The 142,356-nt window shown below is 43.4% G+C and overlaps 7 protein-coding genes, 1 long non-coding RNA gene and 1 pseudogene across 45 annotated transcripts; 3 read left to right on the forward strand and 6 right to left on the reverse strand.

Annotated features, from left to right (window-relative positions):
- Window positions 1–2,355: 2,355 nt before the first annotated feature.
- Window positions 2,356–3,142, forward strand: LOC139565453 (uncharacterized). Its single transcript, XR_011672906.1, has 2 exons — window positions 2,356–2,574; window positions 2,837–3,142. It is a non-coding gene; the product is annotated as an uncharacterized lncRNA (long non-coding RNA).
- Window positions 3,143–10,261: 7,119 nt separating this feature from the next.
- On the reverse strand, window positions 10,262–15,957 carry LOC139565044 (desumoylating isopeptidase 1-like; annotated as a pseudogene).
- Window positions 15,958–21,587: 5,630 nt separating this feature from the next.
- LOC139565346 (chromobox protein homolog 8-like) lies at window positions 21,588–51,763 on the forward strand. 16 transcript variants are annotated; one of them, XM_071385601.1, is made up of 7 exons: window positions 21,588–21,962; window positions 23,055–23,098; window positions 24,383–24,496; window positions 25,650–25,715; window positions 25,806–25,872; window positions 49,356–49,686; window positions 49,811–51,763. In XM_071385601.1, exons 1-7 carry the CDS (start codon window positions 21,894–21,896, stop codon window positions 50,485–50,487), a joined length of 1,368 nt encoding a protein of 455 aa, XP_071241702.1. In that variant the 5' UTR covers window positions 21,588–21,893; the 3' UTR covers window positions 50,488–51,763. The 16 variants fall into 16 exon arrangements, with proteins under 16 accessions (XP_071241702.1, XP_071241703.1, XP_071241707.1 ...); XM_071385610.1 differs by having other exon boundaries at window positions 21,591–21,962; window positions 24,379–24,496; window positions 47,969–49,686; XM_071385608.1 differs by having other exon boundaries at window positions 21,592–21,962; window positions 24,379–24,496; window positions 49,374–49,686.
- Window positions 51,764–51,940: 177 nt separating this feature from the next.
- LOC139565344 (histone acetyltransferase p300-like) lies at window positions 51,941–81,359 on the reverse strand. 15 transcript variants are annotated; one of them, XM_071385593.1, is made up of 29 exons: window positions 79,044–81,359; window positions 75,015–75,592; window positions 73,511–73,687; window positions 72,659–72,956; window positions 72,239–72,352; window positions 71,845–72,069; window positions 71,550–71,652; window positions 70,949–71,083; window positions 70,629–70,746; window positions 70,292–70,475; window positions 67,821–67,898; window positions 67,611–67,696; window positions 67,289–67,441; window positions 66,686–67,177; window positions 66,176–66,406; window positions 65,820–66,012; window positions 65,413–65,531; window positions 62,773–63,012; window positions 62,511–62,599; window positions 60,922–61,002; window positions 60,332–60,388; window positions 59,975–60,052; window positions 59,625–59,692; window positions 57,959–58,109; window positions 57,463–57,723; window positions 57,089–57,254; window positions 56,782–56,949; window positions 56,373–56,537; window positions 51,941–56,288 (listed from the first exon to the last, which is right to left on the reverse strand). In XM_071385593.1, exons 1-29 carry the CDS (start codon window positions 79,135–79,137, stop codon window positions 53,049–53,051), a joined length of 8,142 nt encoding a protein of 2,713 aa, XP_071241694.1. In that variant the 5' UTR covers window positions 79,138–81,359; the 3' UTR covers window positions 51,941–53,048. The 15 variants fall into 15 exon arrangements, with proteins under 15 accessions (XP_071241694.1, XP_071241691.1, XP_071241684.1 ...); XM_071385590.1 differs by having other exon boundaries at window positions 60,922–61,032; XM_071385583.1 differs by having other exon boundaries at window positions 60,922–61,032; window positions 65,380–65,531.
- Window positions 81,360–81,566: 207 nt separating this feature from the next.
- Window positions 81,567–90,685, reverse strand: LOC139565347 (xaa-Pro aminopeptidase 3-like). 2 transcript variants are annotated; one of them, XM_071385612.1, is made up of 11 exons: window positions 90,546–90,685; window positions 89,674–89,818; window positions 89,036–89,158; window positions 88,413–88,820; window positions 88,000–88,184; window positions 87,862–87,924; window positions 87,626–87,739; window positions 87,362–87,447; window positions 87,069–87,252; window positions 83,877–83,997; window positions 81,567–83,470 (listed from the first exon to the last, which is right to left on the reverse strand). In XM_071385612.1, the coding sequence occupies exons 2-11, from the start codon at window positions 89,744–89,746 to the stop codon at window positions 83,304–83,306; spliced, it is 1,524 nt and encodes a 507-aa protein (XP_071241713.1). In that variant the 5' UTR covers window positions 89,747–89,818; window positions 90,546–90,685; the 3' UTR covers window positions 81,567–83,303. The 2 variants fall into 2 exon arrangements, with proteins under 2 accessions (XP_071241713.1, XP_071241714.1); XM_071385613.1 differs by lacking the exons at window positions 87,626–87,739; window positions 87,862–87,924; window positions 90,546–90,685 and having other exon boundaries at window positions 89,674–90,014.
- LOC139565348 (hsc70-interacting protein-like) lies at window positions 90,166–98,646 on the forward strand. Of its 3 annotated transcripts, none has more exons than XM_071385616.1 (12): window positions 90,166–90,280; window positions 91,165–91,213; window positions 91,305–91,389; window positions 95,104–95,177; window positions 95,410–95,476; window positions 95,594–95,678; window positions 95,778–95,888; window positions 96,721–96,823; window positions 96,930–97,046; window positions 97,133–97,184; window positions 97,407–97,672; window positions 97,777–98,646. In XM_071385616.1, the coding sequence occupies exons 2-12, from the start codon at window positions 91,166–91,168 to the stop codon at window positions 97,906–97,908; spliced, it is 1,140 nt and encodes a 379-aa protein (XP_071241717.1). In that variant the 5' UTR covers window positions 90,166–90,280; window position 91,165; the 3' UTR covers window positions 97,909–98,646. The 3 variants fall into 3 exon arrangements, with proteins under 3 accessions (XP_071241717.1, XP_071241715.1, XP_071241716.1); XM_071385614.1 differs by lacking the exon at window positions 90,166–90,280 and adding an exon at window positions 90,600–90,728; XM_071385615.1 differs by lacking the exon at window positions 90,166–90,280 and adding an exon at window positions 90,600–90,728 and having other exon boundaries at window positions 97,133–97,183; window positions 97,448–97,672.
- Window positions 98,647–113,349: 14,703 nt separating this feature from the next.
- On the reverse strand, window positions 113,350–117,349 carry LOC139565401 (E3 ubiquitin-protein ligase RBX1). Its single transcript, XM_071385711.1, has 5 exons — window positions 117,119–117,349; window positions 116,372–116,450; window positions 116,225–116,295; window positions 113,822–113,907; window positions 113,350–113,585 (listed from the first exon to the last, which is right to left on the reverse strand). The coding sequence occupies exons 1-5, from the start codon at window positions 117,194–117,196 to the stop codon at window positions 113,573–113,575; spliced, it is 327 nt and encodes a 108-aa protein (XP_071241812.1). The 5' UTR covers window positions 117,197–117,349; the 3' UTR covers window positions 113,350–113,572.
- Window positions 117,350–125,835: 8,486 nt separating this feature from the next.
- Window positions 125,836–132,107, reverse strand: LOC139565226 (chondroadherin-like protein). Its single transcript, XM_071385398.1, has 8 exons — window positions 131,955–132,107; window positions 131,301–131,477; window positions 130,910–131,104; window positions 130,349–130,650; window positions 129,716–130,220; window positions 128,802–129,488; window positions 128,474–128,640; window positions 125,836–126,635 (listed from the first exon to the last, which is right to left on the reverse strand). The coding sequence occupies exons 1-8, from the start codon at window positions 131,982–131,984 to the stop codon at window positions 126,314–126,316; spliced, it is 2,385 nt and encodes a 794-aa protein (XP_071241499.1). The 5' UTR covers window positions 131,985–132,107; the 3' UTR covers window positions 125,836–126,313.
- A 2,319-nt stretch (window positions 132,108–134,426) lies between these two features.
- Window positions 134,427–140,017, reverse strand: LOC139564940 (ran GTPase-activating protein 1-like). Of its 6 annotated transcripts, none has more exons than XM_071384875.1 (15): window positions 139,881–140,017; window positions 139,075–139,194; window positions 138,540–138,667; window positions 138,230–138,289; window positions 137,948–138,127; window positions 137,538–137,672; window positions 137,130–137,288; window positions 136,895–137,008; window positions 136,686–136,785; window positions 136,463–136,547; window positions 136,085–136,334; window positions 135,837–135,942; window positions 135,616–135,704; window positions 135,393–135,514; window positions 134,427–135,171 (listed from the first exon to the last, which is right to left on the reverse strand). In XM_071384875.1, the coding sequence occupies exons 2-15, from the start codon at window positions 139,184–139,186 to the stop codon at window positions 135,090–135,092; spliced, it is 1,722 nt and encodes a 573-aa protein (XP_071240976.1). In that variant the 5' UTR covers window positions 139,187–139,194; window positions 139,881–140,017; the 3' UTR covers window positions 134,427–135,089. The 6 variants fall into 6 exon arrangements, with proteins under 6 accessions (XP_071240976.1, XP_071240979.1, XP_071240974.1 ...); XM_071384878.1 differs by having other exon boundaries at window positions 135,355–135,514; XM_071384873.1 differs by having other exon boundaries at window positions 136,082–136,334.
- Between the last annotated feature and the right edge of the window lie 2,339 nt (window positions 140,018–142,356).

Here is a 142,356-nt window from a genome sequence, read left to right on the forward strand (position 1 = left end):
AAATATAACAAAACCTTTTGACATAGAAACACCGGATTTTAGTCGTAAAAAAGAATGTATCTGAATCTGTATCTGAATGAATGATGACATTTTGAAAAATATTAATAACATTCCACCCATGAGGTCTGTAACGCTCGTCCTCTTCCTCGTCTGAGGATGAGCAAGGATCGGACCAATATGCAGCGTGGGTTGAATACATAATGATTTATTAAAGAAAGACGAACACGAAGAACACTTGACAAAATACAAAATAACAAAACGATGTGAACAGACCTGTACTTGAGAACATAAAACAAGAACGCACGAACGTACACACGAACGAACGAACGAACGAACGAACGAAACAGTACCGTGTGGCACAAACACTGACACAGGAACAATCACCCACAAACAAACAGTGAGAACAGCCTACCTTAATATGGTTCTCAATCAGAGGAAACGTAAAACACCTGCCCCTGATTGAGAACCATATCAGGCTAATTGAAAATGAACCCAACATAGAAACACATAACATAGAATGCCCACCCCAACTCACGCCCTGACCATACTAAACAAAGACAAAACAAAGGAAATAAGGTCAGGAACGTGACAAGGTCAAAGAGGGCGCTTTTGGTCATTAACTGTAGGAAAAGGCTACAGTACTAGAAGTGGCTTTAGTGTAGATAAGAGTGTCTAATTAGTGAATAAGATCCAGTATAATGTGAATGTATGTCAGGACTGAGATGTGAAATGGTATTTTAGTAGAGATGAGCTGAGATGTTTGGTGGTTGGGAGTGGAGAATGAAGGGTTGATGTTGTGGTGAGGCTGATGAGTGCGAGGCCGTGCATTGCGATCTGTCTCTGGTACACTCTTCGCTCGGGGCCCCTCCCGTTCACTCAGAGCGCCCACAGAGCTCTGGGCACAGAGCAACAAAACAAGCCCATCGCCACCCATCCCTCCATATATCCATCCATTCCAGCACTGCTGCCGGGGCCCTGGAGAGCTAACGAGGGCCACACACTGCGGCTCAGGCTCCTATGAAAAGTGGAATAACTAACTCTGACTGACTGTCTCTTTTTTCTTCCTCTCTCTCTCTCTCTCTCTCTCTCTCTCTCTCTCTCTCTCTCTCTCTCTCTCTCTCTCTCTCTCTCTCTCTCTCTCTCTCACTCACTCACTCACTCACTCTCTCACTCACTCACTCACTCACTCACTCACTCACTCACCCACTCACTCACTCACTCACTCACTCACTCACTCACTCATTCACTCACTCACTCACTCACTCACTCACTCACTCACTCACTCACTCACTCACTCCCTGCCTCCCTCCCTGCCAGCATGTTAGTGTTTTGGGGTCAGGTTTTCTTTTAATGGTTGGATCCAATTAAATAACAACATTTGACAACAGTAGTATCTTCAGTGGTAGTGACGTCCTGAAGTCTGAAGGCCCACTACTTATTCCTCATCTCCTCTCTATCTCTCTCTCTCTCACTGTCTTTTGCTCTCTGTTGTCACATTTTGGCTCAAGGCTACTCATTTGGAGTAATTTTATTTTATTATATTTTACCTTTGTTTAACCAGGTAGGCAAGTTGAGAACAAGTTCTCATTTACTACTGCGACCTGGCCAAGATAAAGCAAAGCAGTTCGACACATACAACAACACAGAGTTACACATGGCGTAAAACAAACATACAATCAATAATACAGTACAAAAACAAGTCTATATACAATGTGAGCAAATGAGGTGAGATAAGGGAGGTAAAGGCAATAAAAATGCCACGGTGGCGAAGTAAATACAATATAGCAATTAAAAACACTGGAATTGTAGATTTGCAGTAGGTGAATGTGCAATGTGCAATCAAAATAGTTAAACATGTTGTATCATGCCAATACCCCTGCCTTGTTTTTCTAGTTCAGTTATTGACTGAACCGATATGTCATTCTCTCCCCCGGCCTTCTCATTCCTCTGTTTTGTTTCAGCACATACAAGCTATGATTATGAGCTAAATAATGGTGGAGATTAAATATCTTGCTAATATATTTTTTTAATTCACAGTTTATTTACAATCCTGGATTCATTCAGATCTATGTCCTCTGCCAAAAGCCTTTCATCGAGCATCGAGAAACTCAACACCAGTAAAGCATCTCCAGTACCTCAGGAAAACTTTTAACAATGTTTGACTATGGACAGCCTGCAGGTGTCCATTGACACACAGATAGTTAATAAATGTTTTGGTTGACATTTTGCGCAGAGACTATGGGATTGCTTCCCCTCAGTTATAAGCTCCATGAAAATGCCCACTAAGCATTTATTTCTCTCCCACTCACTCTGTTTTCTTCTCGTCTAGTTCCTCTTCCTTACCCCCCATTCTCTCAGGTCACCCCAGTTAATGTCCTATTTACAGCGGGCAGCTGTCAGCCTGACCCTGTATGGGTCATGCCCCTCTCCCACACTGAGACGCACCGCGCTGCTCCACTACCCATCAGCCCATACAAATGCTGACCCGATGACCCTGCTGAGGACACACTCTGACCCTGCCACAGCTGGATCCGCCAGAAGTTGCCTTCTTCATCAGAAAGAACTCCTCTGCAGGTAAGTCCTTCAGGTCATAGAGAACTGCAGTCAATGAGTTCATCAACAATTCTCACAGATTTTAGGTGTGGTTAAACCCTGTAGCGCTCCACAGAGGAAGCAGGAATGGTATTGGTACCACTATGGAGTGACTGTGTCACCATCTCATCCCATCCCATCAGCATATGTTTTTTAAAGTTGAGAGAGAGGGTGTTGAATTAATTAAATAATTTTCAGCTGTAGTGTTTCTTGTGTCTGAAAGCATAATGTTGTTGATTCATAGGTCAACAGCTGCCCTTGGGTTCCCGTGTCGCGGTCATGCAGGGAGAGAAAGACATGTCAGGAACCAGTTCTGCAACACAGGGTTGATACTCTTCACATTCAATGCAGGGGGAAACGTTTAAGAAACATTGAGGGAACTCTCATCATCAATCTGCCCAAAAACAGAACAAAGGGAAGGTTATTACAGATGCTCCCATTCGCTAAGTTGAGAACATGAATTGATGTCGGATCCACGATGTACTGTGTGCATCAATATATTCTGTAACCTGTGTGTCTCTCACAACCTATTAAACAAGCTGGAATGTTATCACTTCACAAAGTATGTGACTTCTCCCTCCATTCAAATTAAAGTAAGAGAGATGGGTCTCTCGTTGCAATGGAAAGCATGAACTTTAGTAACACTATAGCAACCATAAAGAGTGTTATGTCATTCTGGACTACATGTTTCAAACTCAGATCCAATAGTCTTGAGATCGCTCCATTAAAGAGCCTCATCAGTGGCTCCCCCATTACAACTGCTCTCAGCTAGCGCCACCCAGTGACAGCCAAGCATACTCATCGTATTATCTAAATGGTGTGTCATAGTGGAATTTTAAACAGCCATATTTCAACTAGCTGGTTCTCTAATAGAGTGGAGATTGGCGGTGTCCTTGAGTGCAGGTCACAGAGTCACTTGTAAGGCAGCTCAGGAGGGAAAGGAAAGCTGGTGTTTCACTAATGTTTGATGAAATGTGAATAAATAATAAAACACTGGGGAAAAATCCAGAGTGCTGATGATGGAGCTCTTGGTTTCCCTCTTTCTGACCCAGGGCCCCATGGGTAATTAGAGTTGCCCTCTAAGCGGTGCCTCCAGTCCAGAGGCAAGTGGGACTTTGGGGACCAGAGCAAGTCCCTTTAGGCTGACACATGGCATCTCTGTGTGCACTATGCAGCCCTCTCTTAATGGGTGGAATTAATGGGCCTTCGTTGCATTTCCTTCACTTAACTTGAAGGGGAAGCGGCGAGGGGGGGGGGGGGAGGACTTTGAGAACGGAGGGGTTTTAGTAGTCTTGAAAACTCGAACCTAGGCAACACAGTGACTAGGCAACACAGTGACACAGTGACTAGGCAACACAGTGACTAGGCAACACAGTGACTAGGGTCTGGTTTCAATGATGGACTCTTTTTGGATAGAGGAACTACGTCACTGCCTAAGTCGATAAAGGGAAAAAATGTCCCGGGGACTCACCCAACAAATCAAGAGGCAGACATGCCAAAGTTTTCAAGCAAAAGCTTTTTTGCTTTGCAGTGGTTTTAGTTAAGAAAGTAGATGTGAAATGAACGCACTCATTAAAAATAACCTCCGTGTTCTCCATCTTGCTAGCTACTATTTTGTATTTTATTGACGGGAAAGAGTTCATCATTGAAACCAGACCCTAGTCACTGTGTTGCCTAGTCACTGTGTTGCCTAGGATCAATTTTTCAAGACTAGGGTTTTAGCCATGGCAACAAGGGGGAAATTCCACACACTAAGTTGTTCACATCCACAAACAAACACAGGCTGGTTTGTCAATCCCATCACCATTAAGCATATCAATACCTTCTGAATGTTAGTTCTGCCAGAGCGAGAGAGAGAGAGAGCGAGAGAGAGGGTCTGTGTTAGTTTTGTAATGTGTCTTGTGCAGGGGTTCCCAAACTTTTCAATACCCTCCAGTATTGGGGAACATTACTACAAAATCTATGGGCTAAAAAACCTAGCTAAAAAACGTTGGCTGACATGGGCTAGTTGATCTGGACATTTCTGACAAGTTATAAATACAGTGCCTTTGGAATGTATTCAGACCCCTTGACTTTTTCAACATTTTGTTACGTTACAGTCTTATTCTAAAATGGATTACATACATATTTTTCCTCAGCAATCTACACACAATACCCCATAATGACAAAGTGAAAACAGGTTTTAGCAAATTTTTGCAAATACCATATTTACATAAGTATTCAGACCCTTTGCTATGAGACTCAAAATTGATCTCAGGTACATCCTGTTTCCATTGATCATCCTTGAGATGTTTCTACAACTTGATTGGAGTCCACCTGTGGTAAATTCAATTGATTGGACATGATTTGGAAAGGCACACACCTGTCTATGTAAGGTCCCACAGTTGACAGTGTATGTCAGAGCAAAAACCAAGCCATGAGGTCGAAGGAATTGTCCATAGAGCTCAGAGACAGGATTGTGTCGAGGCACAGATCTGGGGAAGGGTACCAAAACATTTCTGCAGCATTGAAGGTCCCCAAGAAAACAGTGGCCTCCATCATTCTTAAATGGAAGACGTTTGGAACCACCAAGACTATTCCTAGAGCTGGCCAACTCTGGACAAACTGAGCAATCGGGGGAGAAGGGCCTTGGTCAGGGAGGTGACCAACAACCCGATGGTCACTCTGACAGAGCTCTAGAGTTCCTCTGTAGAGATGGGAAAACCTACCTGAAGGACAACCATCTCTGCAGCACTCCACCAATCAGGCCTTTATGGTAGAGTGGCCAGACGGAAGCCACTCCTCAGTAAAAGGTACATGACTGCCTGCTTGGAGTTTGCCAAAAGGCACCTAAAGGGCTCTCAGACCATGAGGAACAAGATTCTCTGGTCTGATGAAACCAAGATTGAACTCTTTGGCCTGAATGCCAAGCATCACGTCTGAAGGAAATCTGGCACCATCCCTACGGTGAAGCATGGTTGTGGCAGCATCATGCTGTGGGGATGTTTTTCAGTGGCAGGGACTGGGAGACTAGTCAGGATCGAGGCAATGACAAACATAGCAAAGTACAGAGAGATCCTTGATGAAAATCTGCTCCAGAATGCTCAGGACCTCAGACTGGGGCAAAGGTTCACCTTCCAACAGGACAATGACCCTAAGCACACAGCCAAAACAACGTAGGAGTGGCTTCGGGACAAGTCTCTGAATGTCCTTGAGTGGCCCAGCCAGAGCCAAGACTTGAACCCGATCGAACATCTCTGGAGAGACGTGAAAATATCTGTGCAGCAATGCTCCCCATCCAACCTGACAGAGCTTGAGAGGATCTGCAGAGAAGAATGGGAGATCCTCCCAAAATACAGGTGTGTCAAGCTTGTAGCGTCATACCCAAGAAGACTCGAGGCTGTAATCGCTGCCAAAGGTGCTTCAACAAAGTTCTGATTAAACGTTCTGAATACTTATGTAAATGTGATGTTTCAGTTTTTGATTTGTCATTATGAGGTATTGTGAGTAGACTGATGGGGGGGGGGTGATTTTAGCAATTTTAGAATAAGGCTGTAACGTAACAAAATGTGGAAAAAGTCAAGGGGTTTGAATACTTTCCAAATGCACTGTAGCTCTCTAAGGTATGCAATGACTGACATGACAAGAGGAAAACTAATGATGCACTACCCAATTTCGGAATTGCACCTTGTGCATTCTACTATTACAACTTTCAAGAGTAAGTTGAAAGTCGGACTGAGTTCCTTAAAAAAAATTTATGGAACCACTGCCTTACAGAACCTATTGCCTGTCAGCTCTTTGTGACATGAACAGAGGCATCGACAGAGCTTTCCATGTGAAGTACCATGAGCCTTCCATTTTGTTGATATCGTATATATAACCTCTCTGGACTCGGCATATCATACAGAGTAAAGCTCTGTGTTATTGCGATACCGGCCAAAGCGGATAACTGTAGATCGATTTGCCCACTGCTGTTGGGTCGTTCCACGAAATGAGTATCTTTTGCGTACCTTTTATATTTTAAGTAGAAATTGTGCTCAAATATTTTAAAAGCCTGTTAATATAGACCACATGGAAACTTCAATAAATCTGACAGATTTTTTAAATTTGAATAAAGACTAAAGTGCTAAAGTGCCAAAAGTCAGCATTTGTACATGTCCCTCTGTAAAGCCATAGTTATTTTGTTGCTTTGACTAAGTCATTTCTGAAGAATATTATTTATTTCTTATATTTATGTTCCCAATTTTTTGTAAAAACAATTGTAATAATTTCCCTCATTTTAAGGTCAACCCTGTTGTTTAAATATGGTGAAACTATTCAAGGTCAACCCTCTTGTTTTAATATGGTGAAACTATTGCTTTTTAAAGAAACAATGATAGTTTCTTATAGTCAAATAGTCAAGTAATAGTGTAAAAGCAGGTTTTGGGGGAATTTTTTTGTGTTTTATGGTGGAAAACGAGCATAACACGACAACCCTGTTACCCATAGGAAGAAATGTTTTCACAATGATTATTTTTGTCAACTGCCCCTCCATGTTACACACAACAAGCTTCCATTTCCCCTGTCACAAGAGGATTTATGGCTGATTTAAGATGAAATCACACACACAACACTGTTACGGTCAACCCTGTTACCTTATTTGGCACTTAATAGGCACTTACTATAGTATTTTTTTTTTAAACCTCTTGAGATGGGAAAAACAATGTTTTATTAAGTTGAACAAGTGCTCTTTATGACAAAAGGCACCTAATTGGTGGAACGACCCTGTGTACTGTAAGTGCGGATGGGGAAAAAAGGCAATTTCCTGAATCCAGCTCATTTTGATGCAATGCTTTCCAATCGTGTACTCAGAGCAGGATGTTGTCCAAGAAAAAAAGAGTAACAGCACAAATCTCAAAGTGCTAGTACATTTGTAGTGTGTGTGCTTGATCGCCTGTGTGCATACACTCATGCATGGGTATATGTGCGAAATGTGCAGCAAGCCATTACAATATTTATACAGGCAGGTAGTTGCCAGAGGGTAGAACGTTTATGATCTGATGAACAAAACTATTAAAGACATTAGCAAGGTTGCACAGAGCTCCCATTACAGAGCATTCATTCACTCTCATACACACACACACACACACACACATTCTCCGGATGGGACAACCCAAGGGAATTTCAGGAAATGGCTCAGTGATGGACCCACCAGAAGGAGGAGAGGACAAAGATGCCTATATTTATGTATGTATGCAGGTGCATGGGAGTTTAGAGTATCTGCCGTGACTCAGACTCTGAGGTCAGGCAGGTCTGTTTCTCATGGGATCTCCCATATGGTGACCCTGACAGCTGGGCGCTTCCTGAGGTGGAAAGTTAGAGAGAGGAAGTGGAGAGTCAAGGTTCTTCCTATTTAAACAATTAGCATTTGTTTTGTCATGATAAAAGCTACATTTCTTTGAGACTAAATTTAAATCTCACACATTGAGACAAACAAAGTGTAAATTGAATGTTGGATTTGAGAGGACACAAATGGTTAATAATAATAATGTATATGTATTTTATATAGTACGTTTCATTACATAAGGAATCTCAATGTTGCTGAGGGGGAGGGGGGAACGGAAATCGCTGGATGTTGGAGAGAGTACGGAGTGACAAAATTGGCAGTCAAGCAAACTGACACCTAAGATAGATGAAGAGATGTTTAAACAAGCTTGATTGGACAGTATAAACATTACATTAAACTAAATGTGATTGCTACATGGTGGAGCACTTGCGTGATGGGGTGCTTGAACTTGGCCAATTACAATTTGTATAAATTCAAAGTATTACAAGAAAGAGTGTCATGTACTCTGTACTATACTATAGTATTGTGCAACAGTGTAATTTTATCTTTTTTTTTAATCCTCAATGTGAAATTCATAGCTGCGGGAACAAGCAGTATTTTAGGAGTAGTGTGTGTGTGTGTGTGTGTGTGTGTGTGTGTGTGTGTGTGTGTGTGTGTGTGTGTGTGTGTGTGTGTGTGTGTGTGTGTGTGTGTGTGTGTGTGTGTGTGTGTGTGTGTGTGTGTGTGTGTGTGTGTGTGTGTACATTCAATTAAAATCCTAACCCCTGGTTTGAGTTAATTAATCCTAAATGTATTAGGGCAATCTGCAAACTCAAATAACTTGACCTGAGATTTTAATTATGAATCCTTATTTTGTATTAACTATTACCACACGGTGTCACACCTGCTCCCGCTCCCTCTCAGGTGCTCGAGGGCGCCAGGCTGCCCATCGTTACGCACACCTGTCACCATCGTTACGCGCATCAGCACTTCATTGAACTCACCTGTACTCCATCACTTATTGATTGCCTCCTCTATATCTGTCTATTCCTCAGTTTGATCCCCGTGTCAGCATTAATGTCGTTATGTTTCCCTTGTTCAGACGCTGTCCGTGTTTTGTTTCATGTCTGTCATTTATTAAATATTCACTCCCTGTACTTGCTTCTCGTCTCCCAGCGTCTGTCCTCACACACATAATATTAACTAGCAACACCTATATGTACTTATGCAAATGTAGCAGTCCAAGTCAAATTCCTATTACAGTGGCTCCTCCTAGAATAGATTCATGACCAGAACTCCAACTCCAACCACTGTAGGTGGTGTTTACCTAGTTGCCTCTTCGTCACCACCTTCCATCCCTTTGGATACTCGTCCAAGACCCCTTTGAGTCACATTAAAGGAAATAAATAAAAAATGTCTGTCATATAACGGTTTGTCACTGGGGAGGGTGAGTGTGACTCAGTCTCTCTCACAGAGGTAGTGCCATGTTAACAACTTTGCCCCCTCAACATTTCCGACACCAGTCTAAGAAGTTGGTGTAGAGCAGAGATGGGGGGATTGGGGTGAAGATAAATAGCCATAGCACCTCAAGGTAGCCTTCCCCAGAACAGCACCAAGCCTCATACCTACTTTTGTGTTCCCAAAATGCAAACATGGTGTTATTTGTCTTGACAGGTCTGTCACCAAAGCACAGCCCAAGTGTTTTCTCTTCACATGCGCTTGAATTTATCCATGGGTGCGTTGTGTGTCTTCAGCTCTTACAAGGATGGAGCAATGAGGTAATAAAACCTCATTGTAGTTTCCCCAACAACATTTTCTACATAATATCATCCATATTCTGCATGAAAATAAAATCCATTAATGCTTTGTTATTGCACTGAACTGTGGATTTCTAGGTTCAGATAAGAAGCAGATAAACGCAATCTTGTTGACAGCTGTACTTTCATATAAAGTTTTACAAACACTTAAAGACAGAGCCATGACAACAGAACAACTATTATGTTATGACACAAACATAACAAGCATGCAAAAGGTATGACTGAAGACTTTGTCCTCTAACACACTGTGACAGTAGCCTGAGCAAATGATGCTTCAGTCAAGGTCACTGAAGTTTGTTTGGACAATTTATCCTTCACATGATTACTAGTGATCTGGTTGGTCCTGCTGACAACAGCCGTGTGAACTGCAACATCTAATCAACATCAAAACAGGAAGAAGTCAGTCTAAAATTGTGCTTTAGATAGAATATGGAGACCCTTTATCTAATGAACTGTAGTTCCTTTAATGGATCAAAAACATGTTTCAAATCCAGCTTGAGGGACCAATACTTTGCATGCCTAACACTGGAAGAGCAACACAGACACTTTCGCAGAACTGCGCACATAGTAACATTTGTAAAGAATGGCTTTATTTATAGATACAATTACAAAACTAACAAGCAAACAATGTGCAAAAACAATATCATCCATACATAAATAACCATACATAACTAATATTGTATTCATAATTATTAACTTAAATGTATCATTACATTTAGCAGCCAGCAACTGATCCTGAAATAAATAATATTACAAATAGGAATGAGGTGTACAATACATTTCATTGGTCAGGTTGATTGTTGACGGTGGTTATGTGAGCAGCATACCAAGGTGAAGGGCCTTGTATGTTTTAGTGAAGGAGACAAGCACCTATTGGTGGAGTCATTCTTTTATGAAGAGATAGTGTCATCATGGCATTTGAGACATGTTATGCTGTAATTACCTGTCTGATGCGATACCAGAGGTGCTGTCTTTTATAGAACATACAGTTTACTGTACTGTTCTACTGAATGATGCTATAGTTAACCAGTGCTAGGAGTTGCAGTGAATACGTGCATTTAATATGCCTAGTCTAATAAGTATAGATATGTGAAGAGTTATTGCTCCCACTGATGGCCCAATGAAAATTATACAAGAATATGTATGATTTGACCCCAAACTTGACCCCAAAATTGTACAAACCTTTTCATAATAAAATTACATTTCTGAGATGATTTCAAACACATACAAGATACGCATGGTCTGTTTCTTCATCCAGAGAACTAATGTAGATTTTGTGCACTTCAGCATTCATATCACACTATCAGCATCATTAACACTAAGGTGAGAGAGGTGAAGGCATAGAGGTGTATATAGCACACACCATCTGGTGGAAGGTGGAGTAGTCCATTGGAAGTCATGCTGAAACCCTGACTTGAGATACACGCCAACCTTCTTAAAAATCATATTGATGATATTGGAGGATTTGTGAGAAAGTTAATGTTGTGCAACTTTCCCTCAGATCAGGATCATACCATTAGAGGCAATAAGGAAGGTCCGAAAACAAAAACTGGAAACTGAATCAATTTTTTAAAATGTACTAAAAGGCGAGAGCATTGCTGGTGGGGAGTTACAAAACAATCATACTAAAACCAAGCATACGCAGTACAAAAGCAGTGTGACTCACTGAGATTCACCCTCCAAGGTTTCGTCAATAACCCACCTCCGTTTTGAAAATGTAAATTAGAACATATCTAAATACTACTGTGTGCAGTTCAGGCAGTTTAGCTGTGGCGACCATTGATGATGTTCCCCCCAGGAGGAGAGATGTGGATGGAGTCCAGTATAGGCCGGAGTATCTGACCAAAGGGTCTAAATGGTTAGACAGAGGAACAGGGCAGAGGGTCAGAGAGGTACACAAGTCAGTAATGCATTACTAGTATCTGTCGCTCAGCTACTAAGTATGTAGACTCACGTGGAGAGCACTTCGGAGGGCAGGTCTGTGATGTAAGAAGGGATCTTCCGGCCTGTTAAGAACTGGGCCACCTCATTAGTGAAGGTGTTACAGTTGTGCTCAAACAACCTATACTTGTCGCCTCTATGGAAGAATAAGAACAGAAAGCAATCTCAGATCTAAATCAGCTATCACTGCTATGTTGTGTTCATGGCTGATGTGTCCACCAAGGTGTGTTTTTTTGTGACACATACACACCTGTATGTGTTGTCTCCTAGCGAGGACAGGTAGTCCATGAAGATCTCCTCTGTCACCTCTGTGTTTCCCAACTCCACCACAGTGTCTGGGGAACCAAGCATTGTTCCACCCTAAAACACAAAGTCCATATTATCCAACAAAACACCAACCCACCACAAAACACCAACCCCCACTTCTCTGTATATCCAATGCGTTTAACTTCCCTCCTCTTTGAAGGTCATACCAATGTAGGCCGAGTCTTACTGTCAGCTAGTGCAAACCTATGATAAAGAGTAGAGGGCACACTGAAGTAGGTCTTAGCAAATATTAGGAGGATATTAGCCAATACATCATTTTAGGCTTACCGGTGAGCAGCTGGAAATACCCACTCCTCCAAAGTAGAACTCGTCTCCATAAACCACAATGGCTGAGTGCCTGTGAGAATTGAAACACAAGACTGAGTGTACAGTAATGGATGGTTACAATATGGACATGATGAAGGAAAAAGGAAACCGCACACTGCTCTTGATAGTATCACCGATATTTAATAAGCTTACGTATCGGCCACACGGCCTTCGTCAGAGCTTTTGGGATTTTTTGAAAGTTGCACCCTTATGTAGACCTGGCCCCACCCACATCCGTTCTACACATCGAAGGGGGTTGGAGGCAAAGGAAAATAAATAAGTGCTACCAAATATAACAATGTGCATTTCATAAATATTACAAAAGTGTATAAATAAGGCGTATTGAACACTTCTGTATAATCTCAATGAGGACATAGCAAGTTCATTAGTCATTGGGTACATCATATGAAAAACGTCAGAATAATCTACAAGAGACACACATTTCATGTTCCAATTCACAGCATAACATACAAAGGCATTTCATCATTAAGTCCTTTTGGAAACAATGTCTGGAGGGTGAAAATCCAAAAACATTCTCTTTTACTCAGAGTATTATTAATATCACCTCCCCTGTCTGATATCTTAACTTTCTCTATGCCACAAAATCTAAGGGTGGAAATGTCATGCTTCATGTCATTGAAATGTACAGCGACTGGATAATCCCTGTCGTTTCTCCTGATTGAACTTTTATGTTCACTAATTCTCTGTTTGAGAGAGCGGGTGGTTTTACCGACATAACAGAGCCCACATGGACATTTAATAATGTAAATAACATGGGTGGTGGAACACGTAATAATGTCATTTATTTGGAACCTTTTTCCTGTGTGTGGGTGACAGAAATATTGACACTTCATCATATTGTTGCACTGTGCGCATCCTCTGCATTTATAGCTACCATTTGGTAGAGGGCGTAAAAGTGCTTGGCTAATTTTCTTAAGTGGCTGGCAGTTGGCATGAACCAATTTATCGCGTAAATTGCGACCTCTCCTATACACAATACGTGGTGGATATTTAAATTCAGCCGGCAAAGCTGGGTCCGATGATAAAATATGCCAGTGTTTCTTGACCACCTCTCCCACTTTTCGCGAATTCAAAGTATATGTAGTTGTGAACATTACGGAGTGTTCTGTAGCTTTCAATATGGACATGAAAACAATCATTTGAAGAATTGCAGTGACAGTAAAGACAACATTGTGTGGATTAATTGTATTGTCATAAAATTATAGGTGGGAGAATTCTTACCAAATGCCATCAAGTTGTTTTCCTGTAACACATTACAATATATATACAGTTGAAGTCGGAAGTTTACATACACCTTAGCCAAATACATTTAAACTCAGTTTCACAATTCCTGACATTTAATCCTTGTAAAAATTCCCTCTTTTAGGTCAGTTAGGATCACCACTATTTTAAGAATGTGAAATGTCAGAATAATAGTAGAGAGAATGATTTATTTCAGCTTTTATTTCATTCATCACATTCCCAGTGGGTCAGAAGTTTACATACACTCAATTAGTATTTGGTAGCATTGCCTTTAAATTGTTTGTAAATTTTGTCCCATTCCTCCTGACAGAACTGGTGTAACTGAGTCAGGTTTGTAGGCCTCCTTGCTCGCACACGCTTTTTCAGTTCTGCCCACAAATTTTCTATAGGTTTGAGGTCAGGGCTTTGTGATGGACACTCCAACACCTTGACTTCGTTGTCCTTAAGCCATTTTGCCACAACTTTGGAAGTATGCTTGGGGTCATTGTCCATTTGGAAGACCCATTTGCAACCAAGCTTTAACTTCCTGACTGGTGTCTTGAGATGTTGCTTCAATATATCCACAATTTTCCTCCCTCATGATGCCATCTATTTTGTGAAGTGCACCAGTCCCTCCTGCAGCAAAGCACCCCCGCAACATGATGCTTCCACCCCCGTGCTTCACGGTTGGGATGGTGTTCTTCGGCTTGCAAGCCTCCCCCTTTTTCCTCCAAACATAACGTTGGTCATTATGGCCAAACAGTTCTATTTTTGTTCCAGCAGACCAGAGGACATTTCGCCAAAAAGTGCGATCTTTGTCCCCATGTGCAGATGCAAACCGTAGTCTGGCTTTTTTATGGCGGTTTTGGAGCAGTGGCTTCTTCCTTGCTGAGCGGCCTTTCAGGTTATGTCGATATAGGACTCGTTTTACTGTGGATATAGATACTTTTGTACCCCCGTTTCCTCCAACATCTTCACAAGGTCCTTTGCTGTTGTTTTGGGATTGATTAGCACTATTCGCACCAAAGTACATTCATCTCTAGGAGACACAACACGTCTCCTTCCTGAGCGGTATGACGGCTGCGTGATCCCATGGTGTTTATACTTGCGTACTATTGTTTGTACAGAGGTCTGAGGTCTTGGCTGATTTTGGGGGATTTTCCCATGATGTCAAGCAAAGAGGCACTGAATTTAAAGGTAGGCCTTGAAATAAATCCACAGGTACACCTCCAATTGACTCAAATTATGTCAATTAGCCTACCAGAAGTTTCTAAAGCCATGACATCGTTTTCGGGAATTTTCCAAGCTGTTTAAAGGCACAGTCAACTTAGTGTATGTAAACTTCTGACCCACTGGAATTGTGATACAGTGAATTATATGTGAAATAATCTGTCTGTAAACAATTGTTGGAAAAATTACTTGTGTCATGCACAAAGTAGATGTCCTAACCGACTTGCCAAAACTATAGTTTGTTTAACAAGAAATGTGTGGAGTGGTTGAAAAACGAGTTTTAAGGACTCCAGCCTAAGTGTATGTAAACTTCCGACTTCAACTGTATGTGTGTGACCGAGGCTTGATGCTGCTGATTAGCATGCATGTCAATCAAGCTCGCACACACCTGTTTCACTCTTGTCTTGTGTCTAGCTAGCTAGCTAGCTAGTATTTTATCTAACGTAAACGTTTCAATATTGTTGAGCTGAAATTCCGAAGAATAAGCCTTTGAATAGCTAGGCTATACTGTATAAACCAAGCTCAAACGTACTTCAATTGGCAGGTTGTAGCGAACCAGCTAGCAAGTTAATAAATAACAAACAAAAAATGATGCATTGCAAGAGTAATGTTGGCCTACCCAGCTAGCCATCAACTGGATCAAAGGCTTGCCGACGTGCTCAATCAATCTCAACCGGCAGCTAGCTACTATAGCTACACAGCTTCATTATCTGGGGAATGTGTCGTTTCTGAGCTTCACTTACCTAACATGATGGGGCTGAGATTGCGAGCCATTCCTCTTGACAGGTCGTATATATATACAGTTGTACACTGTATGTTGTTGTGTCATTTTTATCCATTACGTTAAACCCCCAAATATGTGTTTGTTAGCTAGCTACGCTAACAGTAACGTTAGCTGTCCTGCCTTTCTACTGACTGCTGGTTTTGCAAGGTTGCTTGTCTACTGAAAAATGTCACGAGATTATGTTATCAGCTAAATTACCTGAACGTTGTACCTATGACGTTAGATATTTCGATGTCTGATTACAATCTACAAGTACCCTGGCTGCCAGAGACAGTTGTCCCCCATAAAATTGCAGATTGGCATCTCATGGGCATGGTAGTGCATCAGCGCCTCCATGCGTCCACATAGCACTTTAGAGGTCACCTAGCACTGTAGAGGTTCTGTGGTAGAATGTCTCTGTTATAAAAAGGCATTGCCATGATATTCTCTATCAAATCTCCAACTACAGCTCCTCGCATCTGAACATTATCAATAGTCTTTCTAGCCTATTAAATGGGATTCACCCAGTGTGGACTGGGGAGTGACCATTGCGCGAGACAGTCGCTCTCCACTGTCCAGGTGCCGGATTTCCTATTCCCGCCGCTGTCCATGGTGCTGAATCTCATCATGCTGCTTTTAGCCTGTTTATTTACTTAACAACATCGTACCTTTCTACACTCATGACAAAGTTCACGAAGTCTTAGCCCTATCTTCAAACACCATCAACATGTAAGACTTACCCCAACCAAAATCAAGGCAGCCTTTAGTAATGGGCTAGCTATTATGAGGTGAAAGTGCATCAGCATCTTCATTTGTCCACATAGTGCAAAGGTTAGTTGGGGGTGATGTGATTGTCCTCCACCAAGTCTAAAGCAAGTAAATACAATACACCCATATTTATGTGTGTATTATTGTTGCACTTGAGTCTTCAAGCTTCAGATCCAAGGGCATAGTGATTGCAGTGTTGTGGCCATCAATCATGGAGTTGGACAGCAAAACCAACATTGATTGCATTTCGAGACTTCACAAGGTTTGACAGGTGAGTTAAGGGTTCTAACAAGTGTCTCATATAAAACTATTTTTACATTTGTATACTTTTGGTTGGCATAACAAAACCCTCTACATATTCGGTTATGGATCCATCAGGAGCTTGTAGTTCACTCCCACTTTGTTCACCCACAGGTTTACTCACTAAATAAGTGCCTGAAGGTTGTTGTCACATACAGTGCCTATCATAAGTATTCACACCCTTGAATTTCTTCACATTTTATTGTGTTACAAATTGGAATTAAAATGGATTTAATTGTAATTTGTTTGTCAACGATCTGCACAAAATACTCTGTAATGTCAAAGTGGAGTCACTGACATGGTCTTCCTGTCTGGGTGGCTAGGAAAAACCTAGGAAGAAACCTAGAGAGGAACCAGGCTCTGAGGGGTGGCCAGTCCTCTTCTGGCTGTGCCGGTTGGAGATTATAACAGTAAATGGCCAAGATGTTCAAACGTTCATAGATGACCAGCAGGGTCAAATAATAATAATCACAGTGGTTGTAGAGGGTGCAACAGGTCAGCACCTCAGGAGTAAATGTCAGTTGGCTTTTCATAGCCGATCATTCAGAGTTAGAGACAGCAGGTGCGGTAGAGATAGAGAGTCGAACACAGCAGGTCCGGGACAAGGTAGCACGTCCGGTGAACAGGTCAGGGTTCCATAGCCACAGGCAGAACAGTTGAAACTGGAGCAGCAGCACGACCAGGTGGACTGGGGACAGTCTCTTAAGTGAATACTTATGATACCCACTGTAAAGGGCTTTGTGTGTGTGTGTGTGTGTGCGCGTGTGGAGTCAGTATGCATGTGTGGGCGTATGTAGTGTGTGTATGTTGGGGTGTCAGTGTAAGTATATGTGACTGTGTGGTCCAGTGTGTGTGCATAGTCAGTGCAAGAGAGTTAGTGTAAGAAATGGTCAATGCAGTACTCTGGTTATCCATTTGATTAGCTATTTATCAGTCTTGTTTAGCATTCTTATGGCTTGGGGTAGAAGCTGTTTAGGATCCTGCTGCTTCCACCACTTTGTGCACTGGTACCGTTTGCCATGCGGTAGCAGAGAGAACAGTCTATGGCTTGGGAATTCTTTTTTTAAAATTGGGCCTTCCTCTGACACCGCCTAGTATAGAGGTCCTAGATTGCAGGGAGCTTGGCCCCAGTGATGTACTGGGCCGTACTTACCAACTTCTGTAGCGCCTTGCGGTCGGCTGCCTTGCAGTTGCCATAACAAGCGGTGATACAGCCAGTCAAGATGCTTTCAAAGGTGCAGCTTGTTGAACTGCCTAGCATCCTGGAGTCGCCTCTTCACTGTTGACGTTGAGACTGGTGTTTTGCGGGTACTATTTAATGAAGCTACCAGTTGAGGACATGTGAGGCATCTGTTTCTCAAACTAGACACTCTAATGTACTTGTCCTCTTGCTCAGTTGTGCACCGGGGCCTCCCATTCCTCTTTCTATTCTGGTTAGGGCCAGTTTGCGCTGTTCTGTGAAGGGAGTAGTACACAGCGTTGTACGAGATCTTCAGTTTCTTGGCAATTTCTCGCATGGAATAGCCTTCATTTCTCAGAGCAAGAACAGACTGATGAGTTTCAGGAGAAAGTTCATTGTTTCTGGCCATTTTGAGCCTGAAATCGAACCCACAAATGCTGATGCTCAAGATACTCAACTAGTCTAAAGAAGGCCAGTTTTATTGCTTCTTTAAACAGCACAACAGTTTTCAGCTGTGCTATCATAATTGCAAAAGGGTTTTCTAATTATCAATTTAAAATTATCATTTTAAAATGATAAACTTGGATTAGCTAACACAACGTGCCATTGGAACACAGGAGGGATGGTTGCTGATAATGGGCCTCTGTACGCCTATGTAGATATTCCATTAAAAATCAGCCGTTTCCAGCTACTATAGTCATTTACAACATTAACATTGTCTACACTGTATTTCTGATCAATTTGATGTTATATTAATGGACAAAAAATGTGCTTTTTTTTCAAAAACAAGGACATTACTAAGTGACCCCAAACATTTGAATGGTAGTGTAGCTGATATGGCTGACTTGCTTAAATAAATGTGGTTTCTACTGATAATTGAGATGTACAAACTATGGCATAAGGGAATGACGAGCGGATATGAGGCAATCCGTAATTTCGATTAGGACAGTAATGAGCGAGTTAGGATGGACATAGTCAATATAATTATTTATTCAGCACTTTTGAAATGTACAGCGACAGAATTCAGAACATGGGCCGTTCTTACAGTTTTCCAAGTTTTCCGAGCACATAAGCATATAAAGGGGGCATATACGCAGACAATGAAAGCTCTTACAATATTTGATGATGACATTTCTCGCTAACAGGCTATAGGCTACATGTGAACCACCAGGTCAGAACAGTAGGCTAAATTATGAGAGGAAAAGCGACCAAATTATTAGGGTGAGGCACATCGTCTACTAACAGCTTACTACACAACATACACTTAGTATTACTTTCTTAGCTACAGTATACATATATCCCTGGCATATTGCATAATTTATGCAGCAGCATACAATAAAAAAATGTCTCACCTTGTTGTGCTGTGCTCACTTGAACAGGAAGGTGGCACGGCAGTCCTTCGTTTGGCAAATTTTGTCATCAAAGTCTGGCATTCTCTGAATTTATGGTGCTTTCAAGACAACTGGGAACTCGGGAAAAAAAGCAAGGTCTAATCATGACGTTAGTGATCTTCAGGGTGGAGCTCTAGAAAGAGGCCCGAGTTCCCGACTTGGAATTCCGAGTTGGATGACCATTCAAAATGTATTTTCCCAGTCGGAGCTCCTTTTTCCCCGAGTTCCCAGTTGTCTTAAACTCACTGAAGTCTGAGATTTCCCAGTTCTGAGTTTCCAGTTGTTTTGAAAGCGGCAGAAGTCATGCTGGATTAACAGCATGGCCAATGTTGAATGTTTATCCTTTTAAGCTTGGAAAAGAGACCCTTAAACCCAGACTTGGACCACACATCCACTCCATTGAATAGCATGCTAGTGATTGCTTTGCAATGCTTGCAGTTAGCCACTGATTCCTTCCAAACCACTCATTGTTGAATTTGCGATTTCCAACTTGTTGTGTAATGTTTATGTCCAATGGCCGATGAGCACCAATACGTTTTATCTATAATTTCTCTTCATATGACAAGGATTGAAAAGGATTTGCCAGTAGATTGTCGACTTGATTCATGATGATGATTGCTAGCTAAGATTTTGAAATATGATGTAAACATTATCAGTCCAATCAAAGCTACTGTAGATATAACGTGATTTGACATAATTTAACTGTGGCCAATGACCTTGAGACTTCTTGGAAGGGTACTTCTAATGTAACTCTATGGCAGCACCTAAGGGGCTTGAATTTTCGAGCTCTCCCCGTAGATTTTGTAGTGACGTAGTGGCCCCATGAGTGACAGAACACTGAGCCAATAACGGTGCAACTAGAGAACATTACCAACCCCTATGCTCCGTATTTTTGCTGGCTGCCCCACCACCACCACCACAGAAAGCACTGAGCTAGGCTGAAACACCTGCATTTTGGAGCTGCTTTATTCAAAAAAGCAAAAAAGAGACCATGTTTGTATGTGGCTTTATTAACTCAATTATAAAAGTATTTTTTTTTACATTGTTTGCAAACTGATATGTGACACATATTAAGGCCAAAATAACATGCAAAACAGGCACACAAAAAAAACTGGTGGGCCTGCCCGGAATGGCGGGTCACCACTGTGTGTTGTACATGGAGAAATGAAATAAACATTCTATCAAATTACCCTACGATAAGAGTGTGGTTGGGGCAAGTCTGTGTATGCAAATTATTTGTGTTATCAATTAAATTATTATTTAATGAGGCTCTACATATTTTGGTTGAAAAACATAATCCTATTTCCTTTAGAAACCATTGTCGTTTTTCCAATCTTGTACTTATCTTGTTTGGTTTTTGGTACTGTAGAAGAAATATAAGAAATATGTCTTCTTTTAGCTATTTTAGAAGCCCCTTGCTGTGTAATTAATGGCCAGAGTGCCATATTTGGAACCATTTATGCACACAGATGGAGGTGTAGATATTCCCCAACCAAACTGCAGAAGGCTTTCATTTCCAATTCAGATCTTTCCTGTCCATTCAACTGTTACATAAAACTACACTGTCCCAGTCCCAGATTCTTGCAATATACTATATAATTTCCTAACCATCACACAAATAGGTGCACAGACATCTTCTGGATATCAGATTCCCAATTATTTAAAGAGATTTAAAGCACGTTCTCTGTTGGTTCAATGTTGAGATGAGCCTGTTTCATGCCATCTGTTGTGTGGATCAAGTTACAGTTTATGCATCAATTCCATATGAATAGGGAAATAAAATAGGTACTAAAATTATGAAATGAGATGGTGCCTATCTTTCCTATTAATTCGGGATAGAGGCATGTAGCTTGATAACAGATAGCCTAGCATCACATGGGACCTGGACTTATGTTGACATTAGATAATTCTCCTGGATATTTTAACAATATGGAAAACAGTCATGTGCCAAAAATAGTACAGATGTTCCTCAATAGTATTTAAAGAAAACAACCCATAAAACGCATTTAAGAGTTTATAGAATAATACACATATTCTTGAAATACTGTGTTTTGTAATAGTGAAAGACCCAGGCATGCCAAAGATGATCAATTATATTGACAAGATAGTCGAGTGGCCATTTTAACAATGGAAATACATGTCCTCAAAGATGGAAGGCAGCGGGAGAAGGCGCGATCAGGTGGGACCATTCTAGCCAATGAGAGGGCAGATACGCGTGTGAACAAGAAGCACAACTCCAATATAAAGTAGTTTTTTTCAGTTGACGAAATACCACGTGTGTCCACTTATATCAGTGCATTCGCAACAACCTAAACATTACGAAAGTTATATTCTATCAAATAATCCTCACGTAGCAAATTAGCAAAAATTACTCAGTTCGTGGTCCTATTTTCGTGGGACGGATTTTGGGCGAAGTAAACCCTCTCGCTTAGCCTCTTCTCTGTCCATTATTGGGGGCTCGGCGCATCGTACCAGTCAGAGGGAGCGCGCTTGACTAAAGCACGCGCCAGGCAGTGATGTGTCGCAGATTTTTAAAACTCAGAAAGAGAACCTAAAATACCGCTCAACTATCTAATACGTGCATGTGAGTAAGTGATAAAGACTCCGAGAATAGAAACGGGTTGTAGAGTAGGCAAAAAACTTGTTTTAGCCGCTGCAGTGAGTTTTGGGGATTTGGGGGGGATTTTTCTTGGAAAGAACGAGAAACATTTCGCGTTCCCTGTTTGAGCGTGCGACTAGCAGCCTAGGAGCGATGGAACTGTCATCTATAGGCGAACAAGTGTTTGCAGTTGAATCAATAACCAAGAAGAGAGTCAGAAAGGTAAGTAATGTAGCCGTGCTTCCGAATATAAATGTAGTCTACCTATCATTGGTGTCTTTTGGTTTTAACAGCCAATGTACTACCTGTACTCTTACAGAGTCTATATCAGCCATTACACAAAAGTATTGCTACGCACTTTCCGTAGTTTACGCAAGACATTAATATTGTCATTCTGCTCCGTGAAAGCTGCTAATTCTAACACGCAAAAAGTTAAAAATATATATTTTCTGCACAGAATGTTGCCTATAGGCTACATAATTTTCAATAAAGAGATTGTGGAATATTTTCGTTTTCCTTGGTTTGTGTATGTTGTATGTTCTGGATATAGACTACTACCTCAAGTAGTAAAATATAAAAGGGGTGTGTTTAGCAAAATCGGGTCTCCATCCTGGGGTATCACTGGTGGGATTGTCCGCGCGGCCAATGTGTGGGAGCTACGCAGTTTATTTGTACGTTACGCCAACAGGAGGAGAACAGAGGACGGAAAGATGGATTGGGGTATCTGGGTGAAAAAACTGCTGCGTAATGTTACACCTCGCATGATCCATTCAATATAGTCCTATTATGTTGTTGTAGTATGATAATCACAATGAGCCTATGTTTTTGTTCTGTATGGTATTATTCTTACTATGCATTTACTTATGCTTTAATTTGGTAAAGTTGGTTTGAAAATGGAATACTATAATACAGTAATGTTTCATTCTATGTATTGAGTATTCTATACACGCACACAATTATATTTTCTCAATGGGTGGTCCAAAGCGGAGACCTTCGCTGTGCAGCACGTTGCGCAATACGAGTTGTTTACATGTAAAGTCCTACCTATTTCCATCGCTTTTTGACGCTCAAGAAAATAATTTTACATAAAACTCATCCATGTGCGATCACGTCATCACGATAGTAGAGTTCGAGGCCTTTACATTGACGTCATCTCGTACAATCTCCATTTGAAAATAAAATGACCCCAATGATCTCGACACCGACCCTTTAAAGCGACAGTCATCTTTTTATGCTCCTTGAACTACCGTACAAAGAGTACTAATTGTGTTATTTGCTCTCTTACTAAATGTGCCTTTCTCTTTTGCTTCTTAGGGTAATGTGGAATACTTACTGAAGTGGCAGGGATGGCCACCAAAGTAAGTACTCTTCTTATTAATTAGTGAATGCAATACAAATGTGTATGAGTAATGTATGTATGACCTGGGTACATATAGTGCCTTAAGAAATTATTTACACCCATTTACTTTTTCCATATTTTGTTGTGTTACAGCCTGAATTTAAAATTGATTAAATGTAGATGTGTTTGGTCACTGGCCTACACACAATACCCCATAATGTCAAAGTAGAATTATATTTTTTGAAATGTTTACAAATGAAAAGCAGAAATGTCTTGTGTCAATAAGTATTCAACCCTTTTGTTATGTTAAGCCTAAATAAGTTAAGGAGTAAACATTTGCTTAACAAGTCACATAATAAGTTGCTTGGACTCACTCTGTGTGCAATAATAGTGTTGAACATGATTTTTTCATGACTGCCTCATCTTTGTACCCTACACATACAATTATCTGTACGGTCCCTCAGTTGAGCAGTGAATGTCAAACACACATTAAACCACAAATCCAATACAACACATTAATGAGTACCACTCTCCATATTTCCAAACATAGGGGTGGCTGCATCATGTTATGTGTATGCTTGTAATCATTAAGGACTGGGGAGTTTTTCAGGATAAAAAAGAAACGGAATGGAGCTAAGCACATGCAAAATCCTAGAGGAAAACCTGGTTCAGTTTGCTTTCCACCATACACTGGGAGATGAATTCACCTTTCAGCAAGACAATAACCTAAAACACAAGGCCAAATCTACACTGGAGTTGCTTACCAAGAAGACGGTGAGTGGCAGAGTTACAGTTTTGACTTAAATCTATAGCAAGATCTGAAATTGGTTGTCTAGCAATGATCAACCAATTTGACAGAACTTGAAGAATTTTGAAAACAATAATGTGCAAATTTTTCACAATCCAGGTGTGGAAAGCTCTTAGAGACTTACCCAGAAAGAATCACAGCTGAAATCGCTGCAAAAGGTGATTCTAACATGTATTGACTCAGGGGGTTGAATACTTATGTAAATGAGATATTTCTGTATTTAATTTTCAATAAATTGGCAAAAATGTCTAAAAACATGTTTTCGCTTTGTCATTGTGGGGTATTGTGTGTAGATGGGTGAGAAAATATATTTAATCCATTTTGAATTCAGACTGTAACACAACAACATGTGGAATAAGTCAAGGGGTGTGAATACTTTCTGAATGCACTGTAATGTTCCCTCTGCTTCTGATGTCTTAGTAAAAACTTCATATCATTGGTTAAAGTGCATCTTATATTTAACACCCCTAATTCCGATTTCCTTAATCAAGGAAGTACACTGACAGGAGAACTGGCAACCACCGTACGCCATTTGGTGCATTTTCGTAATGTGAAGAGTCCGTCCAGATCCAGCGTTAATCCGATTCCGCACGCATCTAAAACTGAAGGGTACCCTTGTTTACCAACACTTTCAATAGAAATAGAGGGGTATACTACGACGCTAGCTAGATCTACTCAGGATTTTCTAAAGCTAGCTAGCTTCACTAAGCTTCATATTCCAGCTCAGGATTCATCCATGTTACGACCATGCATTTAGATTCTTCAGCTGCCGCTAACTCCAGCCAGGTTTGTAAATGCGCTTGCATGTCGCACGTGGCTAGTCGAACGCAGAAATCTTCATTGATAAAATGCTGAAACAGCAATCCATCAGCAAGGCTGTGCCACATTTGAGGTTTTTGCTGAAATAAAATAACTTATCCTGCAAATTCAGCAGGCTATGGTGTGAAATGAGTTATTAGAAGTGGTGTCTTTTATTACACAATTGTTAATGCTGTCTGTGTGCACGAGCACCTTTTTTCCCCCCACACCTATCGATAAAATTATTGTATTAAGTCATACGAAAATTGTACTGTGTGTGACGTTTCAAATTCTCACTACACATTACCAATGTGTAGTGAGATACTGTAGGGTATTTGAATATTATTAACACAATAAAATATTTAACCAGCTGTCTTAAATGGTTTCAGAGAATGAAGGGAATGATGACGCGCTCTTTGCGGGAGGGAGGGAATCTGATTTGATTGGTCCTCAACTCTCAGCTCAAGTACTTCATTTAGGATAAAGTGAAGTTAGCCTGCCCCAGAGCAGGTTAGAGCTAAAGTATTTGTTGCCATAGAAATGTACCTGGTTAAAAGGTGAGCCACCTTCGTGTCAACAGTTATCCAGAGTTGAACTCAGAATTGACCAAAGTTAGCTCGCTAACTCCTCTATCCCGCTTCGCAGTATACCCCTCAGGAGTTAAGACAAGTGGGAAAAACATAACAAATTGCAGAACGACTCACTTGCGCAATAGAGGTTGACATTTAAAAGTGTCTGGTGATTGATTTGGTGTATTTGTAATGATATCTATTGACAATTGACAATCTGCCAGGGTTTTAAAAGGTAAGGTATAACCGCTTGCAGTCTCTATACATAAATTCATTGAAAGTTCCCATATGATTCTATAACAACTCCTGTCATTGTACCTCCTTGCCTTATTCAAGAGGATCATGCCATGATGATCCTGCATAAACAGTGCTTATAGAGTGTGATTGTTTTACAGGTACAGCACCTGGGAACCAGAGGACCACATACTGGACCCACGCCTGGTGCTGGCTTATGAAGAGAAGTGAGTAGTACTGAGAGTGCTGTTAGTATGAATACTGCATACTACTTCTGCTTTAGCCATTGCAATTTCATATTCTCTGTGTCTTATCAGGGAGGAGAAGGACCGAGCCCTGGCATACCGCAGGAAAGGACTCAGACCACGGAGACTTGTCTTACGGGTACAGCGCTTATCTTTCTCCTTGTTCAGAACATCCACTTTCTTAATCCATTTCTATGTCCCTTACATTAACATAGCAATTACACAAATGACAAAACGTAATAGTATATTGAGTTATCTTAAGCCTGCGTCACACGAAGCAATTTATGTGTCATCTCAAGCAACTTTGCTGATACATGAAGCAATTCAAACGCAATTGAAATTGCATGCAACGTCCAATCTTGTGATACATCACATCATGGTTGCATAAATGATTTGATAATCCAAATGTTTACTAATTGTAACAACATCGATATACAGTGCATTCTGAAAGTATTCAGATCCCTTGACTTTTTCAACATTTTGTTACGTTACAGCCTTATTCTAAAATGGATTAAATAAAAACTTTTCCTAATCAATCTACACACATACCCCATAATGACAAAGTGAAAATAGGTTTTTAGAAATGTTTGCAAATGTATTAAAAATAAAAACAGATACCTTATTTACCTAAATATTCAGAACCTTTGCTATGAGACTAGACATTTTGCTCAGGTGCATCCTGTTTCCATTGATCATCTGTGAGATGTTTCTACAAGTTGATTGGAGTTCACCTGTGGTGAATTCAATTGATTGGATATGATTTGGAAAGGCACACACCTGTCTATATTAGGTCCCACAGTTGACAGTGCATGTCAGAGCAAAATCCAAGCCAAGAGGTCAAAGGAATTGCCCGTAGAGCTTAGAGACAGGATTGTGTCGAGGCACAGTTTTGGGGAAGGGTACACAAAAAAATGTCTGCAGCATTGAAGGTCCACAAGAACACAGTGGCTTCCATTATTCTTAAATGGAAGAAGTTTGGAACCGCCAAGACTCTTCCTAGAGCTGGCCGCGCAGCCAAACTGAGCAATCTGGGGAGAAGGGCCTTGGTCAGGTAGGTGATCAAGAAGCCGATGGTCACTCTTGACAGAGCTCCAGAGTTCCTCTGTGGAGATGGGAGAACCTTCCAGAAGGACAACCATCTCTGCAGCACTCCACCAATCAGGCCTTTATGGTAGAGTGGCCAGATGAAGCCACTCCTCAGAAAATAGCTGTGCAGCGATGCTCCCCATCCAACCTGACAGAGCTTGAGAGGATCTGCAGAGAAGAATGAGGAGACACTCCCCAAATGCAGGTGTGCCAAGCTTGTAGCGTCATACCCAAGAAGACTCGAGGCTGTAATCGCTGCCAAAGGTGCATCAACAAATTACTGAGTAAAGGGTCTGAATTAGAGGTTTCAAGTTGTCATATCAATCGGAAACCGGTATTTTTAAAATATTTTTTATATATATAATTTTTTTATTTCTTTTTTTTATATATTTTTTTTACACCTTTATTTAATCTTTATTTAACTAGGCAAGTCAGTTAAGAACACATTCTTATTTTCAATGACGGCCTAGGAACGTTCTGCCTCGGGGGATCCAATCTTGCAACCTTACAGTTAACTAGTCCAATGCTCTAACACTGATTACATTGCACTCCACGAGGAGCCTGCCTGTGCCGCAAATGCAGTAAGCTAAGGTAAATTGCTAGCTAGCATTAAACTTATCTTATAAAAAACAATCAATCAATGACTGTCATTGCTCCAATATGTACTTAACCATAAACATCAATGCCTTTCTTAAAATCAATACACAAGTATATATTTTTAAACCTGCATATTTAGCTAAAAGAAATCCAGGTTAGCAGGCAATATTAACCAGGTGAAATTGTGTCATTTCTCTTGCGTTCATTGCACGCAGAGTCAGGGTATATGCAACAGTTTGGGCCGCCTGGCTCTTTGCGAACTAATTTGCCAGAATTTTACGTAATTATGACAACATTGAAGGTTGTGCAATGTAACAGGAATATTTAGACTCATGGATACCACCCGTTAGATAAAATACGTAACGGAATAAACGTTTTGTTTTCGAGGTGATAATTTCCGGATTAGAGAGAAATAGTCGACGCGTTATAATTCCTGTAATAACTTGCGGCTGAACTTGACAGGGGTTCCTTCGTTATTTTACCGTTCATGTCTTCCATAGAGAATGTCTTGATCTACTTCAAATAAGGTCTGTGTTTCGTGCAGGCTTAAACCGCCTCGACGTTTTGATACCCGTGTAAATCTCACTAGGATAAGGTAACGTTTCTCAACATATTTTCATAAATCCACTCTACAAAAAAAATGATCTTCGCTTATACACTGCTCAAAAAAATAAAGGGAACACTTAAACAACACAATGTAACTCCAAGTCAATCACACTTCTGTGAAATCAAACTGTCCACTGTCCACTTAGGAAGCAACACGTCGGGCCCTCATACCACCCTCATGGAGTCTGTTTCTGACCGTTTGAGCAGACACATGTACATTTGTGGCCTGCTGGAGGTCATTTTGCAGGGCTCTGGCAGTGCTCCTCCTGCTCAAAGGCGGAGGTAGCGGTCCTGCTGCTGGGTTGTTGCCCTCCTACGGCCTCCTCCACGTCTCCTGATGTACTGGCCTGTCTCCTGGTAGCGCCTCCATGCTCTGGACACTACGCTGACAGACACAGCAAACCTTCTTGCCACAGCTCGCATTGATGTGCCATCCTGGATGAGCTGCACTACCTGAGCCACTTGTGTGGGTTGTAGACTCCGTCTCATGCTACCACTTGAGTGAGAGCACCGCCAGCATTCAAAAGTGACCAAAACATCAGCCAGGAAGCATAGGAACTGAGAAGTGGTCTGTGGTCACCACCTGCAGAATCACTCCTTTATTGGGGGTGTCTTGCTAATTGCCTATAATTTCCACCTTTTGTCTATTCCATTTGCACAACAGCATGTGAAATTTATTGTCAATCAGTGTTGCTTCCTAAGTGGACAGTTTGATTTCACAGAAGTGTGATTGACTTAGAGTTACATTGTGTTGTTTAAGTGTTCCCTTTATTTTTTTGAGCAGTGTATTTAGCCAATATTGATCAGCGTTACCTTGTCCTATGGATATCTACACAGTTATAAAATTGGCAAGGTGGTGTAAGCCTACACGAAACACAGACCTTATTTTAAGTGAATCTAAAAAATATCCTATGGAATAAATGAAGGAACCGCTTTTCAGATTTTGCTAGAAGGTGTCATGGGAATTATGACTCGCACTTTGGTCGTCAATTCTTACCATGCCCATTATTAAAATAGGATTTCCTGCATATAGAAATGACAGTTTTTGTTTTCAACATTCATCACAGGTAACTTAAATAAAAACTATTTTTATTCAAACAGTTGAGAGTATTTGTCTCCTAAGCAGACTCTTCAGTATCATTGTCACTTCAGAGCTGTGTGTGTGTGTGTGTATTTATGTATTATATTAAGTTAAAATAAAAGTGTTCGTTGTTCATTCAGTATTGTTGCAGTTGTCATTATTACAAAAATGTGTGTGTATGATATATATATCTATATATAAATCGGCCTATTAATCGTATCGGCTTTTTTTGTCCTCCAATAATCGGTATCGGTATCGGCGTTGAAAAATCATAATCGGTCGACCTCTAGTCTGAATACTTATGTAAATGTGATATTTCCAAAAACCTGTTTTTGCTTTGCCATAATGGCGTATTGTGTGTAGATTGATGAGGGGGAAAAACGATTTAATCAATTTTAGAATAACGCTGTAACGTAACAAAATGTGGAAGAAGTCTGAATACTTTCTGTATTTACAGCCCTCTTTTCCCCAATAAAATGAAATGTGCAACGTTGATTCAAAGTCTCTGAGGTGACCAGGACATGAGTGTGTCCTAACAGGGTGAGGAGACAAAGTAGCCAGTGGTGGTTGTAGTTCTGGGGCCTGCACAATATCCTTCCTGTATGACTGGCGGGGTATTTGGGCTGTGGGGGGGGATCAGTTTCCATTTCTACAGTTCAGTATAGGCAGTTAGCAAATGCAGCTTGCATGTCAATGAGACCCATTGACTAACTGGACAGAGCACAGCTCCAGACACATATACATTTGATCCATGGGCATTTGGCGGGTTGCAGAGGAAGTGGAGCTGATCAAGCATGGTGCACAAAGACCACTATCTCAGTCAATCCCCAGCCACCATAAACGATCACATACAGCAAGTTTTACCATCCAGGGGTGTACAATTCCAATGGGTCAGAAGTTTACATACACTAAGTTGACTGTGCTTTTAAACAACTTGGAAAATTCCTGAAAATGATGTCATGGCTTTAGAAGCTTCTGATAGGCTAATTGACATAATTTGAGTCAATTGGAGGTGTACCTGTGGATGTATTTCAAGGCCTACCTTCAAACTCAGTGCCTCTTTGCTTGACATCATGGGAAAATCAAAAGAAATCAGCCAAGACCTCAGGAAAAAAAAAATTGTAGACCTCCACAAGTCTGGTTCATCCTTGGGAGCAATTTCCAAACGCCTGAAGGTACCACGTTCATCTGTACAAACAATAGTACGCAAGTATAAACACCATGGGACCACGCAGCCGTCATACCGCTCAGGAAGGAGACGCGTTCTGTCTCCAAGAGATGAACGTACTTTGGTGCGAAAAGTGCAAATCAATCCCAGAACAACAGCAAAGGACCTTGTGAAGATGCTGGAGGAAACAGGTACAAAGGTATCTATATCCACAGTAAAACGAGTCCTATATCGACATAACCTGAAACGCCGCTCAGCAATGAAGAAGCCACTGCTCCAAAACCGCCATAAAAAAGCCAGACTACGGTTTGTAACTGCACATGGGGACAAAGATCGTACTTTTTGGAGAAATGTCCTCTGGTCTGATGAAACAAAAATTGAACTCTTTGGCCATAATGACCATCATTGTGTTTGGAGGAAAAAGGGGGAGTCTTGCAAGCCGAAGAACACCATCCCAACCGTGAAGCACGGGGGTGGCAGCATCATGTTGTGGGGGTGCTTTGCTGCAGGAGGGACTGGTGCCCGTCACAAAATAGATGACATCATGAGGAAGGAAAATTGTGGATATATTGAAGCAACATCTCAAGACATCAGTCAGGAAGTTAAAGCTTGGTCGCAAATGGGTCTTCCAAATGGACAATGATCCCAAGCATACTTCCAAAGTTGTGGCAAAATGGCCTAAGGACAACAAAGTCAAGGTGTTGGAGTGTCCATCACAAAGCCCTGACCTCAATCCCATAGAAAATTTGTGGGCAGAACTGAAAAAGCGTGTGCAAGCAAGGAGGCCTACAAACCTGACTCAGTTACACCAGCTCTGTCAGGAGGAATGGGTCAAAATTCACCCAACTTATTTTGGGAAGCTTGTGGAAGGCTACCCGAAATGTTTGACCCAAGTTAAACAATTTAAAGGTAAATGCTACCAAACACTAATTGAGTGTATGTAAACTTCTGACCCACTGGGAATGTGATGAAAGAAATAAAAGCTGAAATAAATCATTCTCTCTACTATTATTCTGACATTTCACATTCTTAAAATAAAGTGGTGATCCTAACTGACCTAAGACAGATCATTTTTACTAGGATTAAACGTTAGGAATTGTGGAAAAACTGAGTTTAAATGTATTTGGCTAAGGTGTATGTAAACTTCCGACTTCAACTGTATGTTGGAATTACTGCACAGTTTTCCAGACCAATGCATATGTCACCCCAGCATGAGAGCTCATTCTTTACAATGCAGCCCATTTCAGGTGTCACATGGGCTGGCCAGCCATGGTTGGTAGCTAAATAGGTATGAGGGCATTGCACGCCATCAATTTCCAGACAGCATGTTGGCTGTTGAATGTCCTCCTGACATGTGGCAGTCCAGTTCCATGGTGTCTCTGTCTCTAGTAACTGCCTGAGGAGAGGACTGATGGTGGAGTGGGCCTATCAGTGCAATTCCTATGACATGCCCACTAAGTTGATGGCATTTCTTGTCAATGAGTGTCAGGTTGTGTTGGTTCATTGTAGTGAACACCTGCCTCATGCGCTTGTCACGTGTGGTTGTATCCTCCCCATACACCATAATGTCACCAAGTCAACATATACGGCAACTCCAGGGCAGACAGCCAGGATGGTGGACATGATTGTCTGGACGAAGCAATATGCCAGCTCAACCTGGACAGTATAAGAGTGCACTGGAACATCCCAATGTGCATCACAGTTGCAGTGAGCCAGAGGAAGGTCATGTTCGATTCAGGCAGACATATTGTACTAGCAAGCTCACTTCTAAATTTTTTATTTTTTTTATTTTTATTTCACCTTTATTTAACCAGGTAGGCTAGTTGAGAACAAGTTCTCATTTGCAACTGCGACCTGGCCAAGATAAAGCATAGCAGTGTGAACAGACAACACAGAGTTACACATGGAGTAAACAATAAACAAGTCAATAACATGGTAGAAAAAAAAGAGAATCTATATACAATGTGTGCAAAAGGCATGAGGTAGGCAATAAATCGAATAATTATAATTTAGCAGATTAACACTGGAGTGATAAATCATCAGATGATCATGTGCAAGAAGAGATACTGGTGTGCAAAAGAGCAGAAAAGTAAATAAATAAAAGCAGTATGGGGGGTGAGGTAGGTAAATTGGGTGGGTAGTTTACAGATGGACTATGTACAGCTGCAGCGATCGGTTAGCTGCTCGGATAGCAGATTTTTAAAGTTGTTGAGGGAGATAAAAGTCTCCAACTTCAGAGATTTTTGCAATTCGTTCCAGTCGCAGGCAGCAGAGAACTGGAAGGAAAGGCGTCCAAATGAGGTTTTGGCTTTAGGGATGATCAGTGAGATACACCTGCTGGAGCGCGTGTTGCGGGTGGGTGTAGCCATCGTGACCAGTGAACTGAGATAAGGCGGCACTTTACCTAGCATAGCCTTGTAGATGACCTGGAGCCAGTGGGTCTGACGACGAACATGTAGCGAGGGCCAGCCGACTAGGGCATACAGGTCGCAGTGGTGGGTCGTATAAGGTGCTTTAGTAACAAAACGAATGGCACTGTGATAAACTGCATCCAGTTTGCTGAGTAGAGTATTGGAAGCTATTTTGTAGATGACATCGCCGAAGTCGAGGATCGGTAGGATAGTCAGTTTTACTAGGGTAAGTTTGGCGGCGTGAGTGAAGGAGGCTTTGTTGCGGAATAGAAAGCCGATTCTTGCTTTGATTTTGGATTGGAGATGTTTGATATGAGTCTGGAAGGAGAGTTTGCAGTCTAGCCAGACACCTAGGTACTTATAGATGTCCACATATTCTAGGTCGGAACCGTCCAGGGTGGTGATGCTAGTCGGGCGTGCGGGTGCAGGCAGCGAACGGTTGAAAAGCATGCATTTGGTTTTACTAGCGTTTAAGAGCAGTTGGAGGCCACGGAAGGAGTGTTGTATGGCATTGAAGCTCGTTTGGAGGTTAGATAGCACAGTGTCCAAGGAAGGGCCGGAAGTATATAGAATGGTGTCGTCTGCGTAGAGGTGGATCAGGGAATCGCCCGCAGCAAGAGCAACATCATTGATGTATACAGAGAAAAGAGTCGGCCCGAGAATTGAACCCTGTGGTACCCCCATAGAGACTGCCAGAGGACCGGACAACATGCCCTCCGATTTGACACACTGAACTCTGTCTGCAAAGTAGTTGGTGAACCAGGCAAGGCAGTCATTAGAAAAACCGAGGCTACTGAGTCTGCCGATAAGAATATTGTGATTGACAGAGTCGAAAGCCTTGGCCAGGTCGATGAAGACGGCTGCACAGTAATGTCTTTTATCGATGGCGGTTATGATATCGTTTAGTACCTTGAGCGTGGCTGAGGTGCACCCATGACCGGCTCGGAAACCGGATTGCACAGCGGAGAAGGTACGGCGGGATTCGAGATGGTCAGTGATCTGTTTGTTGACTTGGCTTTCGAAGACCTTAGATAGGCAGGGCAGGATGGATATAGGTCTGTAACAGTTTGGGTCCAGGGTGTCTCCCCCTTTGAAGAGGGGGATGACCGCGGCAGCTTTCCAATCCTTGGGGATCTCAGATGATACGAAGGAGAGGTTGAACAGGCTGGTGATAGGGGGTGCGACAATGGCGGCGGACAGTTTCAGAAATAGGGGGTCCAGATTGTCAAGCCCAGCTGATTTGTATGGGTCCAGGTTTTTCAACTCTTTCAGAACATCTGCTATCTGGATTTGGGTAAAGGAGAAGCTGGGGAGGCTTGGGCGAGTAGCAGCGGGGGGGGCGGGGCTGTTGGCCAAGGTTGGAGTCGCCAGGAGGAAGGCATGGCCAGCCATTGAGAAATGCTTGTTGAAGTCTTCGATTATCACGGATTTATCGGTGGTGACCGTGTTACCTAGCCTCAGTGCAGTGGGCAGCTGGGAGGAGGTGCTCTTGTTCTCCATGGACTTTACAGTATCCCAGAACTTTTTGGAGTTAGAGCTACAGGATGCAAATTTCTGCTTGAAAAAGCTGGCCTTTGCTTTCCTGACTGACTGCGTGTATTGGTTCCTGACTTCCCTGAACAGTTGCATATCGCGGGGGCTCTTCGATGCTATTGCAGTTCGCCACAGGATGTTTTTGTGCTGGTCGAGGGCAGTCAGGTCTGGAGTGAACCAAGGGCTATATCTGTTCTTGGTTCTGCATTTTTTGAACGGAGCATGCTTGTCTAATATGGTGAGGAAGTAACATTTAAAGAATGACCAGGCATCCTCAACTGACGGGATGAGGTCAATATCCTTCCAGGGTACCCGGGCCAGGTCGATTAGAAAGGCCTGCTCGCAGAAGTGTTTTAGGGAGCGTTTGACAGTGATGAGGGGTGGTCGTTTGACCGCGGACCCGTGGCGGATACAGGCAATGAGGCAGTGATCGCTGAGATCTTGATTGAAGACAGCAGAGGTGTATTTGGAGGGCAGGTTGGTCAGGATAATGTCTATTAGGGTGCCCATGTTTACGGATTTAGGGTTGTACCTGGTGGGTTCCTTGATGATTTGTGTGAGATTGAGGGCATCAAGCTTGGATTGTAGGACTGCCGGGGTGTTAAGCATATCCCAGTTTAGGTCACCTAACAGAACAAACTCTGAAGCTAGATGGGGAGCGATCAATTCACAGATGGTGTCCAGGGCACAGCTGGGAGCTGAGGGGGGTCGGTAGCAGGCGGCAACAGTGAGAGACTTATTTCTGGAGAGATTAATTTTTAAAATTAGAAGTTCGAACTGTTTGGGCATAGACCTGGAAAGTATGACAGAACTTTGCAGGCTATCTCTGCAGTAGATTGCAACTCCTCCCCCTTTGGCAGTTCTATCTTGACGGAAAGTGTTATAGTTGGGTATGGAAATCTCAGAATTTTTGGTGGCCTTCCTAAGCCAGGATTCGGACACGGCAAGGACATCAGGGTTGGCAGAGTGTGCTAAAGCGGTGAGTAAGGCAAACTTAGGGAGGAGGCTTCTGATGTTGACATGCATGAGGCCAAGGCTTTTTCGATCACAGAAGTCAACAAATGAGGGTGACTGGGGACATGCAGGGCCTGGGTTTACCTCCACATCACCCGAGGAACAGAGGAGTAGTAGGATGAGGGTGCGGCTAAAGGCTATCAAAACTGGTCGCCTAGAGCGTTGGGGACAAAGAATAAAAGGAGCAGATTTATGGGCGTGGTAGAATAGATTCTGGGCATAATGTGCAGACAGGGGTATGGAGGGGCGCGGGTACAGCGGAGGCAAGCCCAGGCACTGGGTGATGATAAGAGAGGTTGTATCTCTGGACATGCTGGTCTCAATGGGTGAGGTCACCGCATGTGTGGGAGGTGGGACAAAGGAGGTAACAGAGGTACGGAGAGTGGAACTACAGGGTCCATTGCAAACCAAAACAATGATAATGATAACTAGCCTGAACAACAGTATGCAAGGCATATTGATATATGAGAGAGACATACAATAAGGCATAAAGTGATTGCAGGTCTTGATTGGGAGAGCTAGCTAAAACAACAGGTAAGATAACAGCAGCAATAACAGGGTGCTAGTCTAACACAGCAACAACAGGTAAAAATGGCGACGACTCGGCAGAGAGGGTCGGATTAACTACACACAGATCCTGAGTTAAAGCACAGAGCCGACAGATAAAACACAAATAAACAGAATGGAGTACCGTGAATTAATGGACAGTCAAGCATGCATCAGCTATGTAGCCAAGTGATCATAGTGTCCAGGGGGCAGCCGTAGATGGAGCAGGGAGGCCTCCACTAAGCTAGCACGCGGCGTTTAAAGTTAGTAGCCCGGGGGGTGGTCTGCTCAGACGGAGGGGGTCTGCTCAGACGTGGTCGTGTCGACAGAGAATCCAAGCCGGATGGCGAAAGAGAGGTTGTGAATTGTAGAATTGTGTTTGCTAACTGGTGCTAGCTTCGTGGCAGTGGCGCTAGCTGCGCTAGCTGCAAGCTAGCTGTGAGGATCAGAAGCAGTGGCTCAGGGATTACGGCAGGAATCCGGCGTTGTTGTCGAGAGACAGTCCGATGCTGGTAAATTGGTGAGTAATATCCAGGCTAATAACAGGGCTGGTGTCTGTGCAGAAGGTAAAAGCTACTAGCAGCGGCAAAAAAATGGCTAAATTAGCTTGTAGCTGATTTAGACCAGTTGTGATGGATTGGCAGGGCTCTGTGTCGGCAAAAAAAAAAGGTCCAGTCCAATTGGCAAAAGAGGTATTGTAGCCCAAGAATTCGCTGGTAGACCTCTTCGGCTAGCCGGCAGATGGGCCTAGCTCGAGGCTAGCTCAAGGCTAACTGGTGCTTGCTTCGGGACAGAGGTGTTAGCCAGTAGTAGCCACTCGGTTGCAGCTAGCTAGCTGTGATGATACGGTGTAATTGTCCAGAGCTTGCGTCAGGAATCCGGTGATGTGGTAGAGAAAAAGCAGTCCTATGTGCTCTGGGTTGATATCACGCTTGCAGACTGGCAGGTATTGGCCCGGTATTGAAGCTGGCAGTGTCCGAGTTGAGGGTGAAGACCGCAGCAGTGGCTAACTGACTACTAGCTAGTAGCTAGTTATCTGGCTAGCTTCTGATTGGGGTTACGGTTCTAAAGTATAAAAAAATAGCAGGTCCGTACCACATTGGGTGAGGCGGAATGTAGGAATGTATATTCAGTTCCTAGATGGAAAGTGAAATTAAAATATATACGAAATGTATACGAAAAATACGAAGACTATTTACACGGGACAAGACAAGACAAAGACACGTCCTACTGCTACGCCATCTTGGATGATAAGGATGTGACTTAAGAGCCCAATCCTGGAGGTGCAAGTTATAGTACAGTGAGGGCAAGTTGTAGAACTAGGGAGAGGGTGCCAGAGTCCAGGGTTGGATAATTCTCTTTCCTTTCATTGGAGCCTCCCAGTTGCCTCATTGACACTCATAGGCTTGTGGTGTTGCCATCCCAAGCAGTCTGCTGCCTTTTTATACAGTGGCTTCAGAAAGTATTCAGACCCCTTGACTTATTCAACATTTTGTTGTGTTACAACTTGAACTCAAAATCTATTAAATATATATTTTTTATCTCACATATATTTTTATCTCACATATATTTTTTATCTCACATATCTACACACATATCTACACCCATAATGACAATGTGAAAACATGTTTTTAGAAATTGTTGCAAATATATTGAAAAAAAAATACAGAAATATCTAATTTACATAAGTATTGACACAGTCAATACATGTTAGAATCTCTTTTGGCAGTGATTACAGCTGTGAGTCTTTTAGAGCATTGCACACCTGGATTAGCACATTATTATTATTTTTATTCTTCAAGCTCTGTCAAGTTGGTTGTTGAATATTGCTAGACAGCCATTTTCAAGTTTTGCCATAGATTTTCAAGCCGATTTAAGACAAAACTGTAACTATGCCACTGAGGAACATTCAATGTCATCTTGGTAAGCAACTCCAGTGTATATTTGGCCGTGTTTTAGGTTATTTTCCTTCTGAAAGGTGCATTTGTCTCCCAGTGTCTATGGAAAGTAGACTGAACCAGGTAGACTGAACCAGGTTTTCCTCTAGGATTTTGCCTGTGCTTAGGTCTATTCCGTTTCTTCTTATCTTAAAAAATTCCCTTGTCGTTGCCGATGACAAGCATACCCATAACATGATGCAGCCACCACCATGCTTGAAATAGGAAGAGTGGTACTTAGTGATGTAATTGATTTGCCCCAAACATAACGCTTTGTATTCAGGACATAAAGTACATTTCATTGCCCAAAATTTTGCGGGGTTACTTTAGTGCCTTATTGCAAACAGGTTGTATGTTTTGGAATATTTGTATTCTGTACAGGCTTCCTTTTCATTCTGTCATTTAGGTTAGTATTGTGGAGTAACCACAATGTTGTTGATCCATCCTCAGTTTTCTCCTATCACAGCCATTAAATGAATGGGTTGTACTACAACCCTGGTTTTATGAATGAAGAACGAGAGTTCTGACTTTGCTATAAGCTGTCTCCAGACAGCACCACTGAATAATTTTCTGCTTTGAAACCACCCAAGTCCTGTCTTGGCCCTAGCAGGCAGTGATTGTCTCCTCCGGGCCATGATGCATAATGCCCCGCCCTACGAGGGTATAATACGCACTGCCCTGCCGGAGAGTGTCACTCTAGCAAGCCCCGAGTTCTTACTTTGCTATATCGTATATAACCAACCTTGCTGGTCATCAGGGTTGGCACCGCTGCGCAGCCTGCCGGGCACAGTCAAGTGGTCTAAAGGGGATAACCCTGATATAACAAACTCAAGACCAGGATAAGACAGTCAAAGGCAAAGGCTATGTGATACAATTAATAAGAAATAGGTAACACAGGGACTAACGTCTGGCTGCAGCCAGTACTGAATGTGACAACGAGACGCAGTCATGTCAAGACTATAGAACCTGACAAAAGTGTGAAGTGTTGCCCAAGAAGCTCCCGCACATACCTTGTCCAATGAAACGCCCCGGAGTAGTGCCAAAGATGTTCACACCTCTAATAGAATGTAGCTAGATCAATAACCATAGATTTAAAACCAGATGTAATGATCTTAGGCAAATAAGCAAGGTTAAGTGTCAATGTAACCCTTCGCTTTCCTCTGAGAACACCATGCATGACTCGTGCACGGAGAAGGCCGCCAGGTCACCTACTTGTATCGCCTAGGCAAGGGCTAATAGTAGCGCCGCTTTAAACAAGAGGAATTTTTATTCTATTGAGTCTATAGGCTCGAAAGGAGTGTTAGTTAACGCATCCAGAACTGTGACCAAATCCCATCTGGGGAATAGACATGTAGGCTGGCGCAGATGACGGGTGCCCTTCATAAACCAAGGCCAAAATGTGGCTTCCCGCGTGCTTACCATCTATATCAGCATGGCACCGATATAGCATCTAAATAGACCTTCAATGTAGAAGGAGAAAGGCCTTTATCAAACGGACTCAGAAGGAAGCTCAGTATGATACCGATACTGCAGTGCATTGGTTCTTCACTATGTGCCTTGAAGGAGCCCTAGCACTCTATAGTCTCGATAACCGTCAGAGGTAACCCGTCATTTAAAAGATGTTCCCCTCCCGCCTGAGACAGAATGTCAGTGCGTAACGGGAGTATCAAAGGCGCTCCGGACACCATTGAACTCAGGTCTGCAAACCATGTGCTCACTCACTCTGTCCAAGACATGTTGTAGCAGGGGAATTGGAGGAAATGTATATAGATGAGCTCAGGGCCATTGGTGGGCCAGGGCATCATGACCTAATGGTGGGTTGTCGTTCAGAATGGAATACTAAAGAGGGCAATGTGTTGCGCCTCAAGATGCAAACAGATCTACGTGGGCTCGTCCAAACTGGCATCAAATCACCTCTATCACCTGTGGCTGGATACGCCACTCCGCAGACTGAGGCTCTCCCCTCGACAATAGGTCTGCACCTAGATTCAACTGGCCTGGAATGTGCGCTGCTGACAGTGAGCGCAGGTGTGTGTGTGCCCACAGATGTATCCGTGATGCCACTTGGTGCATGGCCAGTGAGCGGACTCCGCCCTGGCGATTGACGTACGCGATCGAGGTTGAGTTGTCGGAATGAATCAGAACGTGATTCATTCCGACAATGAATTTTGCCTCTATCCTGGGGGCAAAATGTAATAGAGCCAGCCGTATCGCTTCCAGCTCCAAAACATCTATATGAAGATTTGTGTTCTTCCCACTGACTGTTCGTTATGTGTCCGTCGTAAACTGCCCCCCATCCCTTCAGGGAGGTGTCGGTCTTTATGACAACCTGCAAGACTACTGGACCCAGCTGGACCCCAGCTGAGAGTATTCTTGGGCTTTGCCAGAAGGATAGACTGTGGTGACATTGCCACGTAATGGTTATCATTCGATAACGGTCTCTGTTCGGATGAATGCGTTGGCTTATAAACCATTGTTGGATAGGTCTTATGCGTAATAGGCCAAGTGGTAAGACTGCTGATGCCCCAACCATCAGCCCCTGTAAAACCATAACCCGGCGAGCCCTGAAAGTACGGCTCCGGTGGAGTGGGCGTGCTGCAGTCAGAATGCACCTCTGTCTGGTGACTGTTAGACGTGAGCGCATAGAGTTCAGTTCCAAGCCTAAGAAGCTTGTCTGTTGACGAAGAGTGAGACAACTCTTTTCACAGTTTATCAGGAAACCCAGATTGTGGATATGATTTATCACTATCCTGGTGTGTGTCTCGACCAATTCTCTCAACTTCGCTATTATAAGACAGTCGTCTAGATAGCACAATATCCGTATCCTGTCTGTCTGACTACTTTGAATAGACGGCGGTGTGTTAACATGCGAAAAGGTAGTTTTCGTAATGATTTGTTCAACACCCTCAAATTTAAGATCAGTCTCATGCCACTGCCTTTCTTTGGCACTCGAAAATATCTCTGATAATGACCTGTGTTTTTGTCTGCTTCCATAACTGGGCGAATAGCTCCTTTTCCTCCAAGGGAGGTTATTTCCTGTTCTAGAATAGGGGCCACTTGAGCTGAAACTGTCATGGGCGTGACACTAGCGAACTGCAATGTGTAACCCTTCCAAATTGTATTCAGTACCCAAGGGGGAGCTGCGCATGCGTGTTTCCATACACTCAGTCTGCTGGACAGGTCTGCTCTTTCTATTAGAGGCTCTTTCTATTAGTGAAGTCTGTCGCCTTCCTGAGCTCAACGTACATCTCTGCAGTAGCCTGCTGTTCCCTGTCCCGGAGGAGCTGGGCCTGGTAGGCCTGGAGGATGGCCATGGTGTTCAACATGGCTGCTGACTTGGCCGGCTGCCTTGTAAGACTTCTCCGCCAGGGAAGCGGTAATATGTCATGCTCTGGATGATAGCTGTGGCTTCACTGCCGCAGAGGCTGCTGAGCGGTGTGAGGCTATGGTTTCTTCAAGCAGGCTCATGGATAGAAATCCCAGCTCGGGCTCTGTGTCGATCCTGGACCATGAGTTGAAGCTCTGGATGGGAGAGCGTGTCTGTTGTGGCTTCTCCCAGGATTGCCTCACCTCATTCCTGACATCTGAGAACAGGGGGAAGGGTCTAGGGCAGGGCTGGCTATCATGCCAGAGACTGGGTGACTGACGGTGGGAAGAAAGCCCCTACCAGTATGGTTTCAGGGGCTGGTTGTGGATCTGGCCAAGACAGGCCTAGCTTAGTCACAGCCCTGCCCAGGACCTCCATGAACTCCTTGTTGTAAGGGTCCTTGTCAGAGATCGGAGGGGCAGCCGGCATCTCTCATTGTCCTCCTCTATGTCACCCTCACTCTGAGCCCTTTCATCTGAGCCAGGATCTCCATAGCGTCCCACTGACTGGCATGCAAGTCTCTCAGCTCCCGGTGTGCTGCGTCCTCGAAATAAGCAGCAGGTTGGAGAAGGGCAGAGGTGTGGAGGCTCTGTCGAGTATTGGAGAGCTGCACCTCACCCACTCGTCCGTAGGCTCCCGGGAGCTGGGTGGTGGAGGGAAGGCAGGGGAACCCCGGAGCAGTGGATACAGAAGAAGGGGTCCGTAAGAGCCACTTCCGTGCTCTGTTCCAAGCCATCGAGCGTAGTCTCTGTGACCATCCCTCCCCGACATGTGTGCCTTGCACTTGAAGTACTATTTTATCCCGGCAGGGAACGTGATCTCGGCCTGAGGAGAAAAATCATTAAAACTCAGAAAAACCTAATGGAATCCGTCTGGTACCTTCACTCAAAGCTTACGACCACACTTTGAGTGTGATTGGGAAGGTGAATATTAAATAATGACATCAGAATCTTTGGTCTCCTGCAAGTGTGATGCATTAGCTAGCTAGCTAGAAGGACTACTAGCTAAAAATGGCTAGCAAGCTAGCTGACTCAGGCTACTAAACGGACCGATGTTGAAGGAATCTAAAGAAAATAAAAAATATACAGTACCAGTCAAAAGTTTGAACACACCTACTCATTCAAGGGTTTTTCTTTGTTTTGACTATTTTCTACATTGTAGAATAATAGTGAAGACATCAAAACTATGAAAAAACACATACAGTGGGGAGAACAAGTATTTGATACACTGCCGATTTTGCAGGTTTTCCTACTTACAAAGCATGTAGAGGTCTGTAATTTTTATCATAGGTACACTTCAACTGTGAGAGACAGAATCTAAAACAAAAATCCCAAAAATCACATTATATGATTTTTAAGTAATTCATTTGCACTGGGTCTTCTTTTCGTGTGGCGGACCTCATGACAGCCAGTTTCATCATAGCGCTTGATGGTTTTTGCAATTGCACTTGAAGAAACTTTCAAAGTTCTTGAAATTTTCCACATTGACTGACCTCCATGTCTTAAAATAATGATGGACTGTCATTTCTGCTTGCTTATTTGAGCTGTTCTTGACATAAAATTTACTTGGTCTTTTAGAAAATAGGGTATCTTATGTATGCCACCCCTACCTTATCACAACACAACTGATTGGAAAGAAATTCCATAAATTAACTTTTAACAAGGCACACCTGTTAACTTCTTGACGCACGGATCCCTTTAGCGGGATCATTTTCGTAAACAACCGCTGAATTGCAGAGCGCCAAATTTAAAAAAAATAAAAAAAATATTTACAGTGGGGAGAACAAGTATTTGATACACTGCCGATTTTGCAGGTTTTCCTACTTACAAAGCATGTAGAGGTCTGTAATTTTTATCATAGGTACACTTCAACTGTGAGAGACGGAATCTAAAACAAAAATCCAGAAAATCACATTGTATGATTTTTAAGTAATTCATTTGCATTTTATTGCATGACATAAGTATTTGATCACCTACCAACCAGTAAGAATTCCAGCTCTCACAGACCTGTTAGTTTTTCTTTAAGAAGCCCTCCTGTTCTCCACTCATTACCTGTATTAACTGCACCTGTTTGAACTCGTTACCTGTATAAAAGACACCTGTCCACACACTCAATCAAACAGACTCCAACCTCTCCACAATGGCCAAGACCAGAGAGCTGTGTAAGGACATCAGGGATAAAATTGTAGACCTGCACAAGGCTGGGATGGGCTACAGGACAATAGGCAAGCAGCTTGGTGAGAAGGCAACAACTGTTGGCGCAATTATTAGAAAATAGAAGAAAATAGAAGAAGTTCAAGATGATGGTCAATCACCCTCGGTCTGGGGCTCCATGCAAGATCTCACCTCGTGGGGCATCAATGATCATGAGGAAGGTGAGGGATCAGCCCAGAACTACACGGCAGGACCTGGTTAATGACCTGAAGAGAGCTGGGACCACAGTCTCAAAGAAAACCATTAGTAACACACTACGCCGTCATGGATTAAAATCCTGCAGCGCACACAAGGTCCCCCTGCTCAAGCAGGCGCATGTCCAGGCCCGTCTGAAGTTTGCCAATGACCATCTGGATGATCCAGAGGAGGAATGGGAGAAGGTCATGTGGTCTGATGATTCAAAAATAGAGCTTTTTGGTCTAAACTCCACTCGCCGTGTTTGGAGGAAGAAGAAGGATGAGTACAACCCCAAGAACACCATCCCAACCGTGAAGCATGGAGGTGGAAACATCATTCTTTGGGGATGCTTTTCTGCAAAGGGGACAGGACGACTGCACCGTATTGAGGGGAGGATGGATGGGGCCATGTATTGCGAGATCTTAGCCAACAACCTCCTTCCCTCAGTAAGAGCATTGATGATGGGTCGTGGCTGGGTCTTCCAGCATGACAACGACCCGAAACACACAGCCAGGGCAACTAAGGAGTGGCTCTGTAAGAAGTATCTCAAGGTCCTGGAGTGGCCTAGCCAGTCTCCAGACCTGAACCCAATAGAAAATCTTTGGAGGGAGCTGAAAGTCCGTATTGCCCAGCGACAGCCCCGAAACCTGAAGGATCTGGAGAAGGTCTGTATGGAGGAGTGGGCCAAAATCCCTGCTGCAGTGTGTGCAAACCTGGTCAAGAACTACAGGAAACGTATGATCTCTGTAATTGCAAACAAAGGATTCTGTACCAAATATTAAGTTCTGCTTTTCTGATGTATCAAATACTTATGTCATGCAATAAAATGCTAATTAATTACTTAAAAATCATACAATGTGATTTTCGGGATTTTTGTTTTAGATTCCGTCTCTCACAGTTGAAGTGTACCTATGATAAAAATTACAGACCTCTACATGCTTTGTAAGTAGGAAAATCTGCAAAATCGGCAGTGTGTCAAATACTTGTTCTCCCCACTGTATAATCATGAAATCACAAGTGAAATATACCAAAACACAGCTTAGCTTGTTGTTAATCCACCTATCGTGTCAGATTTTGAAAATATGCTTTACAGCGAAAGCAAATCCAAGCGTTTGTGAGTTTATCAATCACTAGACAAAACAGTAAGAACAGCTAGCCGCAAATTAGCTTGGTCACGAAAGTCAGAAAAGCAATAAAATTAATCGCTTACCTTTGATAATCTTCGGATGTTTGCACTCAACGAGACTCCCAGTTACACAATAAATGTTATTTTTGTTCGATAAAGATTAGTTTTATAACCAAAAACCGCCATTTGGTTTGCGCGTTATGTTCAGAAAACCACAGGCTCGTTCCGGTCCTGAAAGGCAGACGAAAATTCCAAAAAGTATCCGTAATGTTCGTAGAAACATGTCAAACGTTTTTTATAATCAATCCTCGGGTTGTTTTTAACATACATAATCGATAATATTTAAACCGGACGGTAAACTATTCAATATTACAGAGAAAGAAAATGTCGAGCTACATCTTTCGCGCACAGGAACTAGTCAAAGGACACCTGACGCGTTTTGAAAAATCTCGCTAATTGTTTTAAATAAAAGCTTGAAACTATGTCTAAAGCCTGGTCACAGCCTGAGGAAGCCATTGGAAAAGGAATCTGGTTGATACCCCTTTAAATGGAGGGGCAGGCAATGGAACAGGGATTTTTCCAAATAAAAGGCACTTCCGGGTTGGATTTCCTCAGGTTTTCGCCTGCAAAATCAGTTCTGTTACACTCACAGACAATATTATGACAGTTTTGGAAACTTTAGAGTGTTTTCTATCCTAATCTGTCAATTATATGCATATTCTAGCATCTGGACCTGAGAAATAGTCTGTTTACCTTGGGAACGTTATTTTTCCAAACATAAATATTCTGCCCCCTAGCTGAAAAAGGTTAATTGAAATGCATTCCTGGTGACTACCTCATGAAGCTGGTTGAGAGAATGCCCAGAGTGTGCAAACCTGTCATCAAGGCAAAGGGTGGCTACTTTGAAGAATCTCAAATATAAAATATATTTTAATTTGTTGAACACTTTTTTGTTTACTATATGATTCCATATGAGTAGGTGTCCAAACTTTTGACTGGTACTGTATGTTCTTCGCCGCTCGGTCGAAGTTGTAGGCCGTCTGAAATTGAGCAGTTTAGACGAAACATAAGTATAGATGAATTTACAGATGATAAGAATGGTGGCTTTGATAAACAGCAGTTGCTGAATAAAGCAAGAGTGACACTCTCCGGCAGGGCAGTGCGTATTATACCCTCACTGCCTGCAGTTGCCAAGACGGGACTTGGGTGGTTTCATAGTTAAAAATGAATGATTCAGTGGTGCTGTCTTACTACTTATAGCATAGGAAGAACTCGATTTCAAGATTAAGTAAAACTCAAACTGTTTTAAAGTCACCATTGGCCTCATGGTGAAATCCCTGAGTGGTTTCCTTCCTCTTCGGCAACTGAGTTAGAAAGGACTACTCTATATTTGTAGTGACTCGGTGTGCTGATACACCATCCACGATTTTTACCCATCTACCAATAGGTGCCCTTCTTTGCAAGGTATTGGAAAACCTCAATGGTCTTTGTGGTTGAATCTGTGTTTGAAAATGGATTTGGAGTCAAATGTCCTAATGTTTTTTTTTGTATGTAGGGAAGACAATTGACTGCTCATATTCCAAATGTTAGCAATATCAGAGCTTGCAATATTGGGTTAAATGAGCGTATGTGGCCCACCACCCCTCCAGCCAGGCATTATTCTGTCCTGTTTGAGTAAAAAAATATTTTTACACAACCATCCATTTCATATACAGTGCATTCAAAAAGTATTCAGACCCCTTGACTTTTTCCACATTTTGTTAGGTTACAGCCTTTTTCTAAAATTGGTTAAATCGTTTTTTCCCCTCTCATCAATCTACACACATTACCCCATAATGACAAAGCAGAAATTGTTTTTTAGACATTTTTGCTAATTAAAAAATTGTATTCAGACCCTGTACTCAGTACTTTGTTGAAGCACCTTTGGCAGCGATTCTTCTTGGATATGACGCTACAAGCTTGGCACACCTGTATTTCTGGTTCACCAACTACTTCTCAGACAGAGTTCAGTGTGTCAAATCAGAGGGCCTGTTGTCCGGACCTCTGGCAGTCTCTATGGGGGTGCCACAGGGTTCAATTCTCGGGTCGACTCTTATCTCTGTATACATCAATGATGTCGCTCTTACTGTTGGTGATTCTCTGATCCACCTCTACGCAGACGACACCATTCTGTATACTTCTGGCCCTTCTTTGGACACTGTGTTAACAAACCTCCAGACGAGCTTCAATGCCATACAACTCTCCTTCTGTGGCCTTCAACTGCTCTTAAATGCAAGTAAAACTAAATGCATGCTCTTCAACCGAGTGCCCACCCGTCTAGCATCTCTACTCTGGACGGATCTGACTTAGAATATGTGGACAACTACAAATACCTAGGTGTCTGGTTAGACTGTAAACTCTCCTTCCAGACTCACATCAAGCATCTAGAATTGGCTTCCTAGTTCGCAACAAAGCATCCTTCACTCATGCTGCCAAACATACCCTCGTAAAACTGACTATCCTACCAATCCTTGACTTCGGCGATGTAATTTACAAAATAGCCTCCAACACTCTACTCAGCAAATTGGATGCAGTCTATCACAGTGCCATCCGTTTTGTCACCAAAGCCTCATATACTACCCACCACTGCGACCTGTATGCTCTCGTTAGCTGGCCCTCGCTTCATATTCGTCGCCAAACCCACTGGCTCCAGGTCATCTATAAGTCTTTGCCCGCCTTATCTCAGCTCACTGGTCACCATAGCAGCACCCACCCGTAGCACACGCTCCAGCAGGTATATTTCACTGGTCACCTCCAAAGCCAACTCCTCTTTTGGCCGCCTTTCCTTCCAGTTCTATGCTGCCAATGACTGGAACAAATTGCATAAATCACTAAAGCTGGAGGCTCATATCCTCCTCATTAACTTTAAGCATCAACTGTCAGAGCAGCTTACAGATCATTGCACCTGTACATAGCCCATCTGTAAATATCCCACCCAAATACCTCATCCCCATATTGTTATTTTATTAATATTATTTCTTTTTTTGCTCCTTTGCACCCCAGTAACTCTTCTTGCACATTCATCTTCTACTCATCTATCACTCCAGTGTTTAATTGCTAAATTGTAATTATTTTGCCACTATGGCCTATTTATTGTCTTACCTCACTAATCTTACTTCATTTGCACACACTGTATATAGACTTTTCTATTGTGTTATTGACTGTACGTTTGTTTATTCCATGTGTAACTGTGTTGTTTGTGTCGCACTGCTTTGCTTTATCTTGGCCAGGTCGCAGTTGTAAATGAGAACTTGCTCTCAACTGGCCTACCTGGTTAAATAAAGGTGAAATAAAAAATTAAAATTGGGGGAGTTTCTCCCATTCTTCTCTGCAGATCCTCTCAAGCTGCCAGGTTGGATGGGGAGCGTCGCTACGCAGCTATTTTCAGGTCTCTCCAGAGATGTTCGATCTGGTTCAAGTCCGGGCTCTGGCTGAGACATTGAGACTTGTCCCGAAGCCAATACTGGGTTGTTTTGGCTGTGTGCTTTAGGTCGTTGTCCTGTTGGAAGATGAACCTTCGCCCAAGTCTGAGGTTCCTGACCACTCTGTTTTCATCGTGCTAGGTGTTGTCCAGATGTGACGCTTGGCATTCAGGCCAAAGAGTTCAATCTTGGTTTCATCAGACCAGAGAATCTTGTTTCCCATGGTCTAAGAGTCTTTAGGTGCCTTTTGGCAAACTTCAAGTGGGCTGTCATGTGCCTTTTACTGTTGTCCTTCCAAAAGGTTCTCCCATCTCCACAGAGTAACTCTAGAGCTCTGTCAGAGTAACCATCGGCTTCTTGGTCACCTCTCTGACCAAGGACCTTCTCCCCCGATTGCTCAGTTTGGCCGGGCGGCCAGCTCTAGAAAGAGTCTTAGTGGTTCTAAAACTTCTTCCATTTAAGAAGAATGGAGCCCACTCTGTTCTTGGGGACCTTTGAAATGTTTTGGTACCCTTTCCCAGATCTGTTGCTCGACACAACCCTGTCTCAGAGCTCTACGGACAATTCCTTCGACCTCATGGCTTGGTTTTTGCTCTGACATGCACTGTCAACTGTGGGACCTTTTATATAGACACGTGTGTGCCTTTCCAAATCATGTCCAATCAATTTAATTTACCACAGGTGGACTCCAATGACGTTGTAGAAACATGTCATGGGTGATCAATGGAAACAGGATGCACCTGAGCTCAATTTCGAGTCTGATAGCAAAGGGTCTGAATACTTATGTAAATAAGGTATTTGTTTTTTATTTTTTGCAAACATTTCTAAAAAACGTTTTTCGCTTTGTCATTATTGGGTATAGTGTGTAGATTGCTGAGGATTTTCTTTCTTTAATCCATTTTAGAATAAGGCTGTAACAAAATGTGGAAGAAGTTAAGAGGTCTGAATACTTATCGAAGGCACTGTATGGGAGACCTTAGAGATATGGAAAAACATGGTTGTGCTTTGTTATACCCCGGGTAGTGGTATCTCAAAGACTAAAGCCCTTTTTGAAGATTGGCCATTAGTGTACTGGGTCGGAGTTCCGAACGGAACGATATGACCACTCGTAAACTTTTTTCTGCGCCCTGATTGGACATTGCATACAGTCAGTTGCGTGACATAGGATTGATTTCTATCTCTTGCGTTGCAACTAAGTTGCAGGCAATTTTTGGGGTGACACACTGAGCATCACTGATGCCACTTTGTTGCAATCAACAGAAATTGCGTCCAGATTGCTACGTGTGACATCGGCTTTAGTCTTCTCTTCTCCTACAGAATATCTATGCCATGGACCTCCGTAGTGCACACAAAGTCCCAGATACCCCTCGTCTGCGCCTCTCCCTTACCCGCTCCATGGGCTCCGAGCTGGACCAGGGCAGTCTGCCATACAGGGCGGGGGAGGGAGGGAGCGTCTACCGCCGCCTGGCAAGACGCAAGAACAAGCAGAGGGTGTCCAAACCTGTGTCTGACAACAATTCCCTTCAACCACTGACCCGCATACAGGACCCCATGGAGCATGAATGGCAAGGCGCAGAGGAGAGACCGGAATCAGAGTTAACCACAGACACACGTGAAAACAGTCTATTCAGTTTGTTTTCTATCAAACATTTAATGAAATATTTGATCATCTATTTTTTTATCTCGGCTTGAAGGTCAGGATTGGTCCTATTTGTGGTATATTGATCTCATTTCCTGTCTCTTTCTCTCTTAAGGGCATAGCCGGTCAGAGTGCAGCTCTCCCATGATGGAGCAGGAGGTGGAGTCGACGACTGACAGAGTGGAGAGTTGTGGTTCCGCACTGGGCTCTGGAGATGAGACATTGGGGGGTGGGGCCTTGTTGACGGTGACAGGGGCAGGGTACAGCTCAGACGGTGGGACCTCTGAAACTGGACAGGAACAAATGGATAGGACTGACCAATCAGAGAGCTGTGTTTCTGCAGAGGGACCAAAATACCTTAACATTAGCAATAGGTTAGTGGACAGTGCCACAGAAGTGGAATTGGGGACAGATACCTTGATTGACAAGGTAGAAAGGTTAGGCACAGCTAATGCTATTGAGAGGGTAGAGGGGTTGGGGACAGATTATTTTATTGACAGGGTAGAGGAGATGGGGACACATATTCTGATTGACAGGGATAGCACTTCAGTGGTGGATGTTGGAGATGAAACCGTGTCTGATGGTTCAGTGGTCTGTACCGATGTTGAGGTTGCCGAGGAAGTGGTGGAGAATGACACAAAACAGCAAGGTGAAGAGGTTGTGACACAGTGTCCAGACAGTAGTGGCACAGAAGTGAATCCTGGCAAAGTGATTGTGACCGATGTGACTATCAACTCTTTGACCGTAACTTTCAAAGAGGCCTTGGCAGCTGAAGGGTTTTTTAAGGGCTGAATGACAAGAGTTCTGAGAGAGGATTAGAGAACATGTGAGGTTATACATGAAATGCAGCCCATATGTTGAGTTTACCACTTAGGAACATGTTTAGATAAACAACCACAATATAATTTGTCATTAAAGATGCTTACAAAGCCTATGAGAGTAAATTGATACCAATTACTAGGGTTTTGGTGAGGTATTGTACCTTAGAGAATTGGGTGGTAATTTTCACATTGTGTTTGGTTCTGGAAAGAAGATTAGTAAGAGGATGAGGAAAGATGGATGAGGGAGAGAGCAGTTGACTCCTGAATGTCATATTTATAACATTACTACTCCAACATCTCTTATTCCAGGAGGCTCATTTCGGTTGCTCTTTTTTCTAACGCTTTTGTATTAAGTCGTCTGTCTTCCTCAGTATTAACAGTAAGTTCTGCATGTCCCGTATGTCATGCACACCCTTGTCCTCCATTTGATTTTTTTGTTTGATTTCTATAACAAAGAAATAGAAAGGAGAAGGAATGCCTGGAGGGATAGAAGTTTAAGCATTTCAAGATGAAGGCTGGCTGCGTTGAAGTATTGTTGTTTTTATTTTACTTCTCAAATTGAAAGAGCCTACCTGATTCTATTTTTGTATTACCATTTGATAGTCCACCCCTCTCGCTAAGCCTTTGTGCATTTCTAAAGAGGGGATATCAGTTTACACCTCTCATTCCCAAATGTGTTTTAGGTCTCATTTCAGTTACTCCTTTTTCTAACGCATTTGTATAAAGTTGACGGTCTTCCTCAGTATTTACAGTAAGTTCTGCATGTCCTGTCAATCACGCACAGCCTCGTCATTTCATTCAATGTTTATTTCTATGGCAAAAATAGAAAAGAAAGAATTCCTAAAAGGATAGAAGTTCAGCATTTCAAGATGAAGGTTGGCTACGTTGAAGTATTGTTTTTACTTCCAGGTAAAAAAAGGCATATTCTTGTATTACCAATTGATAGTCCACCCCTCTCACTAAGCCTTTGTGCATTTCTAAAGAGGAGATATCAGTTTACACCATTGTTGCAGTAGGAAATGTGCAAACTGAAGCAAATGTTCTCGGTTGTATTTATCGCATGTCACATGTAAAAGCTAAATTAAATGTCACGTGTTGAAAAATGTATCTTTGGTCACAATGACATGTCTTCTCTATACCGTATGCCTAGAAATATATAGTGTAACATCTACTTGTGTTTGAGATTCATATAACAGGATGGATATTACCTAAACATTTTAGCATGGAATAAAACATGTTAGCAGTAACAGAAGTGTCCTCACTGGTCCATTTTAGTAGCTGTTTTGGAAATGCATTTGCAGCAACTTGTGCCTCCTTTTATCACCACTAGGGGTCAGTCCTCAGGGAACCATGTATTTAGGCCGATCCCCCCACCCACAAAAAATAAATAATTTGACTAGCTACGAGCAAAAATATTCAGCACATCTTTCATTTTCATTTTATTATTAAAAAACAGTATTTGAGTCCACAGTTCTTTGTACAGTAAAAAATATTAAATTAAACTCTCAAAGTTCTGAGCAGAAAGATAAATTGGGGTTGGGACGAGGGACAGCAATTATTCTGGGGCAGGAGAAGGGGACCAGTGCATTGGGCTCAAGTCCAGAGGGAAAAGTAAGGGTGAGGCAGAGAGCGACTGGTCACGTCTCCCCTTCCTCAGTTATGCAGCACAGTTCATTTGGATCCATTCCCTCTGTTTTACAAGAACAGTAATGTCCTATACACTGGTGGACCCCCCCCCCCATACCTCATGTACTCTAAACTTTACAGGCATATAGGTATGTGCCCCCCCACCTCCAATACTAAGTGTCTTACAGGAGTGCTCACACAGAGGGTGAGGGGGGGCCCTTCCAGTATTGATGTCCAATGGTTAGGCATTTCAAATGTAGTCTCCATTGGCCACTGAAACTTGCAGCAGACCCTCAACCACAAACACTCATTTTATTCCAGATTGAAAGCACAACCCAGACATCAGTGAAATGAAATAACCCCACCCCCATTTCAATAACAAAAATATATTCTATGTGAATTGTAGCAGTCTTAGGGTATATGCCAAAAAATGAAAATAAATAAAGTAAACCCAAACGTTTAAAAGAAAGATATGCATGATGTTTGGATTTATTATAATAATAATCCAAATCACTAAAACTGATAAGACTGATTCATGGAGAAATTACAATAAGTCCATTGCATTAAATAATTTGCTCTTACATTTTTCAACATTTTTTAAATCTTAAACATTTCTTAAAAAGGCAAATACTCCCATAGTCCCAAACCCCAAAAATATTACCTGCATCGTATTCTCTAAGGGAGATTACCATCCCCCTATTTGTACACAATTGGCAAAAAATATATTAACAGCAATAACTTACCATTCATTTATTAATTAATCGACATGTTGATTTATAGTTGCATCTCCCATAGGAAGTTCACTTCAATGTATTTTTTATTGAAAACATTAAATAATATTAATAGTAAAAATAAAATAAAAAAGGCTAACACTGTCCCAGGTGCAGTCCCGAAAGCACGGCGAGGCTACATGTCTAAAGTGTTATGATTAATGTTCTGCCCAAGGTCCTGGCTGTTCCCAGACAGCATGTCAGGTCCTCCAGGCCCATGGAGACCACCCATCCCACTGAGTTGAGACAGCATGGCATTCTGGTCTGACCCAAAGTGGTCCATTGAGTTCTGCTGCTGAGGCGGCTGTTGAGAGGGGACCACCATACCAGGGTGGTGCTGGGGTAGCTGGCCCGGGTGCGGGGAGCCCGTCTGGGTCTGTGGGGAGATATGGTGAGGGGAAGGCTGGGGCTGCATGCGCGGGGAGGGGCTAGAGTGTGGTGGCTGGGACTGGGGTCGCGGGGAGGGCTGGGGCGAGCGCACTTGGTTGCTGAGGGACGTGGACAGCGTCTGGCCCTGCAGGTGAGGGGACTGGGCCATCTGCTGCTGGGGGCTCATGGGGCTGCTGTGCTGGGCCGGAGAGCCCCCACCCAGGTGCTGCTGCTGTTGAAGCAGCCTCTGGTGCAGTGCCTGCTGGAGCAGAGCCTGGGAGGACTGCGGCTGGGGGGTGCCCTGCGGGGGCTGCTGAGGGGGGCAGCCTACTCCAGTACCCGGACCCCCCTCAGCCCCCTGGTGGCCCGCCATGGCATTCTGGTGTTGTTGTTGCTGCATCTGGAGTTGGTGCTGATGTTGGAGCCTCTGCTGGAGCACTGTAGCAGCCTGCTGCTGGGTCACCGTGCTGGGGTAACCCTGCTGCTGCTGCCCTGGCTGGGCTCCAGGCTGCTGCTGCAGTCCAGACTGGCCCTGACCAGGCTGCTGGGGGGCCATGCCCGGCTGGCCCATGTAGCCCTGCTGCTGCTGGAACTGGGCATGGTTCCCAATCTGTTGCTGCTGCTGTTGCTGTTGTAGTTGGAGATGCCTCCTCATAAGGAGCTCTCTGAACTGGGGGTTTATGTTGGCCATGTTAGGTGCCTGCTGGCCTGGCATCCCTCCTTGCTGATGCTGCTGCTGTTGATGCTGAAGTGCTGCCACCTGTTGCTGCTGCAAACTACTAAGCATAGGACGCTGCTGCTGCGGTTGTTGTTGTTGTTGCTGCTGCTGCTGTTGTTGCTGCTGCTGCTGTTGTAGCTGCTGTACTTGCTGTAGCTGGGTCATGGTGGGCATGTTGACTCCCTGACCCATATGCATACCTGGCTGACCAGCCACAGCATTCACATTGACCTGTTGGCCACCCATACCTCCTGGAACTCTGCCTGGACCTGGCCCGCCAGGGGCTCCCGGGGGTCCTGGGCCCCCCTTATACTTGGAGGCTCTCTGCTTGATAAAGGCAGCCATTAGCTGAGGGTTTGAGCGGAGGATGTTGAGCACCTGCTGTTGCTGCTCGGGTGAGCTGGGGGAGCGAAGGGTACGGAGCAGTTCCTGAAGGGCAGCCTGCGGGAGGTTCCCACCCCCAGCTGCACCACCTTGCTGCACCATACCAATCAACCCACCAGGTCCCTGAGCCTGCTGCCGCTGTTGCATTTGCTGCGGTTGTTGCTGCTGAGGCGCCACCATGCCTGGATGTCCCATCATGGCTTGCCTCTGCTGAGGTGGCATTCCCTGGCCAGCCCACTGTTGCTGGGGGTTCTGAAGCGGGGGACCAACCCTCTGCTGCTGCACCTGTGGAGGCAGCTGACCCTGGGGGTTAGGCTGCTGGGGCTGCTGCTGCATGGGGCCAGTGCCCACCATCATACCTGGAGGACCCTGCTGCTGCTGCTGCTGCTGTTGTTGCTGCTCCATGTGAGCCCTGGCAGCAGCCTGAGCTGCCTGGGCTGCCTGAGCCGCCTGAGCCTGGGGAGGCAGCCCCTGGGCCCCCACCATGCCCACCCCAGGGTGGGCCATACCCATCTGGCCCTGGGGCTGTTGGTGGTGAGGGTGCGGAGGCATCATGCCAGCTGCCTGCGCCGCCTGCCTCTGCAGAGACATCTTCCTTTGTGCGTCTGCCACTTGTTGAATCTTCATGGCGATCTCCACAGCCGCTGGAGGAGGCCCTGAAGGAGGTTGCTGCTGCTGCATAGAAGGCTGGCCAGGGTTGGGCTGCTGTTGTGGTGGTTGCTGCTGAGGTGGTGTGGCTGGTCCCAGGCCCGGTTTTCCTTGGGACTGAGGGTGCGGTGAGGAGCCTGGAGGCCTGTTGGTGTAAGGGGGCAGGCTGTTGGGGTGTTGCTGGAGCTGTGGGGGGTTTGAGGCCTGGGACTGCTGCTGGACCTGAGGAACCATCTGCTGTTGCTGGGGGGAGTTCATCATCCCCCCTCCTCCAGGCATCTGCTGGAACTGGTGGTGAAGCTGGTGGTGCTGCTGAGGCATCCCACCTTGCTGCTGCAGCAGTAAAGTTCCTCCACCACCCATCCCTGGCTGGGGCCCAGGAGGCATGTTGGGCTGGGTGGGTGTCTGTGGTGTTGGGGGCTGGGTGCCTCCTGATGTGGGTGTACTAGGGGCTGTGGTACCATTGTTACCTGGTGATGGCAGCCCCCCAGGAGGTCCTCCTCCACCGCAGGCAGGCTGGCCCACCCGCTGCATGCTGGCCATCCTTCTCCGAAGCATCTGAGCCTGCTGGAGGCGGTGCTGGAGTTGCTGCTGGCGGAGCTTGTGCTTGATGTTGAGGCAGAAGGGTACGGGGCACTTGTTCTCCTGGCAGTGCTTGGCGTGGTAGCAGCACAGGGCAATGAGTTGCTTGCAGATGGGGCAGCCACCGTTGGTCTTGCGCTTGCATCCCTTGGTGTGCTGCACCACACGCTTCATCTTCTGGCAGGACGGCAGGGAGCAGTTGGCATTGCGGCATTGGCAGGCGTGGACCAGGGACTGGATGCAGCGCTGAATGCTGAGGCGGCGGGAGTCCCCGGGGCTCTGAGTGGCAGCGGCCGCTGCGTTGCTGCTCTCGTCGTCCAGGCCCAGGCCCAGCTTCTCCATCTTGTGTTCATGGCCCTTAGTGTTATAGCAGGTGATACACAGGTCGTAGTCCTCGCAGACAGTGCAGTGGAAGCGTGTCTCCACACTTGCCTTGCACTCATTGCAGGTGTAGACGAAGCGGTCCTGGCTCTGATTGTGTAGCTCCACCAGCATGCACATGGAGCTCCACTTGGCTCTCCTCAGGGAGGAGAACTCCAGGTGCTTGTCCCGGGCCAGCGTCAGGAAGGCGTCACGCCCATCCATCAGGTCGCAGGCCATTAGGGTGTCCGGGTCCGTGATGGGGGGCAGGGAGTTGGCAGTGGGGCCGGCGATGAGACGGATCACAAAGAACACCTGTAGGGGGCAGATAAAGGATGAGCACTGGGACTGAGAATGTGTGTGTGGCTTTATTTAGAAGAGGGCGACAGCATCAAATACCTCCTTGTGTTTCTCCATACAAGCGTAGAGCTTCTGGGAGAGGTCATTGGACACATTGGGCATCCCTGGTTTCTTCTTATTGGCTCGGATCAGGCTGCTGTTCTTGTTCTTGCTCGTCTTCTTACTGTTCTTCTTTTTGGCATTCTTGCTGTCACTTTTCGGGGCCTGTGTGTGGAGAACACCAGATTAAAAATCGACTCCAATACATTCCATTAAAGCACTGAATCTGAAGCAGCCTCGAAATTGACCCAATTAGCAATGGTTCAATATCTATCCTCTAAGCAATACTTTTTAACAGCTACTCCTATCATGTTATTATTGAGGACAACCAATATCCCACACCCCAGATTCTGTAGCATATTCACAAAAACACTCCTCTCTCCTGTTGTATTGAAGTCCTTACACTCACATCTACGCTCTCGCTGGAGGTGCTGTTCTCCTCCCTCTTCCTCTCCTCCTCCTCCTGCTCCAGCTCCTTGATGCTCTCCTCCAGCACGTTGGGCCAGAAGTCCCCCTCAAAGTATGGTAGCTCGTTGGCACTGGTGAGACGGTCCTCTGTGGCCTGCTTGAAGACGTCCTGAAACAGAGCATGAATAAGATGTGTCGGGGGGGGGGGGGGGAACTCCATGCATACAATTACCTCATAGAAGAAAGCAGTTGGATTTGCCTGGCACAGCCTGTGCAATGTCTGACAAAACAAAAATTATTGTAGTCACCTTGTAGTCATGCACAATGCGCTCAGCTACGGCCTTGTCCAGCATTTTCTTGTACCACTCCTGTAGACGCTTGGGCTTGGGGATCTTCTGGTCCACAGGATGACAGTGGAAGATGTAGTCGTCCCCTTCACTTGGGGGACAAGCCCAGATGTGCCCTGTTGTAAACCTGCCATGGGAGAGGAAGGGTTGAAGAATCAGACCAGCAACTGGAAAGAGTGAATCTTATTAGAACAGTAAAGTAGAATGAAATCTGCAACCGACCCTTTAGACATTTAGTACATATCATGTGATGTGATGAGGTCAAGTCGTGTTCTCAGGAATCTATACCCACTAATAGGTTGAGCTTAGTAAAAAAAAGGGGCCTCGTCTCTTACCCCAACTTCTTGACGTACTCCAGGTACCCTATGAGTATCTCATGGTAGACGCCTGTGCGGAGGTGTCGAGGTTGGAAGAAGTGCACGCTGTCCAGGTAAGAGATATACACGCGTCTCTGGTTGGGCGGAGGGCTGTCTGAACCGTACTCCTGCACATGCATGCCGAAGAAGCAGACGTCAGCCCCGTCTATGTCCTCGAACGCAAACAGCGCCTTCGTCCTGTAGGGAAAGGACTCGGACATCTCCCCGGTGTCCACAAACCTGTATCAGTTAAAGGAGAGCGTAAGTAGACACACCCACACTGTATAGGCGCTGTCCCACGAGAACAGATAACGTTAGGATAAGTCTCAACTCTAGTCTACAAATGGTACTAATTGAAAGCCCACATGAACCTGGAGTCCATTGACACTAGGATCAATTTGACATCTTCCTTGGTAGTCTATATTTGACTCCATATTAAAGAATCACTACCCCACTGTGCCCTCAAAACTCTCACCTGGACTTCATGCCTGGCTTGACCTCCACCACCTTGTCGGAGACATGGACCACACGGATAGTGACATCACCAGACTCTGGATGGTTCTGCCGCCTGAGGTAGTCATTCACTCGCCCCTCTAGGAAGCTGCCCAACTTAGTTTGGGGGAGCCCTGTGAAAATTAAGTATGGAAAGAATAGAATGGGAGAGGGAGAAGGAACGATGGAGGACAGAAGGAAGAGAGGAAATGGGTGATAGCAATTAGAGGAAAGGTCACATGGTTTCAGTTAAGCCAACCCAGTCTGGGGGGGGGGGGGGTATGGGGGTTATATCTGTTAAGTAGCTCAGAGCAGAGGACTTCACTGGTGATATTAAAGATGGAATAACCACTGGGCTCTAATCTGACAGTTTAAAAAAATATGTTTTTATAAAAAGGGCAAGTAAGTAGCATAAACTCAACCACTGACTGCTTCTAGAGTACTCTGAAGTCAGTCTGAGGCACTTCGTCAATCAATGTCTAAAATGCCATGATCGCATTGTCAATTTGGCAACTAACAGCATATCTGAGACTTGGACTAATCCTCTGCTCTGAGCACTCAATAAAATCACAAGAGATGACAGGGTGTAAACTGGATCTGACACCATATAAAGACATTTCCCCCTCTTCCATTCAAGACATATTTCATTGAGATCCTTGTATGAGACTAGGCCAGTTTGTCCTTTTAATTTGCAGGCCCGCTCGCCTACCTGTGGCTCCCTAAAAACTTTGCCTTTGAGGGTGTGGAGAATGGGATGGGGGAGGTAAGAATTCCCACCTGTGGAAGGATTGTAGCCATGCAAAAACTGGACAACTGTCAAAAAGTTGGGGGAAAAGCGTGAGTATCGATGCCATTGCAAACTGAAAAAAATGTACCCAAAATATGATTTCAAGTAGATTTCTGGACAGTGGACACCCACTGAGGAAAAAAAGATTTGAGAGAGGATGACATAAATAAGGCTCCAACAAGATAAAAAAAAGAAAAGTCCATGATTGCCTCGGTGACCCATAAACCTTAAAAACAGCAAACTATAAACCGAGAACCCCTAAATGACCATGTTTTTGCCATGGCCTTCAGTGTGTACAGGCCTGGGATAAGAGTGAAATCGAACCACAAAGCTGCAGCAGACTGACAGCGGCAACTATTGTCTGAGGACTGGCTTCTGAAATAAAAAAATAGGGTTGGTTACATATAACATTTTCATTGGGGAGGGAGGGGGAGATACAAAAGGGTTGGGTCATGGGAAAAAGTGGAATGGAAAAAGGTAGAATGTGTGTTAACTGGAACACTCGTCCTCTCGAGTAGTGTATCAGGGCATAGGAAATTAAACCAGACTGCCTCAGAGGAAAGAAGAAGATTATTTGGAAAACACCGTGCACCAAATCATAAATTTAAACAAAGATTTGAAGGGGGGAAAAGGTCAATTATGTGTTTGCTCTTCACATGAAAGTATGGTGTTATACTTGTGGGATGTGCGTTTAGGAAATTAGCATGTGTCAGTAACAGCACCAAAGGAGAAGAGGGATAAAGAGAACACCGAAAAGAAACGGCTGAGCGACTGGAGAAGGGAGGGGAGACACAGATAGACTGACACCCCGATGAAGATGACGGTAGATGAGCGCCCCCCGTTTGTCACTTACTCCACTTACTTCTGGCCGCGTATTTGTTCTCTTTCCGCGTCTTATTGGCCTTCTTAAGGCAGCTGTCACATACAAAGCTGTGGAGAGGAAAAGGAACACGCTTTACTTCATTACTTCAAATGCATGCATTTGTTATTTACCATTTCTCAGTGGCCTTCAGCTCCGCTTCTTTGCCCTACTGTATAAGTTGGCAGCAATGAATGATGTAAGGTATTGCTGAGGGTCATGATGGCAAACGGGCAACACAACCACAGTAAGATTGAACCTGGAACTGCACCTTGGAATAAAGTGGGCGGTTTCACAGTTCTAACAGTCGCATTAATGTAAGATGTACAGAATGTGTACGCAAGTTGGCTCACCCTGCCGGCCATATGGTGTCATTATGCAGGACACAAATTTGGTGCATTTTACGCCCACAGTCGGTACATTCCACAAGCCTACAGAAAAGAGAGATGTGGACAGAGAGAGTCACGGGTTATTGATACCATGTGTCACACGGAAATAGTCATTATTTTCTCAACTAGCAGAACATTTCAAAACACAAAGGCCATGACGATAACCTAAACAGGCTAAATTGACTAAAACACAGTAAAGATTAAATATTACAGTTAACAAATATTTCACAGTATCTAAAGTTTATGCACATGTACCACATAGAAAACATATGGTTTGACACCAAGTACAGATCAAATGTAAAAGGAAAAAAGAGTAGGTACCATTCTGGGTCGAGCGTGTCATTCTTCTTCCTCTGAAACTGATCTTTGCTGATGGACCTGTGAAGAGGAAGGAGAGAGGCCCAGGAGTGTGGGAGGTAAGAACAGACTCAAACTATTCACTGGGCCAGAAATGCAATGTACTATATTACAGCCATAAAGAAGTCACAAGCAATAAGAGCAGGCTCTGGCTTTATACAGGCTGGGATTCAGCCATTTTGAAAACATCATCTAACACTTCCAGAACATTAGGAGCCCTCAGTATGTTGGGGTTTTAGCTGAAGAGGCAGAAATCAAGTAAAAGGATGGAGACGGCAGTTGAGGTGAACTGCTGCCTTAAGAGGTAGAGGAGAGAGAAATACATTTAAAAAAATTAAAGTTGACTATTTCACTAAGGGAGAGACTGAGAAGGTATTCAGTGATGGGGATAAAGAGAATTTCCATTGAAGAGATTAAACATTTCTCAATCACATTGATAGAGAGTATTTATAAATCAAAGGAACCAAACAATATTTACATGTCATCAAAATGAGCAATAGAAGAACCATGTCAGTATTAACGTGGGGGGGGGGGGTTAGAAGGCTGGTACTCACGTCTGAGGCTGAGAAGGATCATCCCCCAGGGACACGCACTCGCCCTGGATTTCGTTGAAACACTTCTCACAGAAGTGGTACCTGTCAGCAAGAAGCCCAAATTGTGGTGAACTACACCGTTCGCCAACCGCACAGCCAATCACAGAGAAGGCACGAGGAAGCAGTCACCAATCAGGGCAGGGCAGGCCAGGAGAAGAGCAGAGGGCAAGGTCGTCGCCAGGTAGCAGCCAATCATGATGCAGGGTTTTTGTGTGGGCAGGTGTTTTGATTTTGCAGTTAAATTTTGGAGTGGATGATTGGTCACACCAAAGCAGGCCAATGCAGACATCACAAGCGTTAAAAAGGAGGGAGAGAAGGGAAGAGATGGGGGAAGGGGAGGGCAAAATGAATATTAAAAAAGCGTGAAATAAATTGTTACAGGTCAGACGAGGACGATGAATAGGATGGGAAGAGTGAGGGACGTGGAGAACATAACATCAACGAGGACAGAGATCCAATGCAAAGCACAGATTAGTGTCACAGTCAGTGAGTGGACAAAAACATCTTTAAAGGGATACTCCGAGATTTTGGGAGCGAGGCCCTTCTACTTCCCCAGAGTCCGATGAACTCGTGGATAACATTTTTATGACTCAGTGCGGTTTTAAGGAAGATAACTAGCGCAATTGCTAACTAGCGTTAGAGCAATGACTGGAAGACTATGGGTAATTGTGCTAATGCTAGTTAGCATTACCTCATGAAACTCTAACCTCCTTCATACTGGACAAACATAAAATGGTATCCACAAGTTCATCTGCCAAAATCCCAAAGTATCCCTTTAAGTTAACACAGTAACAAAGGGGGGGGGCTCAAAAAACAGTGTGGATGAGGAAAAGCAAGTGGTAGTGCAACAGCGACCCATCATCCTTTTGCTCCATTTATAAAGAGGGTCCCTTTCTTGTGTTGGAGAGGAATTATCATACATGTAGTGAGGTTGTTAATACTATGTTGCCCTAACGTAACTACACTATAGTGATTCTGTCTTCACGGTGAAATGAATCAAGCCAATCAGCTCCACAGCTTTGTTCAATGAAATGTTCTGCAGATCAAAGTGTTCACTGCAGCAATATCGCCCTGAGTCTTATTTGAAGTACTGTGTCCAAAAGGAATTATCTATCCATTTGCCAATTATCAGTTTGATTCAATTACTTACCTGTAATTGATCAATACATTTCTCTATGCATTCTAAGTAGACTAGTGGAAAAGTGTAGATTTCAAAATAATCTCAAGACAGGGAACCCACTTTGTAAATGTCAAAAGTGAAAATTAAATTGGTGAAGGATGAAGATGAAAATGGTGTCAGGGTGTAACCATTTAAAGCCAAATTAAAACTTAACTCATCTGTGATTGAACAATGCTATATTGCAGAGAATATCAGCATGCACAATAACATCACAATAAGAATCACTCAAGTAGATTTGTGAAATGTAGATTTATATAAAATATGCAGAAAACATGACTTGTGTGTGTGTGACAGAGAGAACCCTTGCGGGTATGAATGACCCTGCTCCTTTCAGTGTCTGAGTATGTTTGTGCTTCTGTACGCCCCTTACCTGTTCTGGTAGCTAAAATAAGCAGAGTCGCGCGGGATGGTGCATAACTGTTTCCCATAGCAGCATAGAGTTTGAGGGGAAAACTCAAGCTGCAAACATAAGAGAGGACATAGTCTATGTACTGAAAAATACTTATACAGGAACCCAATTATTTTGTACGATAGTATGTTTAACAGGCAGTGATAAGGAGAGAAGGTGAAAGCTGTGCTGTCTTCAATGACTGATGTTACACACATCCATTTACACACACACTTCCACTCACCTTCCTCCCGCAGCAGTAGCCCAGGCCCTGCATGACCGGGTCGATTTCGGCTTCGAACACCTCGGCCAGCTTGGAGCAGTACTTGTAGACGCGGGATGTCTTGCGGTTGTACAGCCAGGCGTTGTTAAACATGAGCCAGATGTCATCCACGTATTGCCAGGGTTCCTGGTACTGTCCCGTGTCCAGCTTACGCTTTATCGTCGACAGGTCTATGGGGTTCTTTACAATGTCAAAGTAGTCCTGGAGGGGACCAAGTCCAGGTGTCAGCGAGGGTACGGTTCAGCCCAGAAAGAAAGGTGGGGAGAAAAGGGATTGGTGTGGTCATCGATGCAGGAGGGGGGGAAGGTAGAGAAGACCATGGTCATCATCATCGTAGTTGTTGAAGTAGCAGAAGTTGTGGTGGACATCCAGGTGGAACCAGAGCAGGGGAGAGAAGAGGGTGCAGGGGACAATGTTGACGGCTGCAGAGAGGTTCACGTGCAGACAGAGAGACATGACAGCTTCTCCCCTTCACCACTCAAACTTTGCACCATTTCTACATTAATGGGGGAACAGGCCAAGGAAGGACACTGGGGTGGCCAGGCTTATCCCCTCTCATTCTGCCCAAATTCAAACTTCTCCTCAAATCAAGGCTAGATTAGTACTCTGAAGGCAGACCAACTTTTACATCCAACAGTTATCAGAAATGACAGGAAAAGCACCCAATGTGCACTGTAAATTTGTGTTTGTTTTTCAAACAGTCAGACAGTTCCAGTGCAACCGCTTTCTCCTCTACAGACTCTCCTGAAGGAGAGCATTTTCAGGGCATGAGTCAGGGTACAAAGCTGAGGTGAACAGAGCAGTAACAGTCAGGCAGTAACAACACACGCTGGTAAACTGGCAGCATGGAGGTTGGCAACACGGCACAGTCAAAGCCAAGAGCACTGAGACAAAGGTGCAAAGCCAAGGATCTCTCTCCGTCTCCAGGGAAACACAAACAGGAAATGAGACCCTTCACTTTGACAAACAAAGGACACAACAGCCTGTGATGCATGAACACATGGCACATAGTATGCTGCATTCCATTCATCTGAGCTCAATTACAACAACTATGAGTGCTGTTTCTATGAGTGTATTGGTAATTGAGGTGTGATAATCACATTGTGGAAGGATAAATCCTTGCACTCATAAAAGTGTGGTTTTGCTCGTTATTTGAGCATGTTAAAAGTATTTGAGCAGTTCCTGAGCCTGGTTGTGTGTCCATGTTGAATACCCAGGTGGTGTTCTGGGGTCAGGTGCATCACTGGGGCTATTGAGGGTTACTGAGGAGAAGTGTGCCAATGGAGTAAGTGTGCCCTAGCACTGCTTGAGGAGAGTTAAAACTATGGAAGAACCATACGATATCAAGTCCCCCTCACGCTGCATTTACAGTCAGCCTATATTGCGGATATTTTTCTACTAATTGGTCTTTTGACCGATCAGCTCCTCTGCCAATAATTGGGCAAAAAGATCAGAATTGGCCTGCCTGTGTACATGCAGCCTCAATGGCATACAAACAATTATTGTAATTAGCGCCAGACATCATTGCCTGGGTATCTCTTCACGGGTGTTCAATAGGAGGTCTGAGATAATTGATTTGCTAGCTATTAGCATTATCTGAGACACACTACTGCTGCATACAGGCATTGGCACAACTCTTCACATAACTCACAATCAACTTCAACAATACTGATTACTGGCGAGGAACTGTCTAGAAAGCTTCTACTATGAATAGGCATATGTGGGAGAAAAAAATGTCATGCTAAATCATATCCAAATTATAATTGTAAAAGCATTAAAAAAATGCAATTAAAAGAAAGCAGTTTAAAGAATAAAAGAAAGTAATGGGCTATGAACATTTTTGGCTAGTAAATTTCCCCTTTAGGGCATGTTACTTTAAATGCAGAACGGTGGTGCCACTGATAAAACGGCAGCTTATTTTTTTAGGCCTTTTGAAGTCTGATGAAAGGCAGAAACACAAGCCGCCATTAACAAGGCCCAGGGGTCTAACATTCATGGCCAGGGCCAAACCACCTCAAGTGTTGATCTTAATCAAAACTGACCGGTAGAAACAAATCCCAAAATATTTTTGTTAAATTCCAACAGACAGAAAGGTTTAAATTTGCATCTCTTAAAATGTTACTGACAGACTTATTGATTTCTGTTGACTACAAGCAAAACAAGTTTTTCAAAAATGTACATTTGTGTGGTGTAAGAGAAGTAGAGAGAAGCAAGCATGAGCTGACACACACACTGACAGATACACACACGCACCTACCCAAGAACCTACAGTAAAAACCAACTGACCAATGTTTGATGTATAGTATACTCTACCTGAGCAAAGACATAACACTCAAATTCAGGATTGAGACAGCTTTCTCTCACTAACACACACACAGTATCGCTACAACTCCCCTTGCCAACAGTCACTCCCTCACCCCACTCTTGCACACATGTGGCAGTGGTAAGGATGAAGAGAGGGATGAAAGAAAAAGGAAAATGAAAAAGGAATGAGAGAAAAATGAACTAAAAAGAACGGTAAGAACGTTTTTAGAGGGAAGCAAAATGGAAGCCAGCGCAGTCCCTTACCAGGTTAGTTTTGTTACTAGTTCGAATACGTACGGGTATTCCCAGTAACTGGGGGTCCACCGGTTGGCGGAAGGGCAGAGACTCAGGGTCTTGGCGGTACAAGGCCTCCAGGGTGGGCATCAGAGCCTGACGCAGCTCCTCAGGCTTAAAGACTGGGGTAGTGGAAAGAGGAGGAGAGAGGGAGCGACAGAGGAGAGGAAGTGGGGATAGAGGCAGTGCAAGTATTGGAAAAGGAGGAGCAAGAAAGATGGGAAAAATAGTTTTTGATTAGGCTGTTTACAGGTGAATATACACTTAGCTTCAAAGATTCATAGCCTAGATCTATACACCATGTCTGACTTAGGTCTGAAACAAATGTTGAGGAATGCTTGCATATGAAGATAATGACAGGTACATTACTCCTATGAAGAAGAGGAAAGAGTAAGGGGTGGGGGTCTTACTTTTCCTCTTGTTCTGAGCGCTGGCGGGGGAGCTGTGCGTGCCTGATGCCCCCGAACTCTCCTCTTCGTCTTTGGGCTCAGTCTTCACCTCTGGCTTCCTGTCTCTGTCCTCCATCTTCAGCGTTGCTGCCGATGACGATGTGTCCATAGGCTCGCCCTTGCATCCGTCGCCTGAAGGCTTCTCCTTCTTAATCTGAGAGGGGACATCATGTTCAATATCCTATACACATTTCCAGACATCATCCTGAATGTAATAAAATCTGTTAGCTGTGTGTAAAATAATCTTCCCCACACTGGCTAGCTAGCACTGTGTCTTTTGCTTTGGACCCCTGCCTTAGAAAAACTAGAAGCATCACCTCAGGTTTCTCCTCTGACTTGATGTCTGCCTGTCCCTTGCCCATCTTCCCAGAGGCCTTCCCCTCTCCCTGGTCCTCGGCATCCTCATCGTCCTGCTGTTTCACCTCCAACTTTGGCTCCGCTGGGGCGGGGGCTTCCGACGAGGTCAGCTGGGAGCTAGGGTCCACGCTGCTCACCGAGGCCGGAGTGGAAGCCTGGCCGTCTGCCGTCAGAGAAGACTTCTGAGACAGCTGGGAGGACAGAGAGAGAAAAGTTAAAGGAAAGGAAATGAATAACAGAACCAGCCAAAAAAAGATAGTGAAAAGAGTGAACAGCCAAAGACGTAGACCAACAAGGAACGGAGGGCAAGAGAATGACTAAGGTGTCTGTCCAGGCAACGAGGGAAATCTCAGAGACATGACGTATGGAGGTATAGCCAGAGATCAGGGATCAGCTTAGAAATCCAAAGAACAGCACTTCTGATAACCATGAGGAGTTGAGTTAGTGAGACTACAGGGAAAACTACTCACTGGAGTTTGCGGAAGCTGGGTTGGCACATGGGCATTCTGGGTAGGCACAGACTGAGCCTGCCCCGTCTGGAGGCCTCCAGAAGCTCCACCACCGTTTGTCTGCTGCTGGAGCTGACTGGGCTTCTCCGAGTTCATTCCTTGCCCCATTGGCTGTGACGACGCTAGCTGCTGCTGCGGGAGTGGAGCTGCAACCTGGGGCGGGTTGGGCGTGTGAGGCTGGGGGGTTTGAGAGCCTGGCAGACCAGGTGGCGTCTGATGAGGGGTTGGCGTGAGGCTGCGTGCCGGGGAGGGGGAGTTCTGTCGGATGGGGGGGCAGTGCGGGTGTGAGTTGGGCTGAGAGGAGTTGGAGTTAGGCAGTTGCAGGTTGGAAGCAGGGCCTCCACCTACACTGCCTGGCCCCATAGAGCCCTGGGAGTGCCCTGATCCTGCCACTGAGCCTGGCTGGGCTGCAGGGCTGCTGACCGGGAGCGAGGGCGGCGTGGGCATCTGGGCCTGCTGGAAAACACCATGGAGGAGACGGTTAGAGTCTATACCCAACATCAAATATAACAACTACTTTACTGTTACCCTTTACTTATAGCATTGGTTCCAGTATCTATTTACCTGTGTCACGCCTCCTTGTGGCCCTGGATGGTTCATGCCGACTGGGCCAGCCCCGAGGCCAGGACTGGACCCAGGGAACTGACTAGGAGGGAGGTATTGGTTCTGGAGCTGGGCCACATTGGGCTGCCCCATCCGCGTTGGCCCCATACCCATCTGAGTGAGACCGAAAAAGATAAATTATTCAATTTTGTTCTAATGAGACCATGGTTATTTTCTATAGTCACTGTGATTGGAATGTTGAAATATAATCAATGTCTATCAATATTGAAGGCAGTTCTTTCCAACTTAATTTGGACATTGGGAATGAGAGAGGGCGACTAACCTGATTTAGAGGTCCACCAAGTGGGAGGGGAGGTGTTGACCTCTGACCTAATGACTGCATACCCATTTGTCCAAACTGATTCATCCCTTAGACGAGAGAGCAAACCAGTTACACACATTAGCCACCATTATATGTCCACCCTTCAGACTGGTTCGGGTTGTGCCAAGCAGCAAACTGAGCTGAGCATGCATAACTGTAGGAACAACTTACCTGCAGGGTTCTGCATCCTGTTCACCATCTGATTGGGTCCGGTGGGTCGAATCATGGAGGGGTCAGCATGAGAACCATCTGAGAGTGAAGAGAAACACATTCATTAGCTTTGCATCTATGGCTACAGTAACCAGGTTTCCATCCAATCATTTCATGCAGATGAATTACCTGACGGCCTAATGGAAACAGAAAATGTGTTGGTAAAATGTCATGTCCAAAAACAAAATATACTATACAAGGGTGGATAACTGATTATGCGACAATTGCGGCAGAAATATCAATATAATAACTAGAGGTCGACCGATTATGATTTTTCAACGCCGATACAGATTGGAGGACCAAAAAAAGCCGATGACGATATATATAAATAAAATAATGACAATTACAACAATACTGAATGAACAATGCACACTTTTATTTTAACTTAATATAATACATAAATAAAATATATTTTGTCTCAAATAAATAATGAAACATGCTCAACTTAGTTTAAATAATGCAAAAACACAGGTGTTGGAGAAGAAAGTAAAAGTGCAATATGTGCCATGTAAAAAAGCTAACGTTTAAGTTCCTTGCTCAGAACATATGAAAGCTGGTGGCTCAATATTCCCAGTAAAGAAATATTAGGTTGCAGTTATTATAGGAAGTATGACGCGTCAACCATTTTTCTCTATACCATTTGTATTTCATATACCCTTGACTATTGGATGTTCTTATAGGCACTTTAGTATTGCCAGCCTAATCTCAGGATTTGATAGGCTTGAAGTCATAAACAGCGCTGTGATCAAGTATTGCTAAGAGCTGCTGGCAAACGCAGTAAAGTTTGAATGAATGCTTACGAGCCTGCTGCTGCCTACCACCGCTCAGACAGACTGCTCTATCAAATCATAGACTTAATTATAATACACACAGAAATACGAGCCGTTGGTCATTAATATGGTGAAAACCCGGAAACTATCATTTCGAAAACAAAACGTTTCTTTCAGTGAAATACGGAACCATTCCGTATTTTATCAAACGGGTGGCAACCCTAAGTCTAAATATTGCTGTTACATTGCACAACCTTCAATGTTATGTCATAATTATGTAAAATTCTGGCAAATTAGTTCACAACGAGCCAGGCGGCCCAAACTGTTGCATATACCCTGACTCTGCGTGCAATGAACGCAAGAGAAGTGACACAATTTCCCTAGTTAATATTGCCTGCTAACATGAATTTCTTTTAACTAAATATGCCGGTTTAAAAAAATATACTTCTGTGTATTGATTTTAAGAAAGGCAAAAGAGGTTTATGGTTAGGTACATTCGTGCAACGATTGTGCTTTTTTTGTGAATGCGCTTTTGTTAAATCATCACCCGTTTGGCGAAGTAGACTGTGATTCTAGGCTGTGATAGTCAGGCACCGCATTGATTATATGCAACGCAGGACAAGCTAGTTAACCAAGTAATATCATCAACTATGTGTAGTTAACTGGTGATTATGTGAAGATTGATTGTTTTTTATAAGATAAGTTTAACGCTCGCTAGCAACTTACCATGGCTCCTTGCTGCACTTGCGTAACAAGTGGTCAGCCTGCAACGCAGGTTCCTCGTGGAATGCAATGTAATCGGCATCCAAAAATGCAGATTACCGATTGTTATGAAAACTTGAAATCGCCCCTAATTACATTGCCATGCCGATTAATCGGTCGACCTCTAATAATAACCACCATATCGAAGTAAACTTGGAGTCACGCAATGATATGTTACATTGTAGGCCTACCACCACGACGTGGAAAAGCATGACGAGTTTATAGGCAGATTAAACAAGCTATGATGAACTTCACATGGTGGTTAAGTGCACAGTGATCATGCAAATTTCCCCAAAAAAATTGATGGTAGGCCATTATTTGAATGTTGGTGACATGATGATTAGTGCTTGGCTGCCAATTATCAAATAAAAGGATCTTGTTCTTATTCATATAACCAACCCTGTCCACTTTACCAGCACAATTGTCTAATTAACAGTTTGTGTGACAAAACCATCAGTAGAGTTGAAAATGTGACAAACACATTGAACTTCTGTTATTAGAATTAACCGCAAAAGTCATTTTTATATGCACTCTGTCATTACACACGCATACATTTTTATTTGTCACATGCGCCGAATACAACGGGTGTAGACCTTACAGTGAAATGACTGCTTACAAGCCCTTCCCAATGATAGAGTTTTAAAAAAAGAATACAACTAAAAAAAAACTTTAAAAAAACACAAGAGGAATAAAATAAGTTTGATGGACACACCTCTGCTGGGAGAATGCTAATTTAGTTTTTAATGCAGATTTTTGTAAATCTGTAGCCCATTGGATAGAAATCTAGCTATTGAAGTAAATAGAGCCACGCAATTGGGATCAAGCAGTGCTAATCACACCTATGTTGAAAGAGAGTAGCTATGATGTTGTCAAATGTGTGTGTTTAAAGTGTCTACTCACTGGATGGCTGTCCGGGGGCCAGAGGCGACTGGCCCATGCCAAGGGGTCCCTGTGGCAGGCCTGAGGGGGGCATGCCGGGTTGCGTGGGCATCATGCCCTGCTTCTGTAACCGCGTCCGCCGCTTCTCCTCGAGTTCTTTCTGGATTTTATAGATCTTCTCAGCCAGGAGGTGGTAGTACTCCGCCTGGTAGTGATATAGGAAATTCAATAAATGTATACACACCCTCTAGTCTGCCATTACTTGTTGTGGTCAGTTATTGAATACAGTGATTTAAACTTTATGGTATACTACTCTAATACCAGTCTTCACCCACAACATTGAGGAGTCAGTTCTCACCCTGCTGTTGGCTGACTCGTACATGTCCCCCTCTACTTTACGAGCGTAAGCCACCAGGTTCTCCATCCGCCGGTCCTTCAGCGCAGCCGGGTCCGGGGTGGGGAAGATGGCCTGCACACTGCTCACCCAGCAGACGGATAAAGAGATACAGAGAGATAAGCCAAAAGACACCTGCAATGAACCATAACTGTGTGGTGTGGGTGCAGTCCAGAGTCACATATACAGAGTACTTGTCTAATAGCAACACAGAAGAACACATTAAAACTGCAATGGCCTACGTGTCCCCCTCTGTGACTCTGGTGCAGTCAGGGCAGACTCACAGCTTGTGGACGAGGTGGTTGCGCAGGTCCTGGGTGATGTCCTCGTGCCAGTTCTTCCTCATGCCCGCGGCTGAGGGAGGGGTCGCCATGGGCATGGCGCCCAGGCTGCCCACCCCGCTGCCGTCGTTCATCAAACTGGGAGATGACGAGAGAGGGACAGAAACGACAAGCTGGAAGCTATAATTTTGCTAAAGGTAGTCAATTAAGTAACTTTGTGAACTTGTGAGTGTTGCTGTGTAGAATAATGTTTTGCGTCTTTAGAGCTGACCATAAAAATCCGTATTGAATTCCAAGGATAGTGAGTTCTTACCTCGATGAACCTGTACCCCCGCACATTGACTCAGTACCGGTACCCCCAGTATATAGCCCCATTATTGTTATGTACATTTCTTGTGTTACTTTTTGATTGACTAGGTTATTTATTTTTTTAACTTAAGTTAATTTAGTAAATATTTACTTAACGCCATTTCTTGAACTGCATTGTTGGTTAATTAAGGGCTTGTAAGTAAGTATTTCACGTTAAGGTCTAAAACTGCTGTATTCGGCGCAAGTGACAAATAAAATTTGATTTCAGGGGGAGGGTACGAGTGTGTTGTTGTACCTTTGCACATTCATATTGTTGTGGAGCATGGCGTCTGGTAGCAAGTTGGACTGATTGGGGGACTGCACCCCCACCCCTCCATTCATCCCCATGGGGTTCCCTCCTACAGGGGCAGATAAAGAGAGGACAGGTTCAAAGCAGTTCCTTTCCTCAGATTCAAAACCATTCACTTTAAAAATGTTCTACTGCTCAATCAATGACTAAACTAAGAAGTCTGCTACACTGCCCCTGGTCATTTTTCTAGATTCTTCCTCCTCTTCACCAACACTGTTTTGACGAGTCCATGCCCACTCACCCATGGCGTTTAGCGACCTCATGCCAGGCTGGTTGGGCAGGTTGGACTGAGGCGGTTGCTGGGGCATCTGGTTGCCCTGGTAGGTGAGGCCCAGGGCAGCGTAGGCCCTCTCAATGGAGCTGGGGTCGATCTGGCTGGGCGGGGTGAGGTTAGGGGTGCTGGGCTGACCCCCTGGCACTGCCCCTAATGAGTTGCCCAGGCTAACCACAGCACTGCTTAGTAGAGCTGTGGAGATGGAGGGAGAGGAGAGGGAAAAGAAGTAAGGGAGAGATAATCAAATTGGCATGAACGATGACGGGAACCGATGTTGAACAAGTAGCCATCTTGGTTCAAACACACGTAGTACATCACAATGCAGAGGACGGACACATAGCTCAATACAAACCACACTCACATTGCTGGTTCCTTTTGTCTCCAGCGTTCTTGAGCGGCAGGCAGACAGGACAGTCATGCCGAGTGCAGTTCTTCCAGTGAGAGATGATCTGTCGCGACGAGGCACAGTGTGCCACTGAGGGGAAGAGAGAGAAAGAAGGAGAGAACTTGAGACAACTGACAGCGCAACACAATGACAGTGTCCCAGTAGAGACCTAATGTCAGCAGTAAGGCGGGAAATCTAACAAGGGAAACCCCAGAGCAGGCCTGATTGTTGAAAAGCAACCTACAGAAACATGAATTCAATATCGCTCAAACCAAAAGGAAGGATGCATCTCAATAGTCTAAAGTGGCTTCCTCTACTTCCTCTAGGAGAGAGTGGAACCACTTCAGAATATTAACAAATCAAAAATAGTAGTATTGACAAGGACCATCAACTCACCCTGGCAGGACTTGCCAGCCTGGCAGTGGGTCATGTGGTTGAGGACGTTCTTCATGGTGCGGCAGTGGGGCAGGCTGCACTGGCGCACCTCCCCGTTGGCCTGCTCCCGCCGCTGGCACTTGTGGGCGTGGAGCAGGAGCACCAGCTGCTGCTGAATCAGCTTGCGCTTCTCCGGGTCGGCCGTGGGGGGCGCTGCCCCCGGACCTGTTGCCACAGTACCAAGGCCAGCCTGGGCCCCGGCTCCAACCGCCGCTCCACCCACCGACACTGGCCCTATCGCCGAGGCCTGCTGTGAGGCCTGATGACACAGAGCAAAAAGAGAGTGAGTTAACCAGAGGGGATAGGGGGATATAGAAGGAAGATGGCTGGGATAGAGGGGCTGTATGGAGGATTAAAGACAAGGGGTGCCTTTAAAAAGGGAGATCAAAGTTGACACGGTGGGATGGGCCGAACTAAGAGCAGTGGGTTGTGAGTTGATTACCACTTAAGTCCAGGGTCTTTAATCTAGTATTTTAGTAGGACTGACGATACCAGTATCGCAATGTTTTTTCCATGGCAAAAATGAAAACACAAAGCAGACCAAACTCTTTAGTTCTTTAAAAACCTGCTGTAAGTAAAATATTGTGTGCTATAGCTTGGAAAATAAATACATGTGACTCTGGATGACAGCATAATGATGTTTGTTTCCAACATTAGGGACTGGTTTCCTAAAGAAGTTAAATCCACTTTGTGTTTTTTTCCCTTGCTGCGATACTAACAATTATCACAAAACCTGTATTGTCCCAGCCCTATATTTTTCACTAAAATAAGACAAACAGAAAAAGACAGAAGACTGAAGGAGCATGCCCTCACCATCCCAGCCATGCCCTGTATAGGCGGTGTCTTCTTGTCCAGGTTGAACTGGGCCAGGCTGTTGGTCAGACCAGCCTTGTTCTGGTGCTGTGGGCCCAGCCCAGCACCACCCAGACCCTGGCCTGCTGACTGACCGTACGGACCACCATAGGGGCCCGCATTAGCCATCATATTCATCTGAGAGAGAGAGAGAGCGAGAGAGAGACGGGAGAAATTAAGGGAATGCTAGGTGAGTGAGATCTAGTTTACACTCATGTTCCTGGTTTTCTTATAGCAGATTTTTTTAGAGCAGATTAAACGACACTAATGAAGCTTCATTTACTTTAATATTATCTGTCAACAAACTATCTCAGGTTGCTAGTGATTTTAGAGTTCAATCTCTGGACCATTAGGCATTACACTGCTTTGAGCAGTAGTCAGTCTGGTCTTATTCATGGAGTTTGTTAACAAAGCATTAACGCTGACATATTTACAAAAACATATTTCAACAAATAGCTTGAATTTTCCTAGCACTTTCACACAAACACCAAGCTCTGCTGAAGACAATAGTGATCTAGGGGTGACAATGAGAGAACAGCTGCTTGCTAAGGGGGAGAAACACCAAATCAGATCTTACTCCAGCAGCTTTCATCATCTGTTAACCCTTATCCTTACAAAATATCATCAGCCTAAAGGAATGTAATCAACTACTTCCAACAAAAGACAGATACGGCCAACAGATAAATAAGCTGGTCACTGCTCAGCTGGGTCGCATCAGGATCGTTTGGGATGGAACTGTACAGCTGTAAGTGTGCACCCTTCTTACTCCCCACTGTTTTAGACACCTTATGGAAACGCATGTAGACACTGCCCAACTGACAATGAACATCTACGCTCTCAGCTGCCCAAACACTAAAAGAGAACATGCACTGATGGTTTGTGCTTTTAGCCTCAGCCAGTCTACAGCTCTGGAGGTCTTAACCAAAGCAACACCAGCCTGAACATGACAGCATCCACTGCACCCAGCGAACCCCGGCCCTCATGAAAACAGCTCTGACAACTGATCGGATTGTCATATTTACAGCACCAACAAACAAGCATTTAAACTGAAAAGCACAGACATACTGATCCAATTATTTTCATAGCAATGTGAAGTGCGTATTTAAAATTAGCCTATGGCAACATGATAGCTGGGATACACAATAACAGGGTAAAGGTTGATGAATCTGCTCTGCTGCCGTCAGACATACTTGATCAGTTCCGAAAGAGGCACTTCACAGTTCACACACTAAATACTCTTGGAGTCTGGTCAATTAATGTTCATTCAGAGCAATCTTGAAACCATCTAATGACATATTAAACATAGCATCTCACTGTTGTCAAGACAGCTAGCATAGCCAGATGTACTGAACACCAAAACCAGCAGAGCAAAAGTTCAGTAACGTCAACATGTGTAAAAGAGGATCCTGCTCCTGTATACATTTATGAACACAAGTCCATCTACAAAACAATTAACAGGTCTTACCTTGTTCAGTGCTCCAGGTTGCTGTGGCCTCATCCCAGCCTGACCCCCTGACCCAATTTGCTGCTGCAGGGTTTCTGCCAGCAGGTTACTGTTACTTCCCATTCCCGGGTTGACCTGGTAACCCATTCGGGGTGAGCCATTCATCACCTGGCCTCCCATCATGCCCTGGGGCGTGGACCCTTGATGCTGTCCGTTGCCCTTCTGGGCCCCCATCATGGCCCTGTTCAGTCCACCCACCATGCCCGCCTGCTGCATCATGCCAGCCTGCTGGGGTGAGGGGTGCTGCCCCTGGGGGCCCATACTCTGGGGCCCAGGGGAGGCATTCATGCTGCCCAGGAGTCCCATGGAGCCACCGGGGCTGTTGGTAGCTCCCTGTTGACCCGAGGGTGGCAGCGCTCCAGCCCGGAGAAGCTCCGAGAGCTGTTTGTGTTTGGCAGCAGCGTCCTGGCCTCCTCCCATTCCTCCTCCCAGGCTGGTGTGCAGCTGGCTGAGGTCCCCTCCGTTGACCAGGCCCAGCTCCGACGAGTTGATGAGCTCATCAGGGAGGTCGTGCTCCAGGTCAAAGAGTGAACCGAAATCTGGGAGGGGGTAAGAGGAGGAAAGAGAGGGCAGGGTAAGTGGGATATCCTGAGGTGTACATTGAGAGCAGTAGCTAATAAATGCACTTGTGCACCTTGACATTGCAAGCTCACTAACAAAGCTCTAACCTCCTTCAAATGTATGTGCAGCAATAATTCATTCTGGAAAGAGAAATAACTCCATCTAAAAAAAACAACTAAATGAATCACTCCTCTTTCTGGACCCTAACGGCGTCTGCATACTATGTTCCGTTTGCTCCTAGCAAAACTTGGCTAGGCGAGGTGAACGTCTGTGCCTTGCATACTCCCTTAAAATACCTTTGCTTAAAAGACCTTAGCCAGTATACACTTCCTCAAAATGGTCTGAATTAATTTAAGATAACTCAAGAAATCTGTATTTCACTGATGTTTTTGCCGAGGTGGTCTTAGTCATGCAATTTTACATCTAACTAAGATGTTTGTTACAGTATTTTGCAAGTGAAAAAACGTGCATGAAAAGTCGTCTATCGTTGAATGACACACTTTATTGAAGAATCCGTACTGTTGACCAATCACCAACAAAGGGGCGTAGACTTTGGTTACCGGACTTCAGCTTGCCTCATGAAAAAAATGTGGTGTGCACAAACAGCTGAAAAACCCTTGCCGAACACAAAAACGTCACAAAATGTAATCATAATATATGCACAAACTGTTTCGGGTGGGAAGCATGCGGACGCCTTAAGTCAGTGCAGCGGCTGGCTGCAACCAACTAAATGAATCCCTCCCCTTTCTGGACCCTAAGTCAGTGCAGCGGCTGGCTGCAGCCTCCCACCAAAGGGTTTCCTCTCCTGGGCCAGTTTGTGGTTTGATGGGGTGCCAAACAGGTGGACAGGGTAGGGTCAGAGTGCGAAGCCACAGAAGTAAACACTGACTGAGTAGCAGGTGGATGTGTGTGTATTGAGGACATTTCTCTGCCTCTTCATAGAGAAAGGGAAATAGCAAGTGCACAGACATACCTGCTAAGTTGCAAGATCTACTTGAATTGCCCCTGGCTGAGACACGTGCATTCACTTACAGTGCACGGTGGATATCAAACGAAGGCAAACCTTTATGTACTTTATGACTATCATTTGGCAAACAAACACCTCTGGATATAGAACTTCGTAAACAGGGGGCAAGTGGTACATTTATGACACCAGGTTGAGGATGTGCTTGGCAGAGACTTGAAACGCCTATGGCGGCAGAAGCTTCTCAGTCTCACCTCTTGCAATCTCTAGCTTAGAGCAGCAGTAGACATCAGCCATCTTAGATGGGGGAGGAAAAAAATCTTCCATGAAACACACAAGAGCTGATCCACTCAAATATGCAAGCATGCATCCTCAGTCAAGCTCGATTCACTTTTAGAGAAACAGGTCCCCCAAGTTGCAATGACTATAGCACAGGGAACACTCAAATTGTTCTCCTGCACGGCATGGATACAACATCCGTACATGTAGTTTTCAAGACAGAGGAGCTACACACAGACGTTAATCCCGTCAGTCTCATAAACAAGAGAGCCTTCTCAATTTACATCCTAGATCCCGACTCTTCCTAAAATGAAGCTCTAAGCTAATACACCCCCCCACCATGACCAATGAAACACATGGTAAGTTGTGTACACTTGTGTCTGCGTTATGTCTGGGGGATGATGACAGTAGCTACCTCTAAAGCAGTGATTTGGCAAATGCTTGGTTGTGCAAATGCTACTGTGAGCTACACCTGGTCCACAAGATGCCTCAGACTCCCATCACAATGGGAGGCAACAGACAGCAGAGGTTTACTGGACTGACTTCTCTGACATCCACCATTTTCACAGCCCAACCGATTGATCCTTCACAGGGTGAAAAGTATATTTTTTTTAGGAAAGGAGGGGGGTTGCATGTTGCATTTGCTCTTCCCTTCCAAACAGAATCAACTTTTCACCACAGAGTGGTTTGTTTGACCTGTGCAGAGCCTTTCTTAGAATTCCAGTAATGACTCGCTTGGTACAACAGAACTTGGATGACACTTAAATAAGTATGTTAAGAGAGAACATGCTTGTACAAGGCATATGCTTCAAGTGAAATGGCGACTTGGTTGAGCTAGTACAGTACAGATTTTCATCTTTTGCCGAATTGTAGCCATAGTGCGCCAAAAAAAGTTACATCTAGACTTCGTGTCATGTGAGAAATTGCATTGAAACGAAAGCTAAAACTTATTTGGGCAATCCTGAATTGTTTCATTTGTGGATAAAAGCATCCTGATGACAGACATAACATGGAGAAACAAACAAAATGGGGAATCATGGATGCCAACTACCAGCTAATTTAGCCTACCCATTGAATACATCTGAATTGCATGCGTCAGGTAGTGGGGTCTGCACAATTAGGAAATCTGATGTGTTTTTCAATCTGACCTATAATAATTTAAGCTTGACATTTAACTTTTACAATGTTATCAAAGTATTCAAAGGAGTTAACATTGTAGCAGTCCTGCAAATTAGGGACGAAAAAAAAACGACGACAGAAGTCAATGGTAGTAATAACGTCCAACACCACCTTATACTACAGTCCAAACAATTCAGACTTTAAAACAAAGGGTATGAAAAAGCTGGACATGCACACAAACTCATAATATAACGTCACGCTGCTACTTTATAGCGACAAAAGGCACTATAACTTTCGTCTGATCACGAGCAACTTGACTCGCGCTAGCAAGTGTAGCCACTAGACAACAATGCAGCAGTACACAACACACAGAAGTGGTGATGGCTCGGTCACAACGCTAACTAACTGCCGTAAGTATAACAACACTTCAGACACCATGTTACAGCGAAGTTGTCTGAACAGGTTCAAATAAATGAACCCCTACACCAATCCAATACTGAAAATGTACATGGTGTCACCTCTCTAAGCTAGCTATGCCACTTTACCTAAGATTGATAAGAACTAACGTTCAGCTAGTTAGATGCATGCTTTTGATGTTTGTGTAGCTTTATTGCTTGCAACGCTCAAGTTAAATATCTAACGTTAGCTAACTAGCTGGATAACCATAAATGGTAGCAATCTTCAGCTAGTTAAATTACAGTAACTTTAGCTAGCTAAGTTGGCTAACTAGCTACTGTAACTACCTAATACATTCCAATACTGTGAGTTCACAACTTGTTATACGTGGACTATCCCATTGTTTTAAGCTGGCAGATAACTTCAAACTTTCACTTCAGACCATAACACTGGGAGGGCAATTAGCCAGTCAACTTTACTTTGACCAGTTGGGTAACAAGCAAACCTTTACTACTACCACCTAATTGGTAGCTAACGTTGGCATCACAACTTCGCTGATGGTGGATATGGCTCATTCATGGGAACTTAGTAAAACAAGCTGGTTAACTTGCTAGGTAATATAACATCCCTGAACAACTAGGCAGGACTGTTATAGCATTTAAAATGTTTACCGTTTCCATCACTGGCGGAGACTGAGAGAGCAGGGGATGATAGTTTAGGCCTCTTGGCTGAAGGCGGGCCGGACTCCAGAACATTATCGGCCATATTTTTTCACGAATTAAAAAATAGCTATATATCCACAAAGGATTGGCTTATTCCCTTGTTTGCGTCCGAGTTCTTTCAAACTTCCCTTCCGTAAATGTTTGTGATTCTTCCCCCACCGTTTAGGGACGGTAGGGGGGAAGGAGGCAATTGCGATACACTCTTCCTCCTTTCAGCGTTCCAACTCTCGATCTATGCTTAGCGGTCGCTATCAATCCCCCTCCCCTGTCGGAGATTTTGTTCCTTTATAGATTTCTCCGAGTTTAGAAGGAGGAGGGAAGGTGGAGTCGATGAAAAAGACAAGCAAGTAGGCCTTCGACAATCTCATTTAGCCGCTTTGGCGTTGGAAAAATTGTCCCAAGACCTGTCCTCCATAGCAGCATCAGTCTTTTCCGCCATAGTCGCCGGCGAAATCGAGTGTTTAATTCTAAAGCACTCTACTGAGGGGTCGTGTCCAGGGAAGCAAAATGGGAAACGCGATAAACACAAGCAAACCGTACCCCAGTGGTAGCTACCTTTGGGGGGCCTCGTCTCATGCAACAGTTATGAGGGACCCGAAAACGGATAAATCTTCCACTGTGTCTGAATTGCCATTGCAGTCAATGCAATTTGATCCCAACATTACCACAAAGTAATGAGTTGTCAAATAATACAATTATGGCGTTAGGTCCTTTAGTCTAATAAAAAAAACACAGATGAATGTGTCCGACAGTGACAGAATATCAAAATCATCCACATACGTAAATTGGGATCGTCAAGAAACAAGAACTTGATAGGCTTATCTATATTTCGGGCTATGAAACCGGGATACCCAGTCCCAATGAGTGATAGTGGTTTAAGATGCATTTAAAGCATTGGTTAAAAACCTCATTCAACACTGAAAACAATTCGCATTGTCTTTTAGATAAATACAACTGTATAGGGGTGCAATTCAGATCTGGAAAAAAAAACAGTGAAGCTGACTGATCAAGTTCCGTTCTCCAATAGGATAGGCTGTACTACACCTATGGTCTCCTATTCGATAAATTAATTCGATGCACTTAATACATTTCCCTTAGCATCTACTTGTAGTCTACATCGTGTCATTATTTTGTTCGTTTGTCAATGCACCGCACTGAATTGGAAAAAATAACGGACACCGAATGCACATTTGGATGTTGCACCCCTTTGCGCGATTATGCCAATTACATGCAATGAGGTTAAATTGAAGCAATACAATTTTGAGCAATTAGTTTGTGTCCTGAAAAATAATTTAGGCTAAATTCTGAGATTTGATGTTGCAAAAATCGTTTGGGTTATAGCCCAGAATGTGCCAATTAATGTCTTATCAGATTGATTCAATTAGTCCTAGATTCATTTTGCAGAGGACGTTTGGTTTACTTGCCCAAGTGTTTGAGATTTAAAGCTTACCAAAGAAAGGTCTTCAAAGGTAATCATATAACCTACTGCAATAACATCACCATTGATTAGAAAGATGAAATTGGTTGATAAATATTGCAAGAAATCATCGGTCACTGCGTATGCTGATTTAGGTTGCAATGCAAGTGAAGAAAAAATTCCCGACCAAGAACAAGAGAATACAGCGATGAGCGAAAATCTGATAAAGCGAGGGGGGTCGCTACAATATTATGGCTATTTTAAAAAAGTGTCAAGCTTCGTCCATAAGATAATGATAACAACACCCCCAAACATATTTGTGGTTCACAAAATCCTTTCATTGAGTCTTTGTGGTGGTAAATGCCCCCCCTTCACGATTATCCTAATTAATATTTTCATTTAAACCTGCCTTTTACCCCCCCTCAAATACCCAATATACATGTATCGGTATATTTGTCTATGCGTGCATTTTTTCATCTGTGGCGATGGGTAAATTATGATTTTTTTCGTGTTCTATTTTTTCTTTCGCTCGCAGGTTTTTTTCTTCGTTAAATATATTGCCTTCTTCCGCCTCTCCGCTCCGTAAAAACACCCCTTCCTTGGATTTTCAGAGAATATCCTTTTTTCACTCCCTCATTCTTCTTCTGCCTTATCTTTTGTTTTTACTTTCATCCCTCTTTTCGCACCGACACGACATCGCCACTCTTTCACCGGCGGGTCTCGGAGTCGCTATTATCGGCGCTGAAGTCGCTTTCTTTCTCGGTATCTCCTGCCTCTTTCGGTCTGTCCGCACAAACAAAATGGCGGCTTGTTGTTTCTACTCCTCTGATACGGGGGAGGGTTGAGGTACAGCAACATTAGGCGTGAAGGGGGTTGGTACTCGGGATTGCCCGGAAAATCCTTTCGTATTTTTTCGGAGTGGCAATACTAGTGCTATCATCTGTAGGGGGCAGTCGTGTTCCACCAACATATCAGAATATATTTAAGAGGGCGCTTCGCTTCTATCGATTCAAATAAGATTATCATTGCGGCAAACGATGCTCATGTAGGCTATATCAGGTGTCTCATTTAGATAGATTTATGACCAACTGTTACAAATAATATAACTGAATATTCTGTTAACAGCATTTTCAATTAGACATGACTATGTATAAAAAACTATAACACACACACAAATACACATTTTGTCTTCATCAATAAACTCATATCTCAAATCCCAATATTCCTAATAAATGAGACAATTCTTGCACAATAGAGCCATTATCTAATGCTCTCCTATCCTGCAAGGAACCTGTGAAATGTATTAGTTTGTGAGAACAGACATTTCCTATTTTTATAATAGAAAAGACAATGAAAACATTACCACATTCAGATCCACGAGGAATAATCAAGCAGTCCTTCAGAAACTCATAGAAATAATTGAGAAAAAAAGTGATGCTAGTGAATATATGGTAGTGGATGTACTACAGCCTGTAGTAAATGTTTGCTGCCAGTCAAAAGATACCCGGTGTTAAAAAGGTGGATTTTGTGGTGTTCATTGCCACAGTTATAAACTGCGGCTCAACTCTCAAAGAAGTCTAAGAAACTGGAGATTGTGGCTGCAGCAGAAACATTTTTGAGATTTAAGGATTTTATACTGAACAAAAATATCAATGCAACATGCAACAATTTGAAAGATTTCACTGAGTTACAGTTCATAGAAGGAAATCAGTCAATTAAAATAAATTAGGCCCTAACCTATGGATTTCACATTACTGGGCATAAGCCCACCCACTTGGGAGCCAGGCCCACCCACTGGAGAGCCAGACCCAGCCCATCAGAATGAGTTTTCCCCCACAAAAGGGCTTTATTACAGACAGAAATACACCCTCCCTCTTCTCAGACAATCCCCCAGTTAGAAGAAGCCAGATGTGGAGGTCCTGAGCTGGCATTGTTAAACGTGGTCTGCGGTTTTGAGGCCGGTCGGATGTACTGCCAAATACTCTAAAACGATGTCGGAGGCGGCTTATGGTAGAGAAATTAACAGTAAATTCTCTGGCAACAGCTCTGTTTGGACATTCCTGCAGTCAGCATGCCAATTGCACGCTCCCTCAAAACTTGAGACATCTGTGGCATTGTGTTGTGTGACAAAACTGCACATTTTAGAGTGGCCTTTTATTGTCACCAGCACAAAGTGCACCAGTTTAATGATCATGCTGTTTAATCAGCTACTTGATATGCCACACCTATCAGGTGGATTGATTATCTTTGCAAAGGAGAAACACTCACTAACAGAGATGTAAACACATTTGTGCACAAAATTTGAGGGCAATAAGCTTTTTGCGTCTATGGAACATTTCAGGGATCTTTTATTTCAGCTCATGAAACATGGGACCAACACTTTACATGTTGCGCTTATATTTTTGTTTAGTATACATCTGAAGCACTTTGAAGGGGTATTGGCGCCGGAAGACAGCACGCCCTCCCAGGCTCCCCCTGAGCCTGTGTAGGGATCAGATTAGTTTATTTTTTAACAGTGAAGTTTTGTTATTTTTGGTAGTTTGTTCCGTTTTTTGTTGGTAGTTACGCTTTTTGGGAAAACCCTGTTTCCATCCCGCACAGTAGGTGGCGGGATGCACATTAAATTGTGCAATCGCCAATACCGAAGAAGAACCCACTGAAATGTGACCCGTCACTCTTGAGAGGGATGAACACTCACTCTTGCTCACACTCAGCATTTTGAGGAGTGTATACAGTCACACTTCAGTTGGGAGCAAGGTATATACCCTCCCCATGTCTAGTCTCTCTCAGCCCTAACTCTGTGCACAGGCTCTTTCAACATCAGCAATGGTTTTGGGTGTGTCAGAGGACAGGATCAAGGGGTTTATCTCGTCTTGAATCACAACGTCGTCCTCTATTCTCACCCCAAGTCCACGGAATCGCTCTGGAACCTGGTCATCGTCCTCACATATGTACAGCCCTGAAAGAGAGAGATGGACTGGAGTGTAGTCACTTGATGCATTCATGCACACACATGCATTAAACACTGGAACAGTAGTGCTTCAGTGTTTGTATAGGAATCTCTGGTTGTTTCACTGGGAAGGCTGGGTTTACACTACACAAAACATTCTCCTTAGCAAAACATAAATGATGCTTGTGTAAAGTTACATTCTACCATGTAAACTATGTGGAGCCCACCGTGCGTGCGGTGAGTGGTGCAGTAATAAAGTGTTGCCTCTAAGGCGGAATAACCCTAGTGGAGTGTTAATCCAGCCTAAAAAGTCCACAGTTTTTCCAAGTTTGTCAATCAGTTGAATATGACTAATATGAAGAACTGAACTGTGTGAGTGAGAGAGAGATTGTACCCTGGCTCATGTATACAGTACCTGGCTCTATTGTGATTGCCATTCCAGGCTGGAGGGGCTGAGAGCGGGAAAGCTCAGGGGTATCGTGCACATCCATGCCCAGGTAGTGACCAACATGGTGGGGGCAGTAGCGCCGCGCCGCCTAGAAGCAGCAATACAGGTCACCGAAGCAACAAAGTACACTGCATGCTCAAGCTCTGCACTCAATGTTCCAATATCTCACGTAAAACTCATTCTATGTGGTGATAAAGTTGCCTTCCATTAAAAATCTAGGTTTATCTATGGTCAAGTTTCAGTTTGAGAAATGTAAGTTAATTTATTACTGCTGGTAGTCATCTACTTTTATCTATCAATGACATCTAAAATTTGTATTTCAGGAGGGAAGGATGAGTGTTGGTCCCATAAGTACAAATAAAAATGTATCTACCAAAATTACCACAGCTACACTATTGATTTCTTATTCAATGAGCATATATGCTAAATAAACCTGCTCAACTGGACAACATTTGGATTGGAGTACACTATTAATCTCAATATTGAGGCATTTGCTAGTCAGGATTGTTAGCAAATATTTCAGTAATTGATTACACTTCAATTCGCAATCCAAAACTTTTGAAAGAGCACAGCTGCCCAATCAAATGTATATTAAACTTAGGTTTGGCTTGATTCCCCCCCGAGTTGAATTGCTACAGGAAAGTGATGCCTCGATTATAGGTAGTACACAGGGATATTATGCTTTACGAAGGGTGTAATTAGGTCACTACTTTACAGTTTAAATGGGCCAGAAGACGTTATGGTCATTTCCTGACCACAGACCATTGGAGAGAGCAAAGTAAACACAAAATATCCAAAGTTCCAGGATTCTTTGCCCAGAAAATATTTTAACTGTGAGTGATAGGGTCCCTTCTTTCAGTTCTGTGTCTGCCTTTCATTTTGACATATTTATTGTCACATACACCGGATAGGTGCAGTGAAATGTGTTGTTTTACAGGGTCAGGCATAGAAGTACAGCACCCCAGGAGTAAATTAGGGTTAAGTGCCTTGCTCAAGGGCACAGTCAGATTTTTTACCTTGTCGTCTCATGTATTTGAACCAGCGACCTTTCAGTTACTGGCCTAACGCTCTGATCGCTAGGCTAACTGCCATCATGGGTAGGCCTAACACATTATAATAACGGTCAGTAATAAACCATTTACAAGGCATTTAAACAGTTTGCTCACCATTTATTAATCATTACTCCAACATTAGTACATCACACTACTTCAACAGTGTGATTGTTTTGGAATAAAATGTTCAATATATTTCCTTAAACATCCTGTGTTCTGTTCTTTTAACATTGACAAGTTCTAAGCCAGGTTTTCCCAAACTAGGGGTTGCGACCCTATGTGTGATCACCTGATTTGTAGTGGGGTCGCAAGAGAATTTGCATTTAGTTCATAGAACTGGGGTTACATCAGTAACCACCGGTAGCCGCTAAATGCAGTTGTAATGAACAGAGCGGTTTCTGTTTTCTTACTACAACCGAGTGGACAAGATTAGGCACTAAATCAGACTTGGGGTGATGTTCTTTTCTACACAGAATATCATACAACATTATTGCCTGATAATCTTCTGAATTTCCCAATACCTTTCTGATGCATGTCAGTCATTTCAAACCATACCGATTAAAATACTGTCAAAAATACTGTCAGAGTGATTTGTAATAGACTGTCATAGCCAACATTTTTAAAAAGTTAACATTGGCTGTTGATTACATTACTTTTTTTACATGGTGGGGTCACTATTTATTTTATCAAAATGGGGTCCCAGGCCAAAAGTTTGAGAACCCCTATTCTAGGACATTTTGAGACCATCTGGTACTGCTAGAATGCCTAACATGGCAATGGCATGTCCATCTTTTGGTGAGAAATTACACTGGTCACTCTAAACATTTATAAAGAACTATAAATCGAGAAAGCAAACCGATATCAATCGCTCCGGTGCCATTGCTGAAAGATCCTCCACCACACACCGGTCTTGCTGAATGCCTTCTCTCCAACCCAGCCTCCCAACATAAGCCGGTGTGATACCTAGGCTACTCCTGTGGCGTGCTGCAATCCTTGGCCCCGACCTTTCGGTCTTCTCCCGACTACCACCCAGGCCTGATTATTGTGCAACCTCATAGGCCTAATATTTTAAATCGGAGTCTTAGAAAACGTATGGCTATTTCTCACGTTGATCGTTAAGCTACAAACGAACATGTTGCTATTGTCTACCCTAGACTCTTACACTGAGGATGATGAATTTAGGGACCGATGCCCCATAAACGGGGAAAGATTTGTGTTTTTACCATGTTGCATCCTGGGAGAAACTATACGCTTTCCTGGGTATTGCACCAGAGAACTCTGCCTGTTTTTCACATTCGACACGGAAGAAACTGAACGCTTGCATTTACATGTCTAGATTGTTGTCGGTAATTAACCATGTCTCTGGACTGTACGCATTTTGAAATCAGTGGTGTTAAAGACTGATTATTGTACTCTCTGATTTTTTAAAATCTTTATTTAACTAGGCAAGTCAGTTAAGAACAAATTCTTATTTAAAATGACGGCCTACCCCGGCTAAACCCTAACCCGGACGACGCTGGGCCAATTGTGCGCCACCCTATGGTACTCCCAATCACGACCAGTTGTGATACAGCCGGAAATCGAACCAGGGTCTGTAGTGACACCTCTTGCACTGAGATGCAGTGCCTTAGACCGCTGTGCCACAAGGGAGCCCTTTTACTGTCAGGAAATGTGCAATCTAACTCAGGTCCTGCCATTTCTTACCCATCTGAATTAAAAAGGTCAATGGTCTGAAGTTTCTGCACATAAATGTAAGAATTTAGGATTATAAAGGACCTAAATGGTTTATTACTGAACGTTATTAGTATTAAAGTGTTTGTTATCCAATAGGGTTTTTGATACACAGCATTAACCTCTAATACCCTTTCCTAGCCATTGAGTCTCCGTGGTCCCCTTAAGCCACAAAATATAACCCATTACTTTCAATTAAATATTACTATTAAAACATTTGAGTAAATAAGTGATATTATCATTTACGTTGATGCTAAACACCCTTCAGTTATCTATGCATGCATTTGATACCATTATCAGTTAACCTGGACCTGGAGTTATTTTCTCCAACCATGGAACTACTTTGAGCAGAAGGACACAGCGACACTGAGCGTACCTTAAGTGCATCAGCATCACTGGTGGAGCCCTTCATGATGCCCAGCTGTTTGAGTTGGCGTCCCAGCAGAGTCAACATGGTGCTGTAGATGTGGTCCAGACTGACTCCTGGGGAGCACAGAGACAGACAGGCCTTCTGCACCTCCAACACCCCCTCATACAACTCTGCCTGGGCAGGGCTGAACCTGGGCTCACCATGCAAGAGAGGGGTAGAAAAGGAGACTTCATTAAAAGGAGGGAGAGAGGAGAGAAGGAGCAAACATCCAAAATGGTATCTCTGTTGATGCAACTTACTTTCCGTTCACCGGCCAGGTGCGAGTAATATCACTGACATAACAAAAGTATTCACACCCTCCATCAAGTAGCACCATCTCCCCATTCTGAGAGAAAGAAAAGACAAGGAATTGGGCAGTCTTGTTTGTCTGGACACAGACAGAGAGTTGCTGGTAGATGTAGTATGTACAATCGTGGCAATGCTGGGGTGTTAATAATTCTAAATCTTCTGACCTCAGAATTGTGGGCCCACATTCAGCAGCAACATTGCATATGTCCCTTCACCTTGACAATCTGGTTGTTGTTTATGTAATGAAGTGTATTGGCTCGGTTTCCCCCAGCAACCACAGGAGGATAGGCCAAGAAATTGGCTCCATGGGCACGGCACTCAAAATCAAACTGGGATTGAGAAATAGATTCACATGAACATTTCATCATTATCGTTGCTACCATAGGTGTTAAACCATATTTTCAATGACAACACACCATAATTATAAAGTGTCTAAAGACCTCTAACTCACCTTAGCATACAGTAGAGCTTCATCAATGTCCCCTTGAGAAATACCCATAGTCTTCTTGAATGCCTGATAGAGGGGATGCAGAGGGTTTACGTGAACAGTTGAGAGTGCTTCACTCATGGCGTGTGTGAGGTGACTCACCTGTGCTGTGATGCGACCAGCCTCCTTCATGAGAGCCACCTCGGCTGGGCTCTTGAGGGCCCTGAGGGAGTGTGTAAGGGGTCTGAGAGAGCGCACCATGGGCCCCCCTTCCAGCAGGGGCCGAACATGGGTCTGGTGGAGCCCAGGGTGGCAGGGCTTGGAGCCATCATACCACACAGTGCTACCTGAGAGAGAGGGAACAATCAGAGTAAAATTGTTAGTGATATAGTTTGTCTAATTTCTTTACATCACTTTGAAATGGTTCAAACAGTTGCATTTGTTCGGAATGAAAATTTGATCCACAATTTGGAGCTACGTTCCTCAGGCTTCTAATCCCTAATCTTTCATCCAAAAGAGTAACATTTACTCTAAAATATGTATGTTCGAATGACTTTCCCCTAGTTACCCCCTACCTTTAAGGCTTTTGAGTACAAGTCCCAATTCTTCTGTGCAGTGGACCCTCTCGACCCCAGTCAACGCTGCCGCCCCATCCTTCCCTGACCTGGGCCCGTCCCACAGCTCCCTGGCCGGGTCCCTGCGGGGTACAAAGAGGATGGCCTGGTCCGGGCGGCCGGTACCACACAGAACCAGGGCGCTGTCTGGTTCAAGGATGCCTGTGAGGTAGAGGAAGTCCTGGTTCTGGTGGAAGGGGTAGGGGATGTCATTGGTCATGTAGCAGATTGGGTGGGACAGGACAATGACGAGGTGTTTGTTGGACGAAGCAGTGGGTCCCAGCCGATCTGCCTGAACCTCGATGAGAGAGGCCAGTCTTTGCCGACGGAGATCAAACTCTGTTTGGGTTAAGCCAGGGGTCACCTCACCTGTGACAGAGAGCAAGAAGGGGAAGAAGAAGTTATAAACCCACCATTTAAAACTCCCTGAAGCGACTGCACTGTACTACACAACAGTATTCATACCCATAGTTTATGGTTGTGAATAAGATAACAATGAGCAATATCAACAATATCGGGTAAATGCTGTAGAGTAACTGATTGGCATAAATGGGACATAGCTGTATGCCCATGAGTACATTCACCATTTTTTATGAAGTGTGGATGAGTGAAGGGGCTTAGCTGGCCGAGGTATCTTGGTGGAACCTTCCGCGGTTTCCACCCTCCTGGTTTAACGGAGACATTCCGACATGGGCACCACAGATGACCTGCAGAGAGGTTACCAGTGAGGGAAAAGTTTGCTAATAAATTCAGTTCTTTTTCACCTAGGTCTTACAGAATCTTCCACAATCAGCTGGCCATACAAATCTACATGATATAAGATTTTTATACATGACATTATAAGTTGATCCTATAATAAAAGTATGACATGTCATTGGGGAATAACATGTATTATGCCTTCCATCTTGCTGAGGCAAGCATTTGTGTTATACAAACATACAATGTGAAATTAGCTTGCATAAATAATAGGGAAGATCTCAAATGCATTCTCCACGCGTCCTCTTTTAAAACCCACTGGATGAGAAAGCAAGAGGTCCCTCCCCTCGGACCTTCTCCTCCAATAGGATTTGAGAAAAGGACGTCATGCGTACACAATTGTGATCTTGACCCTGACTACAGTAGTTAGATAAGCTCATTTGTCTGGACAGTGGCCAGATATAAAAATGACCTTCTACCATTGTAATAAATTTAAATACAAATAACCAAATATTTCACCACTCACCTTGACTCCAAAACTTTGAGTGTGACACCAATTGGGTAGCGGATCTGGTCAAAATGTTAAGTGAGGGCAACATTGTTGCAAGTCGGTCAGACTATCAGCGACAGTTAACTCCCATCATGATGTCCACAAGTAGTGGCGCTAAATTCTATTGCGGTATACACAATTACATAAAATATAAATACTTTAGCAGACTAAAAATCTAACGTAAACTATATAATACGACTACCTCTTCATACGACAGCCAACATGTAGGAATTTGTGACTGTATCATGTCGATAAATGCATCTGTCTGTCTGCCGTGCTTGTGAGGTGACAAGTTTCAGCCTCCCCTGTAAGACAATCGTTACCATTGGTGGAAGTACAATATTAGGTTTTTTGATTGGATAGCAATTATATGACCTCTTTTGTTTGCGACTTGATCCATTCACGCAGGACCTCATCGCTTGTTTTGTTTGTCATATGTTTCTATCTAATTAATGCCTGCGTTAAAAACATCTACGGAACAACATACACCATCGACTAGTAATTTAAAGCGATTGTTGTAGCGGCTTGGTTGCACCCCTCTACTCGAAGCTACCCCTCGTTGAAGAGCTGTCTGGTCATACAGGTAGCTAATCTAACCCTCATATACTGTGTTTTATTGGAAATAATTAGCCTTTCTGGTTTGTTTTCCCTGATTTTATCATGCATTCAAATAATCCCCACGGCATGACTAACTCGACAGAATTCCAGAATATTCTATCCTCACAATCCATGCAACATTTCTACACGTGCCCTGGGACAAACTGTTTTTGAGATAAAGGAGTTACCTAGTTTACTAATAATACTAAATGAGGCTGTGCAGCACATGTGTATGCTATCAATGCTCATACTTAGCTAGCAGTTTCATTTTTACTTCCTCGCACTTTCTTGTTGTGTAGCGTGTGCTGGACCTGTGAAGTGAGAATGGACCCGCGGAAAGTGCATGAGTTGAAGGCCTTCGTGAAGTTGTGCGACGAAAATCCCTCCATATTGCACCTTCCCGAGCTCGGCTTCCTCCGGGCCTGGTTGCAAGGGTCAGTTGATAATCCTTCTGTTTATCGCACAGCGTCAAGCTTGCAGTTGCTCTTTATCGTCAAAAGTAGCGGGCCACTATCTGTTAGGAGTCGGATCAACCCATGTTCAAACCCCGGTTTATTCCCCGGATATTAATAGTATTAGAGTTAAATGAATGAAGTCATTGTTAATGCAATTTCGTGTGATTTTTGTTGTTGCCAATTCCCCAACTACCTGGAACGGGAATGCCGCAGTCACACCCACTCACTGCTGCTAAATATCAGGCATATTTCTCTCTGTCTGATAAGTCAGTACAAAGTACTTTATTAATTGAATAAAACATAGGAATTCCTAGTGTACTAAGTAATACACCAACATGTACTGGCAGCAGTTGGCAAAATTGAAAGCCTCTATTGGAGAGAATTAAAATTTGAACGAAGATTCTCTTTTTTTCAGAATGGGAGCTACAATTCCACAAGCCCCCCAAAATGACTCTTCATGCAAGGTATAAGTATAACTTGTTTCATATATCCATCCAGTTTCTATATTTGACAGCCTACCAGTACAGTTCAGCCAATAAAACAAATTCATTTCAGGGTGGGTGTCCATGTGCTGGAGCTCCTCCCCCTGCCTCTGCTCCTGAGCCCCATGCCCCCTCTGAGAGTGAGGAGAGTGAACTAGGTATGTCCATGGCAGCTTTCTCACACCTGGCCCACACATTTTCCCACAGTCACCCATTGAGTTCGTAAAGAAAATGGGTACACAGGCCAAAGGGTTATTGTCCCTGGAAATTATTTTTTCGACTCACACACCATACCAATAAATCCTCACCCAGACATTTACAGTTCCATTCCATCTAATACATTTAGTGATATAGTGAACAACAAACAATACGTTGCATGACCACACAGTTTGTAACGATGCCTTATGAACTGATTGCCAAGCTCTTGAGCAGTGCTTATACAACCAGTGGCGATTATAGCATGTAAATCTTGGTGGGGCCAAAAAAGAATAATTGCACCACTAATCAATAAATGAATTGCACTATAATGGTGACAAACGGTGCCCACAAACTGTTAAGGCCTACATAAAGCTGTCCCTACAGCAGTTCCAACTAGAGGTCGACCGATTATGATTTTTCAACGCCGATACCGATTATTGGAGGACCAAAAAAAGCCGATGCCGATTTTTATTTATTTGTAATAATGACAATTACAACAATACTGAATGAACTTAATATAATACATCAATAAAATCAATTTAGCCTCAAATAAATAATTTTACATGGTCAATTTAGTTTAAATAATGCAAAAACAAAGTGTTGGAGAAGAAAGTAAAAGTGCAATATGTGCCATGTAAGAAAGCCAACGTTTAAGTTCCTTACTCAGAACATGAGAACATATGAAAGCTGGTGGTTCCTTTTAACATGAGTCTTCAATATTCCCAGGTAAGAAGTTTTAGGTTGTAGTTATTATAGGACTATTTCTCTCTATACTATTTGTATTTCATATACCTTTGACTATTGGATGTTCTTATAGGCACTTTAGTATTGCCAGTGTAACAGTATAGCTTCTCCTCGCTCCTACCTGGGCTCGAACCAGGAACACATCGACAACAGCCACCCTCGAAGCAGCGTTACCCATTGCTCCACAAAAGCCGCGGCCCTTGCAGAGCAAGGGAAACAACCACTCCAAGTCTCAGAGCGAGTGACGTTTGAAACGCTATTAGCGCGCACCCCGCTAACTAGCTAGCCATTTCACCTCGGTTACACCAGCCTCATCTCGGGAGTTGATAGGCTTGAAGTCATAAACAGCGCAATGCTTGACGCACAACGAAGAGCTGCTGGCAAAACGCACGATAGTGCTGTTTGAATGAATGCTTACGAGCCTGCTGGTGCCTTCCACCGCTCAGTCAGACTGCTCTATCAAATCATAGACTTAATTATATCATAATAACACACATAAATACGAGCCTTAGGTCATTAATATGGTCGAATCCGGAAACTATCATCTCGAAAACAAGACGTTTATTCTTTCAGTGAAATATGTAACCGTTCCGTATTTTATCTAAGTGGTGGCATCCCTAAGTCTAAATATTCCTGTTACATTGCACAACCTTCAATGTTATGTCATAATTATGTAAAATTCTGGCAAATTAGGCGGCCCAAACTGTTGCATATACACTGACTCTGCGTGCAATGAACGCAAGAGAAGTGACACAATTTCACCTGGTTAATATTGCCGGCTAACCTGGATTTCTTTTAGCTAAATATGCAGGTTTAAAAATATATATTTCTGTGTATTGATTTTAAGAAAGGCATTGATGTTCATGGTTAGGTACACATTGGAGCAACGATTACGCCCCGCATCGATTCTATGCAACGCAGGACACGCTAGATAAACTAGTAATATCATCAACCATGTGGAGTTAACTAGTGGTTATGAGTGATTGATTGTTTTTTATAAGATAAGTCTAATGCTAGCTAACAACTTACCTTGGCTTACTTCATTCGCGTAACAGGCAGTCTCCTCGTGGAGTGCAATGAGAGGCAGGTGGTTAGAGCGTTGGACTAGTTAACTGTAAGGTTGCAAGATTGAATCCCCCGAGCAGACAATGTGAAAATCTGTCGTTCTGCCCCTGAACGAGGCAGTTAACCCACCGTTCCTAGGCCGTCATTGAAAATAAGAATGTGTTCTTAACTGACTTGCCTAGTTAAATAAAGATTATTCTCGATTGTTATGAAAACTTGAAATCGGCCGTAATTAATCGGCCATTCCGATTAATCGGTCGACCTCTAGTTCCAACAACACCTTACCACTGCTATACTTGGCTATCAGCGGAGCCTTGTCTGGCAGCGAAACAGTTTTCAGCCTCATTTACTGCCTCTTTTTTTAAAAACAGATGATATGACTGACTTGCTTAAACAAATGTGGTTTCTACTGACAATTGAGATGTACAAACTATGGCACAAGGGGACGACATTAAGACATTAATGAGCGAACCAGGGCGGATGTAGTCAATATAATTATTTGTTCTGCACTTTTGAAATGTACAGCGACATAATTCAGAACATGGGCTGTTCTTAGTGTTTTCCCTGTACACCAAATCAGAACCGTAGGATAAATAAAGGGGCCATATAAGCACACAATGAAAGCTCTTACAATATTCAATGATGACATTTCTCAAACAGGTTATAGGCTACATGTGCACCACTGAGTCAGAACAGTAACGTTAGGTGAAATTAAGAGGTGAAAATAAACCAAATTAATAGGGTGATGGGCTACTAACAGCTTACTACGCAACATATACTTAGTATTACTCTAGTATTACTTTCTTAGCTACAGTATACATATCTCCCTGGCATATTACATAATTTATGCAGCAGCATATAAAACATTTTTGGACTTGTGATGTGCTCACTTGAAGAGGAAGGTGGCGCAGTGGTCCTTCGCAGAAAAATTTTGTCATCAAAAAAAGACGAGGCCAGATTTACATTTCCGAGTTGGATTTGGATGACCGTTCAAAATTTATTTTCCCAGTCTGAGCTAATTTATTCCCGACTTCCCAGTTGCAATTCTTGCAGTTAGCCACTGTCACAAATTTCTTCCAAACCACTAATTGTTGAATTTGCGATTTACAACTTGTTGTGTAATGTTTATGTCCAATGGCCGATGAGCACCGATGCATTTTATCTATTAAATTAAGGTTAAACTAAAAATTAAAAAATAAATTTAACTATAATTTCTCCGTTATTTATTTTCATATGACAAGGATTTAAAATGATTTTCCAGTAGATTGTCGAATTGATGACTGCTAGCAAAGATTTTGAAAGTAAGATGTTGACATGATCAGTCCAGTCAAAGCTACTGTACATATCGTGATTTGACGTGATTTAATCTGTGGCCAATGACCTTGAGCCTTCTTGGAAGGGCACTACTAATGTAATTCTATGGCAGGAGCCAAAGGTCTTGAATTTTCGATGTCTACCCTTAATACTTGGTTGTGACTTAGTGTCCTCATGAGTGACAGAACACGGAGCCAATCACGGCGCAACGCTCCTATTTTCTGCTGGCTTGCCCTACCGCCACAGAAAGCACTGAGCTAGGCTGAAAGACCATATTTGTATTCGGCTTTATTAACTCAATGATATATATTTATTTTACATTGTTTGCAAACTGATATGTGACTCGTATTAATGCCAAAATAACATGCAAAACAGGCAAGCCCACAAAAAAATGTGGGGCTCAAAACAGGTGGGGCTCTGTCCCACCTCTCCTGAATGACGGGTTGCCACTGTATACAACATACAATAACGGAATTAAAGGTGCAAGCTTTCAGTGTGTCTCATATCTACAAAAATTTTGAAGTCCTTGATGGATCCCCTTGCTTCTTCAGAGATCGACCAAGATGGGGTGATTGAGCCAGACACAGACGAACCTCAGGAGATGGGAGACTTAGAAAATCTGGAGGTGAGAATATTTACTCTACTGAAGACATCTGTTATTAATATAACATAAGGATGGGAGAGTGCATGAAGTGCTTTTCATTTGGGGAGTTTCTGCAGATGAGAACTAATGAGAAATGCATCTAGTGAGCATGCAAGCCCTGAAGAAGACTGCTTGGGAATTTCCCAGGCAAAGTAGAAGACCACATGGCATCTCATATGTCTTGCAGATAAATAGTGTGTTCTTGTTCCTTTAGGTGACAGAGGAAATGATGGACCAGGCCAACGAGAAGAAGATGGAAGCTATCGAAGCGTTAGGAGAAGGTGGGTTGGTTGTTCTAAGGTTCTTGCATTGACATTGCACTGACCTTGTAGTAAATGGGGAAGACATTTTAATGACCAGTGGTTATAAGTATCACTTTTTGGTGCTATCAAATACAGGTGACTTGCAGAAAGCCCTGGACCTCTTCACTGAAGCCATCAAACTCAATCCACGGGTAGCTATCATGTATGCCAAGAGGGCTAGGTGAGTCCCACTGCTAGACTTAACAATGCCATACCACATGATGTGCTCTAGTACATGATCACGTAGTATTCATACAGACTGACGTATGTTCTTTGCCAGCGTCTACATCCGGATGCAGAAACCCAATGCAGCTAAGCGGGACTGCGACAGAGCCATTGACATCAACCCAGATTCTGCACAGCCCTACAAGTGGAGGGGGAAAGCTCACAAGTATGCTGCTAGATAGGCTGCATATTCAAACTCAGACACAATGCAGTTGTATATGATTTATAAGTAATACAATATAGGGGTGTGCCGAGTAGTCGGACAAACTGAGGATCGTAAGGGATATGAGCAATTTTCTGGATACGATTGTGATCGGTGTATTTTGTTATTATCTGTGATCGGGAAAAATACATTTGAGTGTCAGCACACATCTTTCTCAAGTTAGTCAGTCATGTGCAAGGTTCTACATGGTCTAAATAACTCAACTGGCTGGCTGTCTAAAGAAAAAGCCTGGCTGTACGTTGATCATGCTGCTCTGATTGGATAGAGTGAAGTTGTATTTCTCTGTCCACTCGCGTCATAATTTCACCAGATCAGTTTTCCTTGCATATTTTTCGGTCTGATCATTTAGGTTGCTGCTTCCTGCTACTATGATAAATCACATGGCGAGGACGTTTGCTATCAAGCTATCAATGTGCATAATGACTAACATGCGAGGCATGGGTAGGGGGGGGGGAAATATGAAACGCTGATGGGCATTCTGACTGAGTGTCAGGAAACTTGGCTGCCCGATGCAAGTTGAGGACACAGACACACACCTCTGCGCGCTGCTCCTAATCTGCAGATTTATTTTGCAGTGGATGTGCAAGGAGGTATTTTGTCAACATCTAATAAGTCCATAGGTAAATAAAATATTATAACACTTCTGTTTTTTTCCGGTCCCGAGTATCATCCGATCCGACTATCAACTGTCAATTTACAGATACAATTACGAGTATGGCCATTTTGGCACACCCCTAATACAATACTTTGAGTCACTTTCCTCTTTATGTGTCAGGTTGCTGGGGCACTGGGAGGAGGCAGCGAAGGACCTGGCCACTGCCTGCAAACTGGACTACGACGAGGACGCCAGTGCCATGCTGAAAGAGGTCCAGCCCAAGGTACCCAGCCACTAACTGTCTTTTTGAAAGCAGAGCAGTTTCAAGGTTGTCTGGTCAATCAGTGTGTTCTGGTCTGACTTTCAACTCATGCTCTTTCTCTACTCAGGCTAACAAAATAATTGAGCACCGGCGCAAGTATGAGCGCAAGAGGGAGGAGCTAGAAATCAAGGACAGGAAGGAGAGGGTAAAGAAAGCGAGGGAAGAGCATGAGAAAGCTCAGAGGGTGAGTGTTTGGTGCAAGAACAGAGAGGAGAATAAGAATTTCAAAATAGTGTCTCAACGTAAATATATTTTTTAAACTCTGCATAGGAGGAGGATGCTAGACAAGCAGCAGGAGGAGGTGGCTTCCCAGGTTTCCCAGGTAAGAGAGGGAAAATGGGTTCATGAAATGTCTTGACAATAAGTTGATTAGCTCAATCAGGTTTGTTAGGGCAGGGTTTGAACAAAGGCCTGTAATCCCTGGTCCTGTAGTTCTCCAGTATCTGGGCTGGTGACCACTGCTCTACATTATCTGACCATCGCCCATGGGTCCATTGGAGCCCTGTAATCGCATTAATCCTGGGTTCCTTGTCTCATGCTGTAGGTGCTGGCGGTTTCCCAGGGGGTGCTGGGGGTTTCCCAGGGGGTGCTGGCGGTTTCCCAGGGGGTGCTGGCGGTTTCCCAGGGGGTGCTGGCGGTTTCCCAGGGGGTGCTGGCGGTTTCCCAGGGGGTGCTGGCGGATTCCCAGGGGGTGCTGGCGGATTCCCAGGGGGGGCTGGCGGATTCCCAGGGGGGGCTGGAGGCTCTCCTTTCGGCATGCCTGGTCTGGGAGAGCTCTTTAACGACCCAGAGGTGCTCAACGCCATGAAGGTACGACACTCCTTAAATTGAAGTGTTTGCAGTTTTACAGTTAGCCCTTGGATTCCATGTCAGTATCCATATCTAATCCCATCTCTCTTGTGTGTTTTCTCAAGGACCCTGAGGTGATGGCAGCTTTCCAGGATGTGGCTCAGAACCCAGCTAACATCGCCAAGTACCAGGGTAACCCCAAGGTCATGGCCCTCATCACCAAGCTGAGTGCCAAGTTCGGGAGCCCTTCGCCCTAGGTGAAGAAAAAAGAGGGGAGCGGGAAGAAGAACGAGTGGCGGGAGAGTAGCAAATGGATGTTGTCAGGTGTCGGGAGAGCTAAAAAGCTTATTTGAGATTATTCCACTGTGTATGGATCAAATGGGTAATGTTGATGGGCAGATGGGTAAAGAGGAGACTAGAGGCATGCAGCAAGTTTTACACTAGACAAGTGTTTGTGGAGGGGGGGTCGACAGCAACTCTTATACTGTATGTTCTTAAATGGAGCCCACCTATTTGGGCCTGTTAGCTCTTAGTGGTTACTCAAGCCAACTCATGGACACTGATGGGAACACAACTGGTTAATGATGGGGAATCAAAACAGCCTGTCAGAGCCTTCTCATTCAGAATTCCCATTGACTCCTCTTCCCACCCACCCCATCCCTTGTTGTTTTTTACCTGAATCTGGAATAGTCAAACAGGACTCACACATTAGACACCAGCTCTGAGGAACATTTTAGAGACATTATTATATGGAGTTGTCATCTTCTGTGTTCTCTACTGAGCCATTTAAAATGGCTATTTGTTTTCTATCAGGAGTGGATGTGGTAAAGCTATTTCCCTCAGGTTTTCTGTTTTACTCACTTTCGCTGTAACGTACATTTTTTCATGTCTGACTCCTTCCAAATGCAAAAAACAAGTAATATTACTCTTTTGTTTGATTTTGAAACCGTAATGGAAATATCAATTCAAATCAATAAATATTTGGTTGTTGCAAATTATTTTGTCATGGTTGTTTTAATCAGATGAGTTGGTTATTAAAATGTAAATTCCCATTATTCCCCATGGTGAACACAGATCATGGCATTAGGAAAACGTTTCATTTCACCAGTTCTGAATGCCCTTGGTGCATTTGTCAATTAGTTCCCAATAATTTATCATTAATCTACTTGTCAAGAGGCACAAGGCGTGTACATTTTGGCTACAATCAGAATGCATCATATCACATTTATTTGTATATATCCACCAGTGGAGGCTGGTGAGTGGAGGATGGCCATAGTAGTAGCTGGAATGGAGTAGATGAAATGTAATTTGTGGATGGAGTATTCCATTCCAGCCATAACTATGAACCGTCCTCCACTGATATCCACTGAAAGAATCGCGTTGGTTCCCATTTCAGTCATGCATTTGGTCACGTGGGTCAAACAAACACCCTAACATATTGGTTGACAGTAGAGCCTCCCACAATGCAGGCGATGGCTGCATAATGAAGTTGTTGAAGAGTAACTGCAGAAACTTGCAGGGATACTGTATATAATGAGATGGCTTGCCTCCGCCCTAAGAAACATGTAGGCAGGCGCAAGTCAGACAATTGTTATCTCCATAATGCTTCGAAAGGCAGTGGCAATCACTGGGCGCGTTCATCATTGCAGACGATTTTAAAAGCAAGGCGTGACTGACTAATTTACAAATCACCTTGCATCATAAATAACTATTTAATATTGTTTGTAGATAAGTCAGTCGGTCACAATTCACCCATGAAGATCACAGTTTTGATGCTCTATAACATGTTTCCATCCACAGTTTTATGTTAATAAAAATAAGAAAAGACCGCTCTGATGGAAACAGGAGTTTTCGGTATAATTGTAAAAATGCTACCGATAAATTGTTAGTATGACATGGTGGATCTTGTGAAAATGGCGATTGAAACGCCCTTGATGCGCAAATATTGATATAAAAACCATCAAAGTAAACTTGGAAACACGATGATACGGTGTGTGGTCCTCCCACCACGACTCCAGAAACCATGCAGTTTATTAGGATAAAATGAAATAATTTATGATGAACTTCAAAGGGTGCTGAATGTGCACGGTGATATTGATGCTCCTTTCCAATAAATATTGAGGTTCTGATTCTGGTGAGATGATGATCGATGCTTGACTGCTGTTTACTAAATAAAATATTATCGCTCTTATCCATAATAGTCATATTATGTAGGCTATTAGCTGCATAATTTATTTCATCTGTAGCCTAATCAACTGCATGCTTTCCCGGCGAGTTATAGTGGGAGGACCACACAACATGTCATCACGTGATTCCAAGTTTACTTCATGAATATTTGTATATAAAAGCGTTTCCACCGACATTTCTCGCACAATTAATTTTACCAACAGAAAAAGATCCCATATTTTTTTGGTCGACATTTGGACAGTTTAACGTAACATTTTCAGTTTCCATCAGGCCTGTCATTACACTTTACTCACATAAAAAAGTTGTAAGGAAACCTGGTTACTGGTGGGAAAATGCGCATATTTTCTTTATGCTGATCTTAGAATATAAAGATGAATATCTGTAGCCAATTGGATGGAAACCTAGCTACTGACTAATTGGGCCTTGTGGCCTCCAGCCTGTACAACAGGTGATCTCACTGCTGTGGCAGGGCAGGGCTAATTTTCACAAGCTATTTGTCTTCCTTCTGTGGATTACCATCTTGTGTCACGTGGGACCAGTGTCTAAAGCCTGTCGCATGATTCGCAGTCGAAACAGTTCGCAAAAAAACATTAAGAGACATTTTGTGACGTTTCTGTTCGTTTTGCTGTTTTTTGTCGCATGTTCGTGCACACACTTTTTTGTTTGTTGTTGAGGCAAATCGAAGTTCGATAGCTGAAATCTACCTGCTTCCTCGGTGACTGGTCAACAGTACTACTCCGAGTAGGAGTACGAACGCAATCACTTTTCACCCGGTTTAAACTACTCCTACTTTCCCGGTTTAAACTATCCCGAGTAGGAAAAGTGATTGCATTCGTTTTGGAACGGGTTTGCCTCCTGGGCGTGAGCCAGGTGCCCGCTCTGGCTGACAGCAAAATCGGCTCAAAACAAAAGTGACATAATTAAGCACATGGAGTGATGAGTAGGATTCTGTGTTTTTACATGAAAAAAACCCACTTTATCTGCCATCTGTGGCGGATGAATCAGAATTAGTTGGGTAACATAGATAATTAAGATGTTTTATTTGCATAATATGCTTATGTGAGATACTTGTCATTAGAATGTATCCTTTTGGACTAGTAGTGTTGGCAGTTGCACGTTTCCCTCAGCTGGGGCTCAGTCACCTGGGGCCCAGAGAGGGGGAGGTCAGGCTTGTCTTTCACATGTCCCTGGTGCTATGCAGAATATCAGAAAGGGAAGAGGACAGAATGGAACATTGTCTTCATATATGAATGTGTCTTTACCTATTCTTAAACCATGTGAAGGGATGGTGTGATTAATGGGGAACCAATTACTTGTCTCCACAATGTCTGTGTGCCAGTCACTCCCTCCTTTTCCCATTAGGGGGAGGTGTATGGCAGTGTCTGGAAACATTGTATGTCCTCTCTGATCTGACACTTATCCGGGGATAGTGTAGGACCTAGAGGCTCACTCCCCTCAGTGAGCTTGTCCAGGAGTGGTGTTAAGAGGGGGTTTACTTGAGATGGGAGTATCTAGAGTTGACAATTGATATATGCCATTGGATGAGCTAATGGTTCTGTTCTATGCCGTACCAGGGAGAGACGGTTCCCTTTTGGAGTAAGAAGGCCAGACACTGGTCTTTACAATGAAAACTGTTGACACAGCAGTAACTGTCTGCTATGGTTTATATATATCTTTCTCAAGTAAAAGTCTTTCTTTGTGAACTGTTCCTAAGATCTGTGATTCATCATGTAAGTTGAGAGGGGTGTATCTTGGCTATAAAAGATCTTTGTACTTTTCTGTTGGTACTTCTCAACGGTTCATTAGAAATAGTGAATTGTTGAAAGTCAAATGCTATTGCAAAGTTTATTTTTTATTAAAGATGTAGTTTAAGTATAACTCTGACTGGTGTGTAGTTTGTAACTCTCCTCATTTGGTAAAGCAGAAATATGCCACCACACATCCCAATGAAACGTAGTTTGAAAATGCAAAATGTATTTTATGTAAAAGAGATGTATGTTTCTGGAAGATGCACCATGCTGCCTTGTTGACAATATGACCGACCGGGCGCAGATTACTGTTTGATTTAAAAAGTGTGTCATGACGTTGCCTGTTTAGGTACATAAAGCCCATCCCCCTCTCCCTGCCACTCACTGCCTCCCCCTTTCCTCCTTCAACCCATGCTGTGGTCACAGAGAGACGTCGTAAATTCCTGAGAATCTCCTCATGGCCAAACAGTATTAGAGAGAGGGTAAACTTTCAGGACAAAGGGTTTTCTTCCACCTCACAGAACTTGAGGTACGAACACATTTCATGTTCCTGAAAAAGTATAAAAGATCGGTGAAGATTCCAGCTATTAACCGGTCCGTTTGTCACAACTGGGGAAACTCATGGGAGACTGTGTGGCTACATTACCATACCGCTGTTTATATAATAACCTCAGATATGAGGTTTACATCTAATTGTTGTATAATATGAATGAGTGAGTATGATACTGTTTGTATAATTGTGTAATATGATTTTGGACTGTTTAATGAAGAAAAATACAAATCCCTTTTTATTTGAACTAAATCCGAGGACCCGCCCCTGAGCCCAGTTAGGGTCAGACATCCTGGGACAGCCCCTTTCTACAGTCCTAATAAAAACCCAACTCTGAGAAATTATCACTAGACCATGTTTTTCTCCATAGGAGGAGAACGAAGGTTGAGTACCATTGCTGAATCTGTTAACCATACCACGTGGTTAAACTCTTAGACGAATAAGAACAAGTCTTTGATATTGACTACTAGTCTGCAGCTAGGAATTCGGTATCATTGAACGCGAAGAACGACAACCGCTGAAACATCCATTCTATAACGAATGTCACTCTGAACTATCCACAATAACCAAGACAGAGACAGACGGAACTCTCCAACAGAAACTAACTTTTCACCAGCGATCAAGACGACACACTGAGCGTAAATATATATATATTGATTGCAATTGTTCCCGAATGAGTGAGCGTCCATGTGTAAACGATTAGAATGTCAATTGTTATAATTATGAACTCTGTAGTGACTTCTTGGTCGACCCCCAATTTTCCCTTTGTCTAACAAGCCGCCATGCCGTTTCAGCCCACTAGGGCATATTTCTCCCATCATTTCATGTAACCATTTTAAGTTTGTTTGTTTGTTTATGCATTTCTGTGAATTACTTACTTAGTAATAAATAAATGATTTAAGACAATTGATATATGGATGACTCATAGTGAAGACTGGGTTCGTGCAGATAACCAACAATTTACGACGTTTGGAATGAGACTAACGTGAGGTAAAATAAATAAATCATTAATCAGAAGACTATTGATCAGATATGAAAATATCTGAAAGGTTATATTGGGAAATTATAACTTTGTAATCTGACTACTTTCCCTGGTGCCCCCAAATTCATAGTTAATTAGTTACGTTATTATTTAGTTGATCGCGTAATAACTAATTACAGAGAATCTTTGATAAAAACTATAAGTCTTCAATTTAATGACAGTAAAGACACGACAAGTGCCTACTCCCTCCCTTTTGCCGCCACAATGACGAGACAGGCCATTGCCCGGTTCAACCTGGGTCAGAGTAATAGAACTCCCTCAGTGGGAAATATGTACAGGATTCTTTAATGAAGTGTTTGTTGTCATTCATTCAATGAGAAGCCTCGTTTTCGTGCACATTTTTCCATTTGAGAAATACTGCACCAAAGATCTTAGTTAGATGTACAATTTCCAATCTCAGACCTCATCGACAAAAACATCTAAACGAATTACAGATTTCTTGATTTAGTTTACATTAACTATTTTGAGGAAGCTATGTCGTTGATATGTCATCGCAAGAGGGACACAGTAATATTGCCACTTAAAAAAACTTTAAAAAGGACTACCTTTAGAAAAGCAACAAATCCCTTTGAAAATGGCCTATGTTGCATCGAGTTGAGTCAGAAACAGTTATTCTAGTGTCCAAATTGACTACAACGTGTAAATAAAATAATTTTGGTAATAAAGTCAGTCTCATCCAAAACGGATTTCGGAACATCTGTGCGTCACAACGGATAAATTAAGGTTGGGTTTTGATTTGAAGATGTTCATTTGGCCACTAACATGGCGTGAACAGCTGCAGTGATTGCTCTCTATCCAATAGTATAGACCAGGGTTTCCCAAACTCTGTCCCCGGGGCTCCAAGGGGTGCACGTTTTGTTTTTTGCCCTAACGCTACACAGGGAGTATACGAGGCACAGATGTTGTCTTCGCCTAGCCGACTTCTACTAAACTCAGCAACAAAAGAAACGTCCTCTCACTGTCAACTGCGTTTATTTTCAGCAAACTTAACATGTGTAAATATTTGTATGAACATAACCAGATTCAACAACTGAGACATAAACTGAACAAGTTCCACAGACATGTGACTAACAGAAATTTAATAATGTGTCCCTGAACAAAGGAGAGGTCAAAATCAAAAGTAACAGTCAGTATCTGGTGTGGCCACCTGCTGCATTAAGTACTGCAGTGCATCTCTTCCTCATTGACTGCACCAGATTTGCCGGTTCTTGCTGTGAGATGTTACCCCACTCTTCCACCAAGACACCTGCAAGTTCCAGAACATTTCTGGGGGGAATGGCCCTAGCCCTCACCCTCCAATCCAACAGGTCCCAGACGTGCTCAATGGGATTGAGATCCGGGCTCTTCGCTGGCCATGGCAAAACACTGACATTCCTGTCTTGCAGGAAATCACGCACAGAACGAGCAGTATGACTGGTCAATCAATCAACCAGGCTATGAGGGGTGGCCAGTCCTCTTCTGGCTGTGCCGGGTGGAGATTATAACAGAACATGGCCAAGATGTTCAAATGCTCATAGATGACCAGCAGGGTCTAATAATAATAATCACAGTGGTTGATGAGGGTGCAACAGGTCAGCACCTCAGGAGTAAATGTCAGTTGGCTTTTCATAGCCGATCATTCAGAGTATCTCTACCGCTCATGCTGTCTCTAGAGAGTTGAAAACAGCAGGTCTGGGACAGGTAGCACGTCCGGTAAACAGGTCAGGGTTCCATAGCCGCAGGCAGAACAGTTGAAACTGGAGCAGCAGCACGACCAGGTGGACTGGGGACAGCAAGGAGTCATCAGGCCAGGTAGTCCTAAGGCATGGTCCTAGGGCTCAGGTCCTCCTCCGAGAGAGAGTTGTTGTTGCCATCCTGTATCTGTCCCGCAGGTGTGATGTTCAGATGTACCGATCCTGTGCAGGTGTTGTTACACGTGGTCTGCCGCTGCGAGAACGATCAGCTGTCAGTCCTGTCTCCCTGTAGCGCTGTCTTAGGCATCTCACAGTACGGACATTGCAATTTATTGCCCTGGCCACATCTGCAGTCCTCATGCCTCCTTGCATCATGCCCAAGGCACGTTCATGCAGATGAGCAGGGACCCTGGGTATCTTTCTTTTGGTGTTTTTCAGAGTCAGTAGAAAGGCCTCTTTAGTGTACTAAGTTTTCATAACTGTGACCTTAATTGCCTACCGTCTGTAAGCTGTTAGTGTCTTAACGACCGTTCCACAGGTGCATGTTCATTAATTGTTTATGGTTCATTGAACAAGCATGGGAAACAGTGTTTAAACCTTTTACAATGAAGATCAGTGAAGTTATTTGGATTTTTAAGAATTATCTTTGAAAGACAGGGTCCTGAAAAAGGAACGTTTCTTTTTTTGCTGAGTTTAGGAGCAAACCGAACCTAGTATGCGGAGCAACTTTAGTATTCTCCACTGGTCTCACAAGACCGACGTAAAGTTGGTTTTATATTCACATATTCGGACATTCAACAGACATTCGCCAAAAGCCATTTTAAATGTAAAAATCAAAAACGAATTCACCGTTTGTCACAGAATCATCAAGCTAGATAGGATTAATTCTATAAATGTCTAGCATACTTTTACAACCTTTGTTTTGAGGAAAAATTCCAGTTTTGATTTGATAGAGGGCACGTAGTCCATCTATAGGGCGTGTGGTCAAAGTTCTAACGAGTCTGTTATAGCCTATTAGAAGGGTTTGGCAGAATATTCTGCATCTTCAGTCATATAAAATTAGATTACAGGAAAAAACTATGTGATGAAGGGGTCAGGCCTGACTAACAAAGAAGACAGGTGGATGGATCAAGAGGACCAAGATAACCAAGAGGATCAACATGGACATTCCACAGTGGAAATAAGGAAAACTATGAGTGAATCATAACATATGTATATATAGTATGTATATATATCAGCATGGGTATTGAAAGATACCAGAAGGTGGATAACAAAAAAAGCACTAAAATAAGAAGTAGATGGTACATGTTTTTGAGCTAAATGTATACATTATGATTTGCCTCTGAACTGTATGTGAACCCCTCTGCAATCTACTGAAACTAACCATTAAAAACTAGGACTTCAACCAAGCTGTCCCTATGCTATTTGCTCTCTTAAACTGCTAGTACAAAGCCTACGTGAAAATTGGGTTTTTCACAAAAGATAATGAAGAAGAAAGAAATATCACCTGGCCCAAATCAGCTCTACATAATTCAGCAGGGAGGTGTGCAACTACCACACATTATACCAGTGTAGAAACTACGTCACCTACATAGCTATTACCAAATCCCCTTCAATTCACATTCCTTGCAGAAAGAACTATTTGCAAACCTTTTAAAACGTCCAGAAAGACAGTGGTCTTAGAAGGGTATTTATACTTTAAACTACATATTTATGTGAATGGATGTGGATGAAAGAATTCTGTCAGTGTTTTAATGTCCTAGTTGAATATTTCTTTCTTTACCTCCAACTCTATATATCCAAGTGAGCCTATGAGGACCTTGGGGATCAGATTTACCATTATACCCTTTGATCAAACGTATAACAGACAGACACTGCTCAAAAGGAGTTGTTTGTGATATCTAGACTCAGTTGCCACTTTATTAGGTTCACCAGCCTATACACAAAAATAAATTGCTCCTACATACACCAAGTCCAGTGGTCTTGGCTTGCTAGACAATAAAGCATGCAGAGAAGTATTCAGGTAATCTGTTACTGTTTGTTTGAACTTTAGAATGTGCAAAATGACAGCACTGTCTGTGATGGTCTTTCGTAACTCAGAAAAGTTCCAAAACTGTTTTTAAATAATTCCAACACTCAACTTGTACTGACTGTAATAAACTCCAACTGGACTTAAAAACTTGAACAGTCCATCTCCTTTCCCAGTTTCATCAACTGTTTTGAATTCATGCTGTTCCAGATGCAAAGGGGGTTGTACCTAATAAAGTGACCACTGTATCTGTAGCCTTTCCAGAATGTGTTCTGGGAATAACAGGGGTATTAAACATTTGGCTGTAAGTGTTGAACAGTTGAATCTATTACCTCAGGAAAAAATGCCTGAAAAAGGAAATACTGATACTGGAAAATACATTTTGGGAGGTTTAATGTACTTTGATGTAGGTTTGATATACCTACTGTAGTTATTGTAATTCATGTTACATATATTTCTAAATCCCACATGGTGATCTCATGGAACCTTGCTGTTTTTATGTCTTTGCCATTAGGGGAGGTGTTATTTTAATTCTGCATTAGGCTAACAGGAAATACAGAAAAAAGGAGGGAAATTCTCAGACTTACAGTAGCTTACAACAAGGTTGACTAGGTGTTTTCAAGGTAAACTTCTGGCTCCAATGGGTCGTGTAAAGCAGAAAAACGATCTTTGGGGAACCCTTTGCTACAGGGTGTGGGAAGGTGGCATAGCACAGACAGTGAGAGAACAATGTAGTATGCAACTGTGAGGGACAGATTTTGTTTTTGAAGCACAACCATTAGAACTAATGGTTCCAGAAAGTGTCTTTAAATGTGTCAACAATGCATAAAAATGTGGTCCTCTTTTGTTTACAGTCTTCAATGCAAATGAAGACTGCTCAATGTGTGCTTTGCATCATCCAGAGAAAAATTATGATCATCTGACCAACTGGGTTGGTCATGGTGTAATATAATAGTAGGCCATGAAAACTCGTAGTTTCATCCTTCAAGAAATGTAGAAGTAAGAAACTTTGTCTTTAAACTTTTTTAGCAGGGTTATCCTTGTGTTATTGTTAGGGTTGCACATTTTGGGGAATATTGGTGGAAATTTTCTGTGGGAATTAACGGGAATATATGGGAATTAACAGAAATATATGCAAAATAATATTAATACCATTTAAATGTAGATGTCTTTTGCATTGGATAAACATGTATTTACCATATCATATGAAGACAGAAACAAACATTTTACCTTATCATAAACAGACAATTGCAATTGATTAAATCCTTCCAATAGAAATAAAAAAAACAATTTAGTCACGAATTGAAGTTTAATTAAATGAGTTGACTCTTCACATGGGATGATTTCACTGAACAACAAAAGAAAGGGAATATTGAATGATCCCAATGATCCATCGCATCTCCCAAAAACGTTGTCAACATACATCTGTAAAATTATAGTCTAAAAACTAAAGCTTTGGTTGTCTTCCTCTTCCTCCCATGTCTTCTCCCTGGACCTCCTCAATGTCCACCTCTTGAAAAAAAAAAATTATTTCACCTTTATTTATTTAACCAGGTACGCTAGTTGAGAACAAGTTCTCATTTACAACTGCGACCTGGCCAAGATAAAGCAAAGCAGTTCGACACATACAACAACACAGAGTTACACATGGAATAAACAAACATACAGTCAATAATAAAGTAGAAAAAGTCTATATACAGTGTGTGCAAATGAGGTAAGATAAGGGAGTTAAGGCAATAAATAGGCCATGGTGGTGAAGTAATTACAATATAGCAATTAAACACCGGAATGGTAGATGTGCAGAAGATGAATGTGCAAGTAGAGATACTGGTGTGCAAAGGAGAAAGATAAATAAATACAGTATGGGGATGAGGTAGTTGGATGGGCTATTTAAAGATGAGCTATGTACAGGTGCAGTGATCTGTGAGCTGCTCTGACAGCTGGTGCTTAAAGCTAGTGAGGGAGATATATCTCCAGCTTCAGTGATTTTTGCAGTTCGTTCCAGTCATTGGCAGCAGAGAACTGGAAGGAAAGGCAGCCAAAGGAGGAATTGGCTTTGGGGGTGACCAGTGAGCTATACCTGCTGGAGCGCGTGCTACGGGTGGGTGCTGCTATGGTGACCAGTGAGCTGAGATAAGGCAAGGGTTTACCTAGCAAAGACATCGACTCTGAGGCCTCATCTTCACTGTCACTTCCAACCTTGTTGAGGATGGCTTGTTGTCAGGCTCAAAAAGCCTCAAATTTGCCTGGATGGCCACCAATTTTTCAACCGTTGTATTTGTCAGCCTGTTGCATGCTTTGGTGTGTGTGTTCCCAAACAAGGACCAGTTGCGCTCTGAGGCGGCTGATATTGGTGAGATTTGGAGGATGATGGAGGCAACAAGGGAAAGAGCCTCAGATCCACAAAGTCCCTTCCACCAGGTGGCTGATGAGATATGTTGGCACAACTGCCATATTGCATCTCCATCCCAAAGCCCTTGCTTGGAAGTGTACTTCACCAGACTGCCAAGAACCTTGCCCTCATCCAGGCCAAGGTGGCGAGACATGGTAGTGATGACACCATAGGCCTTGTTGATCTCTGCACCAGACAGGATGCGCTTGCCAGCATACTTGGGGTCTAACATGTACACTGCAGCGTGTATGGGCTTCTGGCAGAAGTCTTCACGCTTTTTGATGTATTTCAGAACTGCAGTTTCCTCTGCTTGGAGCAACAGTGAAGTGGGCAGGGCAGTGTGGATTTCTTCTCTTATATCTGCAAGCAGAGTCTGAACATCAGACAGGATGGCATTGTCTCCTCAATCCGTGCAATGGCTACTGCTATAGGTTTCAGGAGTTTCAGGCTGCTTACTACTCTCTCCCAAAATACATCATCCAGGAGGACCCTCTTGATGGGGCTGTCCATATCGGCAGACAGTGATATGGCCATTTCTTGGAGAGACTCCTTCCCCTCCAGGAGACTGTCAAACATGATGACAATACCACCCCTACGGGTGTTGCTGGCCAGCTTCAATGTGGTGCTCTTATTCGTCTCACTTTGCTTGGTGAGGTAGATTGCTGCTATAACTTGATGCTATAACTTCACATACCTAACCATTTCCTTGGCTCTCTTGTAGAGTGTATCCATTGTTTTCAGTGCCATGATGTCCTTGAGGAGCAGATTCAATGCATGAGCAGCACAGCCAATGGGTGTGATGTGAGGGTAGGACTCCTCCACTTTAGACCAAGCAGCCTTCATGTTCGCAGCATGGTCTGTCACCAGTGCAAATACCTTCTGTGGTCCAAGGTCATTGATGACTGTCTTCAGCTCATCTGTAATGTAGAGACTGGTGTGTCTGTTGTCCTTGGTGTCTATGCTCTTGTAGAATACTGGTTGAGGGGTGGAGATTGTAGTTAATTATTCCTTGCCCACGGACATTCGACCACCCATCAGAGATGATTGCAATACAGTCTGCTTTCTCTATGATTTGCATGACCTTCACTTGAACTCTGTTGAACTCTGCATCCAGCAAATGAGTAGATAAAGCATGTCTGGTTGGAGGGGTGTATGCTGGGCGAAGAACATTCAGAAATCTCTTCCAACACACATTACTTGTGAGCATCAGAGGTGAACCAGTTACATACACAGCTCGAGCAAGACATTCATCAGCATTTCTCTGACTACGTTCCTCCATTGAGTCAAAAAAGCTTCTGATTCCAGGAGGACCATGAGTCGTTGCTATCGATAAGGTATCTGATCCATAATTTTCCTGTGAAGATCAGAAAAAAAGGTGCAATTAAAAAGAAAAATACAATTCCATGTACAGATAAATAGTTAAGCAGTTAGATAAACAACTTCTTCGTAAGATAAATGTTTTAAAATGAAACATGGAAACAGGTGAATTAACACTCCTCAGTTAGCAGGCTCAAGCAAGCTAAACCCCACATGGTAGCAAAAATTAAGTAGCAGAAACTGTTAACAAGTTAGAAATGATTTAAACACACTTTGCTGTAGGCTACTATTTACTAGTTAACAAAAAATAATGTATGTCATATAAAATATATTCACCCCACCCAGTATTGTAATCAAAACTTACCAGAAAGCATGTTGTCCTTGGCTCAGACAGTGTAGTAGTCTGGGCTCAATCGCATCTCATTAGCGTGCAAGAACTTGAGAATCCTCTGTATATGTGATGGAAGAGTGCCCTGCACATGTGATGGAAGAATGCACTGTGCATGCAGAGGGTTGCAATTCCGTTAAATTGGGGAAAGTTTAACCAAAATATGCCACAAGACCTGGAATTGCCTTATGTGTATCCCACAAAAAAGGGTCACTGTTACAAGCAAACTTTTTTGATGAATTTAAGCAAAATTCCCAGGCTTAACTTCCCATGGAACATTTCCAGCCCCTTTGCAACCCTAGTTATTGCTCTAATGTTCTATTATCATTACTATATTTCATTATTCTACTATGAGAGATACTAGATACATACTATGGCAGCAAATCACTGTAAAAGGTACACACATTGTATCTGGCACAAGTGACAATTAAACTGATTTGGATGTCAAAGACTGACATTATTGTAATGTTTGATATTACAACATTGATGTGTGATACCTTTTTTATCAACACATACGTTTTTTGCAAATGTATGTCTTTATTACTATATGATTCATATTGCCTGAATACTCAACTATGATTAACACCACAGTTGTGTGTGCTGCTGTCAGGGTTGTGGTCAAATGCATGTCAAATCAAATTAAATTTGAAATGTTCCTAATTGTAAAAGCATCTAACAGAATTTGGGTATTCCAGAACTGTAATTTACATGTAAATAAACATAACCCTGTTTAATGTTTTTAATACTGCAGATAGAATGCTCTGTGTGCCAGAGATGGTTCCATTCAACTTGTCTGGGGATGACAAAGGACTTCAACAAAGCCAAAATAGAAAATGATTGGAAGGGGCCTCTTTGTTGTTAAATTAGAAACGTGTAAATAAATGACTGTTGTGCCTTGTAACTACTTTAAAATGTGGAACTGATGCACTAAAAATGCAAACATTGATTTGGCATAAAATCTAAAATGGTTAACATTGTACAACTTTATGTAAATATTGTCTAATCTCTTATAGAACAAATTGCACTTGAAAATAACATCTTTAAAGTTATTGCAAATAAATGCATATTTTCACTTTTTTCTGAGACAATCACTGAATTAGATTTCTTCATCTTTAAATGCAATTATGAGATTTTATGTATTTCTATCAAATAAAAACTGGAATTTCTACTCAAAGCAAAGTTTAAGTATGCTAGACATTTATAGACTAAATCATACCTAGCTTGATGATTCTGTGACAAACGGTGAATAAGTTATTGATTTTACATTTTTAAATGGCTTTTGGCAAATGTCTGTTGAATGTCAATGTATTTCTATCAAGTCAAAACTGGAATTTCTCCTCAAAACAAAAAGGTTGTAAAAGTATGCTAGACATTTATAGAATAAATCATATCTAGCTTGATGATTCTGTGACAAACGGTGAATTAGTTATTGATTTTTACATTCTTAAATGGCGTTTGGCGAATGTCTGTTGAATGACCGAATATAAAACCAACTTTACCTCGGTCTCACAAGGTCAACTTCTGCCGGTGACTATTAGTGATCAATAGTGGGTCAGCTCCTTACACATTGCATCCTTGCTCCATGGAATATCCTCTTCAAAATTGCCTCCCACAATAAATGGCTCCATTTTGGGGACGAGAGGTTCTGGAAAGGTCTACCCTCCATCCAGTCCGATAACAAACCACATCGACCACTACTGTAGTCTCAGCAGCCAAAGTATAATCAATGTGGCATTATGACTGTCATTCATAGAGAATCATAGCAAATAGAAAATGGGACTGCAAGCTAGTGCTGGAAGTGGCAATATGTAACTTTTTGGGTGGCCTAACCAAATTCAAAGAAATGTGAGTTATGTTTTATTCTACTTGAAGCAAATCTAAGAAGCTGTAGATATGTTCCATGTGCGCTATTTCTATGCTTCCCGTTAAGTTTTGTGTCTTACTTTCGATTTTGTATACTAGCTTCACACAGCTGAAACAATTTTTGCCTATGGAAAATATTTCACAGCGATTTAGAAGGTACAATATTTATCTACAGTATACTAACTTGTTTTTTCACTAACTGAAATTAGGTGAACTATTAGGGTTTTAGCAACCAGGAAATGCGGAGCGATTTCTGCATAGTGCAACTTTAAGTTATGAACCATTTCATCTTACAAAAATGTTTAGTTAATTTGGTCTTTCAGCCAATGATCTGTAACTTCCAACACAATTTTTTTGTTTTTTAAAATCTAATCATTAGAAAAATTCCTTAATTTAACCTATTTAACTTTGCAAGTCAGTTAAGAACAAATTCTTATTTACAATGATGGCCTACATGGTAGTTCTAAAATTGTATTTCCATGTCTAGTCCTCAATCCAAATCGATGCAGTTACACAGAACATTGTTTATTTATAATTTACAACATTGCAAATTCAACTTAAAAAATACTGTTTTCCAGCAAGCCTAAAACAACGAGATGTGGATGTCCTCAGTATTTGGATGTCCTCAGTATTTGCAATGTACTCAAAGTGGAGTCTATCATACGATGAAAGAGAAAGCAACAGAAAGCATGAAACTTGCAGAAGCCCAAGTAATGGTCCTGAGTCTTGCACCTAGTGTCCATATCTGTAAGAGGGAAAGGGAGTGTTCGTTATTAACTGTTTGACATACACAACTCATCTACAATGAGGCGGTGGAATAACGCATTAGCACCAGTAACATGGACACATGGCTGTTGTTTTTTTATCAGCCATCTATTTCCCCAAAAGGCAAGCATACTGCAGCTCTGATAGACAGCAGTTTAGCTAGGACCATGGAGTAGTGTTTTGAATAAGTGTTATGAATAAAATTATGACACTCACTTCTGAAACTCCCACTCCCTGTTGTCTAGGGGACACACCTGCCTGGTCTTCAACCAACGGGAGATACAGTGGAAATGGAATGCATGCTGGGAGAGAAGATATTATTAACATAACAGCATACCTAGACAATAGTTTTGTTTGAATACACATACTGTATACTACATACTTAATGAGTATATACACTATTAGTTCATTTTAGTATACTATAAACGAACGGTATTCTTTCAGTTGAGCGTACTCGCGCGTCGCCTGTCTACCCGGAAGTTGATGCTGTTGCTATGCAACCTCTCGCTAGCATAACAAATGACTAGCTTGACATTTTACAATTTCATATGTTCGTGAATTCAATCTGGAGTGCCAGAGTGCGCTCTGGGTGTTCATAAACCCAGAGCGTTGTTAGATTGTCCGCTCATAAATTCAGAGCGTTTCGCTCTCAGAGCGTGTCACTGGACGCTCTGGCAGAGGAATAGGGTTGATCCGAGCATTCTGACCTCACAATGGCAGTCAAGCACACAAGCTGATTGGCAAACGGCGGCTAGCTTGTGAGCCATTTCCAGAACAAATGAGAGAACACCTCACTGACCATGTTACTCGGCATAGCAGAGCTGGCTAGGCTGTTTTCATGTTATCCAGAGCGTTGGTGACTAAATGTGCTGCTGGCAACAATTTAATTACGCTTTTTGTCCTGAAGTTTACTGACACCGGCCATATATTCACAGGGTGTTAAGCGTTCGTAAATTCATCAGATATCCTGCGCTCTGGCACACTCGGAGTGCTCTGAAATAAGAGAAGATAGCCAGAATTAACAATGTCCAATGAGAACGCACAAGACTATAACACTAAGCTAAGAATTACGTGAATAATCAAGTCAATAAACATTGTGTAGTTCGTTAGATTATAGTTAATATACTGCCTGGCAAGAACGATGTATTAGTAGCCAACTAACGTTAGGTAACTAGCTAACATACCAGTACATACTGCTGTAATGCTATGCCTAAGTATAGTGTAGCTAAGAAATTGTCAGCCAACATTTTTTATTTCACCATTATTTAACCAGGTAGGCCAGTTGAGAACAAGTTCTCATTTACAACTGCGACCTGCCAAGATAAAGCAAAGCAGTGCAACAAAAAACAACAGAGTTACATATAGGATAAACAAAACTACAGTCAATAACAATAGAAAAATTCTATATTCAGTGTGTGCAAATGGAGTAAGGAGGTAAGGCAAAAAAATAGGCCATAGTAGCGAAGTAATTATAATTGAGCAAATTAACACTGGAGTGATAGATGTGCAAGTAGAAATACAGTTGTGCAAAAGAACAAATATGGTAAACAAAACAATATGGGGATGGGCTATTTACAGATGGGCTGTGTACAGCTGCAGCGATCGGTGAGCTGCTCAGATAGCTGATGTTTAAAGTTTGTGAGTGAGATATAAGTCTCCAACTACAGCGATTTTTGCAATTCGTTCCAGTCATTGGCAGCAGAGAACTAGAAGGAAAGGCAGCCAAAGGAGGTGTTGTCTTTGGGGATGACCAGTGAGATATACCTGCTGGGGCGAGTGCTACAGGTGGGTGTTGTTATCGTGACCAGTGAGCTGAGATAAGGCAGGGCTTTACCTAGCAAAAACGTATAGATGACCTGGAGCCAGTGGGTCTGGCGACGAATATGTAGTGACGGCCAGCTGACGAGAGCATACAGGTCGCAGTGGTGGGTGGTATATGGGGCTGTGGTGACAAAACTGATTGCACTGTGATAGACTGCATCCAGTTTGCTGAGTAGAGTGTTGGAGGCTATTTTGTAAATGACATCTCCGAAGTCGAGGATCGGTAGAATAGTCAGTTTTACGAGGGTATATTTGGCACCGTGAGTGAAGGAGGCTGTGTTGCGAAATAGGAACATGTAACGTAATAAAGTCATGACTTTTCAAATAAGTTACATTGCTCAACATTTGTAATAATTAGTTAAAGCAAGGAATTTGTATATACGCTCTCGGACTTCGGTTGCATATTTTCCTGCCATTTTCTTCAAATCTGAAAACGCTGTGAAGCCACACCCATTTTCTGAAGAATTGCCTTATGGGCCAAAAAAGCACAGAAAGAGTGTCCACTGCTTGTATACTTTGTATTTTTGCAAATGTAGTACAACATCCAGGAATTATATCCATACTATGACCAATAAGCATACTACATACTCAATTTATGTCACAAATAGTATGGTTAGTGGGTTAGTATGAGTATTCAAACACAGCTCAAAACATACATTCAAAAATGATTTACTTTTGGGGTAGTTCAATATAATGCAGATTAGTTTAGATCATGCTGTTGTTCTTTCACACTGAACTTTACAATCTAACTTATCAGGATGTATGCAAAATATACAAAAGCAAATAAGTCTGACTCACATTGCAGACTCCCCAGGCTACGGTGCACTCCTCTGATGTGGCAGAGGCCTGGTTAGCCTGGCACTCTATGCCTATGGAGAACAAGAGAAATGTGTAACACACACCTTTATTAACCCAGTAGTCAAATAATGTTAATGGCATACTCACAGAGATCCATAATGTGATTCCTACAGATGGCACAGTTGTCCACCACAATGTCCCAGGCCCAAAGTGCCACTGCATTCCACTGTAAAGAAGAGTCACATGAAATGATGATCATATCACTGGCAGTTAGTATTTGCTTGATATTGATGTTGTTTCAAATATGTATTAAAAAAGGAGTATATTGTTATTCACAATTTATTCATGTTAATCTGGTGTCAGGAGACATTTAGTCATCCAAATCACTATTGCATTTCATCAGACAAGTTAGGCCTATTTCACTATCCACACTGATCACAAACAATGCCAGGGTGAAAATGTTAGTGTTTGATACATCATTTTTCACTCAGTGTCAATAAATAGACAACCTCATAAGTGCAACTGGGCCCTGTCATTTTAGCAAGCTAACTAGGAAGCTAACGTTAACCAGTTGAGCAAATTAGCTAGTCATTGATTTCGTATAATGTCAATGCATCTAAAGCTGAACCTAGTAGTGGTTGGCTAGCTACTATTACAACAAACAGTGAGATTAGTTAACTGATTAGGTAGCGATCCACCCTGAAAGTGAAACGCAAACTCACTCCCCAAAACTAGATACAGCCAAACAGGGACTCCGTCTAGTTACAGCTAGCTCGCGAGCTATGCTAACAAATCACGCGTAGATTGTACCCAAACCCGTATTAACCCTATGATAATATCGAACATCACAGTATGTCTCAAATTTAGCTATGATTTATTTAAAAAAAAAAATACCTTCTTCACTTCAAAACGTTTCTTGCTTGCTCCACTATTCGTGGCGCTTGGGGTATCAACATCCATCGCTGCCGCCATGTTGACTATCGAACTTTCATGTGAACAGAGATATTAGAGAAAGGAGGAGATAGACATCCCATTGGATATGAATTGAATGACGTAACGCCCCACCCATCAGAATGTCGACCAATCGTGCTGACGTTGTCATGCTGCGTCACACAGTTGCTAAACTAATCGTCACGCAATCCCTTCTCAAAGTCGGGGTACAATGTCGCGTTCAAAACTACCTCGGACCTCGGGAAAAAACGAGCTCGACTCGAAAAATCCAACTCGGAATTCCAACTCGGGAACCTTTCTAGAGCTACGAATTTCCGACCTGAAGATCCCTGACGTCATGATTTGGCTTCGTATTTGTCCAAGTTCCAGTTGTTTTGAACATGGCATGGGAACTCGGAAAAATACGAGGTAAAATCATGACGTCAGTGATCTTCAGGTCGGAAAGTTGGAGCTCTAGAAAGAGGCCCGAGTGGAATTCCGAGTTGGATTACCATTGAAATAGTTTTTCCCCAGTCTGAGTTCGTTTTTTCCGAGTTCCCAATTGTTTTAAATGCGCTGAATTCTGAGTTTACCGAGTTCCAATTGTTCTGAATGGGGCAAGAGGCCCGAGTTCCCGAGTTGCAATGCCTCGTTCAAAACAACTGGGAACCGGAAACATCTGACTTGCGACTTCAGTGCTTCAAGACAACTGGGAACTCGGTAAAAACGAACTCCAACTATGGAAAATCGTTCTGAAGAGTCATCCAACTCGGGATTCCAAGTCCCTTTGCAAGATGGCGCCGAGAGAGACGGTCGCCTCGCTTCAGGTCCTTAGAAAACTATGCAGTTATTTGTTTTTTTATGTACTATTTCTTACATTGTTAGCCCAGAAAACCTCAGGTGTTATTACATACAGCTGGGAAGAACTATTGGATATAAAAGTGATGTCAATTTACCATCATTACGACCAGGAATACATCTTTCCCGAAGCGGATCCTTTGTTCGGACCTCCACTCTGGACATGCGATCTAATCCCAGAGGCCGACCCAAAACAACGCAGTCGCCGCAGGAGAGGCGTGGAGCGGCCTACTGGTCAGACTCAGAAGGCCTACTGGTCAGACTCGCCAATGTCCAATCTCTAGATAACAAGGTGGATGAAATTAGGGCACGAGTTGCCTTCCAGAGAGACATCAGAGATTGTAACCTTCTCTGTTTCACGGAAACATGGCTCACTCGGGATATGTTGTCAGAGTCAGTACAGCCACCCGGTTTCTTCATGCAATCGCACCGACAGAAACAAACATCTCTCTGGTAAGAAGTGCGGGGGTGTATGCCTTATGATTAACGACTCATGATGTAATCACAACAACATACAGGAACTCAATTCCTTTTGTTCACCTGACCTGGAATTCCTTACAATCAAATGCCGACCGCATTATCTTCCAAGAGAATTCTCTTTGATTATAGTCACAGCCGTGTATATCCCCCCCAAGCACATACCTCATCGGCCCTGAAAGAACTTCACTGGACTCTTTGTAAACTGGAAACCATACATCCTGAGGCTGCATTTATTGTAGCTGGGGATTTTAACAAAGCAAACCTAAGATCAATACTCCCGAAATTATATCAGCATATCGAATACGCGACACGAGCTGGCAGAATTCTGGATCATTGCTACTCGAATTTCCGCGATGCATAGAAAGCCCTCCCGCGCCCTGCCTTTGGCAAATCTGACCATGAATCCATTTTGTTGCTCCCAGCCTATAGACAGACAAAAACAGGAAACGCCCGTGCTCAGGTCAATACAACGTTGGTCTGACCAATCGGATTCCACACTTCAAGATTGCTTCGATCACGTGGACTGGGATAGGTTCCGGATAGCCTCAGACAACAACATTGATGTATACGCTGACTCGGTGAGTGAGTTTATTAGCAAGTGCATCAGAGTACCCGCTGTGACTATTAAAACCTTCCCTAACCAGAAACCGTAGATTAATGGCAGTATTCGCGCAAAACTGAAAGCGCGAAACACCGCTTTGAATCATGGCAAGGCGACCGGAAAATAACCGAATACAAACAGTGCAGCTATTCCCTCTGCAAGGCAATCAAACAAGCAAAACGTCAGTAAAGAGACAAAGTAGAGTCGTAATTCAATGGCTTAAACACTAGACGTACGTGGCCGGGTCTAAAGTCAATCACGGATTACAAAAAGAAAACCAGCCCCGTTGCGGAAATCGACGTCTTAATCCCAGACAAATGAAACAACTTCTTTGCCCACTTTGAGAACAATACAGTGCCAATACAGTGCCACAGACACAGCCCGCTGCAAAAGCGGTGTTTGCGGACGACACTACAGTAGTAGGCTTGATTACCAACAACGACGAGACAGCCTACAGGGAGGAGGTGAGGGCCCTCGGAGTGTGGTGTCAAGAAAATAACCTCACACTCAACGTCAACAAAACAAAGGAGATGATTGTGGACTTCAGGAAACAGCAGAGGGAGCACCCCCCTATCCACATCGACGGGACAGTAGTGGAGAGGGTAGTAAGTTTTAAGTTCCTCGGTGTACACATCACGGACAAACTGAATTGGTCCACCCACACAGACAGCGTTGTGAAGAAGGCGCAGCAGCGCCTCTTCAACCTTAGGAGGCTGAAGAAATTCGGCTTGTCACCAAAAGCACTCACAAACTTCTACAGATGCACAATCGAGAGCATCCTGTCGGGCTGTATCACCGCCATGGTACGGCAACTTCTCCGCCCACAACCGTAAGGCTCTCCAGAGGGTAGTGAGGTCTGCACAACGCATTACCGGGCGCAAACTACCTGCCCTCCAGGACACCTACACCACCCGATGTCACAGGAAGGCCATAAAGATCATCAAGGACAACAACCACCCGAGCCACTGCCTATTCATCCCGCTATCATCCAGAAGGCGAGGTCAGTACAGGTGCATCAAAGCTGAGACCGAGAGCCTGAAAAACAGCTTCTATCTCAAGGCCATCAGACTGTTAAACAGCCACCACTAACATTTAGTGGATGCTGCCAACATACTGACTCAACTCCAGCCACTTTAATAATGGGAATTGATGGAAATTTATGTAAAAATGTATCACTAGCCACTTTAAACAATGCCACTTAATACTGTATAATGTTTACATACCCTACATTACTCATCTCATATGTATATGTATATACTGTACTCTATATCATCTACTGCATCTTGCCATCTTTATGTAATACATGTATCACTAGCCACTTTAAACTATGCCACTTTATGTTTATATACCCTACATTACTCATCTCATATGTATATACTGTACTCTATACCATCTACTGCATCTTGCCTATGCCGTTCTGTACCATCACTCAGTCATATATCTTTATGTACATATTCTTTATCCCTTTACACTTGTGTGTATACGGTAGTAGTTGTGGAATTGTTAGGTTAGATTACTCGTTGGTTATTACTGCATTGTCGGAACTAGAAGCACAAGCATTTCGCTACACTCGCATTAACATCTGCTAACCATGTGTATGTGACAAATACAATTTGATTTGATTTGATTTGAAGCCTATGGGCTCTCCTTCTCCGTGGCCAATGTGAGTAAGACATTTAAACCTGTTAACCCACGCAAGGCTGCTGACCCAGACGGCATCCCTAGCCGCGTCCTCAGAGCATGCGCAGACCAGCTGGCTGGTGTGTTGACGGACATTTTCAACCAATCCCTATCCCAGTCTGTTGTCCCCAGATGCTTCAAGATGGCCACCATTGTTCCAGTTCCCAAGAAAGCTAAGGTAACTGAACTAAATGACTATCGCCCCATTGCACTCACTTCTGTCATCATGAAGCGCTTTGAGAGACTGGTCAAGGATCATATCACCTCCACCCTACCTGATACCCTAGACCCACTCCAATTTGCTTACCGCCCCAATAGGTCCACAGACAACGCAATCGCCATCACACTGCACACTGCTCCATCCCATCTGGACAAGAGGAATACCTATGTAAGAATGCTGTTCATTGACTACAGCTAAGCATTTAACACCATTGTACCCTCCAAACTCGTCATGAAGCTCGAGACCCTGGATCTCGACCCCGCCCTGTGCAACTGGGTCCTGGACTTTCTGACGGGCCGCCCCCTGGTGGTGAAGATAGGAAACAACTTCTCCACCTCGCTGATCCTCAACACTGGGGCCCCACAAGGGTGCGTTCACAGCCCTCTCCTGTACTCCCTGTTCACCCATGACTGCGTGGCCATACACGCTTCCAACTCGATCATCAAGTTTGCAGACGACACTACAGTGGTAGGCCTGATTACCAACAACGACGAGACAGCTTACAGGGAGGAGGTGAGGGCCCTCGGAGTGTGGTGTCAGGAAAATAACCTCTCACTCAACGTCAATAATACAAAGGAGATGATCGTGGACTACAGGAAACAGCAGAGGGAGCAACCCCCATCCACATCGACGGGACAGTAGTGGAGAAGGTCGAAAGTTTTAAGTTCCTCGGTGTACACATCATGGACAAACTGAAATGGTTCACCCACACAGACAGCGTGGTGAAGAAGGCGCAACAGCACCTCTTCAACCTCAGGAGGCTGAAGAAATTTGGCTTGTCACCTAAAACACTCACAAACCTTTACAGATGCACAATCGAGAGCATCCTGTCGGGCTGTATCACCGCCTGGTACGCCCTCAACCGCAAGGCTCTCCAGAGGGTAGTGCGGTCTTGCACAACGCATCACCGGGGGCAAACTACCTGCCCTCCAGGACACCTACACCACCCGATGTCACAGGAAGGCCAAAAAGATCATCAAGGACAACAACCACCCGAGCCACTGCCTCTTCACCCCGCTATCATCCAGAAGGCGAGGTCAGTACAGGTGCATCAAAGCTGGGACTGAGAGACTGAAAAACAGCTTCTATCACAAGGCCATCAGACTCTCAAACAGCCATCAGTAACATAGAGAGGCTGCTGCCATCATACAGACTCAAATCTCTGACCACTTAAATAAATTGACTTAATAAAGGTATCACTAGTCACTTTAAATAACACCACTTTAATAATGTTTACATTTCCTACATTACTCATCTCATATGTATATACTGTATTCTATACCATCTACTGCATCTTGCCTATGCCGCACGCCTTCGCTCATCCATACATTTATATGTACATATTCTATTCATCCCTTTACATTTGTGTGTATAAGGTAGTTGTTGTGAATTTGTTAGATTACTTGTTAGATATTACTGCATAGTTGGATCTAAAAGCACAAGCATTTCGCTACACTCGCCTTAACATCTGCTAACCATGTGTTTGTGACCAATAAAAATTTGATTTGATTTGAGGAAACTCAGGCATCTTTCCAGAGCTCCGACAGTACAACGTGGAAATCACTGACGTCATGATTTGACCAAGTTTTTTCCTCCCAGTTTCCAGTTGTCTTAAAAGTACCAAGAATTGAGAAACCTGCCTATTTTCCTCGGAAGTACATAATGTCACGATTCCAAAGCTATATGATATTACAGAGAACAAGTGTATTATCTCACATCTCGGAAAATATTTGTAATGTTGTACTTCTTGTTGATGAAATTCATGCTAATGTTTTTTTGTTTTAGCTATCGCCCAATTAGCGTCTATTCACTTCTTGAAGGAGAACTCTCCTTGTCCAAGAATCGCCCAGAATGCACCATGCAACCCATTGACGACATTTCCACTAGATAGTTCAGCCACAATGTCATAATTGACTATATCGTAAAAAATCATGAAAACAAAAAATAGTTTTTTGGTCTTAATTCAAGATTAGACTTAATGTTAGCAGTGTGGATGATGGCCAAATGTTGGGTGATGATCAAATTAACAGTGAAATCAGATATAGATCTGTAATTCTCATTTGAAAACAAGTCTAAGAAGCGGTAGATCATCAGATTAGAACAATGAGCCAGATATTTCACCGGATGTACAAATGTGAAGCAACCGGTTGGCATTTCCACTCACCAGCAAATATGATGATGAGGGGAAGCCTAGTGGCCGGCAGTGGGAGAAGATGGTGCGAGATGGATTTTGGCCGACATCCTTATAATTTTCTCATAGATTAAACATTTTATCTCAATACAGTTTTTTGTTTACAAAACTAGAATATGTTACAAACAGAGTGGACTAAGTTTTGTAGACTTTACTTTGCCAAAGTTTCCAAAAGATTGTGTTATTCAGAAGGAGTGCAAAGGCGAATTGAGTTATTGCACACACGCACATTTCCGTAGGCGTTCCTTAACGGAAATATGCAAATACATGCTAAAATTTGCCAATAGGATCTCACTAGCTCGTTCTCGGCTTTGCCCATCATGTTGCTTGTTTTTCCCTCTATGATTAATTTGCTCCCATTGGAAACGACAAGCAGTGGTCTATCTTGAGTAGATCTGTTCTATGTGTGTTATTTCTATGCTTCCCATTCTTAAGTTTTGTTTTTGCATCTTTTACTTTTGTACGCCAGCTTCAAACAGCTGAAAATACAATATTTGAATTTTAGGAACCAAGAAATTGCGGGGCGATTTCTTTTCTTATTGCACCTTTAAGAAGATACATTTTAGAAATAGGTGTGGTTTAAAATCAAATCAAATGTTATTTGTCACATGCGCCGAATACAACAGGTGTAGACCTTAAAGTGAAATGCTTACTTACAAGCCCTTAACCAACAATGTTTTAAGAAGTTGAGAAAAAAAAGTGTTCAGTAAAAAACAGATAAGTAAAAAATAGAAAATAAAAGTAACAAATAATTAAACAGCAGCAGTAAAATAACAATAGCGAGGCTATATACAGGGGGTACCGGTACAGAGTCAATGTGCAGGGGCACCGGTTAGTCGAGGTAATTGAGGTAATATGTACATGTAGGTAGAGTTAAAGTGACTATGCATAGATAATAAACAGAGTTGCAGCAGCGTAAAAGAGAGGTCTGGGTAGCCCTTTGATTAAGTGTTCAGGAGTATTATGGCTTGGGGGTTGAAGCTGTTAAGGAGCCTCTTGGACCTTTTGGCACTTGGCGCTCCGGTACCGCTTGCCGTGCGTTAAGCAGAGAGAACAGTCCATGACTAGGGTGGCTGGAGTCTTTGACAATTTTTAGGGCCTTCCTCTGACACCGCCTGGTATAGAGATCCTGGATGGCACGAAGCTTGGCCCCGGTGATGTACTGGGCCCGTACGCACTACCCTCTGTAGTGCCTTGCGGTCGGAGGCCGAGCAGTTGCCATACCAGCCAGTGATGCAACCAGTCAGGATGCTCTCGATGGTGCGGCTGTAGAACCTATTGAAGATCTGAGGACCCATACCAAATCTTTTCAGTCTCCTGAGGGGGAATAGGCTTTGTCGTGCCCTCTTCACGACTGTCTTAGTGTGTTTGTACCATGATAGTTTGTTGGTGACGTGGACACCAAGGAACTTGAAGCTCTCAACCTGCTACAGTGCAGTCTTGTTGATTGAGAATTGGGGCATGCTCGGTCCTCCTTTTCCTGTAGTCCACAATCATCTCCTTTGTCTTGATCACGTTGAGGGAGAGGTTGTTGTCCTGGCACCACACAGCCAGGTCTCTTACCTCCTTCCTATATGAAGACTTTGTGGCTGTGGTAACTACTGATGACGCATGGGCAATTTACACAATGGGCATTAATAGTGGTGCTTTCAAGACAACTAGGAACTCAGAAAAAAACGAGGTAAAATCATGACAGTGATATTCAGGTAAGAAAGTCAGAATTATTATAATAATTTATTTCTTTATTTAACCTATATTTAACTAGGCAAGTCAGTTAAGAACAAATTCTTATTTACAATGACATCCTACCCCAGCTAAACCCGGACGATGCTGGGCCAATTGTGCGCCGCTCTATGGGACTCCCAATCACAGCCGGATGTGATACAGCCTGGTTCTAGAAAGATGCCAGAGTTTCCGACTTGGAATTCCGAATTGGATGACCGTTCAAAACGATTTTCCCAGTTGGATCTCGTTTTTCTCCCAAGTTCCCAGTTGTCTTAAAAGCACTTAAGTCGGAAGTAGGAGATTTCCGAGTTCCCAGTTGTTTCGAACTCAGCATACAATTCCAATGGACTTTCCCATCTCGTCAAAAGTATCTCTTAACAGTGACCAAGGTTCTGTCCATGCAGGCCCACTCTCTGAGAAGATTAGTATCAGCAAAAGAGCAGAGAAGGTAAAAAGTCCGGTTCTACCAAGATTTGATTGAGATCACTGGATTCAGAGTGCTGGAGTAGAGAGTGCTAACCCTTACACCATAGGCCTGTTCTGGCACCTGGTGGCAGTCGATGAGCTCTGCAATAAGAGATTGTGCCAGTGCAAATAGAGATAGTGCCAGATGATATTTTACAGTCTAACTGTAAAATGCAACAAACTGCAACAGCCATAGACTGTAAAAATGGACAAAGAGGCAACTGCACACAAGACACCAAGCACTAATGAGATTGCACCTGGGATGTGATGATACCTTTACCACAAGACAGTACCACTGACTGGCACATACATGTATTGCATGGAGCCGCATTACATAAAATACTTTGATGGCGTACTTACCCAGAATTGTTATGTAGAGGCTCAGATAAAGCATGCAATGGACCAATCCTTCCACACCTCTGTCAGGAACATGAACATCAAACAAAACTGTTAGATACTGATTTAGTGTTGTAGGAGATTTAATGAGCAAGAAGCCATTGTGCATTGATTTACATGCATCTAAGGGTTATGTAACAGCTGAAAATGAAGCAACCTTATGTTACATATATTCAGCCTTGTTCTTCATTTGCACAAAGGGTATATATGAAATATATATGAAACATAACATTGTATGTGTAATAGAAAAGTTGGTCGAACTAGAGCAGAAAAATCTTATTGTGTCACGTGACACTTGGTGGATATATATGGTACTGCAAATAGGGCTTTGAGTCTCTTGAATCCCAACTCTTCCGAAACCCGGACTTCATAAGATTCTAAAATAGACTGAAAATCAATCAGAAAATGAACTTGCAGACTCAAAAATAACATTTAAAAAACACATTTCTGCATGCTCAAATTACATTCAGTGAGGTAAGATGAAATAGCACTTGTCCGTTTGGTGCATATAGAGTTCTGTCCAAGCAGTAGACTTACAGCCATTTACATCACTGATTTCCTACTTTTTATTACAGTCTTGTTTTTTTGTGATGCTGGTGCCTTAGGGTTCTTCAGAGGCTTGGCTTTGGGCTTGGTTGGCATGGGTTTAGCCTTTCCTGGCTTGGCTTTTGCCATGGTCACCTTGAGGAGAGTGGGTTTGGGTTTTATTGATTTTGTGTCCTTGAATCCTTTGAAGGTCTTGCCAGGAGAAGCACTCTCCCCTGGACAGCTCTTAAAGACATGGACATCCTTTACACTTTGGCCCCGGAACTCAGGAGGGTGACCACAGGTGGCTGTCATCTTCAGACTCACATTCTCCATCCACCTGAGCAGAGAGAGGGGACGCAAAGTAGTTAGAGCCTGACGGTTAGCAGAGTTAAATCATTTGTGTGTACCTCTCCCTGACCCAGTCTGTAATACCTACATGTTTCAAGCAGACAACTATAGTCAACTATGCCCAAGAACACCAAGGTAACCTGTCTAAATTACCATCGCCTGTAGCACTCTTGCTTTGAAAAGCTGGTCATGGCTCACATCAACACCATCATCCCAGACACCCTGGACCAACTCTAATTTGCATACTGCCCCAACAGATCCACAGATGACGCAATCTCTATTGCACTCCACACTTCCGTCTCCCACCTGGACAAGAGGAACACCTATGTGAGAATGCTGTTGATTGACTACAGCTCAGCGTTCAACACCATAGTGCCCTCCAAGCTCATAACTAAGCTCAGGACCCTGAGACTGAACACCTCCCTCTGCAACTGGATACCTGATGGGTTGACCCCAGGTGGTGAGGATAGGCAACAACACATCCGACACACTGACCCTCAACACAGGGGCTCCTCAGGGGTGAGTGCTTAGTCTCCTCCTGTACTCCCTGTTCACCCATGACTGCGTGGCTGCGCACGACTCCAACACCATCATCAAGTTTGCTGACGACACAACGGTGGTTGGCCTGACCACCAACAACGATGAGACAGCCTATAAGGAGGAGGTCAGAGACCTGGCAGTGTGGTGCCAGGACAACAACCTCTCCCTCAATGTGAGCAAGACAAAGGAGCTGGTCGTGAACTACAAGAAAAGGAGGGACGAGCACACACCCATCCACGTTGACCGGGGTGTAGTGGAGTGGGTTGAGAGCTTCAAGTTCCTCGGTGTCCACATCACTAAGGAATTAACATGGTCCACTCACACCAACACAGTTGTGACGAAGGGACGACCATGCCTCTTCCCCCTCAGGAGGATGAAAAGATTCGGCATTGGTCCTCAGATCCTCAAAACGTTCTAAAGCTGCACCATTGAGAGCATCTTGACTGGCTGCATCATCACTTACTAATGCAACTGCTTGGAATCCGACTGCAAGGCACCACATTTGATTTTTATCAGACATTTTAAAATGTAGATGTTCCAAAGGCATGCATGGAGGCCTGGAGGTGCTAAACGTGTTTATGTTAATTAACGGTAAATTACAGTGAGAGCGACAGTCTTTTGCTTGACAATAACCGGCTGACAACCCCCAAGCCATAATACTGCTAAACAAGACTGCTAAATAGCTAATCAAATCGCTACCCGGATTACCTGCATTTACCCTTTTTTGCACCAACTCTCTTGAACTGACTCTATGGACACACATTGTACTCTACCTACACACTCACATATAGTTACACTGACATCGCAACACGCACATAACACGCGCACACATGCATACTGACGGCACACACACTCACTCTCACATTTGGACCCCAGGAAGATTAGCTAGCGTTACAGAGTTAGCTAATGGGGATCCCAATAAAAAAAATTAAAATACCACATACGCTGCTGCTGCTACCCCTACCTATATGTACATAGCTACCTCAATTACCTCGTACCACTGCACATCGACTCGATACTGGTTCTCCCTGTATATAGCCATGTTACTTATACCTGTTATTATTATTCGCTAGTCACTGTGTATTTATTCCTCCTATATATTTTTTTACTTAACTGCATTGTTGGAGAAGGACGCGTAAGTAAGGATTTCACTGTTAATCTACACCTGTTGTTTACGAAGCGGGTGACAAATTAAATGTTGATTTAATTTATGTGCATGCATGTGCATGACTCCCTTGCACAGCAGCATCCACAAACTGGTCATTCACAAAGCAGTGGACTACTGACCTGCGGAGTGGCAGCAGGGTGCAATCACATAGCAGGGGGTTGTGGGCCAGGTTGATGACCTCCAGCCCAGTGAGTGGGCTCAGGTCAGGCAGCTCCTCCAGCTGGTTCCCCCCCAGAGACAGAGTGGTCAGCCCAGAGCCCAGCCCCGCCAGGGAGTCTCTGGACATCTATAGAGGGAATAGAAGCAACCACTCAGAAAGTGAATTCTTCATAGAAATTAATGGCCAGTTTTTCATTGATAACTTGAAATGGTATTGACCCCAATTCTGCAGATAGAGATAATTTATCAAAGCAAACCTGGCAAAATACATATCTTTATCTCTCTTACCTTCTCCAGACCCATGTCATCCATATACAGCTGCTTCAGGCTCTTGGACACAGGAAGGAACGCCTTTGGTCCGACCCAGCGAATGGAATTTCCAGAGAGGTAGAGCTCGGTCAAACTGGAGACCTTGGACAGCCCGTCGGTAGGCACCTCAGCAAGCTGATTGGACCCCAGGTGAAGAGTATCTAGGTGGGCGGAGTTGAGAGCGCCGGGGGCTATAGTGGCTATGGTGTTATTGGTCAGGTAGAGTCCTCTCAGCTTGGGGACTGAGGAGAGCTGGCCTGTCCGCTCCAGCTTACCGATAGTGTTCCGCTCCAGGTGGAGCACAAGCAGGCTGGGCAGGGGGGCCAGGGCAGCTCCAGGGAACATGGCCAGCTGGTTCCCTTCCAGGTGGAGGTAGGTGAGCTCAGGAGCCCCAGTGAAAGTCCCTGAGCCCAGGGAGGTGAGGTCATTGTCAGACAGGTAGAGGTACACCAGTCCCTTCATGCCCCGGAAGGCACTGCCTTCGATCTCACGGACCTTGCAGTGCTCCAGATGCAGAGAGACCACCTGGTCTGTGCCGGGGAAACTGTTGCTAGGGACGTAATGGAAGTGGTTGCTGCGCAGGTCCAGGAGCTGGGTATTAGAGGGGAAGCCGTAGGGGACTTTGGTGTGACCACGGTTCTCACATGTGGCGTGCTGAGCCTTCACCTAAGCAGGGGACAGAGAGAGGGAGATGGGTTCAGAGGGACATTTCCAAACAAGAATTGGAGAGCAGTTTTTATATGGATGACTTAATTATCAGTCCAATTTTTCTTTGAGTATGATGGCAAGTGTATTGTCATGGCAGCAAGTTTGAACATTATTTGTGGCACAACATTGCACCATCGCTCAGCACCCCATACACCATCTCAGTATTAACAACAAGAGCAACTCACATCGCAGTCACAGTTATCTGGACACTTGCTCTTCTTCTTAGGCTTGGCTGTGGGCAGTGCACGCTCCCTGCTCTCTTCCTGCTCTTCAAACTCCTCCTTTATCATGTCCTCCCTGCTCCGGCAGCGCAGCTCCATAGGCCCCACTGCCTCCAGAGGCTCGTCAGAGAGGTGAGGGGGACCCGCGCAGACCCCCATCAACTTCACCTTCCCTTTCTTGGCCCACTCCTTCAGGGGCCTCAGATAGCAGTTGCAGTGGATGGGGTTTCCTGTTAGGTTGAGGCGTGCTAGCTCCATGGGGCCAGAGAGGGGCTCCAGGTAGCGCAGCTGGTTGTGGCTGAGGTCCAGGTGGGAGAGAAGGGGGGCCTGGGACATGGCTGTGTCTGAGAGGTCCTGGAGAGACATGTGGTCCAGGTAGAGGTGGGTGAGCTTCGGCATGGAGACAGTATCCTCACCCAGGTAGGTCATGAGGTTGTAGCTCAGGTCCAGGCGGGTGACTTGAGCCAGTCTTAAAGAAAGGAGAGAAAATGGACAGAGCATAAAAAGGTCAAGTGTCATCAAGCTTAAATACTATTGGACCAGGACACCATTGCACAATAGTGTCAGACAACTGCACAGAAAATGTAAGTTTCCCACCGGGTCATAGTCTGTGTGGGGAAGAACTGCAGCTCATTGTGGTCGAGGCTGAGGCGTGTGAGGGTGAAGAGGCCAGCGAAGGCCTCCATGGCCAGGTTGTTGAGGGAGTTGCGACTGAGACGCAGCCACTTGATGTTGTGCAGGCCCCGGAAGGCCATGTTGGGGATGTACACCAGCTGGTTATGTGTGAGGGACAGCATGTTGAGGAAGCCCAGCTGAGTGAAGGCCCCTGGCTGGATCTCCTCAACACGGTTATGGTCCAACGTCAGCTGCTTTAGGGATGACAGGCCGTCAAAAGACTCCTGTTGGATGGGTAGAGAGGGAGAGTTAGGGAACAGGTATGATGCATGTGACATCAAACGGCTCAGAAAAGTTGGTGGATGGGAGTATGGCCTTTTTGCAAGAAGTGACAGCTATGTGTACAACATAACTTGCACCTGAAAGGTACCATGTAGGTATCAATGTTACTAGAAGATTCTACATCAATCTGATCTGGTGCTTCCCTCACCAAAACTGACATTTATTGTTTTACCCATGTCCCCGGTGACTGTGCCACCTCACCTGGTAAAGGATCTCGATGTTGTTGTTGGCCAGGTTGAGGGAGACCAGGCGCCCCAGGGTGCGGAAGGCCCCCTCACGCACCGCCCTGATGTTACACCGCTGCAGGGTGAGGTGCGTGAGGTGCGGGATGTGCAGGAACGCATGGGTCGGCAGCACCTGGATATCGTTTTTACTCAGGTCCAGTTTCACTGTAATCTGAGGGAAAGGAAATAGGAATGAAAAATAGAAAAAGTAGGGGAGGTTTAAATATGGAAAAGGAAAAATGTAAATGCGTGGGTGGATGAAGAGCAAAATTACAGCACTGCATGCATGCCACAAATTAAGGTTTAAACCATATCAAATAACTTGTAAAACATCCATCATTGATCATTTTGATTCATTGGCATCTCACCTCATCTATCGTGGGGGGAACCTGAGTCAGATTCTTGCCGATACAGGCCATGGTGAGTTGGGAGTTGTCGCAGATGCAGAACTTTGGGCACTTTCCCGCTTGAGCTGGTAAAAGTATGACCAAGAGCATCAAAACCGCAACTAGCCACCTAGAGAGGCAATCCGCAAAGGAACACATCTGTGGGGGGTTTGGGAAAAAGACATCAAACACAAACGGGATTTGACTGTAGGCCTAACATAATGATAGTTATGCATATTACGCACGAACGGCTCTCAAAATACTAATTCTCACCCAATTTTTTACAGTGTCACAACTTTGAATACATATTGTAAATACAGTGAAAATAGTAGAATAGACTACTTCTTATAGCGACAATGGAACAAAAATATTCAAAGACATGGAGAATCCCGTCTCCAACTTGGAAACCTTTACGCACCGATAGGCTTTCCCTCTGGACTCAAAAAATCTATTTTCCAATGCCAGGAGGATTGTACGTATTTATTTAACGCATATTTAAAGACTTCAAAGTTTAGTTATTGAATCTAAAAATACGAATCTGGTTGTTATTCAGCAGCATTCCATAACATTTGCTATTTGATAAATATTGTAACTTTTTAGAATGTTCCTATTGTACATTTAAGATTATAAACATACCTTTATGGTTAAATTTGTCAAATTTGACATCCAATGCTTTTAGTATGTAGCCTTCCCAGATAGCTTTATAAAGTTTCCTACTTTAAAAAAGTGTAGGTCTGTATATCAGTTTTCCACTGTGAAGGAGCTGCGCGCAGCGGAGAATATGAGCGCCAAGGGCGCCAAGGGGTTCACGTACATACTAGACTTCTGCATTGCTAGAATGACTGAGCACTTGCAACAGTGAGGGGTCTCACAAACACTGCTTTGATAAATTCTTTCGTCGTGACTCCCGGCCCCTGGGGAACCTAACCTCAAATGAACACCTTGGCAATACATTTTCTGACAGATTAGAGGTCGAAGGTAGCCAACTGTCCCACTGGGCATAGACGTCAATTCAATGTATATTCCAAGTTGGTTAAACAACATTGATTCAACCAGTGTGCGTGTCCTACATAAAAGGAAATTAGAAAATGAATTTAAGCCAAACCTGCCAGGGTTATTCCAAAGTATGTGAATTACTCTCTAAATTGACAGCTTTTTTATGTGTAGCTTTTAAAACCAGAGTTCAATTAACAGTAGTCTGCTTCCACAACCTGGTCTCTGAGCATTTCTTATTATTCTGTATGTAAATCAGAGATGCTCCATTTGGTATGATATGTTACACTTCGTGTGGTATGTATTAATTTGTGGATGTCATCACCAATTTTGTATGATATGTTATACAAATTACAATCGTATTATATGTTATGAATTTGCAAAACGTACAAGATGTAACACATTTTCCAAATGTATGATCTGTTACGAATTCTAGCTAGGTGGCTAACATTAGCTAGCTTGCTAACATTAGCTAGGCTAGGGTTTAAGTTCAGGAGTTAGGTTAAAGGGTTATGATCAGGGGAAGGGTTAGCTAAAATGGTTAAGGTTAGGGGAAGGGTTATTTTAAAAGCTAAAGTTGCTAAGTAGTTACAAAGTAGCTAAAGAGTAGTAAGTAGTTGAAGTTGCTAATTAGCTAAAATTGTCCGCAATGATTTTCAAAACCTTTGGGTTGCTAGACGTTCGCGATATACGCCCACCCATCCACCCACACCCAGACCAACCACCCTACTTTCGTTCTTGTAACCATACCAAACGTTAACATATAATACTACGTTTAGTGTTCCTGATTTACATTTACTATGTTACGTCTAGTCTATGAGACCAGGCTGGCTACCAATCTCACATCCGTAAACTACCCACTACCCTAAGGTTACTGGAGTCCAAACTCACTGAATAAAATATATATTTTTAAACACAGCAAGCTAATGGAGAACAAATCAATAAAATGAAAGTGAATGCGTATTTCCCTGTAGTTAAACTATAAATGGCTGTATCCCATGGCACCTAAAAAGCCCCTTCAAAAAAAGTTCTGACAGGCGCTCACAAAGGGCTGTTTTTCTATGCTTGAGAAGAGGCAGCCCACTGTCCCCAATAATGGGTCTGGTGAAAGCATTGCTCTAACCTTCACTAGCTTAAAAAGTGTAGAGCAGCTTGCCATTGAATTGGTTAATGCAATTAACAAAGATCAAAGTCTGAAGTGGTGTACTCATTTAATATTAGAAATACTGTATGAATCAGTTATGGATATGTAGTATATCTATGACCTTTTCAGCCCATTCAACTGAGTTAATGTCCAACAAACAGTGTATTCATTCAAAAGCACATCCCAGGCCTAATCTCTTTCCCAGATGAAGTGGCAGGTCCCCATACAAGTGGATCAAGTACAACGGTCTGCTGCTTCCTTGAATAGTTGGCTTGCTCTATGCATTTTAGCCCCAATTCTCCCTTATCTGAGAATATTTGCAGTAAAAATTAAGGTCGAACAGGTGTTGTGTACACCTTGCTCAGTATTAGCCACAGGAGCATTGTACACTGAACACAATTATAAACACAACATGTAAAGTGTTGGTCCCATGTTTCATGAGCTGTAATACAATATCCTAGAAATTTTCCATACTCACAAAAAGCATATCTCTCATCCCTGTTAGTGGTTATTTTATCCTTTGTCAAGATAATCTAGCCACCTGACAAGTGTGGCAGATCAAGAAGCTGATTAAACAGCATGATCACACAATGACAATAAAAGACCACTCTAAAATGTGCAGTTTTGTCACACAGCACAATGCCACAGATGTCTCAAGTTTTGATGGAGCGTGCAATTGGCATGCTGACTGTAGGAATGTCCACCAGAACTGTTGCCAGAGAATTTTATGTTAATTTCTCTAACATAAGCCACCTCCAACGTCCTTTCAGAGAATTTGGCAGTATATCCAACTGGCCTCCCAACCGCAGACAACCACGCCAGCCCAGGACTTCCACATCCGCCTTCTTCACCTGCGGGATCGTCAGAAAGGGCGGGGGGTGCTGAGGAGTATTTCTGTCCGTAATAAAGTGGACAGAATATATTTCCTTATAAGAACTGTAACTAAAAAAAATCCTTGAAATTGTTGCATGTGGCATTTATATTTTTATTCAGTGTATGTTTCAACATTTGGGAGGAGAAAGAACCTACACACAGATCAAAAGTTTCTTCCCACTGTAAAAAGTAAATTTGGTTGGACTAGATAGATCCTTATTCAGGGTAGTGCTTGCTAAATTGTGAAATTGAAATGTTCCCAGGCCATTCAGTATACGGAGACACCCAAATAGTGTCTGTTTAATAGCTGCAACAAAGAAATCAACACATTTATTCAGTTCTTCCCTTTTGATTCAAATCATAATCACATTTCCACAGCAGCCCATATCACACATTTTATATCCGTTTAACCATATATATATATATATATATATAAACAAACCATTACTTACTGGGTAAATATGGAGAGAGAACCTGTGTTTAAGACCACATTTCAGTCTTTTCACTGTGGGTGAGGCACGATACACCATTCATCTCCCAAATGTTTGTGTCTGTAATATTTCAAATCGGTCCATCCATAAAATAATGTACGTCCATAAGATGATGGGCAAGGCTCCAGCTGTGAGTCTTCTGAGTTGGCGAAATAGAGTGCAGTGCAACAGTTAAGTCCTTGTTGTGTGCGCTAAGGGCCCCCTTATGTCTGGGGGTGGGAATTGTTCTGTTCATAAATCCGTGAGTGTGTCTGTACGGCCCGGTGTGACTCAATTTTCAGGCCTGACCTGCTCCAGCGTGGACTTGAGGATGTTCCTGGCGCTGCTGCACGACTCCAGGGCCTGGATGTGTCTGAAAATCACAAATATACAGTTACACACCTGCAATGATGGACATTTCCACCTTTCATCTTTACTGTTTTTAACTGCAGCAGCCTGACAACATAGGAACATTGTGCAATTTGGAGCATGTTGGCAATATCCTTAGGAAACTTTGTGCCAATGTGGTGTGTTTATCTGCAGTCGGAGAGGGTACCTGAGAGCTACGCTGCCACCCATCACTCATGCCCTTACCGGGACATGAAGGCCTCCAGCACGGCGATGTGGTCCTGGGGGAAGTAGTCCTGACGCACGACGTACTCCAGGGCCTGCAAATGACCAGGCACCACACGCACCGGCTTCACCTTGTCCTCACTCTGAATGAGACAGAGAGAGGGGGAGACACGAGGGCTACAATAATACAAGGCAGAAGAAAAACAGGAGTTTTTCTACAAATTCATAGAACGTATGTGCATACCTTGAGGAGTCCCAGCATTACTAACAGTGATGATACAAAGTTGTAACCTTGGAAGGAGGGGCTTGCGAACGCTTTCCTGAGAATTGCATCTGCAGAACAAAGAGGACATATACTTAACATGCGGTCATACAGATGAACGAAAAAAGTTGCATATCCATGGACTCAGTCATCTGGCCCCATGTCTTCAGTAAGTACTCAGAAATAAGACAAGTGGCCCTTACCAATACTGTCTAGGACAGCACTCTTAACATCTTCATCTTCCTCATTGTACACAGAGGAGATTTTCAGGAAAGCCTCCGCTGTCTTACCAGCATCAGCCACATCTACCTGGAAAGAGAAGAACAAGGACAAAAGGTTAAACACGTCACCATCAACCTGTTTCAGCCTACTGACACACACTGTATGTCACCTCAGGTTTCCACTAAGTAGTTTGCTGTGTAAGGTGTTCATGGCAGGGTGTGTTTACCACCTGCTGTTCGAAGAACAGGGCCCTCTTGGTGCCCAGTTTGAGCAGCTTGTCAGGGGATGGGAAGCAGAGGAAGGAGGAGGCATCTGGAGGTCGGGGCACCGACGGAGGGGAGGAAACCTGATTCACGCTGCTGTCTTCTTCCTCCACATCATCATCCTCCTCATAGTCATCCTCTTCCTCCTCCTCTTCATCATCCTCCTCCTCATCATCATCATCCTCCTCCTCCTCCTCCGGCTCCCCTTCATCGTCGCTGCAGGTAGAGACAAAGATTACACAAGAAGATTATCTCATGGTAGCTTGTGATAAAAGACAGGATGGTTGAGGTCCAGTGTGGGTAAATCTAAAAGTATAAACTAATTTAATATTTCAATCCAGTACCTGAGTGATCCCAGCAGGTCTCCCATGTTCAGGCCATCCATTACCTCTCTGAGAGCATCACAGCCCTCCTCCCCCAGGCAGTTACCTGACAGTACCAACACACACACACACAACACAAAGTCACACATGAACTCTACAGATCCTACAAAAACACTACCAGCCGATGCAACATTTTCAATCCAGTCTTCATGTGTTGTAAGTCAAGTGCGTATCCAACATGTACCATTTAGGTCCAGTTTCTCCAGCGTGGCTTTGCCCTCGACTGATTGTGCCACCAGCAGTGCAGCTACTCCTGTGATCTCCCCGAATGACAGATTCAGCTCCTGACAAAGAGGTAAAATATGGGTATGAGTCAGGTGCTGCCACATTAATTAACAATCAAGCGCAGTAGATGTTCCTGCAGCCAAGGGTGGGACCAGTGCTACCCTGTACCTTGAGGATGGGAAGCCCCTCAGTAACTGCCTCTGCGATGGCTATAGCCCCCTCGGAACGCACCAGGCAGTCTCCAAAGTTTATCACCTGGACACTGCGCAAATGTTTCAGAGCCTGAAGGGGGCACAAAACACGCAGTGTCAGTCATAGTATGGCAAGTGCATTTGAGTATACATCAACTTCATGAGTTTCATTGTCATACGGCCTTCGTACACAAGGCAAACGACTACTGTACCTGTGCCATGGCGATAGCTCCTTTCTTGGTGAAGGTGTTGTCGTTGAGGTTGAGGACCCGGAGCCGGGGGTTGTGTTGCATGGCAGTGGCCAGAGCAGTCACTCCAGGGTGGTTGATCCCATTCTGGGGCACATGCACCTCCTCCAGACTACCCATCAGCTGAGGTCATACAGTAGCATCAGACAGAGATAGCTATATAGACAGTATATAGCTTGTCACTGTCAGGACAGTTTAATCATTGACTCAGTGGCATTACGTTGGAGTGTTCGAGGAGCTTTATCCATGCTGCTGCCAGTACTAATGCTAAAGAGCTCCATGTGAATCCCTGCGGTGTCAAACTGCATATACTCTACAAGTCCAGACTGTCAGAAATTCTGATATGTTCAGCTCAGGAGCCAGTGTCTGTACCTGGAAGGCCTGGGCAAGGGCAGTGGCCCCATCGTTCTCCAGACGGTTTCTGCCTGCGATGAACACCTTCAGCCCGAGAGGGGTGCCCTGTGCACTGGACTGCTTATAGCACTCCGTCAACGCTGCAGCTAAGATCTGAGGAGACCACACATTCAGAGCACAGTGAAAAAACTACTTCGGAAAAAGTTAGGATTGTCATGATAGATATTAAATCATGACATCACTTCTCAAATGATAGCACTATTCAACCTTAACACAAGCTATATATTTCATACGAGAAGTTAAATTAGCTTTAGATCTTCTCTTAAATTATACGGAATACATTACAACTAGCAGGGGGCAACTTTATGTTGTTGAGTCTGCTCAATAACGCAATGCAGCTCCTATCAAAGTGGAGACATTCTGCCCACCTTGCCTCCACCAATGCCCATGCCGCAGTTGTTGAGCCTCAGTTCCTGCAGTGTGTGACAGGCAGTGCTCTTGAGCAACTTCTCAATGCCCTTCACCCCGTCTGGTCCAAAGGCGTTGTCACTGAGGTCCAGCACGGTCAGTCTGGCGCCTGCTGTCATCAGGGCCGCACCCAGGGAGTTCTGAATAGGGGAGATGAAGGCTGAGTTTACAATCCCAGACCATCTTTCATCTATCAAAGGGAGCAAGTCTTTTTTTTAAACTTTTTTTTTTTATTGTCTCACCAGGGCTGGAGGGATCTCAGAACGCAGTCGCCCAGTAAACATGTCACTCCAGTAACAGTACTGAGGGAGAGAGAGGGTTATATAAAGGGTTAGCTAAAGTATTGTCTAGCTTGCCATATATATATATATATATATATATGACAGATATGAAAGCAAGATAGAACAGAGCAAACAGCGGGTACCTCATCAAAATCAACATATGAGATCATCCATCTCTCTCTGTGTGGCAGACAGTGGAATACCTGTCCTCTGTACCACAAACAATGCAATCCAAACACACCTCATCTCATAATCACTCCGTGACTGGTACCTTAAATTCACTCTTTGTCTCCAGGGCTTTAGCGATGGCCTGTGCTGCCTCCACCCCATAAGTGTTCCCCTCCAGCCTGAGCGCTTGCAAACCCTTGAACTCCTGGATCTCTTTCACCATCTCTTCCACTGGAAAGAAAGACAGAGGGAAAGATTGAAGACACAGACCATGATTGTTTGAAGAACAATACATTGAGCTCCCGAGTTTAGCAGCGGTCTAAGGCACTGCATCTCAGTGCAAGAGTCACTACAGTCCCTGGTTCGAATCCAGGCTGTATCACATCCGGCTGTGATTGGGAGTCCCATAGGGCGGCGCACAATCGGCCCAGCGTCGTCCGGGTTTGGCTGGGGTAGGCCGTCATTGTAAATAAGATGTTTTTCTTAACTGACTTGCCTAGTTAAATAAAGGTTAAATGTTTTGTTTTTAAATACAACAAAAAAACATTTGGCATTGGACACCACCTTGTTCTTGAACAACCTATTGGATGACAATTGGAGGAGCATAAGCATAATGAGTCAATGGTTGGAATTCTTACCAGATTGTGCATTGTCGAATTTGCGTCCTTGGCCTTTATAACTCAACTCTCCCTCAGTCACCTGAGTCTTGGCCAGAGAGTCGGCCAACTGTGCAACAGCATCCGTCGCCATCAGTACACCTGAGGAACATACTAACTTATTTACAAGAACATGCACTACTTACTTAAACAACACATAATATATGATCAATTACCACCTAATAGAGTACCTGCCAAAGACCTAGCGTTACCAAACACACATGCAGTTTGAAGTGATGTTATAAACATTATTCATAGTTAGCTAGCTAGCTAGTTAACTTGAGCTAATATACACAGGGGGTGGAAAGTTGCTGTCTGTAAACGTTGCTAGCTTGCTATCAATGTGCTACTCTCTGGAAGAAGTGGAAACCCTTGTTAACTAATGTTAGCCAAGTAGCAAGATATGTTTAGTGTTGTAACTATCTGGTAACGAGTTATAAACACTTGGCATACACCATCTCATGCCAGGATAGTTGAGGCTAACTAGCTAGGTGGAAAAAACTGAACATGGTTGATCATTTCCAATGCTGTGATAAAGCTGGAAATGTTCCACAAGAATACAGCCATCAAAGCAAATTACTTAACGTTGTTCTGACTTGGCAAAGTCATAACATGTTAGCTAGCTTAGCAAGCTAGCAAGAGCAGGGCATGCCCTGCTACGGCCATCGACCAACTTGATCTGATAAATATGGCACCTCCCCTCACGTGTGACGTTACTAACGTTTCCCTGAAAACATTTGCAAGCGAAAATGTCTCTGAAGTAGTACGAAACGTGTATCAATGCTTACAAAATGCAAATTTTTGTTGTTTCCAGAACAGCGCTGTCTGTCCCACAAGCTGTATCCCGCTCGGTTCTGACGTTTAAACACTTCGAGGACCATGGCTGACGCGAGACACACGGGACTTGTAGTTCCATGCAGTTTCGTTGGCTCCTCTTCTTCTATTACATCAGGGCGGTCCGCAAACAAACGTTTAAGTGCATGCCGCCACCTACTGTGCTGGAATGTACGATCAATCATGATCTGCCCAATTCTGTACTAGCATGAAAAAATAATACAAAAACAATACAAAAAAAATCACTACTAACTTCTGCCACCAATCTGTTTTACAGATTCTGCATACGATACATCATGACTGCTTCTATATCGCTGAGCCTCTCTAGCCTCTCTCTGCACCTGGCATCCACCAAATGCTGCGCTATGTTCCCCCCACAATAATAACACATAACTTTCACATTGCTCCCACATTCACCGTAATCATGTTCCCCTCCACACTTGGCATATATTTTCCTTCCTTTACATTCTACAGCTACATGTCCCATCCTTTGGCATTTAAAACACCGCAATGGGGATGGAACAAATAACTCTGACATTTAAACTAAGGAATCCTATCTGTACTTTTCCAGACAAAACCTTATCAAACCTCAGCAGCACTGAAAAGCTTTCACTTCTGATCAACCTTTTGTCAATCACTCCTTTCACATTTTCTTTAATGTAATCTATGGACATAGATATTGGGACCCCCAGTGATGCCTCCCCTCAACCTAGCTTAAGCACCTGGGACATGGCTTTTAATTTTATTCTCATTAAGCTTTTCTATTTTCAGAATCTTCTCTTGCTGAGCCTGGCTAACACAAAATATGAACAATCTACTATTTCCAATGAACCAAGCTAATTTGACTTCTTTCTCTATGGCATCAGTTAATCGGATATGATGTAAATGAGGCCTGTGGTTTCATCAAACACCATCACCACTTTCCACTCCAACACAAAGTTACTCTTGCTTCCTACCTGGGCCGTCTATGCTTTCTTTACCAGATGCTCCACTGCTCCACTGCTTTCTGTATCATGATCTCTCTTCTTCCTATATCTTTCCACTACCGACCATTCCGGCCCTACTCCTCCGTACCATCAGAACGGTCATCCATATTGTTCGCATTCCAGCACAGCTGTTGCTTCACCAATCTTCTCTCCATTTCGTCCGCACTACTCGCTGCCATCGCTCTCAACAATCAAAATAGCCTCTTTGGCTAATCTCATCTAAACCTTTATTTTATGTCAAAAAGCAAACACTCTTAAAAAAAAAACGGTGATACTGAACAATGTATCAAATCAAATCAAATGTATTCATATAGCCCTTCTTACATCAGCTGATATCTCAAAGTAATGTACAGAAACCCAGCCTAAAACCCCAAACAGCAAGCAATGCAGATGTAGAAGCACGGTGGCTAGGAAAAACTCCCTAGAAAGGCAAAAACCTAGGAAGAAACCTTGAGAGGAACAAGGCTATGAGGGGTGGCCAGTCCTCTTCTGGCTGTGCCGGGTGGAGATTATAACAGAACATGGCCAAGATGTTCAAATGTTCATAAATGACCAACATGGTCAAATAATAATAATCACAGTAGTTGTCGAGGGTGCAACAAGTCAGCACCTCAGGAGTAAATGTCAGTTGGCTTTTCATAGCCGATCATTAAGAGTATCTCTACCGCTCCTGCTGTCTCTTGAGAGTTGAAAACAGCAGGTTTAGTGTAGCTATATTTACAGATTTATTTGATCAGTTCTCTGAGTTATCAGTGCTTGGGAGAACTCCAGTAGCCCAAAGGCCGACAGATGGCGATATTCAAGCCATAAACCACGTTTCCACCAACAGTTTTTATGTGAGTAATTTAATTTGTATTTATTTTATTTCACCTTTATTTAACCAGGAAGGCTAATTGAGATCAAGTTCTCATTTACACCTGCGACCTGGCCAAGATAAAGCAAAGCAGTGCGTCACAAACAACAACACATAGTTACACATGGAATAAACATACAGTCAATAATACAATAGAAAAAGTCTATATACAGTGTGTGCAAATGAGGTAGGATAAGGGAGGTAAGGCAACAAATAGACCATAGTGGCGAAATAATTACAATATAGCAATTAAACACTGGAATGGTAGAATGTGCAGAAGATGAATGTGGAAGTAGAGATACTGGGATGCAAAGGAGCAAAATAAATCAAATAAATTACAGTATGGGGATGAGGTAGTTGGATGGGCTATTTACAGATGGGCTATGTACAGGTGCAATGATCTGTGAGCTGCTCTGACAGCTGGTGCTTAAAGTTAATGAGGGAGATATGAGTCTCCAGCTTCAGTGATTTTTGCAGTTTGTTCCAGTCATTGGCAGAAGAGAACTGGAAGGAAAGGCGGCCAAAGGAGGAATTGGCATTGAGGGTGAACAGTGAAATATACCTGCTGGAGCACGTGCTATGGGTGTGTGC

Source organism: Salvelinus alpinus, chromosome 36 (genome assembly GCF_045679555.1).
Source record: "Salvelinus alpinus chromosome 36, SLU_Salpinus.1, whole genome shotgun sequence".
Lineage (NCBI taxonomy): Eukaryota > Metazoa > Chordata > Actinopteri > Salmoniformes > Salmonidae > Salvelinus > Salvelinus alpinus.

Bases quoted from the DNA above. Each gene is read 5' to 3' on its own strand.
- LOC139565347 (XM_071385612.1), bottom strand. From the start codon at position 89,746: ATGTTGCCCTCACTTAACATTTTGACCAGATCCGCTACCCAATTGGTG. The intron at 88,185-88,412 runs GTAGGGGGTAAC...CCTCTCTCTCAG, and splicing joins TGTACTCAAAAGCCTTAAAG to GTAGCACTGTGTGGTATGAT. The intron at 87,925-87,999 runs GTGAGTCACCTC...CCCCTCTATCAG, and splicing joins CTGGTCGCATCACAGCACAG to GCATTCAAGAAGACTATGGG.
- LOC139565348 (XM_071385614.1), top strand. From the start codon at position 90,619: ATGGACCCGCGGAAAGTGCATGAGTTGAAGGCCTTCGTGAAGTTGTGC. The intron at 95,477-95,593 runs GTGGGTTGGTTG...TATCAAATACAG, and splicing joins TATCGAAGCGTTAGGAGAAG to GTGACTTGCAGAAAGCCCTG. The intron at 95,679-95,777 runs GTGAGTCCCACT...GTTCTTTGCCAG, and splicing joins ATGTATGCCAAGAGGGCTAG to CGTCTACATCCGGATGCAGA.
- LOC139565401 (XM_071385711.1), bottom strand. From the start codon at position 117,196: ATGGCGGCAGCGATGGATGTTGATACCCCAAGCGCCACGAATAGTGGA. The intron at 116,296-116,371 runs GTGAGTATGCCA...TGTTCTCCATAG, and splicing joins GAATCACATTATGGATCTCT to GCATAGAGTGCCAGGCTAAC. The intron at 113,908-116,224 runs GTGAGTCAGACT...CTTCTCTCCCAG, and splicing joins TAGCCTGGGGAGTCTGCAAT to CATGCATTCCATTTCCACTG.
- LOC139564940 (XM_071384873.1), bottom strand. From the start codon at position 139,186: ATGGCGACGGATGCTGTTGCACAGTTGGCCGACTCTCTGGCCAAGACT. The intron at 138,128-138,229 runs GTGAGACAATAA...TCCCCTATTCAG, and splicing joins CTGAGATCCCTCCAGCCCTG to AACTCCCTGGGTGCGGCCCT. The intron at 135,515-135,615 runs GTATGCACATAC...TGTCTCATTCAG, and splicing joins TAATGCTGGGACTCCTCAAG to AGTGAGGACAAGGTGAAGCC.
- LOC139565346 (XM_071385601.1), top strand. From the start codon at position 21,894: ATGGAACTGTCATCTATAGGCGAACAAGTGTTTGCAGTTGAATCAATA. The intron at 23,099-24,382 runs GTAAGTACTCTT...TAATCAAGGAAG, and splicing joins TGGCAGGGATGGCCACCAAA to TACACTGACAGGAGAACTGG. The intron at 24,497-25,649 runs GTACCCTTGTTT...ATTGTTTTACAG, and splicing joins CACGCATCTAAAACTGAAGG to GTACAGCACCTGGGAACCAG.
- LOC139565226 (XM_071385398.1), bottom strand. From the start codon at position 131,984: ATGTCAAATTTGACAAATTTAACCATAAAG. The intron at 131,478-131,954 runs GTATGTTTATAA...AACCCCCCACAG, and splicing joins TGACAAATTTAACCATAAAG to ATGTGTTCCTTTGCGGATTG. The intron at 126,636-128,473 runs GTCAGTAGTCCA...CTCTCTGCTCAG, and splicing joins ACCCTGCTGCCACTCCGCAG to GTGGATGGAGAATGTGAGTC.
- LOC139565344 (XM_071385578.1), bottom strand. From the start codon at position 79,137: ATGGCCGATAATGTTCTGGAGTCCGGCCCGCCTTCAGCCAAGAGGCCT. The intron at 66,407-66,685 runs GTGAGTAGTTTT...CTGTCCTCCCAG, and splicing joins CCCAGCTTCCGCAAACTCCA to CTGTCTCAGAAGTCTTCTCT. The intron at 58,110-59,615 runs GTAAGTGACAAA...TAATTTTCACAG, and splicing joins CGCGGCCAGAAGTAAGTGGA to GGCTCCCCCAAACTAAGTTG.